Source organism: Dromiciops gliroides, chromosome 2, assembly GCF_019393635.1.
Source record: "Dromiciops gliroides isolate mDroGli1 chromosome 2, mDroGli1.pri, whole genome shotgun sequence".
Taxonomy (NCBI): domain Eukaryota; kingdom Metazoa; phylum Chordata; class Mammalia; order Microbiotheria; family Microbiotheriidae; genus Dromiciops; species Dromiciops gliroides.
Window position 1 is genome coordinate 306,750,452 of NC_057862.1, and position 142,824 is coordinate 306,893,275.

General features: G+C 44.1%; 4 protein-coding genes and 1 non-coding gene across 6 annotated transcripts in view; all 5 read left to right on the forward strand.

Moving 5' to 3' along the window:
* FAM53C (family with sequence similarity 53 member C) overlaps window positions 1–5,479 on the forward strand; it is a 10,513-nt gene extending 5,034 nt beyond the window's left edge. For both annotated transcript variants that reach the window (XM_043985459.1, XM_043985458.1), the window contains exons 4-5: window positions 247–1,028; window positions 1,777–5,479. In XM_043985459.1, coding sequence (XP_043841394.1) covers window positions 247–1,028; window positions 1,777–2,034 — 1,040 coding nt within the window. In that variant the 3' untranslated portion in view covers window positions 2,035–5,479. The remainder of the gene's footprint in view (window positions 1–246; window positions 1,029–1,776) is intronic.
* A 2,854-nt stretch (window positions 5,480–8,333) lies between these two features.
* On the forward strand, window positions 8,334–63,517 carry KDM3B (lysine demethylase 3B). Its single transcript, XM_043983532.1, has 24 exons — window positions 8,334–8,597; window positions 24,602–24,769; window positions 26,987–27,100; window positions 32,268–32,373; window positions 33,579–33,703; window positions 34,386–34,460; window positions 37,047–37,640; window positions 43,686–44,916; window positions 46,150–46,351; window positions 48,583–48,797; window positions 49,616–49,768; window positions 50,351–50,458; window positions 51,644–51,771; window positions 52,874–53,150; window positions 53,713–53,969; window positions 55,313–55,579; window positions 56,385–56,556; window positions 56,969–57,059; window positions 57,517–57,647; window positions 58,675–58,794; window positions 59,522–59,661; window positions 60,000–60,176; window positions 60,465–60,599; window positions 62,085–63,517. The coding sequence occupies exons 1-24, from the start codon at window positions 8,391–8,393 to the stop codon at window positions 62,163–62,165; spliced, it is 5,274 nt and encodes a 1,757-aa protein (XP_043839467.1). The 5' UTR covers window positions 8,334–8,390; the 3' UTR covers window positions 62,166–63,517.
* Window positions 63,518–65,687: 2,170 nt separating this feature from the next.
* On the forward strand, window positions 65,688–80,497 carry REEP2 (receptor accessory protein 2). Its single transcript, XM_043988374.1, has 8 exons — window positions 65,688–65,923; window positions 71,490–71,562; window positions 71,688–71,764; window positions 76,933–77,053; window positions 77,369–77,482; window positions 77,728–77,875; window positions 78,071–78,204; window positions 78,379–80,497. Exons 1-8 carry the CDS (start codon window positions 65,892–65,894, stop codon window positions 78,442–78,444), a joined length of 765 nt encoding a protein of 254 aa, XP_043844309.1. The 5' UTR covers window positions 65,688–65,891; the 3' UTR covers window positions 78,445–80,497.
* Window positions 70,004–70,131, forward strand: LOC122745123. The gene has a single exon (XR_006355410.1). It is a non-coding gene; the product is annotated as a U6atac minor spliceosomal RNA (small nuclear RNA).
* A 21,256-nt stretch (window positions 80,498–101,753) lies between the features above and the next one.
* Window positions 101,754–105,616, forward strand: EGR1 (early growth response 1). The gene is made up of 2 exons (XM_043986293.1): window positions 101,754–102,331; window positions 103,069–105,616. The coding sequence occupies exons 1-2, from the start codon at window positions 102,049–102,051 to the stop codon at window positions 104,364–104,366; spliced, it is 1,581 nt and encodes a 526-aa protein (XP_043842228.1). The 5' UTR covers window positions 101,754–102,048; the 3' UTR covers window positions 104,367–105,616.
* Window positions 105,617–142,824: the final 37,208 nt, after the last annotated feature.

Consider the following 142,824-nt stretch of genomic DNA (forward strand, 5'->3'; position numbering starts at 1 on the left):
GTTTTGTCCAACTTTGTCCCAACTCTGCAGCCAATATCCTTGGGAGGATCTGTAGAGAAAGGCATAAAGTATGTTGTATGTACCTGAAACCACTTCTGTAAGAAGGGAGAGTTGAGGAGAGATCAGAAATGTTGCTATGTACCCTCTTCATTTCTTAGGGATCTGATTTGGCAATCATTTAGGATTTTTCTGGTTTGGTAGAATAGGAGGGATGATTTAAAATCTGGTTTTCTTAATGTTTTTCAGAAGGTGCTTCCTGGAGGGGCCTACCCCCCTGTCCCTGTGCCGGGCTCAAGGACAGCCTTAGTCTCAGCTACCACCACTCTAGTCTGAGTTTGCACTTCAAACCTCCAAGCCGGGGAGGCTCTCCACCAGAGAAACCTCTCTGCCAGGGCCTTTCCCCAGAGTCTCCAGGCTCAGAGAAAATTCCTGTCCCTCCTGCCCCTCCATCCAAGAGGCATTGTCGCTCTCTCTCAGTACCTGTGGACCTGTCTCGATGGCAGCCTGTGTGGCGGCCTGTTCCTTCCAAATTGTGGACTCCTATCAAGCGTCAAGGCAGTAATGGAGGAGTGGGTGGGCCACTGGTACCGCATCAGAGCTCCCCAAAGCGGGTCTCCAGCCTCAGGTTCCTCCAAGCCCCGAGTGCCTCTCTTCAGTGTGTCAAGGCCAACAGATCCTGCAGCCCACCTTTCTTCAGTTTGGCCCTGACCCATCATGATTCCCCAAGACCTTGTGCTGCATCCCCTCCCAATGGATCATGGGAGAGTGATCATGAGCCCCTATCCCCTTTCCCTCCACAGCGCCGCTTCTCCTTGTCCCCCATCCTCATCCCACAGGCAGGCCGGTTCCTGCCCTCTGCCCGGAGCTCCCCCTCCTCCTCCCCAGAGCTGACCTGGCGACCCCACGGTCTTCCCCGAAGCCGATCGCAGCCTTGTGACCTGGATGCACGAAAGGGTGGGGTCAAACGGCGCCATGATGATGACCCCAGGCGTCTTCGACCCTCACTGGACTTCGATAAGATGAATCAGGTGGGGCTGACAGGGGGATAAGGGAGCTTGGGGGAATCTGCTCTGCTCCCACCCTTGAGTCAGCCCTTTTCCTCCCCTTCCCCCCAAGGAGCAAAAGAGCTCTGAGGCAGGGGCTCCCTAAGATCCTTTTCTAAGTTCTTCCTGTCCCAGGGGTTTGGTGAAACCCAGGGCAAATTAAACCAATGAGATAAGTACCCAAAGTTGTATCATTTTGGTATAGCTTCCTTCTATTTCCCTTTGCCTCCTTCCTCGAACCCTCCCCACGCCACTCCCCTTTCCCAGCTTCCACCAGTGTTGGTGATAAGAGAACCAAAATCTGTAATTTTCCCCCACATTCCCAAGGTTTTACCACTTCTGCTTCGCAGCTTTTCTCTCAAGTGAAAAAAGGAAAAGGTAGGAAAGTTCTTCCTAAGATGTTTTATAGCAGCAGCTGAACCAAGACTGTGAGCATTAGGATACCTGATACAAGTCTATGAGTGAGCGCTCTGGGAGAGACAGGCTTGGTACGCATGCTGTTTATGTGCCTTGAAAGGTCTCTGAAACTTGGAGCCTCTGATCTGCTCCCGTTTTTGAGAGGGGGTGGCTCAGACAGGAGCAGGAGAATAAAGTACCCCATGTGGCTGGGCTCTTTGCCCATTGGAGCAGAAGACTGATGACTTAAACTCATGCTCTGGGATTCCCTTGGTTGGGAGGTAGGGACGGGGCAATGTTGCCTTTGTATTCTTAACTTTTGTTGTTTGTTTGACAGAAACCGTATTCAGGAGGTCTCTGTCTCATAGATACAGCCCAGGAAGGCAACAGCATCTCCCCACCGTGGTTCATGGCCTGTAGCCCCGCACCCCTCTCTGCCTCCTGCAGCCCCCTTGGCGGTTACTCCCAGGTTCTGAGTGAAAGCGAAGAGGAAGAAGAGGGGACCAGGAGGTGGGGCCGATCCCTTTTTACCAAGCGGACACTCTGCCAGCAGGACTTTGGGGACCTGGACTTGAATCTGATTGAGGAAAACTAGAGCTGAGAAGCTGCTTGGGGGGAAAGCAAACTTCATGTCTACTAACAAGTGATGAGGCCTCCAGGCCATAGACTAAACCTGGGACCTGGGGTGAGTTGAGGGCTCCAGTTCTGGGCAGCTGGGAAACAGCACACACCACGAAGCTCCACAGTGCAGACCCGACAGCTCAATGAGAGGAGCTGAGTTTGGTTGTGGGAGGGCAAGGGGTCAGATAGTACAGAGGTCAACTTCTGTTGAAAGTCTTTAGCTAAAATCTGAGAAGAGCAATTGGGTGCGTTATCAAGAGAGCAGTGGGATGAAGTCTAGAGGAGGGCTTTGTAGTCCCTTGTTTCTGTGTGGGGATGGTCACAAACGTCTTTGGCTTGAGGGATCTGTCAGGTCTATAGATTTTGGCCAAGGTGTCAGATGATCTGTGTGTGTGTGGGGGGTGTGTGTGAGCAGGCCCAGGGAAAATGTGGCTGGCCCACCTTGGAGTATCAAGTGGTATCAAGAGGTATATAAGATCCCACATTTAATACAAAATTAGGGGGGAAATCTCTAAATGGGAGAAATGAGGACCCTGATCTGGGCACCCTCCTTCCAATTCTATTCTTTCCTAACTGGTCATGTGCTGGTATATGGTCAACTGTCCCTCTGGTTCACTGTGTTTCTATTTTGGGTGGAAGCTTGTTTTTTGGAGGGGGGCTGCCCTAAAATTGGGGACTCACAGAAATGTCCCTTGTAAAACATCTGGATTGTCCTAAAACATGCTGTTAGCCTCCCAACTCTGGGATAGTACCAGCTGTTGGGGGTAAGTATGTACACCCCAGTTTGATCAAAGCCAATCTTTTGATGCCCATCAGAATGGTCTTAGTATTCTGCTCCCCAGCCCTTCTTTGTATACACAACTGGTAAATGTGGGGGAGGGGATGTTGAAGAGGGACAGTGGCTATGATAACCCTGCATGTTCCTTTCTCCCTTTATCCCTACTTAGAGAAAGGTGTCTGTCATAGATACCTTTTCTCTCTGACCTTTCCTCACCCTCCATCCTACCCCTTTCGTTAGTCTGGGAGAGGGAAGCTTGGGAAGGCACCCCTTCCTGTTCCAGATCAGATTCACCGGCCTACATCTTCACCAAGAACTGATGAGCACAGCTGCAGGAGGAGTGACAGCAGGTCCCAGCTGGCTTGGGTGAGCTCACCATGTCACAAACATTTGAAAGCAGATGGGGAGGACGAGGTAGGGGGGAGTCACTCTCAGACCCAAGCCTAGCCTGGCCCCGTTGCTAAGCTTGACCCCAAAAGGGAGCTGGCACTGACTATGTTGGATTACACTGAACTCCAGCTAGGAAATGTTATTGCTTCTAATTGGCCCTGGGAGATAGTAGGGAGGTTGGGACTCACTGAGGGAATTAATTGGCTGCAGATTTTGAAGCAAAACCTGTGAAAAACAGCTGGGATTTTTTGTTTGTTTGTTTGTTTTGTATTATTTTCTATCCAGTGACCTGAGCCAGAGCATCAGGCCCTGTTGGTAGTGGTGAGGCTTTTAAGGGCTATGCTGGTGACAGTGGGTATCACCTTTCTCTGCTGCTGTACCTGCTACCACAGTTGCTAAGTAGGTAGTTAGTCCAGTATTTGGCTGGATCTACTGTCAGACCCTGCCTTTCCTATTATAGGTATGGGGGGAATGTCTGTTACCTCTTTTAGTTACTAGGATGACCTAGGGGTCTTTCTAGGTCCTCATCTCTGGAGGTTTCCTGTGGGTTTGAACCTGCCATTTCTTCTGATTCTCACATTCCCATAATAGTAACACCAGTGAAAGATGCTGACTCTTGGGATCTAAGGGATCCTATAGTAGGTGCTAAAAGGGCCTTGCTGAGCTGGGCATGACTACTAAGGTTCTTTCCCTTCTATCTCTTCACCATCCATACCTGATTTCATCTACACCTGATGGTTTCTCCTTTCTTGAATCTATCCTGGCTGTAGGTGGGGGTGCGAGCCTGATAAAGACTGGGAAATTTAATGCTGGAAATTGTCAGTCCTTTGTTTCTTTCCCTCTTGCTTTTGTTTCTTCCTGCTTTTCTCCAGGTCACAATTTCTTCTAGCCCAGGCTTCTACTATTTTCAGCATCATATCCCTATCTCACTACCTAGGGAGTGCTTTTCTTCTATTGATGACTGTCTGCTTAATCATCTGATGTCTCCCTGTGAAGGGAGAGATCAGCTAGTGAAGTAGTAGGGTTGAACTCAGTAATTTTACACCCTTGACCTGGCTCTCCTATTGCCTTAGGGGGTATAATCAGTTGGGGGAGGGGATACATTACCATTTAAAATTGAAAAGCTTGAAAGTGTTTTTATGAAATCTACTGGAACCACTGCCTTGCCCCAGGACAAGTCTTTTAAAGAACAGGTGGATTTTGCTTTACCGAATATATTCCAGAAAAATTTTGTGTAACCTGAATCCTATTTTAAATACACTAAAGGAAGTTCACCATTTTAAAGCATCCTGAAGCCAGTTTTTGTCAAAAAAAAAATTTCCCCATCAATTGATCTTATTTTGTAAAATCTAGATTTTTCACATATTGGGTTTGCCTAACATAGGGGTACCCTTGTACCAGATTTATAGTGGGTATCGCTGGGTGAAAGTCTCCATCTGTGATGTGTTGGGTTGTTTGGTTGACCCATGGGTGAGTATTTCTGTATGTGTGATTGAAGCTGCTGTAAGACTGGTGCTTTCATCTTCCTCATTCCTCCTGTCCCCTGGTAACTGCCCAGCAGCAGCCCCTGCTGCCATGTACACTCCCACCTGCTGCCAAAGTCCCTGTGCTAATGGGATTAAAACCCACACAACAAAAGAAAATTTTGGTAACTTTGTTTTATATTAAAAGAAAAAAGTCTGTGTGTATTAAACATGAGGTCCTGCCTCTGTGGCTGTGTTTGAAAAAATAAAGTTTTATTAGAATAAGTTTTTCCCAAGCAACCCTTGTGGGCTGCAGTGTCTTTGTCCCTTCCCAGTTTCTCCCTCTTCTTCCTCAGTATTGGAGGAGAAAGGATGTTTTGTATTTTACCTATAACAATTCTGCTCCTTTTCTGTCCTCAGACCCTTCTGTGTCCAAAACCCTGCCAGAGATAAGTTGTACCTTTTTGTCCCAGGCTCTGTTTTTCTAAAAGGCTTTGTCTTTTGTCAATCTTGTTATAGTTCCTCCTTCAGTTTTCTTACCTTTTTGCCTCATCTTCCCTATTGCCTTGTCTGGCTCCCTGTTGGTGGAAATGAATGTTTCTTTACCCCTTTAAAGATTGATTGTACAGGGAGGGGGTCTCTATCCAGGAACAATCACTACAATTAACACTCTTTTCTTTCCCTTTTGGAGAGTGATAATTGTTAACAGTAAAATCTCAGGGCAGTGAAGAAATTTTCAAAATTAAAACACCAAAAGTACAGTTAGTTGTTTTTGGTGGTAGTGGTGGTTTGTTTTTGTTTTTTAATCATTGGTTTTGAAAATTATGCCACTATTTGTCCCATATGAAAGGAAGATAGTTCTTTCCTCAAGTTGTAGTGTTAGTTTGGGGGTTTTTTTTTTGTATGATTGTGGTTTTTTGGGGGGTGGGCAATGCAGGTTTAGTGACTTTCCCAGGGTTACACAGCTAGTAAGTGTCAAGTGTTTGAGGCCAAATTTGAATTCAGGTCTTCCTGAATTCAGGGCCAGTGCTTTATCCACTGTGCCATCTAGCTGCCTCATAGTGTTAGTTTGTTAAAGAAACTTAGTGATCTGGTACAGAGCCCCACCAGGCTTTAGCCTTTAATTCCTGGCTCTGGTTCTGACTTTTCAAGCCCCAAGAGTCAAGTTTTGCTTAGCCTCTCCTTTGGGTTCCAGTTCTGAAATGGTGGTTCTTCTTTCAAGAATAGGGGTGGTTAATAATTGAATATCTCTTAAGGATAGATGGGATTCTTTGGACTACTTCAAACAATATCCTTTGAAACTGGTGAAATCTTATCAGAGAAACAAGTGGAATTGCAAGGAGTAGCCAACAGTAGAAGCAGAAAATGACATAGCAGAATATGGTATGCAACTGCCTTGCCTGCCTTGCCACCCCAGGACAACTAAAAAATAAAAGTTGGGTTGGAATGTGCAACAGTAGCCTATGATTGGATTAAAAAAAAAAACAAAACTCTAGCCCAACAGTTTTGAGAGAGTATTAATGAAAAGGGGTGGATGGAAACAGGTATGAGGACAAAAAATGAACAGTATTGAATTTTCTTCCAGAAAGGAGCATTTCAGATTAAAGAACTGGGTTCCCTGACTAGAGATGTAAGGAGAATGTTATATTTTTAGGCATTTGTTCCAATAATGCTTAACTAATTCAAGTACTTTTAGGTGCTCAGCCTCTTGCTTTGGTGAAAATTTGAGGACATAATTATTGTCCAGGTTTCTCCTTTCACTACTTGAATTAGAGGGTAATTTCTCTTATTTATTTAGCAACATTTCTGATCATTGCATTTACAAGTTGTATCATCCTTTCCTTCACCAATCCCCCCACCCACCCAAAACCCTCCTCCTGTAATTAGTGCACTGTGTGGAAAATGGCCTCACTACTATTCCTCAACAGACCCTATGTGTGATTGTGGATGAGTCAGCTAAAAGAAAAACACTCCAGCCTCTAGGCCAGGGACTGAGGGGATCCTCATTCCTGATGTCAAAAAGACATGTTGACATAAAGAAAAAACATACTCAGGGGTTTGGAGTCAGTTCAGAAAGGGAGAGGTGCAGAGGAAAGAGGCCAAGGGGTCAGAAAAGGAGCCAGTTGATTTTGTGCATGTTTCAGAGTATCAGTATTCTAAAAACCTAATATCCATAAGGAAGAAAGTAGTTCCCAGCAAGAGAACTGGGACAAATGGGTGCTTATAAATAAGATTCAAAGAGACCAACAATCAGTCGAACTTGGGAATCCTAGAATATCTTGAAATACTTGCCAGAACACTGCAGTATAAGAAATGACCATCTATCCCCAAAAAAGCTGATGAGGAGCCTTGGTCATTTAATACTTTTATCTATTCTCAGGGGTTTTTTCCTTTTGGATAAAACTGCCCTATTCTAAATAATTGCATGTACTTAAAAAAATTTAAGCTATGTGTCCATTTCTGGATATTTCTTTCCTTGGGAATTCTGAAATAGAGACCACCATCTTCTATTACTAGAGGTGCATAACATAAATTGCATATTTGCAATGGGCATTTGGCTACTCAGCTAGCAAATTAATTTGACAGCATTTCCTATTCTGAGCCCCCTACCCCTGCTCCCTAGCACATTTTTCAAATGACTCATAAGGTGGCATCAACCTGCTGTGTTGTATTACTAAGCTGGTCTTGTATGACAATGGAAGCCATGAGTCTTGAACACCACCAGTATCTTCCATATCACCACCATTAGTTTGAAGAGTGTTTCAGAAGAAGCCCATGAGGATACAAGAGATGCTTAACTGTGTCACTGGCTTATTCCCAGGCTTACACGGAATGTGGAGTGTCTAAGGTTAAAGAATAATGTTTGGAAACAAGGAAAGAAGAAAAGGCTAGGGAATGAGGCAAAACGGGTAACAAGATGCTGAAGGATGCTAGGTTGGCCATGGGCCAGTGGAAAGAGAAACAATCACGTTCCAAGGTTCAGTGGCCAATGGGAAAAAAGAATTTAGGCCATATGGGCCACAGACCAATGGGAAAGGATGACTAGATACCATGTGCTTTGAGAGCCAATGAGAAGAGAGAGATTGCATTTATGAACCAATGGGAAGAAAGAAACTTCCTTATGGGCCAATGGGGAGAAAAGGATTGAACCCTAAGACTACAGGGTGAGAAGCCAAGAGGTTTGGGGTCTTGACCCTATATAGCACCACTATACATACTGATCCTCCCCAGGTTAAAAATCTTTAGTCTCCAAGGAAGATGATCTCCAGGGGTTCATGGGGTAGGGGAACTATGGCTGGGGAACCATGACTCCTGCCTCGAAGTGCCTTCGTAGGGGGCGCTATTTATCAGAAGCCAGCGTAGGGGGCAGGAGAAAAAGGACACCCACCCCACCAAGCGTGCAGTTCCCCTCCTGACCGCAGGGGGCGCTGCAGCGAAGAGACGGGGTGGGGCGCTGTGAGGGGCCCGGGGCTGCGGCCCCGCTCCGGACCGCGGGGGGCGCTGTGAGGAGCCCGGGGCTGCGGCTCCGCTCCCGGCCGCGGGGGGCGCTGCGCGGCGGCGGTGGTTGGTGGTGGCTTGGGGGTGGGGGGGGAGGGGGGTAGGGGGTGCGGAGGCCTCGCGGGCGGATCGGGCGCTCGGCGGCGGCAGCTTCTGGGCTTGGGGAGGCGGTGGGAGCGGCGGGTCCGGCCGTCCCTGGTCATGGCGGACGCGGCGGCCTCCCCGGTGGGGAAGCGGCTGCTGCTTCTGTTTGCGGATGCGGCGGCGGCCTCAGCCCAGGCACCGGCGGCGGTGGCGGCGGCGGCGGCAGCAGCAGCGAGTGGGGATCCGGGGCCTGCGCTGCGCACTCGGGCCTGGAGGGCCGGGACAGTGCGGGCCATGAGCGGGGCGGTGCCCCAGGATCTAGCGGTGAGTGGCGGGCACGCTGGGCACGCAAGGCCGGGGCTGCGGGGCCTGCGGCGGCCCAGGGGGCAAGGGGGCGGCTCCTGTCCTCTCCTCGCCGTGAAGGGGCGGGCGGGGGCCCAGGTCTCCGGGGCCGCAAGAAGGGGAGAGCCCCCTGGAGTGCCCCCCATTTCCTCCCGGGAGACGTGCCGGGGACTGGGAGCTGCTGCTTTCCAGCCATCAGGCCCCGCCTCCTGGGCGACCCCTTTCCCGACGCCCCCCTCTCCCCAAACACGCCTTCCCAACAGTCCCCCAGAATCCTTCCCCCATATCCTCGGGGCCCTATCGGGCCCCGGCCAGCGGCGGGCGCCCCCAGAGCTGGAGCCTCTTCCCTGCCTCCCTCTCTGCCGGCAACTCCCCCCGGGAGGGCTCGGAGCTCGGGCTGCTCTCTCCCGCTCCCCCTTCCTGGAGTCTTGCACCCCATCCGCCGCCCTCGGCCAGCCCCGGAGCCCAGGCAGCGTGCGGGGGAGGGCGGGACGGAGGGCAGGGGCCGGCGCAGGGCGCGGGACTGGGCTCGTCCCGGCGGCCGGCCCGGCCTTGGAGGAGGCCCGCAGCCCCTAGCCGACTGCGCTGGGCTCCGCCACCCGCAGTGTTCCGGGAGGGTGACAGCAGCCTCGGCCCTGCCGCCGTTCGGGGCTTCCGCTTCTCCCCCGGGGCCCGTTGGGTCCCCGGGCCCTTGTTTCCTGCTCCTGCACCCAGCACCCACCCGCCCCGCCAGAGGTTTAGGGTTTCGTGTTTTGGTTTTGGTTTAAACTTCGGGTTTGGCCTCTGCAGTTTGGGGAGAAATGGGGCGGGGGAGGGGGGGAGGTTTGTGATCCAAGTTAGGAGCGTCCGAGTTTAGCCGTCTGCGAGCTCAAGGGGGAGGTTTTTGTCAAAATCTTGTCCTGGAGCTTCTGCAGGCCTTCTGCTCCTGCTCCTTCTCTTGGCTGGCCGGGGCTTCTCTTTTGTGGGGTTAGCTTGTGAAATGGGGGGAGGGGGTGTGCCTCTGAGGTGTGTGACAGTTAACGTCATGCTTTAAAAGTTTAGTTTTCTGGAGTAGTATGCACCTGCCTAGATCAGCAATTAACTTAAAAACAATTGTTAATGATTTTTAAGTTTGGGAGTGGTGTAATTTAAGAAGCATTAAGTCTGTCTGATCTTTTATATTTATGGGTTCTGTTTTGAAGGGGGAAAGGTGTAGACTGTAGCTCTGGGGTGTTATTTGGTTTATAGCTTTTTGATAAATTTGGCCGTTTTTTAAAAACTCGGCCTTGGAGCTTTGTGGATTGTTGTTAGGTGATTAGACCAGAGATTCTAAAGGGGGCCGTGGAGGGATTTTTTTTTTTTTAAGATATAATGTGAAAAGGAAGAAGAGGCTAAGGAGAAGGGAATTTGGAGAGAGGTCTTCTGTGATCCTATTTCCTACTTTTGACTTGGGAAAATAGGGTCAAAGTAGAGTTGGTATTCCCTTCATACCTCTCATACTCAAAGTGGAGTTGGTATTTCCCTCACTGCACTTGGAAGTGAGGTAGCAATCAAGGTTTAAGGGCCCCATTAAGATCCTTGGAAAGGAATTGGTCCCCATCTCTTCGGTTTGTTTAATTCTTATTTGCCAGTGCAGTAGATGAATTAGGGTTAACCATGTATTTTACCTCCCATTTTGAAGCCGTGGTATTTAAATAACGACTTTCATGTCTTCTGAGGGAGTTGGATATTTGAAGCCAGTTAAGTAAGGTTAGTACCTATTAATTCACGAGGACCATAGACCTGGTTCCATAGAGTAAGTAAAGTTGCAGTAATTGTAGAAACTGGAGTGTACACTTTGGAACTTCGTTATTACCCAGCAGCGGGGTTCTGCCTGAAGCCAAAACAGGTTTTGATTTTTTTTTAAGTTTTCATAAAAATGAACTTGTGGAAATTTTGACTACCTTGCAAAATAATCTTGCTTTTCCACACTTAACCATTGTCGTGGTAATAATTTGGTTGATAAGAGTGTTAATCTGTAATTTGAAAATGTATAGAAGCCAAACTGTATGCCATATTTTCCATTTTGATTAAATTTCTTGTTTATTCACCATCCTATTTCTTTTAGGCCTTGGGCTTGTGGGCCTTTCTAATTTGCATGGCCGTTGTACAACACACTGTAGTAAACATATCACACTGTAGTAAACATATCCATCCACCAATCACAAGTGCTCTTCCTGTACTCATGGGTGGAGTTTGTAGAGAGCAGGCCAATGATTGGGCACATGTTCTTTCTGTTATTTTTAAGATGTTTTCAAGGCATTCATAGTTTTGAGTAATGCATAGCAGGGTTCCCCTATTTAGTATGAATAATTGAGGGTTGACTGAACAAGCTTCTGGAATGATTGAAAACATTCCTCTTAACTTTAGGCACAAATGATAGTGTACATTTCTAAATACGCTTTGATGCTGAAATTACTCAGAAGGTAATACTCCTCTATCGAGTCCATAGTGGCAAAACATCATGGAAGTTTATATTCTCATTGAAATGGAAAATGAATATATAAAAACCTGTGTTTTTTAGCTTAGAAATTTAAATCTAAGATGATCTGGAGCCTCATTGAGTTTTTAGGCACTCAGGTACTATGTGCCATTTGTTGTTGTTTTTTAATGCCAGTTTCTATCAGATCAGATGTTGCTCCTGAACAGCTAACTAAAGTTTCTAAAATAGCATTACCTCAACTTTCCTTTCTCTTCTATTTATTTCAGGTTTGTTCAATATGTCTTCCTATGTTCACACTTTTTCACACAGTACTCAATAAATGGTTTCTAAATGACTAAATGAATCATAACTTCCTCATTTTTCCTTAGAATATGTTCTATTAACTGTTCTTCCCCTGGTATTTCTCTAAATAGTTCCAAGTGAGACAAACTCTTGACAAACCTCTCATAGGCTAGGGTTAATAATGTTCTGCTTCACTAAGTGTCTCTTTGCTCTATGGATTTCCTTCCCTGAGAACAGGATTTTACCAATCTTGCTATTCGTGTTGTTTTCCCCAGCAGCCATCTGACTTCCACCTCAACATGGCTACTAGAAGGGAATATGTTCGTTTCATTTGTCAGTAGCACCCTAAACAACAGCTGGGGTGGGCTCTTTCAGATTTTTCTGCCCGAAGGGCAGGGGACCATAGCACCTGCTACTGCTTCTCACTTTTCACTTGCCTTTGACAGGTTGATGTTTTTCAAGACTCCAAAATACCATGGCTTCTTGAGATGACAATTACTGTCTGGCTGTTTCAGGAAGGTTTTCTTGTGGTAAATACCTTTTTAGGAAGGTATAGGGGAAGCCACGCTGTCCACGGTATTGCAGATTGTGAAAAACTCACTTTTATCCCTTAACTTAGAAGCAGTCATATTCTGAATCATAAAAATCTAAATTCATGAGAGACTGGGTTTTATTTATAGTGGAAGCCTAAGAACTGGGTTGGATAGTCTACACAGACTGAGTATTCCCTACCCACTACCTGGAGATTAAGCCAATTCCAGAGACCAAATTAAAAATTAAAAGGTAGCGCCCCCCCCCTCCAAAAAAAAGTCAGCAAAAATGTATTAAGCGACAGCTTATGTAGGAGGAACAGTAGAAGGGAATGGATACAGATATGAAAAAGACAGCCCCTATCCTAAGTTGACAATTGCGGGGGGGGGGGGGACCACCCACAAGAGGAAACTGAGAAGGAAGGGAAGGGAAGTAATAGAATCCAGTCCAAACAGACTGGGAAACACGGAAGATGGCTGGACTGGGAGCCCTGTTTAAATGAAAGCTTCCAGAGGCTTTCTTTCCTGTTGTATGGCTCTACAAATCAGAAGAGCAGAGGGTACTGACTGAAGGCAAAACCATAGCCCAAGACTGATACAGTCTAGTAGGATGATGAATTTCCTACTAAACTCAAGGAGGAATGATAGAGTCCAGTCCAAACTTGTACAGCTGGATAGGAAATGAAAAAGAAAAAGGATATGTCGCCAAAAATATATTGGCATTAAGCTAACACATAGCCTATTGTGTTATCTCGTTCTATTTAAACTATTTCTTCCTAAAAATAGATATATGTGTATTGGACTCTTATTAAGACCTGGGCTTTCTGCGGATTCCAAGTATACAAATGCAAAACAAGCCAGTCCCTGCCCTCCAGGACCTTACATTCTTATGGGGAAAGACTATGCCTAAAGGGAGCTGTAAAGAGTTGCCTGGGTTGAGGATTTGGCTATTCTTTGAGCTGTAGGAAGTAAGGTGGAGTCTTTTTTCCTGGGGTAGACAAGGCTAAAGGTCACTTGTTGGGATTCCTGAGGTAGGGGCTGGGTAGGGTGGCCTGGGTGGAGACTTAGCGGTTTGAAGCTGTTGGCAGGAAGTCAGTGAGGAACAGGATTCTACTGTCAGAGCATGGACGATACTGAAGACTTACGAACCTTGCTTAGCTGTCATTTTTTTCCTTTAGTTTCACCTATAATCAGCACATTCAGCATTTGATATCACTTGCTTCTTATCTTTTAGTAAAGTTCTCAAAATTTAATTTATGTAATTTATATAAGATACTACCCTGATTGTATCTGTAACATTTTTTTTAAGTGAGGTTTACCACTGGGAAGATTTCCAGAGAAGACTTTAACTTACCTGTTTATGTGAACTTTTGTTATCCCAAGCAATGGAGTTTATCCTTTATGGACCTTATCTGAACTTTATGCCTTGGACCTGGGCTGACAACATTTGCAGTAATATCATTCACCTTCTATAAGTCTTCCTTATCAATTGAGAAATATACTAGAGGTACTTCTAAATTAGATCCTTTCTCACTTGCATTTATAGAGAGTATTTCTGTAATCAAGTCCTATACCTTTATTTTCTAGCCAAAAAAGAAAAAAGTTATCTTCCCTGATGTTTTTCTTTGTGTGTCACATCAATATAAATTTAATGTTTATATTGTGTGAAGGAAGGATGTCAGAGGGAGGGGGATGTACATATACCATACCAATATCAAAATAGAGTTTATAATCTCCCCCATTCCTCAGACTGACTACCCAGACTTTCCCTATTTAATGTTGAGGGCACCATCATTCTTCTGCTCACCCATTTTCATACCAGTGTAAGTATCCTTGACTCTTAACTCTCCATCATCGAAATATCTAATCATTTGCCCCCTCACATTAGTGCTTTCTCCCTAATACACCTTTCCCATTCTCAATTCAAACCATCCTCCCACTTCAGGCTACCACTATCATCTCTTACCTGGGCTACTGTATTCTCGGTAGAATTTCCAAAATAATCTTCTCCAAAGCATAGGTCTGATCAAGTTACAACAGTCTTCAGCTGCTCTATTGCCTCTAGGATAAAATACGCACTCCTTTTGTTGTTTGGTCATTTCAGTCATGTCCTACTCTTTCTGACCCCATTTTTGGGTTTTCCTGGCATAGATACTGGGGTAGTTTGCCATTTCTTTCTCCAACTCATTTTACAGATGAGGAAATTGAGGCAAACAGTGACTTGCCCAGGGTCACACAGCTAGCAAGTATCTGAGACCAGATTTCAACTCTTCCTGACTTCATGCTTGACACTCTATCTACTGTGCCACCTAGCTGCCCATGTACTCCTTACCTTGGCACTTAAAGCCCTTTGTAACCGGGCTCCGACCTGCCTTCCAGACTTTCAAGTTACTCCTCTACATTCTAGCCAAGCTGACCTACTCTTTGTTTCCTCAAAGTGGCATTCAGTCTCTTGTCTTTCTCTACTTTGGTATTTTCTCTGTACTGTCATTTCCCCGTGTTTGAGATGTACTGTATTCTCATTTCTGCTTCTTAGAATCTTCGGCTTCATTCTAGGCGCAGCTCTGCTCCCCGCTCCTCAAATTTCTTGGTATTTACTTATCTGTGTATAGGTTTCCTCCTTTTGCAAACTCCTTGGGGGCAGGGGTGCTATTGATTTTTTTTTCTTTTAATTTGTATCTCTAGCTCCTAGGCTGACTTCTAGTTGGTAGCAGGCACTTAAATGCTGATTGATTGATTGAAATTCTAATGCCTTTTGTCCTGTTTTTCTTTTTTTTTAAATTAGGCTTTGTGGTCTCCCTGAGGGAGTTAACCCTCATCTACTACATCTTTCTATAGAAAATTGTGTTCTGGATTCCAAGCGAGACCATCTTACAATTTTTGGAGAACAACCCATTCATAAATTGGTTTAACCTGTAGGGGGTAAATCCAATTTGGATTTCTAGCAGCATTCCCCCTCTGCAGCTTACATTTCAATGATATATTTCATAGGCTGTAGTGTTTCTTCTGGACTTATCTATGACTGTGGAATCATGCTAGTAATTTATTTGTATTGAGATTACTAAAGTCATTTTTTATCGGGCCTTTTTATACTGTTTTTCTGGATCAGGGTTACTAGAGAATTATTTTTCTCAGTGAGCAACAACTGCCTACTTATTTAAAATAAATTATGCCTTGTGTTCCCCATTTCCATTCTGAAATTTTATAACTGTTTCAAGACTATAAAGTGGCTGTTGCCACCAAATAAGAATCCACTTCTTGAACTATCCTGGGATCTGATCTTCATTAGCCTTTGGAAAGCTAAGATCATCTATACTTTCTACATCCTAATTGGTACATTTAAAGTCTTGAATGGAAAGTTCTCCTGGGTGTTTGTCACTGGCAGGGACCAGCATTAACTCCCTTTGGGAGTTTCTTCCATCATATTCCTTTGGGATATTGTTTTTAAATTAATTAGACTAAGATGTAAAACTTCTCTAGTACAGAAAGACAGTTTTTATATTGTTTTGGAACACTTAAGTTTTACCTTTAAAATACTTCCTTGAGGGCAGCTAGGTGGCCCAGTGGATAGAGCACTGGCCCTGGATTCAGGAGGACCTGAATTCAAATCTGGCCTCACTTAATACTTACTAGCTGTGTGACCCTGGGCAAGTCACTTAACCCCAATTGCCTCACCAAAAACAACAACAACAAAAACTTCCTTATAATAACTGTCAGATACTCAAATGGATTTGTGATTTTAAGGATGTGAGTATTGCCTCCAAGTGTACATATTACAACCCACCCATACCTATACATTTTGTGTGACTCTTGTCCAAGGCTGGCCATAAGCTTGCCATGGAGATAATTTTCTTTCATGGTTTCCCTTCTCCTCCCTTCCCTTGCCCCCTAAATAAACTATAATCTCATTTTAACTGCTTTTGTGTGCAAGAGGGTGTAATTCTTCTTTTTTTAAAATTATTTTATTTATTTGTTTGGTTGTTTTTTTTTGCACAGGGCAATGAGGGTTAAGTGACTTGCCCAGGGTCACACAGCTAGTAAGTGTCAAGTGTCTGAGGGCAGATTTGAACTCAGGTCCTCCTGAATCCAGGGCTGGTGCTTTATCCACTGCACCACCTAGCTGCCCCGGGTGTAATTCTTTAAAGAAGTATTCCTAAGGACCCCAAACCCATACCCCATTTCCCCCATAACAGTAGGAATGCTAGCATATCTGTCAGTACCAGTTATACTTACCTCACTTGTCACATGACCGGCCCATCTTGGGGTTTTGTTCTTTTTTCTTTCTTTCTTTCTTTCTTTCTTTCTTTCTTTCTTTCTTTCTTTCTTTCTTTCTTTCTTTCTTTCTTTCTTTCTTTTTTTTTTTGCGGGGCAATGGGGGTTAAGTGACTTGCCTAGGGTCACACAGCTAGTAAGTCAAGTGTCTGAGGCCGGATTTGAACTCGGGTACTCCTGAATCCAGGGACAGTGCTTTATCCACTGCGCCACCTAGCCGCCCCCTATAATGTCCTTTTAACCTGTACTCCATTGGAATTCCTGACTCAGAGAACAAACGACAAGTTTGTTTTAATCTCCTGTACTAAGTTAATAAATTAATACTTATTTTGGTGAGCCGAGAAAAGGGAAAGGTTGACAATTCTAGTTACTAATCTCAAGTGAACTAATGGTTTGCTTTTTCTTTCTTTTTTTTTTTTTAAATTTTTTTTTTTTTGGGCAGCTAGGTAGCACAGTGGATAGAACACAGGTCCTGGAGTCCGGATCCTGTACCTGAGTTCAAATCTGGCCTCAGACACTTAACACTTACTAGCTGTGTGACCCTGGGCAAGTCACTTAACCCCAATTGCCTCACTGAAAAAAAAATTTTTTTTTAATGGTTTGCTTTTTGACGTTGGGCAGGTAGCCTCTTATTGTTGGGGAAAGTGGGGGGAGGAAGGAAGACGAAGGGATCCATCTTATGCTTTCTAAGGAACCTGGAGGAAAAATAACAAACTAGAATAACCTATAGAAAGTCTTCGGAGAAGTTTGGAAGAAGAGGCTTAAGTGTAAATTGAAGGTATTTTATGTTATATACATGCAGGTATTTTTAGAGGATACCCTGAGGTACTTAAACTATTTAATTTTAAAAGTCAGTCTGTTCAGGAATATTTGAGCTAAGTTTTATGAGGAGAGCAGTGAGAGGGAAGAATAATGTCTACAAAAGTAAAGATTCTCCCAGAGGTCTCTTCTGGTTCCAGATATATGATGCTATGAAACATTCTTTTCCAACATTACCTCAGTTTTATAGGGTGGATATTTTGGAAGACTCCCCTTTTGTTGGAAATGTAGAGAAGATTAGGAAGAAAAATTCTGTTATCAGTTATATCTCAAATGAGACCCCATGACAGAACCAAACATTGCTCTGACTTTGTCACTTTGGAAGGCCTGCTTTTTTTTTTTTTTCTCCTCTCTGGAGAATTTATGAAACTACATTGTTTCAAAACTATTATTTTAAAAACTCCTAAGCCATATCCGTCTGGAGGGAATCTTAAATGAAAGCAAAAAGTTACACTACTATATCTCTGTTCTCTTAGGATAACATCCTCTGGTCCCCAAGTCCCAGTTCCAGCATACTGTTGCTTCTTCTCCTTTTTGAGAAACAGTGCTATTTTTTGGCCATGTCGGACCATTTCTTTTGATCACATTCCACTTAGAACTCAGCATTTTGCTTTCAGTATTCTGTGAGTTGATCTATCACCTATTTCGTCTTCATCTTTACTATTGGCTAATCTATGACCTGACTACTACCAGTTATCTTGTGTGTAAAAATTTCCTGACCATAACTCTTTTCTAAGACCTTTATTTCCAGATATGAATTAAGTTCAATGTTAGATGCATATCCTTCAGCAAATATTTATTAACTCATCAAACGTTTTTATTCTAATCATTAATCTTTAAGAAAATAGATGCTTTTTGTTTTTCTATCACATTCATTTTTTAAATTTTATTAATTCTAAACCTTAAAAATACTAAAATGGGTGTTTACATGTGCCGTAGATCAGAAAAAGATTGATCATGCATGAAACTTGGAACCTCTTATATATATATACAGCTTGCTTTTCTTAAAATATATAATAGCTCAGTATATATAATTTCCAATCCTGTTTGTGATGTTTCCTATTCTCTTCATGCCTCGATGACCCTGTCTTCTTTTTTCTCCCTCATTTTTTTGGTTGCCCTGTTCCCTACCCCCCCCCCCCTCTTGGGGGGAAGGAAACCTTATAACAAATATACTTAGTCAAGCAAAACAAATTCCCACATTGGCTATAGCTGAAAATATGTCCTGTTTTGTGCTTCATCATCATTCCTCTGGAATCATAGTTGGAAGTTACATTAATCAGAGTTCTTAAGTCTTTTAAAGGCTTTTTTTTTCTTTATAATTTACAGGTGTTGCTGTTTTATAATTATTATATTGGTTCTGTTCACTTCATTCTGAATTAGTTCATAGGGATCTTCCTAGTTTTCTCTGAAATTACTCCTTTTATCATTTCTTACACCCCCTATAATTTTTTCAGCCATTCTCTAATTGAAGAGCACTCTTGGCATGGGGGTGATGTCATGACTTTCAGTGAATTGGATTTAAGTGAGGGAGGGCTGTGCAGGGTCTCCAGCCTCTCACTCTTTCCTTCAGAGCCATCTGGGTCCAGTGGCAAGATACAGCTTGCCCAGGGTCACACAACTAAGTGTCTGATTTGAGATTTGAACTCAGGTCTTCCCAACTTCAGGGCCAGTACTTTATCTATCCACTGTGCCACCTAGCTGCCTTGCCAGTGAAGAGTTGCTTTAATTTGCATTTCCCTAGTGATGTAGACTAGGGCATGGTAGATAGAGCACTGTCCCTGGAGTCAGGAGGATATGAATTCAAATCTGGCCTCAGACACTTGACACTTACAAGCTGAGTGACCCTGGGCAAATAAGTTACTTAACCCCGATTGTCTCAAACATCCAGGGCCATCTCTCTAGTCGTCCTGATTGTGTTTCTTGCCACTGGACCCAAATGGCTGTGGAGGAGAGAGTGAGGGGCTGGTGACTGCACAGCCCTCCCTCACTTAAATCCAATTCACTGCAAGTCATTCCATCATCTCCCGATGTCATGGTCCTCTTTGAGAACGAAGGACAAACAACCAGTGATGTGACTGTTTTCATACGGTTATTGATAGCTTGAATGCCTTTCTTTAAAAACTTAATATTATTTGCCCATTTATTTGTTGGGAATGGTTCTTGTTTGAACACATTTTAATCAGATTAGTTTCTTCTTATCTTGGATATGAGACCATTATCTAATCACTTAATCACTGCTTAAGTCTCAAGAAAGTAGTTGTCCTTGGCCTGTCAAAGAAAGGCTCATTCAGTCATCAATCCTTATATATTCAGTATTGAGAGAAGTTAGGAAATAATTAGGTGACTCAGTCACAGTATCTTGGCTCTTCCTTAGAATTGGAAAGCAATTTGGAGAATACCTCAGAGTTTCTCTTTTAGATTATTGTTTTCAGTTCCCAAGATTAACAATAATAGAATATTGTATTCCAACAAACACAGAAGGTTTTGATTTATTTATTGTATTTACTTAAAATTTAGCTTGAGTTTTAGATCAGTATATTAGTGTTAAAGAGGCAGTATGATGGGGGAGGCTAGGTGGCCCAATGGATAAAGCACTGGCCCTGGATTTAGGAGTGCCTGAGTTCAAATGTGACCTCAGACACTTGATACTTACTAGCTGTGTGACCCTGGGCAAGTCACTTAACCCCCATTGCCCCGGGAAAAAAAAAAAGGCAGCATGATGTGATGCAAAGCTTCTTGAACTGCAGGTCTTGACCCCATAAGGGGTTGTGTAATTGAATGTGGGGGTTGCAAACAATTTGGCAACAGTAAAAGGTTATGTCTACCAATTTTCTATACCTATATACCCCGGGGGTCACATAAAAATTTCTTGAGCTAAAATGAGTTGAGAGTGGAAAGAATTTTAAGAAACCCTGGTTTGTAAGTGGGATAGTGAGCTGGTCTCAAAGCTAGGAAGCCCTGGATTTAGATCTCACCTCTGACACCTATTGGCTGTGTGATGGACAAGTCACTTAATCTCCCAAACACTGAGATTTGGGATTACAAATTTCAGAGAATCAATCAGTACACCAGGGAGCATTTATTACGTGCTTACTATGAGCCTTCGTGGTCGTTTCTAATCCACTTAGTACAGTGCCTACTACATAGTAAGTACTTAATAAATGATTGTTCTTTCCCCTTCCTGAGTATGAGGCATGGAAAGAAAAAGCAAAAACAGTTCTCTGCCATAAACAAACATTTTAATGGGGGTGGGGAAACAAAATAAGTACACGAATCTGAGAATACAAGATAAATACAGGAAGATAGACAGTAACCTTAGAATGCATATTACTAACTGGGGGGGGGACGACGACCAGGAAGTGTCTCCTGGAGTAAGTGGTTCTTGAGCTGAGTATTAAAGGATGCTGGGTTGGGAGGGAGAGCTTTCTAGGTAATAGCTAGTAGAAAGGCACTAAGGAAAGATGGGGCATTTTATGTGAGGAATAGCCAGTATGGCTGGATCATAGAGTGCGTAGAGGGAAGTAGAATGAAGTAGAAGACTCGAAAGGTTGGAAGAAACCAAGTGAGAGGAGATCTAAATGTCAAACAAGGGATTTTATATTTGATCCTAAGGTAATAGGGAACTACTTGAGTTTATTGATTGGGTGAATGGGGGTGGTAACGTGATCAGACCTGACCTTTAGGAAAATCACCTTGGCAGCTAGAGGATAGATTGAAGTAGGGAGAGATATGAGGCATGGAGACCATGTGAAAGTTCATGTGATTTGGCAGCTGATTGGAAAAAGGAGTCAAGAATGAAGTGACACCAAGGTTGTGGCCACAAGTGAAAAGGTGCTGGTGCCTTTGACAATATTTAAGGGAAGTTCCGAAGAGGGAAGTATTTTTGGAGGATAAAATGACTCAAGTTTGGCGTGCTTATGTTTGTCTTGTCCGTCAGAAAATTATTTGAATGCAAGATCCAATAAGGATGGATAGTTGGGTTTTATTCGTTTTTTAATCTGTCAAAAGGCCTGATTTAATGACATGCTAGTCCCGCAAGAAATAAACACCCACAAGTCTTCCCCCCTTGTCAGTAACACGGTTAAATTGACCAGCCAACTCATACTTTTTAACCTCCATCCCAATACCTTATTCCCTCCCACAGAAGTGTGCTTCATTCGGTGTGTACTTGTTAAAACCGCAGCCTCCAAGAGGCTTGGTGGTTCTTGCTCCCTTTACACTATGATTCTACTTGGTAAATGGATGGGTAAGACAGGTCAAAAAACTCAGCCACCACCATAAGCTGAAATAAAAGGTGGCCAGCAACCAAAATGGACATTTTTGTCCCAAATCCCTTCTGCAACAAGCCTGAGAGCTCTACTTCCTGCTCGCTCTGCCTCTCCCGTGGCGGCTATAATGGCTACAAGGCTTTAATCCTTTTCTAGTTGAAGTTCTAAATACACACAAACACCCCAGTCCCCACGTACATATACCCCCTAGAGGGTTTTTTGGTTTGTTTTGAAATTTAAATAAAAAAATACTACTTTGCTTCTGGTTGAGGGAGAATTAGCAGCAAGAAGTTTCCTTTTCTCTTTTCTAAAGTCATGCAGTCTACCCTGGTTCTTTCAGCCTACACACTATCTTTGGCTATTACCCCTTCCAGGCATAAAGAGGCCAATACAATTAGAAAACAAAGGGTTTTGTTTTCCTGCCTATCTAAGCTGAGTCCACCATCCTTTACTAAACGTAAAACAACCTCATGAATTTAAAATTTTTCTTCCCCTCCAAAAACAACAACAACAAAAAAAAACCCCAGTAAATCCTTCCCTCCACCTACCCCATCCCCCAATCTCATATACATATCCTTTTTTTCCTTCTAGAAGCCACAATTCTCTGCTCAGGTACAAACCTGATTAGATGGAAGCATTGGTTATGTTTCCCCAAGCCCTTTATCCACTAACACAATATCTCAGTCTTCAAAAAGTGATCAAAGATGGGGAAAAAATTAAAAAATTAAAAACTTCCCCAACTCAAAAAAAGCCCCCCAAAAAGCAAGGATTTAACTATGGACGCATGCGCGCACACACACACACATGGTATTTTGTGCCCTGACTTACATATAGTAGGGAAATTTGGAAGAGGGGAGAAGTACAGTGGGAGGAGGGGCATGAGGTTATAGGGTGGGGGCTACAGAAGATATCCGTAGGTCTTGAGAGACTTAAGAGAAGAAAAGGTTTGGCATATATAGAGAATGAGATAAGAAATCCAACAGGAATGCCGTGCCAGAGGGGTTAGGTAGAAGAAGTTCTAAAGAGTGGAGGGATGGAGGTTGGGATAAGAATGAAGAATGGGTTTAGAAAGGGTAAAGCATAGGAATAGATGGAGTGTGAGAAGAGGTTTTGGTCATATAGAAGAAGGAAGTAGAAGGAACAGTTGTAGATAATGGGAAGATCTTGGCTGTGATGCCTTTGTGTGAGTAAGGGGTCCGAAGGCGGGAGACACAGTATTTAAAGAGATTGAAGAAGTAAAAGTTTGAGGGAACATCAGCATGGAAGTTGAAGTTTCTTCAGCTCGAGCTGGAGAGGAAGACAGTGAACCAGCCAGGTGCCCAACTCCTTGAGAAAGGAAGGAGAATGAGCTGGGTAGAACATTTAATTGTCCAGATTTCAAAGGAAGAGAGGTAACTGAATTATAAGGTGGCAAAAAGGGAGTCTCAGAGCGACAGCAGGAAGCAAAAAGTCTTTCAACTCCTTTTCCAGGACCATTGTGGGAGAATTTGAATGAAGGTGTCGGGCAGGATGGCCTGGGATGCACTGTCATCAAGGGGGAAGATGAGAGAAAGAGGTCCAGAATGAAGGCAGGCTTGTTGCCATAGAATGGGAACTCGAGAGGTACAGGAGAGGGCAGCATTGCAGTTAAGCTATAGGTGGAATAGGCACTAGGAGGATAGGGATGAGAGAGCAGGAGGTTTGGGTCTGGAATAGTTTGCTTCTAGGTGTCCTGTGACCGAATAATAGAGGGGGTAGGCAGAGTAATAGGTAGAGGTAAATTGTTATCCCCAGGAGTAGTAGTTGGTAGGCTCCTTGAGAACACTGACCATCTATCATCTTCCTTTTGTTCCCTCTCAGTGGCTTAGTAAATACTTGTTGAATGAATCCAACTACCATTGTTCCCACTCCCCTACATTTGGATGGATGATCTATTGTTTGGTCCCAGAATAATTACATGAAATGGAATCAGGAATCTGGGGCCATAGTATGCAACATACTTTATAGAATATTGTGGGGCAGCTAGGTGGCGCAGTGGATAGAGCACCAGTCCTGGATTCGGGAGGACCTGAGTTCAAATGTGGCCTCAGACACAACACTTACTAGCTGTGTGATCCTGGGCCAGTCACAACCCTCATTGCCCTGGCAAAAAATTTAAATAGAATATTGTTTTGTGGGGTTTTTTGCAGGGCAGTGAGGGTTGTGACTGGCCCAGGATCACACAGCTAGTAAGTGTTGTGTCTGAGGCCACATTTGAACTCAGGTCCTCCCGAATCCAGGGCTGGTGCTCTATCCACTGCGTCACTTTGCTGCCCTCTAGATTATTGTAAAACTAGAACTTTGTATATATTACTTCATTGCTTAGACAGCTTTTTGGTAACATCTATCAATGAATATTTTATTGAAAATTTGCTATGTGTTTAGCTACTGAATAGATTGTTTTCTACATTAATTCCATATCTCTATAGATAAATCTTGGATACTTTGCAACCTGTGTGATCGGGAAACCAAACCAAAAGCAGATGGGATGGGGGCTTCTTGTTAAAAGTAGCTTTGCACAAAAAACAAACAAACAAAAATGTAGCTTTGGTATGAGCTATGTTCATATAGTAATTTCCAGTTAACTACATTTTAAGAATCTCTTTAGGAAAAAAGCAAAAGCCTTATTGTGACTATAGCATCCTTTGGCCAACAGATTATAATCACTAATGGCAACAGTAGCTATTATTATTTATTATTATTCACATGTCCCTTTCAGTATAGGTACACAGAGTTTTGATACACCCTGTAATCTTACCACAGAATCCAAAAAGGGATTTAGAACTAAAACCATAACTTTGTTTTTATGTGATGACTCCCCTAGGATGATATAATACTTTTAAATTGTTCACTGGCTTTGAGACCTAATGAGAAGGAAGTGGAAGACTTGAAATGTCTTGTGTAGACCCTGCTGAGAATTATTGTCTCTGTGGTTGTCAGTGTCTGTGCTTCTGTTTCTTAAAAATGCAGCTGAGGGGGCCGCTAGGTGGCGCAGTGGATAGAGCACTGGCCCTGGATTCAGGAGTACCTGAGTTCAAATCTGGCCTCAGACACTTGACACTTAACTAGCTGTGTGACCCTGGGCAAGTCACTTAGCCCCCATTGCCCCTCAAAAACCAAAAAAACAAAACAAAGTGCAGCTGAAAATCAGTCCTCTGTCTCATTAAACCATGCTCAGTAACTCTTAAAATGTTTTCTAAAAAGTAATTTTAAAAGGACTCAATGTTTTTTTAACCATTTGTAAAGCACAAGGGGGTTTGAGTATGAGTATATTATAAAATGAAGAAATTCCAAAATAGAGTTTCTAATTTTTTTTTTTGGATTCCCTGGCAGATATTTGTGGAATTCGATGGCTGCAACTGGAAGCAACACTCCTGGGTGAAAGTCCATGCCGAAGAGGTTATTGTGCTGCTGCTAGAAGGCTCCTTAGTCTGGGCTCCTCGAAAGGAGCCATTCCTCCTCCAGGGGACCAGGGTCTCAATTGCACAATGGCCAGCCCTGGTGAGTATAATGGGCAGCAGCCGATTGAATCTTCTGCCTTTTGACTTTGATTTGAAAGTTACATTTGTAGAACCAGATCTATACATGCGTGTGAGGTTTTTAACAGCCATACTTTTGAGAATTGATATGCATAATTTAGAAACACAGACCTTCCTGTCAAATAATTTTCAGAAGGACGAGACAAACACAAATAGGAAATGTTTTCTCTGACGTGCTCTGAAAGTTTTTCTTTCTTAAAATATTAGGTTACTTTTTATCTCTGGGGAATTTTTGTCATCTTCAACATGCTCTCATAGAAAATTTTTGAAATGTGTATATTATCCTGAAGGAGATTTTCTAAATGATCAGATATTTGCCCTTTTAAGGCAACAGCTAGAGAGCTAGCCTCAGAGTCAGTAAGATGTGGGTTCAAGTGCAGCCTCTGGCACTACTAGGCTCTGTGACCCTGGACAGGGCCTGATTTAACCTCTCAGTGCCTCAGACAATTCTCTACTCCAGGCAAGTTTGGGAAACTGAGAAGGTGCATACTGTCTTGGTTGCCCTTTCCTCTCCTGGGAGTTGCCCTTATCAGCTAAATTACTGGTCTAGTCCCTTTCCCTATCTCTAAGGTAGGATATAATAAACAGAATTTAATTCTGAAGGTAAGTACTTTTTTCTCATTCTGTTGTTGAAAACATTAGGTGGAAAGTGGCAACAACTAAAAGAAAATTAAATTGTTTTATAGTTTTTTTTTTTTTTTTTTTTTTTTTTTTTTGTTTTTTTGTTTTTTTGTTTTTTTTTGCTGGGCAATGGGGGTTAAGTGACTTGCCCGGGGTCACACAGCTAGTAAGTGTCAAGTGTCTGAGGCCAGCTTTGAACTCGGGTACTCCGGAATCCAAGGCCAATGCTTTTATCCATTGCGCCACCTAGCTGCCCCCTGTTTTATAGTTTAAATTTAAATTCATGAAAAAAAACTGAACCATAAACTTTTAGCCACCCCATTCATTGTTAGTGTGAGATATATTTTCACTTGCTAGGATGGTGTTTTTTTTCCTTTCTGTTTGTTTTGGGAATGACATTAAATATATTTTCCTCTTATAACAATTTATTTTAAATTTCACTTTTAATTTCATTGATAATAATTATAAGCAGTCAAATAGATTGGGAAGAAAAATACAAATAAAATGATTGTAAATTATTGTACATTTACCCCAAACTTCTGTTATTTCTAGATATTTAAAAAATAAATATTTAACAAGGTAGAAGTAAAATTGTCCTGTTGGTTTTTAAGACCCCTTCTCCATTTCTTTTCTATATATTTATGGGTTTTGTTTTTGTTGTAGTAATCATTTTTATTTCCATAGTTGTCATAGGTATTATATATGTTGGTGAAGGTTTTTTCAGTTCTGCTTTCTTCACTCTGCATTATTTCTATTTTACCATATTTCTCTGTATTCTTCTTAGTCAACACTTCTTACGACCGACCCAGTAATATTCTAGTACATTCATATTTTATAATTTGTTTAGCTACCTTTTTTGTTAGAACTTTGAATGACATTTATGGTCAGTTTATATTTGAAAAGTTATTCTGTGCATATGTACATACATTTAAAAATTTTTTTTTTATTTTAGTGAGGCAATTGGGGTTAAGTGACTTGCCCAGGGTCACACAGCTAGTAAGTGTCTGAGGCCGGATTTGCTGTGTACTCCTGACTCCAGGGCCAGTGCTCTATCCACTGCGCCACCTAGCTGCCCCATGTACATACATTTTTAAGGATCTTGCACATCTTAGGCAATTACTATTTGTCAAATTGAAGAATGATTAATTTTTAGAACCCTTCAGATTTCAGGAACACTACCCAGAGGTCTTAAATTTGAATCTGTTTTCCTTGGGTCTTTAGCCAGGTTCAACCCTAACAAGACCTAACAGGAAGTTAAGTCCTTTAGAGATTATAGAGAATTTTTGGATTTTGGCCTTAAACTGACGTTTATACACAGGATTACCTTGCTTATGATACTGACCAAAAAAAAGACAAGGAGAGGAGAGGTTATTTGAGGCATTTGGTGCTGAGTTAGGAATCATTTTGCAGGGCTTTGTGCTTTAAACTGTCACTCAATTTACTATAAAGTCGTGACAAAGAAATTTATGAACAAATGGAAACTTTGGGTTCTATCCAGGTAAGAGTCTGGCCATGATATATTTCCAAATACTTAATCTACTTCTTTTCCATTTCACAGACCTTCACTCCATTAGTGGATAAATTGGGTTTGGGGTCTGTGGTTCCAGTGGAATTTCTTCTGGATAGAGATCTCCGATTCTTGTCAGATGCTACTGGATTACGCCTATTCCAGGTACTTGAACTCTTCTCTATAATCTAGTAACTATGCCTGTTATCATTTCCTTGATATGTATGTATGTATGTATGTATGCAAGCATATATGTATTCAGTCATTCAATAAACATTTCTACAAGCATTTGCTAAGTGTCTGCTCTAAGGACTGGGAAGGTATTGATGGTACAGTACTTGCCCTCAGGGAGTTTACATTAAGAATGTAAGGGGGGATTAAAAAATTAAAAAAAAAAAGAATGTAAGGGGGGGCAGCTAGGTGGCACAGGCCCTGGATTCAGGAGGACCTGACTTCAAATCTGGCCTCAGACACTTGACACTCACTAGTGACCCTGGGCAAGTCACTTATCCCTCATTGCCTCTCCCCCCAAAAAAATCATAACAAATTCTCCCATCAATGATGGTGGAATTACCACATTTGGAATCTAACATTACAGTCTAAGATGTGCTAATAGGGGAGGTATAAATGACACTCAGAGAAAAAAGTCAGGCAAAGCAGCCTGATTGGATCAAGTATATATAGAAAATATCTGTTGGAGATGACATAATTGTGATGGGGTTGATGGATCAGTGGACAAGTATCAGAAGAAGAAGAAGGGGCAGCTAGGTGGTGCAATGGATAGAGTACTGGCCCTGGATTCAGGAAGACCTGAGTTCAAATCCGGCCTCAGACACTTGATACTCACTAGCTGTGTGACCCTGGGCAAGTCACTTAACCCCATTTGCCTCACCCCCCCCAAAAAAGAAGAAGAAGAAGAAGAAATCAAAGGTATGGGGAAAATCTCAGACCTTAGTAATACTGAATAAAAGGTGACTGAGAGAGTCTCAGCACTGTCAACCTGTGTGCCTTCTTCCTATCTATGCAGAAACTTTATGAGAGCCACATCCATTGTAGACATTATTGAAGAAGATACTAGTGAAGAACAAGCAAGCTCTCACAAACAGTAGTCAGTAATGGACCACATCTTTACTATTTCACAGTTGACTAGAAGATATACAATATGAGATCTCACTTTACTTATTTGTTGAGTTTTAAAAAACATTTTATTGAGGCAGTTAGGTGGCGCAGTGGATAGAGCACCGGCCCTGGAGTCAGGAGTACCTGAGTTCAAATCCGGCCTCAGACACTTAACACTTACTAGCTGTGTGACCCTGGGCAAGTCACTTAACCCCAATTGCCTCACTAAAAAAAAAAACAAAACATTTTATTGAGTAGAGCAAAATGTTGATAGGCTCTTTTTTCAACAAGGTGTCTTTGGTCCATATGTCAAAATCATTCAAGATTACTTGAAACAAATAACAGAAATAATATCCTATTCAGTAACCCTCTTATCGTAAACATCAGAGACGACATAAAAGAGAGAAATGTATGTATGGTGGAGGAGATTCAGCACAGAGTCCAAACTGAAGGATTTCTTGTAGATTATCCTATTTGCAGATGACGTTGTACTTATTGCATCAAGCCCCAAAACATTGCAGAATATTAGCAATTACTTACAAGGGTTTGGCCTGACTGCACAGGAAAAAACAAGTGGATTTAGGATGTCTCTTCCCCAGATAACAACATGTATTTGAACAGAGAAGTTGGCTCCAAGAGTTGAACAAGAGGAAGAGAGTAGGCTGGATTGCCTTCTGAAAATTGCAAAGCTCTTTAATGACTCTAATCTCCCACAACAGCAGAGGTCTTTCTTTTTAATACCAGTATTCAAGATGGAGTATGGACAATAGAGAGGTGTATAGTGAGTGTTCGTAGGTTGTGACATATGACCAGTGAAAAACTTCCAAAGAACAGGAGTCAACGGTGTCATCAGAGAATGTTATGGTAGGAAGAAAGGCTTGTCCTATGTTGAAGGAAAAGGATGACAGGTGGATAGCAAGAGTGCTCTACTGGTACCCTGGAGATCTCAGGAGAAAGCAGGGTGGGCTTCCCTGTGGCTAACACATGGAAAGCTGTGGAGAAGAATTGTAAAGGATGGTCAGACATGGATAGGTTGTGATTTCTGTCAATAGAGGGAATACCCCGATCAGATCATACATCCATTTGAGTCTCCCCAAACCAATAAATGAATGTTGAATTGTATCCTGTGATCCTACAAACTTATTGTGGTCTATGAAATGATATGGATCTACAGGTACCAGCAGGAAAGAGAGGATTTGGGAACAATCAGAGAAAAATGAGACAAACAAAAGTCATTGATGATTCCCTTCTTAAGGGTATTGAGGCAGCCATTGTTGACCTGACATGCACAATTGAGACATCTACCATCTTCTGAGAGGCATTATTGGAGACTTGACAGTGAGCTTCAGAGAGATTTGACAGACCTGGAGACCTGCCCACTCCTGGTGAATTATATAGAGACATGAAAGCAACATAATGGAATGGAAAGAGAACTGCACTTGGAGCAAGAGGAGCTCTCTGCCTGTCTTCTACATGGTGCCTCAGTGACCTTGTGGGGTCAGGTTCTCCTGATCTGTAAGATGAGAGAGTTGGACTATATGATTTCGAATGTCTCTTCTTGTTCTGAAATCTTCTGATGCCACCAGAAGGAATCTAGAAAAGTATTGCTAGGGATTCTGAAATCTTAGGCAAGAAATTCAAGACCTTAGGGGGCATAGTTATTGTTTTGTCACTTCTACCAGCCAAAGGCAGGGGCTTCAGAAGAAAAAGAGGGATTTGGGAAATGAATAGATCAATATAAAATGTAATTTGGATTCTGAACCACAGCTTAAAAAAGAGGAATGATGGACTTTTGGCTAGGGATGCAGGATCAGTGAAAATATATTTGTCTAGAAACTTGCAAATCTTATGAAAGGACTTTAAACATATCTTGAAGAGTAGCAGTTACATCTTAGGATAGAGGACCATCAGCATATATTCCTTACTAATAAAATCAGAAATTAATGTGTCTCATTGGCATTAGAGGCAGGCAAATGTTCTAGTGTTCAAAAGGGGAAAAGGTAGAATCCTTGATTTCAATTTCTGGAAAAATTCTAAGATACTGTCTTTGTTCTAAAAGTAGAGTTTGTGAGCATTTCGAATCAGGGGCTATGATTACTAAAAAATCAGTATTGTTTTTAACAGATAAATGCCAGTAATCTCCTTTCCTTATTTTAGTCAGGACCATTTCAGTAAAGTGTCTGACACGATCTCATATACTTGTGGACAGGATGAACAGATGCATCTCTTCTCTACTAAGAAAATTCTAGTAGCTCATTGTCTTTATGATCAATTGTAGACTCTTCTTTTTGTCTTTGTATGCCCAGTTCTTAGCATATAATTGGCACTTTATAATGATTAGTTGACTTGGTTGGTACAGTTAAGTACATTCTAAACAGGTTAAATGCGTAGGCCTTCAAAGTAGTAAGGGGTCAGTGATGTCAGCTTGTGGAGAAATTTCTGGTGGCATATTTGGCTGTGTGCTTATCAACACCTTAATCAATTACTTTGATAAAGGCACACCTGGGATCCTTATCAGATTTGTAATTTTCTCCAAATTAGGCTGATTAGCTAATGGAAAAGCTAACAGGATTCAAAAAGATATTGACAGGCTAAGATGGTGGGCAAAATGTTAGAAGATGAAATTTACATGATAAATGAGTTAAAGAATCACCTGATGGGGGCAGCTAGATGGCGCAGTGGATAGAGCACCGGCCCTGGAGTCAGGAGTACCTGAGTTCAAATCCGGCCTCAGACACTTAACACTTCCTAGCTGTGTGACCCTGGGCAAGTCACTTAACCCCAATTGCCTCACTAAAAAAAAAAAAAAAAGAATCACCTGAAAAAGTATAAAATGAAGGAGATGTTGGCTAGATAGCAATTCTTATGAAAAAGATTGGGGAATTACTGTATTTTTTTTTTTGAGGGGCAGTGAGGGTTTTAAGTGACTTGCCCAGGGTCACACAGCTAGTAAGTATCAAGTGTCTGAAGCTGGATTTGAACTCAGGTACTCCTGAATCCAGGGCCAGTGCTTTATTCACTGCACCGCCTAGCTTCCCCAAGATTTGGCTTCCCTCTCCCTGGAGGTCTTCATTTGGAAGCTAGATGATTTTGGGGGGAGATGATGTAGAAGAGATTTCTGTTCAGCTACACATTGGACCAGATGACCTCTGGGGTCCTTTCCAACCATTGAAATTCTGTCATTTGTGATTCTGTGACTTTGAGCCACAACTACTAGGGTGACTTCAGTGGTAAGAGTATCCCTAAAGTGGCCTCTGTGTCTTATGATAACTGTGGTTCTTACCACACCTCCCTCTTACTGGAGTTTCAGGGGACCTAGGCCTGCTGCAATGGCAAGGCTCTCCAGAAGTGAGGAGAAGGTTCCAATAAATAGCAGTTTGATTGGAGAAAAAGCCTACAGAGAGAAGATGGTTGGGATTATATTCTGGCTGATGCAGTGTTTATTTTAGCTTTTTTGGGATAAAACATTCTGAAAGTTAGAGATGATGTCTTCTCTAAAGAGATTCTCTACTTACTCTAAAACTTTAAGAGTTATAGTCATACAGTGAAAAAGAACTGGGTCTAATATGAAAAGGATCTGGGTTTAAATTCCACCAATGTTGCTTACTGTCAACTGGACAAATCACTGAGCTTTCCTGGGCCTCAGTTTCTTCAACTGCAAAATAAGGACATTGGACTAGATCAGAGTTCTTAAGCTGAGACCACTTACCTATTATGAACAGATTTCAGAGAATCCATGAACTTGGGTGGGAAAAAAATTACATCTTCTGTAATCTTAATCCTATGTTTTTTATTTTATTTTTTACTTTTTTTGGGGGGAGGTGATGAGGGTTAAGTGACTTGCCCAGGGTCACACAGCTAGTAAGTGTCAAGTGTCAGGTGTCTGAGGCCAGATTTGAACTCAGGTCCTCCTGAATCCAGGGCCGGTGCTTAATTCACTTTGCCCACCTAGCTGCCCCAATCCTATGTATTTTAAAAACATTCTCCTGAGAAGGGGACTGTGGCCTTTAGACTGACAAAGGGCTCCAAGACACCCAAAATGTTTAAGAAGCTCAGAGCCAGGTGGTCCTGAGGATCCTCTCAGCACTAGCTCTATGAGCTTAAATCTAGAAACATGGCCACTCAGGAGGCTTAATTCTTTCCTGTTCTCACTAGCTAGATGCTATTGCTTTTAACTCTAACATTTGGTGTCTTTTTCATTTATTTTTGGCAGATGGGAACAGAGAGCCAGAACCAGATTCTTCTAGAACATGCTGCATTGAGAGATACAGTTAATGCTTTGATCAGTGACCAAAAGCTCCAGGAGATATTCAGCAGAGGTAAGAACAGGTAGCTTCCTGTGCCTGAGGTACTTAGAACAAGCCTATGTCCAGTGCCGAGGATTGTGAAATTGGGCACTATGTTCTTTTCCTGACTAAAGTAACCCAAGGAGTACAGCCACTGCTTGACAGTAAAGATGTGTGACTGTGGAGTTATAGAAAATTTCTCTTACATATGTTATATCACAAGAGATTAAAAACACCCAGTTCTCTCCCCGCAGCGCTTGCAGCATACTCAGGTTTCCCCTAGTGAACTGGGTTGGGGCTGTTTTGTTTACTTTCCTTCTTCTGCCACTTCCTTTCCCCCGCTGAGCCTTGCAAACATTTAGATTCCGTGGTATAGGGTACCCAGATAGGGCTGAGTCTCTGCCCCCAAAGGAAGTCTAAGCAGGTTCAGGTAGGAAAATTGACCTGTAGGTAGGATGAAGGGAAGGGGTAAAAAACAGGAGAGAAAAGGGTTAAGGGGCAGGCTGTGTGAGATGTGACTGAGTGTAAAGGTGAGTGGAGGTTTTGACTTAGGGAGTGTTCAGATATCTGGGAGGGTTAGGGCGGGGCAGGGTGAAAGCCAGGGTAAGCAGGATAGTCTTTGTATATCAAAGACAACTGCAGCATGGGAAGGACATTGCCCATGAAGAGGACCAACTGAAAAAGGAGAGCCACTATTACCTGCTGGTGGAATGGCACATGAAAGTCCTAAACTCTCCTAGGAAGAAAGATGTTAAATTTAAATTTGATCAAATAATTATTAGTGTAGAAGCTGTAGCTCTTTTGCCTACATTAAGCTTTACACCTATTGTTTTTGAAAGAGAAATCCTATGTATATGTCTGGCATCTCACCAAATATCAGGGTAACTTAATTTTTAAAAATAATTTTCCTTGTCCCATAACCAGGGAAAGTAAACCCAAGGGTTTAAGAGAGTCCAAGGAGTTCCCAAATAAATGACAGAATTAGAGGAAACTTGGGGAGAAGCAATGTAAAGGAATTAGACAAAACCATTAATTTTTTCTTTTGAAATAGTCTTTTACTTTTGGTATTTCAATGTCATTTAGATGGCTGAATATGGTGAATCTAGCTTTCCTAATTGTCATTTCTGCACAGAAACTGACAACACAAATATTAGTGTATCCTCCTGCTTTGAGTGCCTTCAGTGAAATGGAGCTAATATTGGTCTTTTATCATTGATGCTGATTGATTTCACCTCTAGGTCCCTATAGTGTTCAAGGCCAGAGGGTCAAAGTATATCAGCCAGAAGGTGAAGAAGGTTGGGTCTGTGGTGTTGTAAGCCGTCAAGACTCCATCACTCGTCTTATGGAGGTGTCTTTATCAGAGGTGAGAACCATGGGGCCTTTAGTTTGTGTTTATATCTTATATCTCAAATTCATAGTAATAGTTTAAGGATAGAGGGAAAGTGACTGCATTTTAAAATTTTTTCTTACAAGAGTTTGTTTGTCTTTTGACTTGGGAATGGGAGTGGAAAGGAAAGAAAATAAAATGCTCACACCCCCACCCCCTAAAAAGGAAAAAAAGAATAGTAAGCAAATACGGATTTCTGAGGTTCTTGAAATGTACTCTGCCCATAGAACTCAGGAAATGGTTTCCGACAAAATAGATAGACCGAAAAACTTAGTCTAGACTCAGTAATAAATAAAATGGTTTATGATCAAGAAGTGAATGAAAATATTTCTTAGAAAATAAATGCATTTACAGTAGCCTCTCTGAACTGGTTTCATACTTTTCTTTTGCAGGCACATTTAATGCAAGTATCGGAGGTTGTACATAATTGGTTTCAGAAGTGTTTCCACTCTTCTGGTCTCAGTAATATATAAAGTGAAGAAGAGTTTGATAGTATAGAAGTAGAAAAGGTCATTTGTAAGAAAAAAGCATGGCTGTTAAATTAATTAGTATGCATCATGTATTTCTTTTGGCTGATAAATTTAAATTATCTTTCTTTTATTCTCATGTTCCTTGCCATTCTACTCCAACCTCTCATCAACTCTGAAAATTATTATAGAGTGGTGAGATCAAGTCAGTGGATCCCAGACTGATACATGTGATGCTGATGGACAACTCTACTTCTCAGAATGAGGTACAGTAGTATTAGCACTGAGTGTCTCTAGTAAGGCAAGTAAGGTCTTGGCTTCACCATAATCCATACCATAATGTATACCAAAGGAAATGTTTGGTATTAATTATGTGTACCTTCTCTCCCCCTGCCTCCCCAAATACATGGACATTTTCTTTCTCGTGGCACCATTAACACTAGTTCCGTTTTCTTGCTCTGTTAAGGTAAGGGTGAATAAGAGGGGATGTTGTTATTTTATGTATTCCACTGTGAGCCTTTTAGTCACGATCCTGTTACCTGTCATTCTCACTTTCAAAACCAAAAGGCCGGGGCAGCTAGATGGCGCAGTGGTTAAAGTGCTGGCCCTGGATTCAGGAGTACCTGAGTTCAAATCCAGCCTCAGACACTTGACACTTACTAGCTGTGTGACCCTGGGCAAGTCACTTAACCCCCATTGCCCCACCAAAAAAAAAAACAACAACAAACAAAACCAAAAGGCCAGACTCTTGCCTACTTAGATATGATCTCTAGACTCGTTTGTTTGAAAGATGTGTTGGACCAAATTATTGTGTTAAGCTTCAGTAGGCAGTGTAACATAGAATCATAAATAAATTAAAGAGAAGCTGCCCCTTATTCATTGCTTCATTGATGGGCTCCAAAGGATATGTGAAATCTTATAACATTTTGTTAGTGCCTCCTACAGTGTGCAGTGCTCACTGAGTTATTCAGAATTATTGCTAGTAATGTAGTTTGTGTATTATAGATCAGTCTTGTATAGGTTAAGCTGAATGTGAAACTCCTTCAGGTTAAAGCCACCTGTCAATGTCTTTTCATTATCATTTCCACAGCTCTTTATTGATGTTATTGCTTGAGTTCTTTCTGCTATGAAAGATAACTCTTCATAAGGCTCTCTAGACATCATCCTTGTCTTAATGGACTGCTGCTATCAGGGCTGTGTCAAAAGAACAAGGAGTCTTCACAACTGGCATATTTGTTATCCTTCAGTATGAAACTTCTGGTAGTCTTTCAGTTCACTGGTATGATAAGAATAATGAAGAAGTTGATAAAGTGCAGAATGTATGCAACTGGCAGTAAGAGTCAAAACAATGGGGGAAAACAAATATTACCAGTGTTTTGTCAGTTAAATAACATAGGAATAAAAATAAGGAGATAGATCCAAGGCCAGTAACTAAATGAATTAAGTAAAATGAGATGCCTTAAGCCTAAGAAAAGACTTCGGGTTAGTTATTGTCACTGTTAACTAATATGGCCAACATTCACAACGAAAGAAGCGTTCGTGGCTAGCCTATTGCAATACTTCATCTAGCAGGAGGCTTCACTACAAATTACCCTGAAAAGAATGACTGGTTAACAATGGGATGGCATGGGGCAGCTAGGTGGTACAGTGGATAGAGCACCGGCCCTGGAGTCAGGAGGACCTGAGTTCAAATCTGGCCTCAGACACTTAACACCTACTAGCTGTGTGACCCTGGGCAAGTCACTTAACCCCAATTGCCTCACTAAAAAAAAAAGAAAGAAAGAAAAGAATGGGATGCCCAGTCCAAGAAAATCACAAGTAGTAGACGATCAACAAAGACTGTCCAAGACTATCTAATGGCTGACACAAATCACAGAATACCAGCAAGATTTCTGGGAAGCCTTTGAAGAAGATACTCTTTAGAGTTGTTGGTGGTCCCTTCTGCAGCAGTGATCCTCTACTTAATTTAATGGTCTCTGACATTGTTACTACTGAAATGTAATAATAGATCTGCTTGTCAAAACTATGGTAGTTTACACTTCTTTACTCCCTTCAATTCTATTCTTTTGTGAAATTGAAAGTTGGGGGGTTGTTAGTAAAGCCCCAGAGCTCATATTTTAACCAAGCATTCTAAATAATAAAAAATATGTACACTTGAAATTTTAGAAATTACCTAGGTATGCAAGGCACATCTCCACTAAATAGTACTTTTTTTTGATGGGGGGGAGGGTGATAATAGTAAGCTTTATGATACATGGGTTTTATTATTTTATTGATGTTAGTACTTATTACTCACATTGATGACTTATGGCTAGAGCAAATGGTAGTATTTCTCTAACTGAGGTGTTTGTTTATATCCCAGAGACAGATACATAATGAAATGGCTTTTTTCTTTAAAGGACCCACAAACCCCTTATCCTGAGAAAATTGGGTGCTGTCATTTATACTGGAACATTCTAGTGTGTGAGAGCCTGTATATTTTGAAGCCTTGTGAGTCTCCTATATGACCTGGGCCATATAGATATTCTTTTGGAATGGTGACAGTGAGCCAGTGTTAAGGCTCTGTCTGTTACACAGAGGATATTTGAGATTTGAAGTCCCTCTGAGGGAACAGGAGCCTTTATAAAGGGGAAAGGTATGCAAAAAGTGGAATAGAGGAAGTTTGTAATGAGTTAAAATAATTGGCTAAAGGGGAATATATGTTACAGCTGAAATGAGAACTTAACCATCTTTGCTTCTTTGTTTTTTGCTTTGATTGTTTCTTGCTGGAAACATAAAAGCAAAACGGTTTATGATTTTAACAAGATAGAAGTTCCTTTTTAACAAAAATTTTCTGAATTTTGTATTTATAGGGAGGCACATTAAAAGTGGTAAAGCCTTCCAAAGGAAAGAAGAAAAGAGAGAGCATAGAGGGGAAGGATGGACGGAGGAGAAAAAGTGCTTCGGACTCTGGGTGTGATCCTGCAACAAAGAAATTAAAAGGAGAGAGGAGTGAAGTAGACAGTAATGGAAGCGAAGGAAGTGAGGCAAGTCGAGGACCCTGGAAAGGGAGTGCCATTGGAGAGCCAGGGCTCGATCAAAGAGCGAAGCAGCTGCCTCCATTTGTTCCCCAGATCAATCGAAATATTCGATTTGCCACATACACCAAAGAGAACGGCAGGACTCTGGTGGTTCAGGATGAGCCTCTAGGGGGGGACATCCCTGTCCCTTTCACTCCATATTCTTCAGCCACGGGTCAGTCACCTTTGGTCACAGAGGTGGGTGGAGCTGGAAACAAGGAGGCTGGAAAATCACTGGATCAAGGTGCTCAGAGTCTAGCGGTTTCAACAGCCGTGGTCACAACCACCAGCTCAACCCCAACCACCGTGAGGATCTCCGACACTGGCCTTTCAGCAGTGACCCTGCAGGAGAAACCGAAAGTCAGCTGGTCTCAGACTCAGGGAGAGGTGAGTGACTAAAACTTGGGGCAAGGCTTTATAACCATGATTCATTTTCTTTTATGTTCTCTGTAGTTCACACATTGGAAGCCATCTCAGTTGCCATAGGAAAATATCATTTCTAAGATACTGTTAAATTATACCTTAGGCAGGGTCACTTCATAAAATGCCATTTCCCTCTTTCAGCAAGTGCATCTATTTTAATAATGTTATCAGTTCTTGATAGGTGCCTCAACAATTGAGCTAATCAAAAACTGATTATGCAACCCAGTTTAATGAGATGCTAAGATGTTTCTGGTGGAGAATCTTTTTAAATTCAATTATCCATTTAGTTCACATAGCAGTTTTGCATCCTTCACTAGGTCTATAAAAGGCAAGGTTAATGAATTATAGTGTTTGTAGTAGTGAACACTATAATTAAGGCTTTTTGTAGATTACCATTACCATCCTCTGTTTTCAGTTCATAATTTTAAAATTTTTCCTAAAGGCTGAGATTTTTTCATAATAGGGTTCAGCAAAAATTCTTTCTCTTAAGTTTTTCACATTTCAGGTAATTCCGTGGAAAAATTAATAGGATTAGTCATGAGAAATTGATACTTTATATTCTCAGTCTACTTTTGATACATAGGTTGCTAAAATGTAAATTCAGTTTTATCTAGGTTACAATAAGCAAATTACCCAAATACTATCTAAAACATTGGTGCATTTTTATGTTCACCACTATAATGCACACTATTGTCTTTTTTTTAACTGGCTACTAACTCACAACTTAAAAGAAAAATGCAAAAATTGAAGGTGTGCACTGTGTGCTAAACACTGTGCCAAATAGGTAGAGTTATGATTCAGACTTTCAAGGATCTTGCATCCTTAAAGATAGAAAGATTATAAGATAGAGGTAAAACATAAAAGATAACTTAGCTGAATACATTTCACCTGACTAGTCATCAGGGTGAAGGCTTACCTCTTCCCTAATAATCTCTTGGTATCAAGGGGAAAGTAAGTTTGAATGTGAGGAAAGGGGGACTTCAAATGAAGATTTCAGCAGATCATTGTTCTTCCTGAAGGGGAGACACACACAAGTGTGGTCTCAGCTGTGAGCCAGCTCAGGTTCTCTAGGGGACCTCAGGTGAAGACTTTATGTTCTCACATCCATCTTGTTCCATTCATTGTGTAGTTTTGACTCATTTAAAATAGCCTCTACCTAAGGTCATATGGATGGATCTAAGTAGGCCTTAAAGGAAAAATAGGCCAAGCTTTACATATTAACAGAAAAGAACCACAAAATGCTGCAGATCTACAAAATTCTTTAGAAGTTGAATAGGTAAAAGTATATGTTAGAAAACATTTTCTAGTCAGGCTGTTGAAATTTCTGGGACTGTTTCTGTCATTTTGCTGATGTTTCAGCCTGGGTCTCCTCTGGGAATGTAATTTAAAATACAGGAAATGATGCCTACTTTATAATGCCAGATTCCAAAATGGGGACATCTGGCCACTGGGAAACTTCATGCCCTAAATACCAAGTCCACATGTAATTTTTCATCACTTATCCTGTGAGAAGATTTGGAATTGAATTACTTGAAGGAAAGTAGAAAACTTTATAAATTATCTTCTCTTTTTTCCCATTTTGATTAAAAAGTATAACTTTAATGTTTGAAACTTGTGCTACTTGTACTTTTTTTCTCTTAATAATGTAGGAACACAAAGTTTTTTTTAAAAATAATGTAAGTGTCAAAGAGCCTGGCCAAACCTAGCCAATAAACTAATAGGGAGTTTTCAGTAGTCAAGATAGGGTTAGCTTCTCCTCTGTAGGCAGTTAGACTCAGTGATAGAGCACTGGCCCTAAAGTTGGGGGAATCTGAGTTTAAATGTGACCTCAGACACTAGCTATGTGACCCTAGGCAAGTCACTTAACCCTGGTTTCCTTAAAAAAAGAAACATCCGGGGCTATTTCCAGGCCTCCTGCTATGTCTTGCCAGATGGTGCTGGAGGAGCTCGTAAGGTTGGTGACTTTGCACAGCTTTCCCTCTTCGAGAACAAAGGACAAACAACAACAAGCGTCTCCTCTGTAACACTGTTAGTATAGGGGATTCAAGTCAGTGATTACAGGCAAACAGGAAGAGAGAAAAGGAAAAAAATTAAATGACACCACTGGGGAGTGATTATTCTATTTTAACTTTAAAATAGCTAGTAATAGGGGGCAGCTAGGTGGCACAGTGGATAAAGCACCGGCCTTGGATTCAGGAAGACCTGAGTTCAAATCCGGCCTCAGACACTTGACGCTTACTAGCTGTGTGACCCTCAGCAAGTCACTTAACCCCCCTTGCCCCGCAAAAAAAAAAAAAAAGGCTAGTAATAGCCAGCAGGATCCTTAGAATATGCAGATTGCCCACAAACTATATACAAATATCTGATGAACCCCCTGATTTATACCATAAATAGTCCTCAGAAAAATCCTAATGTCCTTGACCTGGATTTTTCCCTGTTTTGAAACATTAAGCCAGAGAAGCCCTGATTGACCTAATATTAATCACTAATTAATTGCTAATAATAATCAACAAATGATGACTAAGCCTTATATTAAGAACAAAGCCGCTTGGAGTGGAAAGTGTTGAATTTGGGGTCAGAAGAACTTCGGTAGAGTCCTAGATTCTTTGTGATCATGGACAAGTCACAATGTCTCTAGGCCTCAGTTTCCTCATCTGTAAAAAGAAGGGTTGGAATAGATGACCTCTCTGGTTTCTTCCAACTTGAAATCATATCTTGTGACCAACTAACTGTCCAATTGGTCAAAGGAGATAATATTTGTAAAAAGCATTTAGCACAAGGGGCAGCTAGGTGGCACAGTGGATGAAGCACCAGCTCTGAATTCAGGAAGACCTGAGTTCAAATTTGGCCTCAGACACTTGACACTTACTTGCTGTGTGACCCTGGGTAAGTCACTTAACCCTCATTGCCCTGCCCAAAAAATCCACTTAGCACAGTGCCTGGCACATAGTAGGTACTATATAAATATTTATTCCCTTCCCCCTTTGTCAGGAATGCTATAAACCCTAGCTTCTTAAACTGTATGAAGGTCAAGAAACTAAAAGGGGGGGGGGGGTGAGGAAAAATTTGGTGACAGTAAAAGGTTATGTATACCTATTTTACATACCTATATACCCTGGGTTGAATTTCTCAGAGGAAAGGGGATCATAAGTAGAAAAAAATTTAAGAAGCCCTGATAGAGAAGAGATTTCTCTTCAGGTATGGATTAGACCCCTTTAGGCCTCTTTCAACTCTGAGATTCTGTGTTTTCCTATAAAATTGGGAGGAGAGTACATGTCCTCAACCCTACACCCCACCAAAAGTCCTAACACTTCATTATTTCTTTTACACTATGTCAGTGTGTTTACTGGGATTGGAGCATTACCAAATATTATAATTATGATTATCAAAATAATTTAAAAGTCCATTTTGTATTTTTTTAATCCATTCTTTGTGTCCTCTGATTTCCAGAATTGTCCCTCTGTTTGTTTTTATCCGTTTTCCACCTGTAAGGCATCATTTCAGATACATATTGTGATTTTTTTTCTCATCTCTTACACATCATGATTAAAATCTTTCATACCACAGGGCTGTTTTCTTCATAAGCAAAATACCAGTAGTTGGAGTTTTTTAAGTATGTATTAAATAGGGGGCAACCAGGTGGTGTAGTGGATAGAGCACTGGACCTGGATTTAGAAGGACCTGAGTTCAAATCTGACTTCAGACACTTGACACTTACTACCTGTGTGACCCTGGGCAAGTCACTTAACCCTTGTTGCCCCCCCCCCCCCAAAAAAAGTATGTATTAAATAGTAGTACATCTATAAACAGTTTTTTTTTTCTTTTCAAAATAAATGAGGGGCAGTTAGGTGGCACAGTAGATAGAGCACCGGCCCTGGAGTCAGGAGGACCCGAGTTCAAATCTGGCCTCAGATACTTAACACTTACTAGCTGTGTGACCCTGGGCAAGTCACTTAACCCCAACTGCCTCACCAAAATAAATGAGACTGTTTAAGTAGTTTCTAATATAATTTAGAGTGTTTCTGGACACAGCGTCCAAATATTTACCACAGGGCTGGTCTTAGAATTAAAGAGAGTTCACTGAATTCTAAAAAGACTATCTCTGAGAGCTTCCAGTTAATAAAATAGAATACTTTTCCCTAGTGTAGAATTGCTTTGCAGAACTAAACTCACCTCCCAACAAGATGGTTTAGCAGGTTTACAATAAGCTTTCTCCTCTCTAACAGTCTCTTTAAAAGAATTGTGTTGTCACTGTTGCATGGGTTACTAGACATGCTTCAGATTAATAACTGATAATCATATGGAAGTAGTAAGGAAGAAGCCTTTTTCCTCATGGGTTCCATATTAGAATCCCTCATTTTTGAAAACTAAGGAGTTGGGCAGCTAGGTGGTGCAGAGGATAAAGCACCAGCCCTGGATTCAGGAGGACCTGAGTTCAAATCCAGCCTCAGCCACTTGACATTTACTAGCTGTGTGACCCTGGGCAAGTCACTTAACCCTCATTGCCCTGCAAAAAAAAAAAAGCTAAACAAAAAGAATGGGAAAACTAAGGAGTTTCTGTACAGGAAATACCAAAAGTCTTAGTTCAGTCTTAAGCTTTATGATTTTCAGTAAGTGGTGGGCAAGTGGATCAGCTACAGAGGGAAGACTACAGAATGAATTGTTATTTTTGTCTGTCTCTGGTTAATTTCATTAAATAAACCATATCCTTTTTTTAAAATAATATTTTTGGTTATCTGTATTTCCCAGTTTCCCTCTCTCCCAGAGAGCCATGACTTATAATAAAGAATAAAAAAGAGAGGGGGGAAATAGTTTGGGAAAACTGATCAGTACATCAAAAATCTGATGTTATATGCAGTATTCTATACCTGTAGACCCTAACCTCTGCAAAGAAGCCAGGAAGGGTGAGGTGGAAAGGAGATACCTTTTCATATTTCTCATACTTCATCTTTAGGGACAAGTTTAAATCATAATTTCATGCCTTTCATTTTAGATTGTCTTGTTCTTTCTATTTGATGTATATGTTGTTTTCCTGTCACTGCTCACTTCACTTTGTATCATTTCGTCTCAGTCTTCCTATGCTTCTCTGTATTCAACATTTTCAGTCAATCAGCAAGCATGTGTTAAGTACTTACTATGTACCAGGCCCTATGCTAAGCACTGTAGACATAAAAGAAAGACAGAAACAGCCCCTACCCTCAAGGAACTTAGATCTTGATAGGGAAGAGAACATGTATATAAATAGGTACATACATGATAACATTCTTAAGGCACAGCAACTTTCCATTATATTTATTTACCACAACTTGTTTAACCATTCCCCAGTTGGTGGGCATCTACTTTGTTTCCAGTCTTTTATGGTAAGAAATGTTGCTATAAATGTTTTGGTGTATATGGGTCCTTTTTGTCGTTGAACTTCTTCTTTTTTTTTAATTGGGTAATGAGGGTTATAAGTGACTTGCCCAGGGTCACACAGCTAGTGAGTGTCAAGTATCTGAGGCCGAATTTGAACTCAGGTCCCCCTGACTCCAGGGCTAGTTCTTTATCCACTTTGCCACCTAGCTGCCCCTGTCATTGAACTTCTTCATGTGTATGCCTAGTAGTGGAATCTGTGGATAAAAAGTTATGTGCATTTTTGTCACTGTCTTTGAATAATTCCAAATTGCCTTCCAGAATGGTTGGACCACTTCACAGCTGTACCAGTAAAGCATGAGTATTCCTGTCTTTCTTTATCTCATCTAGCATTGATTATTCCCATCTAGTATCATCTTTGGCAATTGGCTAACATTCATACACTTTTAATTGTCTTATGTGACCAAGATACTATGGCTACACCTTCATAGATTTTTGGCAGTGGAGAGTAATAGACTGTTTGAGTAATGGGATTCACTGATGAAAAATGTGAGTGGTCCTCTCTCCCAGGCCTGAGAAAGAAGCTGTAAGATTTGAGTGAGTTATTATAAGCACTTCTTTAAAAGGTCACTAACTAAGGGTTCCCTCCTGTTTCAGAATTCCAGAAACCCCCTCTTGACTTCTTCTGGATTTGGAGCGTCTCTATCAAGTTCATCCCAATCCTTGGCTTTTGGAAGTGTCAGAGCCCAGTCCAATGGGGTCTTGGCTACAGAGAGCAAGCCTTTGGGATTTTCTTTTGCCTCCAATTCTGCTGCAGAAACCCAGAAAGATTCGGATCTCTCAAAGAACTTGTTTTTTCAGTGCATGTCACAGACTTTGCCCTCAAGTAACTACTTCACAGCTATTTCAGAGAGTTTGTCGGATGAGTCCTCTGGTCGGGACTCATTCAAACAGAGCCTTGAGAGCCTGAGCTCTGGGCTTTGTAAAGGCAAACCTACCTTGGCAGCAGACACGAAAGCTGGCAGTGCCCTGGACCGGAAGATGCCCTCGGAGTCCATGCCTACCCTCACTCCAGCCTTCCCGAGGAGCCTCTTGAATACCCGAGCCCCAGAGAACCATGAAAATCTATTTTTGCAGCCCCCTAAGTTGTCCCGTGAAGAGCCATCCAACCCTTTCCTGGCTTTTGCAGAGAAAGCTGATCTCAGCCCTTTCAGCAGTTTTACATCTCAGACAGCAGGTGGCTCCACTTCTGGCCCTGGAGCACTGAAGGCAGCTTCTGGCTGGCCAGAGTCTCATGCCTCTGCAGATTCAGCATCCTTAGCAAAGAAGAAATCTCTCTTCATCACAACTGATTCTTCCAAGCTAGCCTCCAGTGCATCCAGCTCAGCTGTGCCTCCCAGTGTCCCAAGCCTCTCTGCCATGGGAAATGGCCGCTCTAATTCACCCACCAGCAGTCTTTCACAGCCTATTGAGATGCCCACCCTCTCCTCCAGCCCAACGGAGGAAAAGCCATCAGTTGGGCCTGGGCAACAGGACAATCCCCTTCTGAAAACCTTTACTAATGTCTTTGGCAGGCACTCAACTGGTTTTCTCTCCTCAACCGAGTTTTTACAGGAGAACAAAGCTCCTTTTGAAGCGGTAAAAAGGTTCTCACTGGATGAGCGGAGTATGACATCTAAACAGGACTCAGATTCCAGCACCAATAGTGACCTGTCAGACCTGAGTGACTCTGAGGAGCAGCTGCAAGCCAAGGCTGGGTTGAAGGGAATCCCAGAGCACCTAATGGGGAAACTGGGCCCCAATGGAGAGCGAAATGCTGAACTGTTACTGGGAAAAGGAAGAGGGAAGCAGGCCCCTAAAGGCCGACCTCGAACAGCCCCTCTGAAAGGTGATGGTGCTGAGCCAAGCTGAGCTACCAGGGTATACACAGGATTGGTTTTCTGTGCCCTGGCACGTTCCTTCAATTATGAAGATCCTTAATTCAGAGCTTTATGTCTTGGTAACACAGATAATCTTGAGGGGAATGGTCTGTAATCTCAGTCATTCCTTTGTCTCTGGGCAAGATCTCATCCAAGCTATAACAGTTAAATGGTTGTCTCTCCTGTTCTTAACATCCAGAAAAGTAAATCCTATAATCTTCCTTGGCCGTGGTCCCTGTAAATGCTGTTCCACTGATTTTTTTTTTAATCAGGAATTGTTTCTTTATATTTAGCTTCCATCACTCTTGCTTCAGTTTGAGCCCATCTTCCTTTTTTTTTTTTCTTAAAAAAGGTGGAGAGTAGCTGGTTACCATTCTCCACATGAAAGGGATATTGGCTGTACATATACTTTGTGTGTTATGCTGGGGCTTTTAATTACAATGCTTTGGAGCTAATTAGAATAGTATGCATAGTGAGGTTATTGATTCAGTGTCCAAGTACTTTCACATCATTCCTATTTTGGTAAAAGGCAAGGTCAAATAGCAGGGAGTAAGCCAGCCTTCCAAGTCAGTCCTTTGTAAATAGTTCTGATCAAGGATGGTATTTTTAAAATGACATAAAGAGTTATAGTTCACTTGGGAAGAATACATGTTATTAATGGGGGGGAGGATATTTACTTGAAGCTCTTGGAGTTTAAAACATTGATAGCATTGGTTGATTGGGGTCAGTTAGCACAACCTTTTACTTAGGTGCCTAAGATAACTGGCAGGTACAATAAGTCTACTGGAGCCCCTGGTCTCTTGTATCCATCCTGTCTTTGGGGTAGAAAAGAGCTAGGATGGTGTGATACTAGCCAGCACAACTCCTTTCCCAAGCTCTCTACTATCCTCATTTTCTAGTTGCTGTGTCCCTTCTCTTTCCCCTACCTCCGAGTGAACAAATTGGAAAGGAAGACAAGGAAGTTAGAGGTTGTTGTTTTTTGTTTTTGTTTTGTTTTTTAAAATAAGATTAAGTAGCAAAAAGTAAAGAATGAGCCAGGTAAGGCACTGTGGGAACAAGTAGCTGACTTGGGCAAAGAAAAAATTGAGGAATGTCCTTGGAGAAAAGCCTAATTGCTAGTCAAATCCTAGTTTTTGTTTCAGGATGTCTTGATGAGTATTTCTTTGTTTTTTTCCTCTCATTCTCTCTGTCTTTCACCACAGTTGGTCAGTCTGTGCTGAAAGATATGAGCAAGGTGAGAAAGCTCAAGCAGTCAGGAGAGCCTTTCCTCCAAGATGGATCCTGCATTAATGTGGCCCCTCACCTGCATAAGTGCCGGGAGTGCCGCCTGGAGCGCTACCGGAAGTTTAAGGAGCAAGAACAAGATGATTCCACTGTGGCCTGCCGATTCTTCCACTTCCGGAGGTGCTGAAAATCATCCATTTTGTCTGGACACCTTTCTCCCACCAAACCTCTTGTTCTTCCTCCTCCCCTCCCTCCCTTCTCTCCCCCACCCCGACTCCGCCATTATTTTCATGTCCTGAGATAGTAAACACAACTACTGCTTCTACCACACCTACTCTTTGATTTGATCTTGTAAACAGTGCTATAAGGCAAAGCATCTTAAACTGAGTCATGACCCCTTATGGGGTCATGGTAACAATGTGAGGGTCAAGAAAAATTTGGCAGTAAATATTTGATTTGTATACCGATTTAATATACCTATGTATCCAGGGTTGCATAAAAATTTCTCCAGTGAAAAGGAGTTGAGAGTGGGAAAAGTTTAAGAAGCCCTGCTGTGAGGTAGTGATTGCAAGTAATACTATTTTTTTTAAGTGAGGTGATTGGGGTTAAGTGACTTGCCCAGGGTCACACAGCTAGTAAGTGTTAAGTGTCTGAGGCCGGATTTGAACTCAGGTACTCCTGACTCCAGGGCCGGTGCTCTATCCACTGCGCCACCTAGCCACCCGCAAGTAATATTGTTTTACAGAAAAGGAAACTAAGGCTTAAAAAGTGGGTACTTTGCCAAGCACATATAGTAAGTGGGTGCCAGTAAGAGGCAGAACCTGATGCCAAGATTATCCACCATCACATCATATTCCCCAGTGAAGAAATAACCTGCCCCCAGTAATTTGTTAGTGGTTAGTGGTAGAATTTTGTGTTTAGGGGCAGCTAGGTGGCGCAGTGGATAGAGCACCGGCCCTAGATTCAGGAGGACCTGAGTTCAAATCTGGCCTCAGACACTTAACACTTACTAGCTGTGTGACCTTGGGCAAGTCACTTAACCTTCATTGCCTCATTTTAAAAAAAAATAATTTTGTGTTTAATCTTGGGTCTCAATACTATTTAATTTTGTAAACTGGAAGTTCCAATAAAATGGATCAACCAAAATTCTATCCTCATCTCAGTTTGGGTGTGTCCCTTCACAACTCCTATTTTGGGTTGTGGACCCCTTTGACAATCTGGTGGAGCCTGTGAATTCCTCCACAGGAATGATAGGGGGGTTTTATTCATAATTGTAAGAAATGCTCAACTTCACATAGATAGTGGATAGTAAAAATGAGGGTTTGATTTATTTTTCCCATCCAAGTTCACAGACCCCCACCCCCAGGGGTTCATGGACAGCAAGTTAAGAACTACCAGCGTAAGATAATAAACTCCAGAAGAAATGCTGATAGAGGGAGTTACCTCATGCAGGACTTTGCTGTAATGATAAAATCACAGCTCCAGCCCCTTCCCATCCTGTTGGGTTTGGGTACCTTTGGTTGCTTTTCTGGAGTAGTGACAGTTCTAAGAGTTCAAAAAATAGATTCTCTTGAACTATGAAGTATTCTGAATTTTTAACACAGGCCTATTGAAATGAACGAGATGTTGATTATCGTTGGCACTTTGTTTCTGTGGTGGCACTGCATCATATTTAGTTGTTGCATTATTACAAGTTTACTTTGGGAGGATTGAAGCTCTAAGGTTTGGGAACTCTAGCCATCAGCCCTCCAGCTTGGTTTAGTTTCCCCATTTGAATTGGTAAGTTAAGAAGAATGAGTCTATCTCATATTCCTGGTCTGCTCCTGTGCTTACTTCCTTTTTTTCAATCTCTGGAGTAACTTGTGATTGAGAAAGGAAAGCTATAGGCTATATTTAGCATATGTAAATACGACACTGAACCACAGAGAATTGACACTAGCCCTCGGAAAGATTCCAGGCCTTTACCAAATAATAACCACTCCCCTTAGACATGTAACTTCATCACTACTCAGGAAACAGAAGTGAAGGGAACTCCTTATTTCTTCCATCTCCCTTATTACTCTGTTTCCTTCATTACAGAGAAAAGAGGGGTTGAAGCACTCAGAGGGAACATTTGTTTTAAATAAAGGAGCTGTTAGGCATTCTTGTGGTCATTTTCAAAAAGCTTAAGACCCCTAAAAATTGTTTCCAGCCTTTCTCATTCTCAGAGGTAATGCATGCCAAAGTGGGGAGCTTCAAGAGCCTGAAGGATAGGACCAGTGCAGTAGGTCCAATTTTCAAATTCAGTGAGAAGTTTTACTTGCCCTCAGCCTTATTTCTTTAAGCCTGAATTGATTTCAGACCCTAGATTTGCATGCATGAGCTAATTTGTGTGGCTGCTATGCTTTTGACCAGTTTTTGTTCCTTCACAGGCTTATCTTCACTCGGAAAGGCATCCTCCGTGTAGAAGGGTTTTTGAGTCCACAGCAAAGTGATCCAGAAGCCATGAACCTGTGGATTCCTTCTTCCTCCCTTGCAGAAGGAATTGATCTGGAGACCTCAAAATACATACTGGCCAATGTCGGGGACCAGTTTTGCCAGCTTGTTATGTCAGAAAAGGAGGCTATGATGATGGTAGAGCCACACCGTAAGTCTTACCTTTCCATAGTTCATACTGCCTAGTTGGAGAAAATCTTGTTTCTTTTAAGTCAATGAAATGATGTTTCCTTTCCCTCCCTCTCTTGGACTGGAATAATCACTATTAGAATGTAGAAAAATTTTCCCCCTTATTGAGAAGACTCCCACTTACAATAGTTGTCTAACTGAGGAGCTAAACTAAATTCAGAAATTTTGTTTTCAGGCCCCTGGAAACTAAGAGAACCAATCCATTCTTTCCAACAAATTTGGATGCTAATGAATTGATTTTACTTTTCACATTTTGTTTTATTTGAACAAGAAGATATGGTACTCCGTTGTTTTTCCTTATCTAAAGTTCTCCTTGGTACCAAGGCATATCAATTAACTTGCAATTCTTCTAATCTGAATGGGATTGGCAATTCATTATGTGGTTATGTATACAGGATGCCACATCTTTTTCTCAAAGCAAGATAAAGATTGCTTTGGAACAGCATTATGACCTCTCCTTATCTCATTGAAGGAAGGTTTCTTGATTTTCAGTCCCCAGAAGTTAGAGGAACATTCCTCAAAAGCTTCCGTGCCTTTATATCTCTTAATCCTGTTATCTTGGCATGATCTCATGAGCATTTGAAAAATATTAGCAATTTTTTTATACAATCTGTTTAGAAGCATTTTTTAAACTTAGTCTACCTTTTGTGTCTCTGGGGACACTAATTTTATGGATTGATAGGGTTTTTACCCTGAAAAAACCAGATAGATGTGTCTGAAAAGTTGCTTTTATTTATTGGGTTAGCAGCTATAAATTACCTTCCTCTTGATCTTCTCTAGAAAAAGTGGCATGGAAACGAGCAGTACGTGGTGTCAGAGAAATGTGTGATGTATGTGAAACTACTCTCTTCAACATCCATTGGGTTTGTCGCAAATGTGGATTTGGAGTCTGTCTGGACTGTTACCGACTTAGAAAGAGTCGTCCACGAAGTGGTGAGTGAGTTTTTTTCCCCTGTCTTGTTCAGAAGAAAACACAAGGAAATTTTGCTGGAATCTGTTAGGGGTGAAATGAGTTGAGGTTTCAGGACTAAGGACTGTGGAGACAATAAGACTATCTTGTGCCTCAATCATTGACTAAACTCACCAGCCCTTGAAGGGACCTTAAAAACCATTCTTGCCAACACTCTTGTTTTATAGATGAGGAAACCATTGTAGAGAGTGAGGAGGTCATAGGAGTGCTACCTGGCAGAGTTGGGAGTGGAGCTTGTATCCACTTGCTCCATAGCCAGCAGTCTTTCCAGAGTAATTCTTTGCAAATTTTCAGCCTATTGGAAAAGCTTTACCAAACCAAGAAAATGTGTCCTTCTTGTGCTTTTCCTTTGTCTTCATACCTGCTTCCCTGGTTTCTTCAGTTTTGTCTGCTTGCACAGACATGGTGGACACATTCTTTTTAGAGAAACTCTGAAAAACTGAAGGAGGGTATCTAATGATTTAGAAAGAGGAGTTAGGGATATCATAGGGTCCATGGTAGGAAACATAAGCAGAAAAAACAAAATAAGGCTCTTCCTATTTCAGAGACAGAGGAGATTGGTGATGAAGAAGTTTTCTCTTGGTTGAAGTGTGCAAAAGGGCAGTCGCATGAGCCAGAGAATCTCATGCCCACACAAATCATCCCTGGCACAGGTAAGTCCTAGACTACACTCTACTTGGTGAAGGGGATGGCTTGGGTCTTTTGAGTGGATACTTCAGATTAATGAAATTTGTAGCACAGATCTTTAAAAATTATGGTTCAAAAAAAACCAAATGACCAAACTTGTAGGACCATAATAATGACATCGATCTTAAGCCTTCTACAATGATTCTTTAAAACTTGAAACTCCATCTTTGTTTAGGGAAAATGTAACTGAAAACTTAATACTTTCATTGTGTTATATGAAGAGGCCATCTAAGTATTAATAGATACTTATGATTGGGTTATGATGTAAGTTTAATTGTTATGTTTCCTCTTTCAGGTTTGTATGTCTAAACTTATATTTTGAAATATACATGCTAGGCAGATTAAAACAGGACAAATGGGGCAGCTAGGGGGCGCAGTGGATAAAGCACCTGCCCTGGATTCAGGAGGACCTGAGTTCAAATCCAGCTTCAGACACTCTATACTTACTAGCTGTGTGACCCTGGGCAAGTCACTTAACCCTCATTGCCCTGCCAAAAACAAACAGCAGAAGTTCTGAGAGTATACAGAGTCAAGGAGACAGAAATTGGAATTGAATAGCGTCAGGTACAGATGCTCTGAATAAAAAAAATTTAAAAAAGGTTTGCTGAAGGACCAGTCAGTGGTTCAATTTGGAGAAAAAATATAAGAGTCGTACATCATTTTTTTTAAATAGAGAAGGAAATAGATGTGCTGTAAATAAAAGTGAATCCAGAGAACTATCACCTGCATTTCCTTTTATTTATGAACTGTTTGCCATTTAGATGACAATCTCAATGTATTCAGAAATACTTGTAAAGAAAGAGTACTTCTCAAGTATAGGGATAGTAATTCTATCTTTTTTTTTTTTTTTGCGGGGCAATGAGGGTTAAGTGACTTGCCCAGGGTCACACAGCTAGTAAGTGTCAAGTGTCTGAGGCTGGATTTGAACTCAGGTATTCCTGAATCCAAGGCCGGTGCTTTATCCACTGTGCCACCTAGCCGCCCCATAATTCTATCTTGTTGAGTTGGTAATTAATTGTCTGAAGTTGTCAGATTGACATATCTATCCTATGTCTAAAGAGCTCTAACACATTGAGAAGTCCCTGAAGTTCCCTTCCCTGGCCTATCTCTCAACTGTTTTCCAGGCAAATCATATTTTTCTTTCTTTTCAGCTCTTTACAATATTGGAGATATGGTACATGCAGCTCGGGGCAAGTGGGGAATTAAAGCCAATTGCCCTTGCATTAGTCGTCAGAATAAATCTGTATTGAGACCTGCTGTCACTAATGGGATTTCACAGGTAAGCAAGTCAGGGAGCTACTTATAGATTAACTACAAACTATGTCAGCTGAAGCAGGTGCTGTGGCATGCTTAGAGCTTGGGCAGGCATCAAAGACACCAAGGTCGTCCACTGCATCCTGGACCATCATCTGTCGTCTTGACTTTTGTTCTACCACTAGACTTGGATGACTTTAAGAAGAGAGAGTGAGTCTGATAACTTTGTGAATCCACAAACAAGTCAGGACATCACTATCCATGTCATTGGTCCTCTTTTTAAAAAACCAAACGGATGAACAAGTTATATGTATTCTCAAGCAATGGTGGAATATACTGCTTGTTGAGATTAAGCTCCTCATGTCTGAGGTAACCCAACTTGATCCTTCTTGTGCCCAGTCCTACCACTGAGGTTATGAAAGACTCAAAAAACAGACACAAAAGTTGATCTACCTCATCCACTAGGAACTGGTGAATACTTTAGAAATATCCCAATGACTTCCTGGTTTCCTTTCCTTCGTTATCTATGCTCAGTTTTGATTCAGGGGAATACTAAAACATCTTTGACTTAGAGTCAGGATCACCATGTCAGGGTCCACATCTGTGTGTTCACAGTGTGGAAAAGACTAACCTCCATTAGTCTGTTCAGCCATAGTGCACAAGCAAAACATGATCTGGGGCACAGTTATCTTCAAGCCGGCTGGTATAGACTGATTCATTTGTTTGGGATTGTCCCACTGCAAACTTAATTCCCAAAAATCCTAGTGTAGTCAAAATTAAAAAAAAAAAACACCCTGAAGTTGATTAATTTCATCCCAAGATCTTTCAGGATGAAGAATATTGCCAGTAGTGAAAGCATAGGAATTGAAAATGCAGGGGGAGGAGTAGGTAGGTAGAAAGAAAGTCAGGTTTGAAGGTGTCTACAGAAATGTTTCTATTTTTACTAAGGTTGAAGTGTTCAGGCTGGACGATATAAAAATGCAGGGCATTTTAAAATTAGTCTATAACAAGTATGGTACACAAGCAACTTTTTTTAGGTATTCTTCTGTATTAGTATGTATAGTTTATCTATTTTTCTTTCTGCAGTACTTTGTTTTAAGTACAGTTGATGACTATATATGTTTCAGCTTCCCAGTATAAATCCCAGTGCTTCGTCTTCTGGAAGTGAAACTCCCTTCTCCAGTGGAGGAGGCACAACAGGGGTGACAACACCAGAGTCTGACCTTATACCCAAACCTGACACTGTGGACAGCAGAGGTGAGGAAGCACTGAAAACGGAAGCGTCAAGTAGCAGTAGTGAGACAAAGACTAGCAGACCACTCTGCCCTGAAACAACACCACCATCCTCTGCTCTGCACTGGCTGGCAGATTTAGCAACACAGAAAGCAAAGGAAGAAACAAAAGGTAAGCAAATCAGATTCAATCCAAAGGCAAGGAGCAAAGGTCATGGCTGTCAGTGATCACTATGACTTGGTGAATTGGATGATTTCAGGAATTGAATTGCATGTGCCTGGTCACACAGAACAGCATAGTCTTGTCTAGCTTCTCTCCAGGAAGATGTCATGGCACAAGGGATCATCTGGAGAAGGGCAGACGGAGTGGGGGTGGGGGGCAGGTAAAATGAGGGATTAGTAACTGAGAGCAACCCAGTAGTGAATGCAAAAAGATTTGGATGAAAAGAGATAGGGGAAAGGGGGAAATGGCAAAAGCAGGAAGTGCGATGGAAGGGAGCAAAAGGATAAAGCACATTCCCTGATGTGTTCACTGTTGGTTGTCGATTAAATGTAGTGTGTACTCTTTCTTTCCCTGAGGAAGATTGTAGATTGAAAAGCCCTTATTTTCTGTTTTTTCCATTGTGTTTGTGGTTGTCACTCTGTGTTATAATGTTTCAGAAATTGACTTTCTCTTTTGTTTCCTTTGTTACATTGGCTTTACTTAGCTCCTACTGATGGTTCTTTTCTTACAGAAGCTGGATCTCTGAGATCAGTACTCAATAAGGAGTCCCATTCCCCCTTTGGGCTGGATTCATTCAACTCTACCGCAAAGGTTTCTCCATTAACTCCAAAGCTCTTTAATAGCCTGCTACTGGGTCCTACTGCCTCAAACAACAAAACAGAAGGCTCCAGCCTTCGAGACCTACTACACTCTGGACCCGGAAAGCTTCCCCAGGCCCCCTTGGACACCAGCATACCTTTCCCTCCAGTCTTCTCAGCATCTTCAACAGTGGGTATCCTCTCCGTGATTTCAGCCATTGAATCTGGTCTTTTTATTTGAGTTTGTTTTCATATTTAACATTCCAGTGTTATAATTCACTATTTCTTGAATGGAAAAGAAGGAAGCATGCTCTAATATAAGGCATCTGGAATCAGTGTTGTCTATTGTATTCAACTTAATGCTGTTGTCTTTTAGTGATGTCTTTATTGACATCATTATCTTCATGAGACAGTGTTCTTTTAGATCTGCTTTATGTATCTGTTCATACAAGTCCTACCTTATTTCTATGAATCCTTCATATGCTTCATTTCCTACAGTTCAGTCATATTCCCTTGCTTTCAGATACCACAGGATCCCATGAAAATATCTTTCCTGAAAAGGTGTAATGGCCTTATTTTTGTATAGGTGTCTAGATTGAAAGCCATAATGACAGGCTCCTTCTGTGCTGTTGAATCTTTATGAAAATGCCAGATTCTGTCAAATAATCTCTGAAATACAGTAAAACATCATCTATCTCATTGGTTTTGCTAGGAAAGAATAGAGCAGAAACTGGATCGTTCCTTTCTCAGTAGTGAAATTATGTAGCACTGGCAAAAAAGGTAAGGTAAGGGTAGTTGAGAGGGCAGCTAGGTGGAGCAGTAGATAAAACACCGGCCCTGGATTCAGGAGGACCTGAGTTCAAATCCGGCCTCAAACACTTGACACTTACCAGCTGTGTGACCCTGAGCAAGTCACTTAACCCCCTTTCCTCTCCCCCCCCCTCCAAAAAAAAAAAAAAGATAAGGGAGTTGTGTCTGACTTGGGTTATCTGTCAAGTCTTTTGGCTAGATAGGGAACCTGTTCCTAAAGGAGAGTTAGGCACAAGATATAGGTGGGGTTGTTTTGTTTTGTTTTTTAAGGCAATGGGGGTTAAGTGACTTGTCCATGGTCACACATCTAGTAAGTGTCAAGTGTCTGAGGCCGGACTTGAACTCAGGTACTCCTGACTCCAGGGCCGGTGCTTTAACCACTGTGCCATCTAGCTGCCCCCTAAGATATAGGTGTTTTTAAAGACTTTTTAAATGTCTACAACCCACACACCTAGGTTTATTAGCATTATACACTCTTAACTACCAAAATAAGTTCTTAGGTCTTTTATAGACTCGCTGTGCCCCTGAGCGAAAGGTAGGATGAGTAGAGAAAATATAGTACTTCTTAATAGTCTCCCATTTGATAAGGAATGTTTTAAGAACATACACAGAATAAGGCTAGCTGGGTCAGTGACTTTTTCTGTGTTCATATGAGTTGTGTGACTGTCTTTTTTTGCTGATGATTGTGAAACTAAATATAGCTGTTGAACTTCTGTGTCCCAGGGGGTGAAGAACAAGGCCAGTCTTCCCAACTTCCTTGACCACATCATTGCCTCAGTGGTAGAAAATAAAAAAACCTCTGATGCTGCAAAGCGTGCCAGTAACCTGACTGACACCCAAAAAGAGGTGAAGGAGATGGTGATGGGGCTGAATGTGCTGGACCCGCATACCTCCCACTCATGGCTCTGTGATGGGAGGCTCCTATGTCTCCATGACCCCAGCAACAAAAACAACTGGAAGATCTTTCGAGAGTGTTGGAAGCAAGGCCAGGTAAATGCGATCAAGGATTGCTTTTGAAGCCTTTGACCCACAAAAAAATATGGCTGGCTGGTTGTGGTTTGGGAATACCCAGTCTGTTTACCCTATGTCAGGCAAATACTAGTAGAATTGGGAAGAAGAGGAGGGAGGGAGAAAGAACTAGTCACAGCAACCAGATTGTTGAAGGTAGTATTACTCTGGAGAATCTTTGATTACTCCAAGCTCTCTGACACTGAGCTCTGGAAAAGACCATAGATACTCTTGTGAAGTTAGGGGTCTGACTTGGATATTGCCTTTGGAAAAGAAAGCAACATTGGTGTAATGGAGGTGGTGGGGCAGTGGCAGTAAATAACACTTTACCAGGGCAATATTTCTTGGCTGTACCAAATCTATGTTAAAGCCGTCATTTATCTGTACACATTTCAGGTTCATAAGGAAGGGAAAGGGTGTGGGATTTCTGGAGTTCTCCTTTCCAAATAGGAAACTTTGCCAAAAGTTGATTTTTGTCAGTGTTTGGCCTCCCCCTTTCTTTTATATAGCAGTAGGTCTCCAGAGCAACAGAAGGGATTTATCTGATTGGACCTGGGAAGTAGGGGAAAAGGTGATAATAATACAGTGGAGGTGGTGCCTCAGCTGATGGTAGAATCAGAGATCACATCATAGAGATGTCAAGCTCAAGGACTCAGGAGAAAGGAGAGAAGGAGAAGGAGGAGGAGGAGGAAATGTTAGTGGGGGATCCTGATTCCTGTTCTTCAGCCCCTGGCATAGGTCTTAATGTTTTTAGTGACCTTGCTGATCAAGGTATTTCTTTCCACAGCCTGTCCTTGTTTCTGGGGTGCATAAGAAGCTCAAATCTGAACTTTGGAAACCAGAAGCATTTAGTCAAGAATTTGGAGACCAGGATGTGGATCTAGTGAACTGTAGAAACTGTGCTATCATTTCTGATGTGAAAGTGCGTGACTTCTGGGATGGTTTCGAAATTATATGCAGTAAGTGACTTTGAGGTCATATCCACTAAGTGCAACCTGGGAAGAGAGCCAGCTCTCTGTATTCCCAGTATTGCTCTTCAGCACAACATGCCCCTATAGAAATAGCCACAGAGGTCACTGTAGCATGGTGGGAAAATCTTGTCCTTGGACTTGACACAGAAGCCCATCTAATGGAATAGATTCCTAACCCTCAGTTTGTGGTCCAGCAGGGTTTGTTGTCACTGGCAAACAATGGAGCCCCTTTGTGTTGATCTCTGAAGCTGTGGGCACGGGAAAAGTTGTATATCTGGTCCACTTTGGGGGACAGAACTGAAAATAAAAAGCTAGTCTTCTGTGAAGTTGAGTATCAAGAGATTTTCCATCTTTCAGTTCAGTGAGCCAGGGCTGTAAATGACTGCTTTATCTCTCACAGAACGGCTAAGGTCAGAAGATGGGCAGCCAATGGTACTGAAGCTCAAAGACTGGCCTCCAGGGGAGGATTTCCGAGACATGATGCCTACAAGGTTAGCAAACTAAATCAAGCTACAGCAACTTTAGGGGTCTAGCACAAGAGAAAGAATTATAAGGGATTATGTTTTGAACATCACCAGAAGACTAGCTACTAGGGTATGAATTGTTTCAACCACAGCAACTCAAAACTGTCTCCTAAACAAGCAGGAAAAGTTTGCCATCTGTTTTGTTCGAGCACATGTCCCCGTCTATGAAATCATAGCTCCTTGAAGTATTAAAATAAGTCAGGGGTGGGGCAGCTAGGTGGCACAGTGGATAGAGCACAGGCCCTGGATTCAGGAGGACCTGAGTTCAAATCTGGCCTCAGACACTTAACTCTAGCTGTGTGACCCTGGGCAAGTCACTTAACCCCAATTGTCTCAACAACAAAGTCAGGGGGACTAAAGGGCGCATAGTGGGCTTTTCTTCTGTAGCACAGTATGTCCTCTCCTCTCTCTTGTCCTTCTTTAGGTTTGAGGATCTGATGGAGAACCTCCCTCTGCCAGAGTACACCAAGCGAGATGGAAGGCTGAATTTGGCTTCTAGACTCCCCAGCTATTTTGTACGACCCGATTTGGGTCCCAAGATGTACAATGCCTATGGTATGAGGGGATAGACCCAGGGATGCTCCCTCTGACTCCTCTCGTTTAACAGCTAAAGGATGATTTGTGGGCAGTGAGGAACCAGGAAACATTTCTGTCCAGCAGCCAGTGTAACAAGTGACCCTTTATTATGGCAATAATCTGAATATTACTGACAACTTTTAATTTTTTTAACTTTCCATAGTGATTTATGTACCTATATTTGTTCCCCAAGTAGGTGGAAAGTAACCTTTTAAAATTTCATACATTAAATTCAAGAGATAATATTTCCTTATCTGTAAAGTTGAAATAGTCATACAAAGGGGCAGCTAGGTGGCGCAGTGGATAGAGCACCAGCCCTGGACTCAGGAGGACCTGAGTTCAAAGCCTGCCTCAGGCACTTGACACTTCATAGCTGTGTGACCCTGGGCAAGTCACTTAACCCCAATTGCCTCACCAAAAAAAAAAAAAAAAGAAATAGTCATACAAGAAGTATTTGTTATTATAGGAAAGTAGTTTTTAAATTGGAAAACACTGTATAAATGCAAGTTGTTGTTATTGTTAAAGAAATATGACTCAATTCTAAAAAAATATCAGAGTAACAATGAAGAAGTTTGGATGCCAATATACCCAACATGTCAGGAAGTCCCAGTGATGGGTATCACAGGGGGAGGGAGGCAGGTCTTTTCATAGATAGCACTGAGCCCAGCCTTATTGTCTTTTTACCTTTAGATGGGAAAAGTGAGATAGGATTTTTTTTGGTGGGGGGGTATGATTTGTTTGGGTAGAAACTGGTCAATTAGTCAGAGATTTGGCTTGGAGCACTTACTCTGTTAGTTCTGTCTGTCCACACTGTTAACCTGGTTAAGAATAATTGCCTAAGTGAACTAGAAAAGTTTTCAAGACAGTAATTTGTTTGGAAACAAGTCATCTTAAAACAGAACCTCATGACCCATAGAAAGCCATCTTAACACATGTTCTTGGCCATGGGTTTGTCTGGATTATTTAGAATATTGGCTTTTCATCCTAATTTTTCTTTTACCCTTAGGTTTAATCACTGCAGAAGATAGAAGAGTTGGTACAACAAACTTGCACTTAGATGTGTCTGATGCAGTTAATGTGATGGTGTATGTCGGTATCCCCATTGGGGAGGGAGCTCATGATGAAGGTAAGATCGCCAAGACACATTGATATATTGTCCTACATTTCTTCAGTAGTGTAGCAAGTAGGGGCGGTTTGGTGGCCCAGTAGATGGGGCACTAGGCCTAGAGTCAGGAAGTCCTGGATTCCAATCCAACCTCAGACACTAGCTGTGTGACCCTATCATTAAACTTCTCTCTGCCTCAGTTTCCTCATCTGTAAAATGGAGATAATAATAGCACTTAACTCCAAAGGTTGTTGGAAGGACCATAAGATAATTATAACATAGAAAACACTATATGTGTTAGCTATTATTGTTATTATTATCATAATTGGTTATTATTATCAAGTCTCTTGGAAGGAAGTATTTGATATCCTTTTCCTTGTTTTAAGTCCCCCTGCAATGTAGAGACCTCTTATCAAATGTACCTCCACCCTACCCCTATGCCTTCACCATGTCAGGATATAGACTGCAGACCAGAAATAGGAAATGACTGCACAGTTTGCAATGGGGGATTGAAATTGCCTTCCTTAAGAAAAGGGAAAGGGTCTCTCCTAGATAGTTTTGAGTTCTTCCTGAAGGCTCGGTGATGGACTATGTGGCATTTTGACTCTTCGATCTCCTAATTTATCCTCAAAGGTTCTCCAGGAAGAAACTGAACTTGTGATTTTGTAATGAATGGGCTTTACTTTTTTTTCAGTCTTTGGCAAACAACCGACTGGGTCGGGTTTACAATTTCTGTTTGCCCTTTCAGAGGTGCTGAAGACTATTGATGAGGGTGATGCTGATGAGGTGACAAAACAGCGGATTCATGAAGGGAATGAGAAGCCTGGAGCATTATGGCATATCTATGCAGCTAAGGATGCTGAGAAGATCCGGGAACTTCTCCGAAAGGTGGGGAGCTGTCTGCCAGCCCCTTTTCACATTCACAGAAATGATTCTGCATCCCAGAGAAAAGGCTGAACTGAGCCTTTGGGACATGGCCTGGATTAGCCTTGCCACTCACCTAGGATTTCTCAGGATAGTAATCTTTTTGTGAACCTAATTTCTTGACATTTTTATTGCTAGTTCTGCTCTCTGGCCTAAATCTTTGCCCACAAGATGTGACAGTCAGAATACTTTTTAGCTCAGGTTTGTCTCAAACCCTGCTACAGGATGTCAGATAGTTCTGTAGGATGTTATTTCTGCCACTTTATGGCTCATTTACATATTTCTTTGGTGTTTGGCATTAGGTTGGAGAAGAGCAAGGTCAAGAAAATCCTCCAGATCATGACCCAATCCATGACCAAAGCTGGTACCTGGACCAGACCCTTCGTAAACGTCTCTATGAGGAGTATGGCGTGCAAGGCTGGGCAATCGTGCAGTTTCTGGGAGATGCTGTCTTCATACCTGCAGGAGCCCCTCACCAAGTAGGTATACAGTTTTCTAGGTAGAAAAATGTGGAATTTGAGGTAGTTGAAACCAAAATGTCCTTTGACCATTGAAAATCTAAAAGGTTTGAACTCTGTAGTATCTGGAACTCAGCTGATATCTATAGCAGCTATATTCTCTATAGAAACCAGTTTCCCACACTGCTGCTCATACTTCTAGTAAATAGGAGTTGTGCATGGTGAGGCAAGAGATAAAATGGCCAATGTTAGAACATTGATTTTCACTGTGTCTTCCAATGCCTGTTACTTTCCCCATATCTTTCTCAGGTTCATAATCTGTACAGTTGCATAAAAGTGGCAGAAGATTTTGTATCTCCAGAACATGTAAAGCACTGTTTCCGCTTGACCCAGGAGTTCAGACATCTTTCTAATACCCACACAAATCATGAGGATAAACTGCAGGTGATTATGAGCCCCCACAGACATACTTCCCATTTTCTGAGAGAAACCAGAAATGAATGTTCTGGGGGGGAGACTATGGATTTTCTAGAGATGTTGTCCCAGTTCTGTCTAAACCACGGCCCTCCAAGATTTTATTTTTTTCAACCTGATATCTTTTTGGGTGTGGTTAGCCTTTATTCTACTTTAGGAGACATTCTTTGTGTTAATAACTGTCTGAAATCTAGCTTCACCAACCAAATGGAAAGAGCCTTTCACCAATCAGTATCTGTCAAATGGAGTGGAAGGGATCTCGTTTTGTAGAAAATGATCCTCCTAGAAAGCAGATTTTTTTTTTTTGGTATAAAATCCTCCACACTCGGACTGTGGGGAAAAAAAAGTGGTTAATGATCTCCCTGTCACCAGTCAGGTGACTCTTAAAGTTTATCAAAGAAAGAAATTAAAGCTATCAGTAACCATATGAAAACAGTTTGCATCATTTGTTGATTCTTAAAGTAAAGCCATCCAAGAGATCCATCAAAAAATGGATTCTTACGCACAGAGTTCCTAGTTCTCTCTTTAGAGCTCTTGCTTCCTTGCCCAGCATTGAGTTAGATATTGATTTGGTTTGCTCTGCCATATTTCTCTTATAAAGGCAGCTAGGCAACACAGTGGGAGCACCAGGCCTGGGGTTAGGAAGACCTGAGTTCAAATGTGGCCTCAGATAACTTCCTAGCTATGTGACTCGGGGCAAGTCACTTAACCTTGTGTGCCTCAGTTTCCTTATCTGTAAAATGGGCTAGAGAAGGAAATGGCAAACCACTCCAGTATTTTTTTTAATTCTTTAGTTTGTTTTTTGGCCAGGCAATGAGAGTTAAGTGACTTGCCCAGGGTCACACAGCTAGTAAGTGTCAAGTGTCTGAGGCCAGATTTGAACTCAGGTCCTCCTGAATCCTGTGCTTTATCCACTACACCACCCAGCTACCCCCAACCACTCCAGTATTTTTGCCAAGAAAACCCCAAATGGGTCACAACTGAAAAATGACTAAACTGGATTTCTTTTTTGTCCTTTGTGTCCTCCTTGAATTCTGAAATTTAAAGGTCAGAACCATAGTACTTTCCAATGCATCTAGCTTTTAGAACATAAAAATAAGGAAAAATAAGGAAGTAAAATAGCTCTGTACAGGAAGCACTTTACTTGCTCGCTTTACTTTCCTGTGGCTTGGTCACCTTATCGCTGTATCAGGGGGAGGTGTCTTGTTTGTTTGGAAGTTGTCACCTTCAGCTCCATGTTTTAAGACAGTTCATTTTGATGCTGGAATTTCTTCCTTGAATTTAGCTCTAAATCTTCTTTATAATATTAGTCAGGGGAGGGGCCAGAGGAGGGCTGGAATTTGGGAGGTGTCTCTGTGGTACATGGAACACCACAGAGTATGATAGTTAGAGCACCACACTCATTTGTCTTCACAGGGATAGGCAGGGCCTAACTCTGTCCTTTTGCTCTCTCAGGTGAAGAATATCATTTACCATGCAGTGAAGGATGCTGTTGGCACACTGAAGGCTCATGAATCCAAACTGGCGAGGTCTTAGTTGTGGCTAGTTTCCAAACCCTTGTGAAGCAGGCCTTTCACTCACAGTACTTACAGGGAACGGGCAAGGGTCTCTGCTGGAGCAGGGACCCCCTCACTGGGAGCCAGTGTGGTCAGTATTACAAACTCTCCAGCCACTGTTTTCTACGCTGCCTCAAACACTGATGATCGAAACAGGAAAGTCGCACTGTTACACACACAATTCCAGACTTCAAGCCGAGGGTGCCACATCCCCCATCCTGCGGCCTTTTGGGAATCCAGATCACCTAAACACCACTGGGTTTTCTTGCATATTCTTGTGATTAGAGAGTCAAAACCAAGAATGTGGGCACCTGTTCTCCTTTTTTTCCTTTTCTTTCCTCATGCCTAGTTAGTTGGGAATATGTTTGGAGGTGGGGGGATCTGATAGCAGGTACAGTAGGTGGCATTTGCCGAAGCGTGATCCATAGAAGCCTGACAGCATATCTCTTTGTATGACCTTTTGCTCGACCCAGCCTGAGGAAGAGGGGTGAAGCTGTCCCCATTCTCCCTCCCTTGTACACCGTAGACTTGCAGAACCCAGGGAGAACCCACTGCTTTTCCCAGGAGGCTTCAGGAATAGGAGAATTGTGTATTTAGTGAAAAACTAGGTTTGTAGTGAAACAGTTACTATTTCATGAAAGTAGATATTTTTAGAATTTTTGAAATACCACAACTGTTTTCCTGGATTATGAGGAAAGGCACATTACATTTAGTCTTCCTTTCAATAAAATCTTTGAAGAGAAATGGTTTTTAGAAATTAAATGTCCATAATAGCACAAATTAGCCAAAGCAGAGCTCAAAAGAATTGGCTTTTTAGGGTTTCTTTCCTTTCTCCCCCTCCCATCCCAGCAGTCTCGACAGAGAGGGAACAGTAAACCGAGAATGAACTTTTGTCATGTCTGTGAGCTGTGGTGTGTATGTCCCTGCACTGGTGACTCCAGGAACCATTCCCCCTGTTACCAGTGTTCCCTTGGGACTCAGAATACTTTCCAAACATGAAAGAAAATTTAATTTCCAACATCAGGTTTTTTGTCCAGAAATATTTTCAACAAAACTTTACAGCTCAATGGAGTTTTATTCAGATTTCAATGTCAGCATTTGAAAATGATGGATTTCATTGTCCCATAATAAGTACATTGGGAAGTGTATCTACCTTCTTTTCAGCTGTACTGTAGTGCCCCCTGCAGGCTTGTTTATATGTTCACAGTTACTTCATTTTTTAAAAAATAAAAGTCATTTACTGTAGAATACTTTTAATTTCATTTTCTGTATGTTCATTTTGTGAAGGGCTGATTGGGGTTTCCATGTTCTTATTAAAATATAACAAATCTCTGTGGAGTGGACTAACTTCTTACCCTCTTAACACAGGCCAGACTTTTGGATGCCATTACAAATAGGTCCCTTTTGGTTCTCTGTGCCTGGTACACACCAGAAAACTCACTGTGGCTTTGACACTTTTAGCTGGTGCCAGATGCTGCTGTTCTAGTTTCTTTGGCACTTTATTGAAGTGTAGTGAGAATTTCTAGGGGTAGAAAGTGGGGGAAGGGTTTTTGTGCAGTTTATCTTTCAGTATGAAGTCTTCCTCTCTCAGCTGGGGTAGAGGTCCCAGACTCTAGTCCAAATTTTAAACAGCAGCTACTTCTTTCCTCCTTATAAATGCTGTCTTGTGAACTTCTCCCTGATTACTCTAAAATAGGCTGCCCAGCTCCTAAGCCTCCACGTTTTCCAAGAAAAGAGAGTAAAATCATACTTTTCCTAGTTAATTTGGGGGAGGGGGAGTTTGAGACAATTTGGGTTAAGTGACTTATCAAATGTTTGAGGCTGGACTTAAATTCAGGTCCTTCTGACTCCAAGGACAGTGCTCTATTCACTGTGCCACTTAGCTGTCCACTCCACCCCACCCCCAGCTAATCTTAAAGGTAGTTTGCCTACATGTCTGAAAATGGTTTGTTTGACAAAATGAAAAAAACTTCAGAACTGAAGAACTTGATAAAAGCAGAAAATACTGTTCTTTGTGACTGAAGAAGGCCACCAAGCCAACCTTGGGGAAGAAGGGACCGATACAGACCTTGACATTTTGTAACTAGATAGCTAGAATGATTTACATGTTGTTTTGGTGAGGAATGGCTGTAAAGTAGGTGGGGAAAAGCTTTCTGAAAAGGGAGCTTCGATGAAAGGAGAGAAGGGTCATCAAGGGCTACTTCTCTGGAGGACTTGAGACTCAAAATGAAGTGAAACTTTGGGGTTCATGGAAATTGAATAGCACTTAAACCTGAAGCTTTGAAATACCCAGATGGTAAGCTTTGGTGATATGGGGGACACCAAAAGGTTCATGTGCCCTTTTTGAGATGTATCACTTTATAAAGGTATTAGGATCTCAAGAATAAAGCTTTAAATGTTGCACCAGAGGAAAACAGTGGTGCCAACACTGTGCAGATATGGAAATATAATGGAAATTGGAATTTTGCTGCTCCAGTGAAAGTTAGCATAAGACATAGCCTACATTTTGGCTATAAATGTCTCAGTAATTAGGGCAGCTGCTGGAGCAGATACTGCCCTGTGGGAACAATGCCTAAGCTCCCTGCCCAGTTCCTCTCATGGCCTTTTTGATGCCTCTGACCTATTGCTTTCTGGTTAATAGCTTTCCTTTCAGTTGGAGCATCCCCCAATACCTACCTCAAACCATGTTTTTACTCCTAGCCCAGTCCTATTTCTTCTGTCCCAAAATATTGTTTTTCAGTACATTAGTGCCTGATCCCTGGCATCATCGGTATTGCACCCACACACACCTTTGTCGCTACCCCCCAAAGAAACGCAGGGATACTAAGGTGAGCCTTATCTGCAAAGATTTTTCTTCAAGTATTCAGCACCTGGATTCTCACTTCCCTTATACATGAAAAGGAGGTCACAAACTGATAGGCCCTTTTCCTAGGTCATAAAATCATAGATTTAGAAATTGAGTTACTTGCCCAAAGTCACAAGAAATAAATACCAAAGTAAGATTTGAACCCACACCCTCTACTCCAGCTCCAGTGACCTTATTGGCAAGGCTCTGTGTTCCCGAGAGCTACACAGAATTTTAAATCTGGTGGGAGCAGAGCCCTTGGCACAGTGCCTGACACATAGTAGGTGTTTAATAAAAGCTTGCTGACTCCTGGGTTGTGGGATGAGGCGCACTCGGGCCCCCCTAAGGTTTCCTGGTGATTGTGGCCCCACTAAGGGGTAGTGGGCAGGAATTTAGGCCGTGGCTTCTAAAGACCCCTGTGCAGTTTGAGAGGGGAGGGTGCAAGGATGGAGAGATAATCCTGAAGCCCGCAGATTGGCCCCAGGCAGGGAAAGGAAGGGAGCCGGAGTGACCAGGCCAGAAAATAAAAGTGGGGTTCCAGGCTGGGTCGAGTGTGGGGTTGGAATCTGGTATGGGATGATCCCAATGCACGAAGGCATCAGAGAGGGCGGCTCAGCCCGCACTGGGCTGGACCAGGCGGAGCAGGTGCAGGGGAGGGAGGAGGGGGAGGGGCGGCCGATAGCAGCGGCCTCCCCTTTAAGAACCGCCGCCGCCCGCAGGCCCCGCGGTTGCTGCAGAAACCTCCCCTTTAACGGCCACCGCTGCCCGGCTCGCCCGCTCGGGCTCCTCCATCCTTCGGCCCGGGGCCCCCGGCCCGCGGACCCAGGAGTTCTTGGGGCGCACACCTGGCTCGGCCCCGCCATGGTGTCCTGGATCATCTCCCGCCTGGTGGTGTGAGTAGAGGTGGGGCGGGGGCGGAGAAGGGATACGGGGGACGGCGGCAGATGTATGGGTGGGGGGAGAACATGGGGTAATTGGGGCAGGTGCCAAAGGGCAGCCAAGGATGGGGGCATCTAGAGGGCCATGGCGGGAGGCTGTTGGAACATTCTCCAGGGTCTTAGAGGAAGCGAGGAGGGGTCACTTTAACGGATGGCCAAGCCTGGCCTCTTCCTGGGGTCCACATCCCCCCATCCCCGAGATCTGGGCTTCCTCCACTTGGCCAAGGAGGCCTGGTAGGCTGGAACGTTTGCGCCCCTCTCCCACGCCGGCCCCCTCCCCCATAGCTCATCCCCACCCAGGATGGAGAATCCAAGGGGGCTGCACTCGAGTAGCCCCCCCTCTCCCGCTCAGGGCCCATTTAAGGCAGATGGGGCTCCTCTGGACCACCCCCTCCCTCCCGAACATCCCCTCTGCGAGCGGTCGCCAGCCTTTCTCTCCCTCCCTCAATCCCTCCCGTCTGTGGGTTTTGCCGAGTGCCATTAGATGGGTGGAAATCACCCCCGAGCACCACCTCTCAGGCCCTCGCAGCAGGAGCAGCTGTGGGCTCCCTGGGGTTTGAGGAGGCACAGAGGGCAGGGGAAAGCTGCCCGCGGCGAGATCCTGGGTCGGGGGCCGCCGCAGTGTGTGAACAGCGCTAGGTGCTGGGAAGGAGATGGGGCAGGGGTGGAAGATGGCAGCAGAAATGAGCCTGGTGAGGCAGCTGGGGCAAAATTTCGCAGAATGCTAGAACCAAAGGGACCTTAGACATCACAGATATTGAAGGGACCTCAGAAGCTATTTAGTCCAAAACTCTTCATCTTACAGATGAAGAAAGTGAGGCCTGGGGAGACCAAATGATTCTCCCACAATCATGCAGATATTAAGCTCTGATCCCCAGATTTCAAATCTTGACATTGTGCCATTCTACACTGCCCTCCGTAGAACTGTGTTGTCTTAGCTTTCAGCTTTTTCATGCATTTTAAAGGGGGGGGGGCGGTGTCTGGAGTATAAATTTAGTGAGAATGGTGGGCAGCTCATTACATCTGGACAGCTTCCACAAATATCTAATGCTTCTGATGAATCTAGGCTCTCCTCTGAAGTCTCCTAGGATGGCTGGTTGGTTCCTCATTTAAACTGGGACTGGCCAAGTTCTCCTAAGGCTTCACCCCAATCCTCTAGGGGAATTCTGACCTGAGTTCCCTGTTATTTACATTCAGCAGTTTGAGGAGCAGGACTCTCCACACAGGGTAGAGGAAAAGATAAACTTTCTCAGTTTACCTAACTGAGCCATCCTTCTCTCTATCCCCACTCCCCAGGGGGGAAGATGGGTTACCTTAGATCTGAGAACAAGGAAGGCTCCGGCCTTCTGGAAGCCAAGGTGTGGTGGGGGTCGTGAAAGATCGTGGTGTTTGTGAGGCTGAGGAATTTGAAGCGAGGGAGAGAAGTTTGCTTCTTTGATATACCAGAGCAGAAAAGAGATGGGTAGTTCCTAGGCTGCCTTGATTCCAACCCCCACCCCCCATGCCATTCCTCCTCAGCAGAAAACTCTGCCCCACCCCACCCCCCATTCTTCCCCCAAGGAATTCCTTTTATTGACTAGGTCCCAGGAAGGTCCCCCCCTGGTAAGAAATCCTGACTCCCTCAGCTCTCCCTTAGTCAGAAACAGGAAGAATTCAAGCCCTTAGTTCAACTTAATAGCCAGGACCTATCCTCTCAGCTACCCAGTTGTCCCTAGAGCTGGTAAAAAGTGGAAAAGAGAAATTACATTTCCTCTTTATTCCCAACCAGTGTATCCCCAGCTTCTCTACCCCTAACTCATAGCCTAGAGGAAAAGGGAGAATCGGGAGTCTAGAAAAGTCACACCCCAGAACCATTGCTGGATTCCACCTCCCCTCTAAGTATTGGCTTCTCTCTTCGGCCCATTGTTGCTGTTCTGTCATGTCTGACTTTTCGTGACCCCATTTGGTGTTATCTTAGCATAGACACTCGAGTGGTTTGGCATTTCCTTCTCCAGTTCATTTCACTGCTGAAGAAACTGAGGCAAACAGGGTTAAGTGACTTGCTCAGGATCATAGTGAGTGTCCAAGGCCAGATTTAAATTCAAGAAGACCAGACTCCAGGCCCCACATTCCATCTACTGCACCATCTGGATGCGCTCCTCCCCCCATTACTTTATATATATTTTGTACTTATCTATGCATGTACTTTCTCTGCCAATTGGATATAAACCCCTTGAGGACATGGATTTTTTTTTTTTATTGTTTTTGTCTTGGTTTCTCCAGAGCCTTGACAGTGCCTAGCACACCCTGGACCAGGAGGCTAGAGCTAGGGATTGGATTTATGATTTCAAGGGTATAAGCAGCTCCTGCTTAAGGAAACAACTTTTGCCAAATATAGATTGGCACCATCCCTGCAAGTTAGAGTTGTCTGGAGTGAAATGACTTGTTCAGAGTCACATAGCCATTATGTGTCAGAGGTGGGATTTGAGCCCAGGTCTTCCTGGCACATAGTAGATACGTTTTTTTCCTATTTCTTTTCTTTTCTTTTCTTTTCTTTTCTTTTCTTTTGCTGGGCAATGAGGGTTAAATGACTTGCCCAGAGTCACACAGCCAGTAAGTGTCAAGTGTCTGAGGTCAGATTTGAACTCAGGTCCTCCTGAATCCAGGGCCAGTGCTTTATCCATCATGCCACCTAGCTGCCCACATAGTAGGCACTTAATAAATGTTTGTTGAATAAATGAGCACGTGGATAAGGGTGGTCTTGAATGGCTTCTCTTCCTAGCCCCACTTTTGTGGACTGGGCCAGTCATTGTCCCTTCCTTAGTTTACCTGGCAGAGCCATCTTCCTCCCTACCCCCACCTCCAGGGAAGATGGGTTACCTGAGATCTAGGAGAAGAAGAAGATTCATGCCTTCCAGAATAGTTCAGGGGCTTCCTCTTCCTTGGTGCCAAGTCCCCATAAGGCTAGAACAACCGGCCCTGCTCTGATCCCACTGATATCCCCAGGGACTAACCATTGTGGTCACCATTCATGAAGCAAGCATTTATTAAGCATCTACTACTGCGTGCCAGACACGGGGGAAATCATAGACAAAAAGGAGTGGACTTGCCTTCAAGGAACTTCATTATAACATGTGCAGAGGTAGAAAAGGAAGAGACAGGGACTGGATCTGAGATCTCAGAGGTATACAGGAACTCCCAGGGGAGGAACTTCTTCCACCTATGCAAGTTGGCACCTTAGCTACAACTTATATTCTTTTTTTTTTTTTTTTGTGAGGCAATGGGGGTTAAGTGACTTGCCCAAGGTCACACAGCTAGTAAGTGTCAAATGTCTGAGGCCAGATTTGAACTCAGGTACTCCTGATTCCAGGGCCAGTGCTCTATCCACTGCGCCACCTAGATGCCCCTACAACTGATATTCTTAAAGAGTGGCCTAGGAATTGAAAGGTTAAGTGACTTGCCCAGGGTCACACAGCCAGTAAGTGTCAAGTGTCTGAGGCCAGATTTGAACTCAGGTCCTTCTGAATCCAGGGCCAGTGCTCTATCCACTGTGCTACCTAGCTGCCCCCTACAACTTATATTCTTTTTTGTTTTTTTGGTTTTTTTAGTGAGGCAATTGGGGTTAAGTGACTTGCCCAGGGTCACACAGCTAATAAGTGTTAAGTGTCTGAGGCTGCATTTGAACTCATGTCTTCCTGAATCCAGGGCCAGTGCTCTATCCACTGCAACACCTAGCTGCCCTACAACTTATATTCTTATATTCTTTTTTTGTGTGTGTGAGGCAGTTGGGGTTAAGTGACTTGCCTAAGGTCACACAGCTAGTAAGTGTCAAGTGTCTGAGGCTGGATTTGAACTCAGGTCCTCCTGACTCCAGGGCCGGTGCTCTATCCACTGCAGCACCTAGCTGCCCCTACAACTTATATTCTTAAAGAGTGGACTAGGAATTGAAAAGTTAAGTTACTTGCCCAGGTTCCCACAGCCATTATGTTAGAAGTGGGACTTGAACCTAGGTGTTCTTGGCTCCAAGGCCACTTCTCTATCCATTGTGTCACATGGGTGTTGTATGAAAGGAGAGAAGGTTAGCACTCCCCTTGATAAGGATGGAAGAGGTCCTAGTGGCCTTTACAACACATATACGGTTAAGGCATTGCCACCTACTCTGTGGCATCTAACCATTGTGTCATATGGCCTCCCCTGTACATAGAGAAATGAATATAACACACACAAATTAAAGGCAAAACAGTGGGGAGGGGAAGGACTAATAATTGAGGGAAGGGGGAAACTCCAGTAATTGTACACTGAGTATGAAACAAGCAGGGCCCAACTCCAGACCCTTCCCCTCCTACCAAGTCTTCCCACCCCGAGCTGTACCCAGTGACCCCAGGCCCTTTGACTGCAGGAAGGCATTGAGTTTCAGTTCTCTTGAAGAACTGGCTCTTAAAGACCTACCTCCCCCTCCCAGACAGTGCCCTGGGAAGGGCAGGGGTATGCTGATAAACATTTAACAACTGGCTCTCCAAAACAAAAAATAAAAGCCCTTGGAAACGTTTGTAAGACACTTTTCCTTTTAATCTGCATTATTAATGTTTTCTCCATCCCTTTTTTTTTTAGTGAGGCAATTGGGGTTAAGTGACTTGCCCAGGGTCACACAGCTAGTAAGTGTCAAGTGTCTGAGGCCGGCCTTGAACTCAGGTCCTCCTGAATCTAGGGCCGGTGCTCTATCCACTGCGCCACCTAGCTGCCCTTCTCCATCCCTTTATTAAGTCTAAACAATCAATAAGGCAATAAATCAAGCCCTGATTTATGGCGTTTGCTCATTTCTGGGGTGTAAATACTCCCTGAAAATTCAACAATCAGCTCTGTGAGTCAGTTCAAGCTGGCTTCAGTACATCCCTCCCAGGGGATTGGAGATAGGTGTGCTGGACTTATGGAACTGAAAAGGGCCCTTTGTGCCCTTTGGCCACAATGAACTATTTGGGCTGGCAGTTGGGCTGAGGGGTACTCAACTACTGAATGGCATCTGTCCAGCAGGCAAGCCTAAGTGGATTCCCTGACTCCTGGAGAGGGAGTTGTGGACCAGAAGGGTGGGCAGGGGCTCCGGCCCTGGTCTAGAGGACCTCGAACTGGCTCCTAAAGCACCTCCTGGCATCCTCACTCATTCCACCTACCCAGGCTCATAGAAATGTGGGTACCTTTCCCCTGGAGCAGGGGCGCTTAACCTTGTTTATGTCCTGTCCTGCCTTGGCAGTTTGGTGACGCCATTGGAACCCTTCTCTGAATACTATTTTTAAATGCATAAAATAATAGACTCCAAAGAAAACCAATTATATGGAAATAGAGTTACCCAAATATTTTATAAAGCAATCTCTTGGACCAGAGATGAAGAACCCTTCCCTGCCTGAGGAGATCCCTCAGATAAAATCTCACAAGATCTCTCTGTTCCTTTAGGCCTCTAGCCGGGAGGGGAGGGGAGGACTGTGGTTATGAGGAAGGGCTTCTCCTGGGCTGTGAGTCACAGCGATTGTCTCTGCCTCTCCCCTAGGCTGATCTTTGGTACGCTGTACCCGGCCTATTCGTCCTATAAGGCTGTCAAGACAAAAAATGTGAAGGAATATGTGAGTGTGTGGGGCCACTGCTTCCGGAGTGGGTGGGTGGGTGGGAGGTGACCCCAGTGTCAGAGCGGGATGGGGGGAGCATTACCTCCGCGACTCCGCCCACACACCTCCTTCTGTGTCCCCAGGTGAAGTGGATGATGTACTGGATTGTGTTTGCTTTCTTCACCACTGCCGAGACCCTCACCGACATTGTGCTGTCGTGGTAAGCACTGTCCCCAGCCCACAGGCTCCCAACCCCCCTTCCCACTGTCCTCCAGGGTCTCTTACGGAAGCCCAGCTCTCGGGGGTTAGGCAGATGATGGAGACTCCAGAGTCAAGTCGGGACATTTTTCTGGATTGCCTGTACCCTGTGCTCGGTACCGGCTCTCATCTCCTTCCTCTTATTATAGCAATAATAATGCCCTCTCATGTTTACATTAGTATTTTTTGCTTTTCAAAACCCTTTTAGATCCTTCATTAGATCATTCTAACTGCCTCGAGAGATTAGGCAGGGTAAGAATTATTACCCCCATTACACAGGTAAAGATAGGGAGACTCAGAAAGGATAAATGACTCAGAGGCAGCACATTGCAATAGAAAGGAAGGAAAGATGGGAACATGTGCCAGGCACTGTGCTTAGCACTTAACAAATAGCTCATTTAATTGTCATAACAGAGACCGGTGCTATTAATATTCTCATTTTACAGATGAGGAAACTGAGGCAGGCAGGGGATAAATGACTTACCCAAAGGTTAGACAGTTAGTAGGTGCCTGAGATTGGATTTGAACTCCCATTTCTGGACTCCAGGCCACAAGATTCTGTCTGCTAGCAGCCTTTAGAAAAGAGCATTGAACCTGGAGTCCTGACCTGGAACAAAAGCCTTCCTTTGAAAATTTACTTCTTGTACAAATAGCTACTTTGGCAGGCCACTTAATGCCCCTAGGCCTCAGTTTTCCCAAACAAGGGGTTTGGACTGGATGGTGTCTTTACCCCTTTCTAGGTCTAGATCTGTAATGGTATGAATCACAGAACCGTAGAGATCATCTATTCCAAGCCATACCTGGCCAAGAATCTCCTCATCAATCTACCTACCAATACCTTCATGGCCTCCATGAGAAACCTCCAAAGATGGGAAAGCTCACTACCACCCCCAAGCATTTAACAAGTACCTACTATATTTCCGGCACCACCATGCTGGCCACTGGGGATACAAAGAGAGGCAAACACTGCCCCTGGTCTCAAGGAGTTCACAGTCTAGTGGGGGAGACAACATGCACACAGCTATGTGCAGACAAGCTCTGTTGGAGATAAACTGCATAAACAGGAGATGGTCATCAGGGGAACCATTAAGATGAAGGAAAGTGAGACTTGAAGAAACCCAGGGAAAGCCAGGAGACAGAAACAATGAGGAAGAGGTTCCAGGCATCCAGGAAGCCACTGAAAATTCAAAGAGATGGGTGATGGGGTGTCTGCAAGAATAGCTAGGAGGTCAGTGTTACCGGATCACACCAGAAAAGTAGGAAGTGGCTAGGTTACAAAAAGGTTCAAAAGCCAGAGGACTTTATATTTGATCCTGGAGGTGACAGGACCAGCAGAGTTTATTGAATTGGGCAGTGAGGGGCTCCTGGCCTGAGTCCACAGCAAGTATGTGGCATGGCCAGACCCAGCGCTTTAGGAAGATCTATTTGGCAGCCAGTGGAGGACAGTGTTAAGTAAATAGAGACGTAAGTCAGTGAGACCAACCAATAGAGTAGTGGAGTCATCAGAGTGGGAGGTGCTGAGGGCTTGTAACCAAGTGGTGGCAATAGGAGAGGAGAGAAGGGAACATGTACCAGAGATGCTACAGAGGAAAAATTGGAAGGCCTTGGCAACTGTGAGAGTGAGGAGTCCAGGATGACCTCGAGGTTGTGAGCCTGGGTTACTGAAGAGATCACCAAGTAAAATAACATTGAGGGAGAAGAGGCCCCAGGACAGAGCCTTGAGGGACACCCATGGTTAGTGGACATGCGCTAGACAAAGATACAGCAAAGGAGACTGAGACAAAAGCAATCCAACAGGCAGGCAGAGAACTGGGAGAGGACCATGTCATGAATACCTAGAGAGGAGAAGGCAGCAAACAGTAGTGTCAAAAGCTGCAGGCAGGTCAAAAAGGATAAGGATGGAGACAAGGCCATTGGATTTGGTGATTATGAGGTCACTGATAACTTTGGAGAGAGAAGTTTGAGTTGAATGATGAAGTCAGTAAACACTTATTAAGTGCCTACTGTATGCCAAGTACTGCTAAGTTTGGGGGATACAAAAAGAGGCACAAGACAAACCTTTCCCTCAAGGAGCTTACAATCTCCTGTTGGAAACAAGCAAACAAATATGTACAAACAAGGTATATACAGGATAAATAGGAAATAATGAAGAGAAGGAAGGCATTAGAATTAAGAGAGGCTGAGAAAGGCTTCCTGTAGAAGATGGGATTTTAATTGGGAGGTCAGTACATAGGAGGGAGAGCATACAGGGCATTGGGACAGGCAGAGAAGATGTCACGAGCAAGAGATGAAACAACTTGTTCATGGAATAGCCAGGAGGTCACGGTATCACTTGGACTGAAGAGTATGTGTTGTGGAATAAGGTGTGAGAAGACTGCAAAGGTAGAAAGGGGCTAGGTTATAACAGGCTTTGAACGCCAGACAGAATTTTGTATTTGTTCCTGTAAGAGATGGGGATCCACTGGAATCTATTGAGTAGGGGAATGATCTGTGCTTTAGGAAAATCACTCAGGTGGCTTGAATGGAGGATGAATTGGAGAGGGGAGAGACTTGAGACAGGCCCACCCACCAGCAGGCTATTGCAGTAATCCAGTAATGAGGAGATGAGGACCTGCACTAGGGGGTGGCAGTGTCAAAGGAGAGAGGGGGGTGTATTAGAAAGGTGCTAGGGGGCAGTTAGGTGGCGCAGTAGATAAAGCACCAGTTCTGGATTCAGGAGGACCTGAGTTCAAATCTGGCCTCAGACACTTGACACTTACTGGCTGTGTGACCCTGGGCAAGTCACTTAAGCCTGATTGCTCCACCACCACCACCCCAAAAAAAGAAAAGAAAAAAAGAAAGGTGCTATAAAGGTAAAGTTGACAGGCCTTGTCAACAGATTGGATTGGGGCGGGGGCGGGGAGCATGGAGGGCCAGAGAAGGGGATGGTGAAGAATCAAGGATAACTTCGAGGTCGTGAGCCTGAGGGACTGAGGGGATGGCATTGCCCTCCATGGTAATAGGGAAGGGTTAGGAGGAAAGATAATGAGATCAGTTTTGGACATATTCAGTTTAAGATGGCTACTGAACATTTATTTTAAGATGTTTGAAAGACAGTTGGGGGTGTGAGATTAGAGGTCAGCAGAGAGGTTAGGGCAGGAGAGGTAGATTTGAGAATCCTCAGTATAGAGATAATAATAAAGTCCATGGGATCTGATGAGATCGCCAAGTGAAATAGTATTGAGAGAAGAGAGATGACCCAGGACAGAACTCTTTGGGATATCTACAGTAGGGGGTGAAGATGCTCTTCAGTTGTTTCAGTCATGTCTGACTCCTCATGGCCCCATCTGGGGTTTTCTTGGCAAAGATACTGGCACGGTTTGTCATTTCCTACCCCAGCTTATTTTACATATGAGGAAACTGAGGCAGATGTGTGACTTGCCCAGTCACAGCTAGTAAGTGTCTGAGGCTGGATTTGAACTCAGGAAAATGAGTCTTCCTGATTCTAAGCCCAATGCTTTACCCACTTTGCCACCTAGCCACCCACAGAATGAGGAGGAGAAGGATCCAGCAAAGGAGACCGACTAGGAATGGTGAGACAGTAGGAAGAGAACCAGGAGAAAATGATGTCCCAAAAAGAGAAGAGAAAACCAAGGAGGAGAGGATTGTCAACAGCCGCAGAGAGGTCAGGGGGGATAAGGACTGAGAAAAGGCCCATGGATTTGGCCACTAAGAGATCATTAGTAACTTTGGAAAGAGCAGTTTCAGTGGAATGGTAAGATTAGAAGCCAGATAGTCAGGGGTTAGGAAAAGAGTGAGAGAAGGGAAAGTGGAGGCACCTATTGTAGACAGTCTTTTCAGGGGACTTTGCTACAAAGGGCAGAAGAGATAGAGGATAATAATTAGCAGGGATGGAAGGTTCAAGTGAGGGTTTTTGAGCAGGGAAGGAGACAGGGAGAGATTGAAGATTAATGAGAAAGGGGGGATGTCGCGAGAGCAATCTGCTGTAGAAGTCGTGAAGGAATGGGAGCGCTTGTGCATGTAGAGGAGCTTGCCTTGGCAAGGAGAAGGCATCTAGGGGAGATAAGGGAACATTTGTTTAATGGCCTCAGTTTTTTCAGTGAAATATGACAAGTTTTTCAGCAGAGAGGGTAGGGGAAGAGGAGCCATGGGAGGTCTGAGAAGTGGGCCTGGTTGAGTTTATGTAACAAGAATTTGTAGTGGCTCCAGTGGGCATGCCTTTATGATTTTCTCTAGCTTAATTCAGCAGCCTCATGAATAGACGTGGAGGCAGCGGATGGTGGGAGTAATCCAAGACTAAGGCTTGGTAGGGCAAAATCAGCAATAGGATAAAGGGGAAAGGGACCAGAGAAACAAAGACAGTGCACAGTTGAACTGATTCACCAGGGAAGGGAGGAGAGTGTAACCAGTGTAGGGGTGATAGCCTGGGAAAATCCTGAGGAATGGAGAGATTAGAGATTCCGGGGAGGAGGAAGGCCTAAGGCAGACCATTCTACCTTTGGACATCCTTACTTGTTAATAATAATAGGTAGTGCAGTAGATAAAGCATCAGCCCTGGATTCAGGAGGACCTGATTTCAAATTTGGCCTCAGACACTTGACACTTACTAGCTGTGTGACCTTGGGCAAGTCACTTAACCCTCATTTGCCCAGCAATAATAATAATAATTAGCATTTATAAAAGGCTTTAAGGTTTGCAAAATACTTTACATAAATGATCTCATTTGAGTCTCACTAAACCCTGAGAAGTAGCTGTTATTCTCATTCCCATTTTACAAATGAAGAAACTAGGGCTAAGAAAGGTTGCCCAGGCTCACTCAGTAAGCATCTGAGTCAGAATTTAGACTCAAATCTTCCTGAGTCCAGCTTTCCATTCACTATCTCCAAGTCAAACCCCAACCTTCCTCTTCACAGCCTCTCCCCATTGCACCTAGTTTCCACCTTCTGAAGACCAACAAAACAAGTCCAGTGTCCCTCCTTTGTGACAGCCTTTTATATGCTTCAAGAGTACATACCTAGGGTCATAAAGCATCTGGTAATGGAACTAAGGCTGGAGCCCAGGCCACCAAACCCCTTATCCAGTGCCTCCCTGCTCCCCAACATATTAATGTACTTCTTGGTTCTTTCCCAGGTTTCCTTTCTACTTTGAGCTGAAAATTGCCTTTGTGATCTGGCTGCTGTCTCCATATACCAAGGGCTCCAGTGTACTGTATCGAAAATTTGTACATCCCACACTCTCCAACAAAGAAAAGGTTTGGCCCCTGCTGACCCTCCCTTCCCCTTACAACCCCATGGACCTTTTCTCCCAAATCATTGTCCAAGATGGGAGAGGGAGAGAGAGGACTCAGTGATGGTCTGAGGCCTGTCATTTCTGGGGGCCATCACCCATCCATCCTCGGGGGACTGAGACAGAGAGGGTGGACAGGCAGGCAGTGCCCAGGCTATCTGCCAGGGCTCCCAGACACTACCATCTGGGTGGGGCTGGGAGGGAAGGGCTCCATACTCAGGATACGACCTCTCACTGGAGGGGGCTCCGCTCCTCATTCCATCCCCTTCTCCCACCACAGGAAATTGATGAATACATCACACAGGCTCGGGACAAGAGCTATGAGACGATGATGAGGGTGGGCAAAAGAGGCTTGAACCTGGCAGCCAATGCTGCGGTCACTGCAGCTACCAAGGTAACAGGGACCGGGGTCAGGATGTGGACGCTCGGGGCTTGCACCACCCTCCCCTCTCCAGATGTGGCTTCAGAAGGACATTGCCCCTCATTGCCCCCTTTCTCCACATCTCACAAGCACCATCCTCTTCCTCTTGGCTCTCTGAGGGAAGTCCGTTCCCCTTCTCTGTGAGCATGTCTTTCTGTTGTCCTCACTGGCCAGAAGGGGGCTTTCCCCCCTTGAGCACGTGTGTATCACCTGCCCAGGGCCAGGGAGTGTTGTCAGAAAAGTTGAGGAGCTTCAGCATGCAAGACCTGACGCTGATTCGAGATGATGAAGCCTTGCCCCTGCGTGGTCCCGATGGCCGCCTCCGCCCCTCAGCCAGTGGCCTCTTGGACCCCATTGAGGACTTAGGTACCTGGCAGGGCTGGAGGGAGATGGGGAAAATCCAGGGGAATCGCACCTGGGAGTGGAGGGGCCCCAGCCAGAGAGGGCCAGGGCTGGGGGGGCTGAAGTAGACGAGAATCATGTCTGTAGGGGCACTACAACAGGGGGTTCTCTCCACATCTTCCCCCTCCTCGCTTCTGACCTCCCTCTGCCTCGCCCCAGGGGATGACCCTGGCCTGAGCCTTCGGTCCTCAAGTGGGAGCCAGTCAGACACACGGACAGAGGCCTCTGAGGATGACATGGGGGACAAGACCCTTAAGCGTGTCAAACCAATCAAGAAAGTGCCAAAAGCTGAGGTGAGGCCCAGGGACCCCTATAGCCCCCACCCTCGAAGCCCTTTCCCCGACAGCCCTACCCCACTGGGCTTTCTGACTTGTTCCTGCATGGAGCAGGGGGAGAGGGAAAAGGTGATGAAGAAGCTAAAGGGAATCCTCCCTCCAGAGCACTAAACCCTATCCTCTTCCCTACAGCCAATCCCCAAGACGCTGAAGACCCGCCCTAAGAAGAAGCCCACAAGTGGTGGGGAGTCGGCCTGATGTGAACCCTCCCCCCCACCTCTACGCAGAGATTCCAACGGGGGGGAGTCGTGTACAGAACTGCTGCTGCTTCCTAGATCCAGGGGCCCCCAGGGTGAGGGCAACTCCTGGGGATCCAGATCCTCCGGCATAGCCCCCGTGGGAGCAGCCCCCTGCCCCCACCCTTTCTCTCACTGAGCAAGTCTGAGGACCGAGATGTGAGATGCTGCCTCTGGGGTCTCCCAGTAAGGCGTCTGGCCAGGGGGGGCAGGTCTGAGGGATCACAGGTCTGGGAGCTGCTTATAGCAAGGTGACAGGCTGGTTTGGGAACATGTGGGCCAAGGTTAGGGATGGAGGATGGGGGGGTGGAGGAGGGTGTTTTGTCCATGGAGGAACTGCCCCCTTGGAAGAACAGCATCTGGGGCCTTTTTGGTTGGAGGTTTGATAAATAATGTGTGTGTGGGTGTGTGTGGGTCCTGAGGACAAAGCCACATGAGGGGACTCCTTAGAGCATCTCTCCTTTGTCTCTGTCCTTCCAGCCTTCCTCCTTGAGTGACCTCCCTGACTGTAGCCCACTTAGTGCCTTGCTGGTTGCCATGGCATGCTGTGGGGGAAGGGGCTAAAGGCCAAAGGTTTCTCCTGGCCTTACCTCATATATCCTACCCCTCCTTGCCCACCCCTTGTTTATTAGACTTGGCTGCCCCATATCCTCTGGCTGAAAAAATGGGCTGACGGGCTAAGCCCCCCACCCGCTAGGCATGGACCCCTGGAAGACTTCTCTTCCCCTGTGGAAAGTGGAGGGAGTGAGAACACTGGGACCACATTGCCTCTAGATTCAAAGGGATGAGTAGAAGGAGCAATTTCCCATTGAAAGCCCAGAGTAACAGTAACCAGGATTTGAGGTGGGGGGAGTGGGAAGAAATCGGGGCCTACCTGGATCAACACTTTCCTTTGCTCTCCTCCAAGAGGCCATTTCCTTAAATGATTCCCCTTCTTCCTCTCCCCTCCCCTCTCAACTTCTCCCCTTCCCCAGCTTCTGTTCATGTAGTTCCAAGGATGAGGGTGGGGGGTAGGGAGGAGTCCCTTGGGACATTAGAAGAACCCGAATAGCAGAGACTGACTTGGGCACGGGGTGGCAAGGGGCAGGGAGAAGGGAGGGGGGAGGATAGGAAGCTGTTTCTGTGAGTGAACACATGAACCGATAAGTGTGAGTGTAGTTGAGCAAATGTGGGAGATGTTTGAAGTGAAGAGCTTTCCCTGGGGAGCCAGGCGTGAGGTGGGACCAAGTATGTGTTTTTGCCAGGACACATGCATGTCCCAGCTACATCTCGTCCCCCGGGCTGGGAAGAGGAAGAAGGCACTTGGTGTGTTTACACACAGTGACGTATTGCTCCTTGGGTCTGTGTCTTTATCTCTGGGCCTCTGGGTCTCGACCAGTGTCTTTGTATCTCTGTGCACGAGTCCCCTTCTTCCCTCCCCTGCCCTTCTCCCAATAAGGGGACCAGCCATAGAGCTAATGCACCGGAGCGAGGCTCCAAGAACTCTTCCTCTAGTTGCCGTTCGACCTTCTCCTGCTCTCTGTTTCCACACTCCCTCCTGCAACTACCCCAGGCTCCAACTCCTATTTGCCTTTAGGGGGATTATGAAGGCTGGATGGGAATAGTGGGAGGCACTCCCCAAGCTCTGGTCCTGACAACCCCTCCTATCTCTCTCTTCTTAGCTGGGCCCTACCAGGAAGGAGAGAGCAGAAAGAAGGGATTCCCAGGGGACCCTCATCCATAGAAGTAGCCGGTGATGGGAACAGGACTTGAATTGTGGGGTCTCTCCGGTCCTTCCCTGCCCTTGCCTCACCTTGAACTCCTATCTTTCCTCTTCCCCCAGCAGTGATTATACTGACTGCACCCCAGGAGGATTTAAAAATTCTGTCCTAGATCTCCCAAAAGTGGAGTGGGTTGGGGAGCATGTGTATATATGTGTGTGTGTGCGCGTGTGCATTGGGGGAAGTAAGGAAAGGGAAGGTTTGTGCCGGGAAAGCTTGGATCCTTGTCCATGGAATGATCCAATAAACTAAAATTCGGCACCCCGTTGTTTTGTTGTGCCCCAATCCAGATGGAAGTAAGGTGGGAGGCAGATTTGGGGAGAAAAGCAGTGATTGGCCTGTACTGGGTCTGGGAAGTAAGAGATTGTCACTGCCTCCTCAGGCATGTAGCCCAGAGGAAAAAAGAGGAGAACCAACTCTCTCCCCCAAACCAAACACTAAGTTTGGAAAGTCAGCAGAAGAATTAGGGAGAGGCACGTGTGGAGTTAGCTCTTCCCCAAGAAGATAACAGATGTTAACCTATGGGCAGTTTGATCGGCCCAGCCTGGGAAAGCAGCTGATTGGGCCCCACCAGGTTCCCTGATGTACAGCAAGACAGGAGGAACTGAGCCTCCTTACCCATATCACTGACCAGGCAGAACCCAAGGAAAACTGCAGGACAGATAGAGTCCATGTCCTTGAAGGGCGGTTAGGACACATGTAAGAGGTTGTCCACGTGTTCTCTCATCGAACGAGGCCTGGGGGGATTCAAGTTCATCTCCGGGATTGAAGTGCTCTCTCCTCTGGGGCACTAATGTCCTGGAGCGCACAGTTGGGCACAGATGAGAAGACCTCTTGACCTTCCCTGGGCCCCACTGGGAACTGACCAAACTAGTGTCAAAGCCAGTTCTTTGGCTTAGGCCTCCCTGTGCCTCTCACCCTCCCCCCAGTGGGGAGACAATGTCAAGGGGAGGGCAGGAGGGCAGGAGGGCAAGCCTGGCAGGGGGAATGCTGAGGCAGCACAGCTCTCAAATGGCTACAGCTGAAATTCTGAGAACAAAGATCAAAATCCCTGGGAGGCCCCGCTGGGGGAGGGAATGAAAAATCAGGCCACAGGGCCAAGGAAGGCAGGGCCTCAGTGTCTAGGGTGGGCCCATCCTGGGACATGGACAGAGAGAGAGGCCAGGGCAGGATGAGCCTGGGGACCCCTACCGAGCTAGAGACCAGTAAAGAATGAGGTCCCAAGAGAAGAGACAGAAGCCAAGAGGAAAAAAGAAATGGAGAAAAAGGAGAGTTGAGAGACTGGGGTTGTTGAGAAGGTGTAGACTCTCACTCCCCTGAGCCCAACTGACAGAGAGGGAGATGGGGAGCTGTAGGCAAAGCCAGAGAAGTAGTAGGAACATTGAAGGCCTCTACCAAGAATAGGAGAAATCAAGGGAACAGCCCTCGGCCTGGGACATGGAGTGATACAGAGGGGAGGAAAGCAGCTTGGGCCTAAGATGGCCAGAGAGAAGCAGGTAGGGCTAGGGAGACAAACCCAGGGGAGAGAAAACACCTGAGAAAGAGCAGGGCCCTAGTAGAAACCGAATGCAGTCCACCTGACTTTAGGGGGAAGCAGTGAGCAAAGTCAGGGTTCCAGGGGGAAAAAAGGTCAGAAGAGGAGATCCGGGGAGGTGACAAGGCCCTGGGCCTAAAGAGAAGCAATGAGGAGAGCAGGTCCAGACAGAGTCTGGTTCAACTGTGCTGTAGGGAAACCCCAAAAGAGAGTTGGAAGAAACCTGAGCAGCGGGGAAAGGGCACCCAGCAGAGGCAGGGGGGCAGAACTGGAGAAGAAAGAGAGATGGGGAAGAGAGTCAGGTCCTGAGGACAGGTGCCCAGCTGGAGGAGGGAGTCACCCTGGGAAATGGGTTTTAGCGTACATCTGGAGGAGCAAAGGAACTCTGAAGTGGGAGGAGGGAGGGAGAGTTAACCTAGAAATAGGGAAACCTTCAAAACAGGTCCTGGGGCTTTAGAATGAGAATGGTAAATGTCTGAGAAAAGATGAGATCAGAGTGGGAGTAGTGACTGAGAAGGGATAGCTAGGTGGCACAGTGCATGGAGTTGGGAAGACTCATCTTAATGAGTTCAAATCTGGCCTCAGACACTTGCTAGCTGTGTGATCAAGTCACTGAACCCTGCTGGCCTCAGTTTCCTCATGTGTAAAGTGAGCTGGAGAAGGAAATGGCAAACCACTCTAGTATCTCTGCCAAGAAGACCCCAAACAGGGTCATGAAGAGTTGTGCACAACTGAACCACAACAGGGACTGAGAATCATAAGAAGCAAAGAGAAAACAATGGGGACTGGTAGTGAGGCCAAAAGCTGTGCATGCTCTCCCCAGATGAGGCACAGGGCTTATAATAAGAGGCAGCACCATTTCTCCCAGATGCCTGCACAGCAGGGCCTGGCAGAGGGCATTGGAGGACAGAAGAGAAGCCGAAAAGAATTCAAGAAACTCTCCACACGGCCTCTCTGAATCACCCCCTCCCCAACCTGCACTTCCTAACGTCGCAGGCATATTCATTGCTGAGCATCGGGAGAGACTTTCCCACTTTCCTTAGTTATCTAGAATAGGCAGAGGGGGTCTCTCACGTAAGCTATGCTGAGAGGAACTGAGGAAACCCTTTGGTTTGGTGAGTCAGTGGAGGAGATAGGAGAAAGGATGACTCCCTTTGGAATCCCCATGATCCCCGAAGGTCATTCCCTCCACCCTCTCGTTTGGGGGGTGGGAGGAGAAACATATCTTTCCCCTTCTGCAAGGTCGCCAAAGAGGGAGACACCCCCACCCTTGCTCTAGCTACAAAGATAACCGGGAAGTCCTTTGCTGTGTCTAACCTAACTCCCTCTTTAGGGGCTGCACAGAGCCTCACATCCCTCCCTGCCCCTGTGGTGGTCCATGACAGATGAAGTCATCTTTACTTTCCAGATGTTTGTTTCTTTGCTACATGTACCAGGGTTTTCCTTGTCAGAATGAGCAAGTCTAGGTTACCAGGCACATCTGTGTGTTGCCATGGAAACACCAGAGCCATTAGTGCAGTGAAGGAAAAGATAAATGGGGGTTGTTTGGAAAACGTTAGAAAGAAGCCTCTGGCTCTGACTCCAGCCTCAGCCTGCCCTGTGTCCTCCCTTGATCCTTCACCCAGGCCCGTGTGTGACAAGCTGCCCTCTTTCCTCTATCCTTGCACTCCTCTGAGCAGATAGCAGCAAGGAAATGAGAGAGGAGCAGAGGCAAATGGAAAGAACTGGGTGTGATAGGGCTCAAGCTCGGGAATACCCTGAGATCACCCTGGGCGGGGGGAGGGGGGGTAAGAGCTATGGCCCATCTGAGTTACTTTGTCCAGCCTGAGACACACACCCCCCTATGACATCTCTAGGCCTGTATCACTACCTATTGAGGCTCAACTCTGAAGTGCCTTTTTCCTTGCCTGTAAAAGTCCAACCTCTGATCAAACATTCTTCAGTTGGGATTTCCAGCCTGTCATGTCAGAGGGAAGCCAGCAAGATCTCTGGATCTAGGTCTGATTCTAGTGTTGCTACCTGGAACACAGGTCCTTGTATTGTTCCAGTACAGTCCTAAGATGCTGGGAAACAAACTATGAGGAGGTGGAGGAAAGAGATTGTACCAAGGCTAAGAGAAGGAGCTTAATACATAGAAGTTGGGGCAGCTAGATGGCGCAGTGGATAAAGCACCACCGGCCCTGGATTCAAGAGGACCTGAGTTCAAATCCGGCTTCGGACACTTGACACTTACTAGCTGTGTGACCCTGGGCAAGTCACTTAATCCCCATTGCCCCTCCAAAAAAACAAAACAATACATAAAAGTTAGGCCCCTACTCCCAGACAAGAAGGCCCCATTCCCCCTTGGTCAGATGTACCCCTCCTCTTCTTAAAGGCACAGGGAAACATGATGTCACATCTGACTTCTGTGACCATATCTCTAACCCCCATCCACCTCTTGCTGAACAAAGATGAAGCCCCTCTCCTTGGGGTTTGGTCTTCAGTGGAAACAAAACAGGCACCTCTGATCTTTATGACACTTCAGAGACGAGAACAACAGCTCTTCCCCCTCCCTCCCTATAACCCAATCTAGATTTTTCTTGTCCGTGGTAGGCCAACCCTGGCCAGGTACCATTGCCTGCTGGGTGACCAGCTCCTAACCTTCTCCCCAAGTTTGCATTCCCAATTCTTCCCAAGAATTGAAGTTGGCCTGTACTAAGGAAGAAAATCCACTAGGTGGCGCTGCTTCCCCTCTATTACTCCCTCCAATGCTGCTCTGGCCACAGTATTCAGGAGATTTCTCATCTCAAGCTAAAAGAGTTTTCTTTCAGTAGAAACCTGGAAGTGGGGGGGGGTTCCTCTTCCTTTGCCCTAACCTCCACAGGACTGGTAAGAGGTGGCAGTGAATTCGGCCTCTCTGAAGAGCAGCCTTCCCTGTCAGGAAGCTTGGGACTAAGAGATTCTCTCTTAGAATAGCTCCTACCTTGTCCCCAGCTCCCCCACAACCAAGCAGGACTCCTTCAATACATATTTCCCCTGCTTGATCACTCTCCATGTCAGAGATTTTAGGAAGGAGAATGTTGACCAGACCTAAAGCTTTTTTCTAGGGAGCTCTGAGTTGAGGAATCCCTTCTATCAATGCAGATTGTCACCTTTTCTGTAACTTCTGGTCTTAGAGTAACTTGCCCAAAATCACACAGCTAGTATGTGCCAAAGGCAGAATGTGAACCCAGGTCTTCTTGACTCAGCTCTCTATCCATTCTCATTTGTAATGGGCAAGTAAGGCTGGTCTCTGTGTCTCCCCTTGTCTTATGATGCATACTGTCTATAAGACCCTTGGGAAAGTCACAAACCCTCAGTGGCCCCTTAAGATCACAATTTGCAAAGATGGTGATCTGCATTGGTGGGGCAAGTTCCTAACCAGGTGCCCCATACCCTGATGAAATCACAGGACCATAACTCCAGTTTTAAAAAAATTATACATATGTGTGTGTGTGCTTGAAAATTAGATGCTCCGGGGCAGCTAGATGGAGCAGTGGATAGAGCACCATCCCTGGAGTCAGGAGGTCCTGAGTTCAAATCTGGCCTCAGACACTTGACACTTACTGGCTGTGTGACCCTGGGCAAGTCACTTAACCCCAATTGCCTCAAAAAAAAAAAAAAGAAAAATAGATGCTCCTAGAAATTCTCTGCCACCCCCAAGGTGGCAGATTCTCAGATTATGAAGGTGGCTAGCCACTGTCAACAGAGCAAAAGCTCTCTGGTAAAGAGGGAAACAGATGCCCCAGTAAACAAGTGCCACCTTCCAATCCTGAGTCAAGCCTTCAGAAATGGTGGTGAAATTCCACTACATGCCAAGTCTCAGAACCTATAAGCACACTGGCAGGTGAGCACTGAAGTCTGCTCAATGTACTTACTTAAACCTTAGTGGCACCCCTTCCCATGAGAGGAGGTGAGGACATTTGGTGAACATGATAGAGGCAGGTTAAGCCCAGGAAATCTCGACTTTGAGCTGCAGGCCCTCTAGTCAATGTGCGGGGGCTATTGACTCAAAATCATTCTCAAGTTTTTTTTTAATCTCCTTTACTTATTGTTGGTAGATTGTCAAAATGCACATAATCTGAGGAGCTACATACCACTTTCTCCCCACCTGTCTACTTTCCAGCTATTCCATAGTCTCTGCTCCTCTTCCTCCTGTGTCTCTTTTCTTACCAGAGCTTCCTCCAAGAATCAATCCTGTTCAAAATTTGGATCATGGGACTGCACCCTATTCTTATTTATTGGTCGACATTGACATAGCACTCTATTTTTTTGTTTGTTTGTTTTTTGTTTTTGTGGGGCAATCAGGGTTAAGTGACTTGCCCAGGGTCACACAGCTAGTAAGTGTCAGTGTCTGAGAACAGGTTTGAACTCAGGTCCTCCTGAATCCAGGGCCGCTGCTTTATCCACTGAGCCACCTAGCTGCCCCAACACAGCACTTTAAATGTGCAAAGTATCTTCCTTCTCATTTGCGTTCTCCTGACAACCTGTGACACAGATTCAACAGGATTATTATCCCCATTTTGCAGATGAAGAAATTGAGGTTTAGAAAGACTTGCCCAAGCTAGAAAGTATGAGTGGTAGGATTCAAACCTAGATCTAGCCTGATTCCAAGACCAACTCTTTCCGCTACTCTTCATTGCTTCATTCTTACTTTTTTGTTTGTTTGTTTTTGGTGAGGCAATTGGGGTTAAGTGACTTGCCCAGGGTCACACAGCTAGTAAGTGTCAAATGTCTGAGGTCGGATTTGAACTCAGGACCTCCTGAATCCAGGGCTGGTGCCCTATCCACTGCATCACCTCGCTGCCCCCATTCCTCATTCTTAGATCCCAGCACTGCACCCATTCAGGAAGTACTATAAATGATTCAAGGGAACTGGTAATTCCCTCCCCACTCCTGCCCTACCAGTACCCTAGCTGGGGGTTCCTCATTAAACTCTTCCCAACCTTGGCTGCCCCGCTTATTACACCAGATGAGAGGGGTCAACAAAATGATGCTACTCATCTGAGCCACGCCTGAAATATAGATGATGAGGTTTGAACTGGCCTTCTTTAGACACTACTGTCATTCAGGGACCCTGAGAGGTACTGTCAGTGCTCCCCAATGAATGACATCACACACACACACACACACACACACACACACACACACACACACACACACACACACGGTGAGAAACTATGTCCTAGTCTCTTCCCACTTTTCTCCCACTGGGGAAGAGATCATCTACTCTAAGCCTGTAACTCTAGCCTGGAAGATATCCCAGACAGATGGGGGTGGGACGGGAGAGAAGAGATATATGGGAAAAGACTGTCCACATCTCTCCTTTGAATCTTGGTCCTGGTGCTGTCACATAAGCAATATCTAAACCTTGTCTCTGTTGCTGCAATCTGAGCCCATTTTTCCTAAATAAATCCCCTTATAGCCCCAACTTTCCAAGTAGGGTAGGAATGAATTCAAAGGTGGATAGAGAAAGAAAAAAAAAAGGTGGTTGTAGAGCTAGATTCTCTTCCTCCTCAAATGCCCAAAGTGGATGGGTGGTTATACCCTCCCAGCCCTCTCTTATGCTATATCCTTCTCTGAGCTCTTCCTGATCTAAGAGACATCAACCTGTATAGGAGAGTGGGCCAGCCTTGGAGTCGAGAAGAGCCAGGTTCAGGTCCTGCCTCTGACACAAACTGGGCACGTCAGGCAATTCTCTAAAACTGGCTAAGTTGCAAATAGTTGCCTATCAGGGTAAGTACATCTGAGTCAGTAGAAGGAGTTTCCATGTGACAAGTTCCCCACACTGATATAACCACAAGTGTATATTTATAACATATGGTGTGGGTGTATATATGTATATAACATATATGGTGGGTGTATGTGCTTATGTATATACAAACATATCTGTGGTGGGTATATAAGGTATATATGTATGTATGTTTTATGTAAATAGTATCTCTTCAGTTGAGTTTGACATGACTTACTTTTTTGGGGGGGGCAGGGCAATGAGGGTTAAGTGACTTGCCCAGGATCACACAGCTAGTAAGTGTCAAATGTCTGAGGTCAAATTTGAATTCAGGTACTCCTGAATCCAGGGCTGGTGCTTTATCCACTGAGCCACCTAGCTGCCCCCTACATGTTCTTTTTTGTTTTTGTTTTTGTTTTGTTTTTGTGGGGCAATGAGGGTTAAGTGACTTGGCCAGGGTCACACAGCTAGTAAGTGTCATGTGTCTGAGGTCATATTTGAACTCAGGCCCTCCTGAATCCAGGGCTGGTGCTTTATCCACTTCACCACCTAGCTGCACCCCCCTACATATTCTCAATAAATAAACTTTAATCTCCCATCAAAGAAAACACTGATTATGTATCTTATACTTGTAACTAGGGAAACTGATACTTGTTAAAGGTAACTAGTGATACTTCACTTTCTGTTTACATTGTGTGTAAACATGCACACACATATACACACATGTACATGTGTATGCATATACTCAAAAAAACTACCGGGGTTGCCAAGCTTTGATAAGATAATGTATGTTAGAGCCTTTTGGAAACTTTAAAGCATTGTGTAAATGTCAATTATTATTACTTGAATCTGTTTCTTTCTCTTAGAAATTCTTGGTCCCCAGTTCCTTAAAGGAAAGGAAAAACTGGTCCAGATCCATAACCACAGAATTAGCCCCAGCTCTCCATTCTACCTCCTGCCTCTATAGCCAATCAGTTGCTATATCTTGTCAGTTACGGCCCCCACCCCACCCCACCCTGCACCAAGATCTGTCCTATCCCCCTCTCTCTATTCACTGCTGCCACCCTGATTTGACCCCTCACCTCTCCCCTGAACTATTACTGCACGAGACTCCCCGCCTACGGGGTCTCCCCTTTCCAGTCCATCTGCCCCACAGCTGCCAAATGTATAGATTTCTAAAGCTCAGGTTGGCCCATGTCTCTCCTCTGCTGAGGAAACTATAATGGCTTGTAATTGCCTCTAGGATAAAATATGTCCTCCTCTGGCATGTAAAGCTCTTCCCATTCTGACTCCAACCTATCATTCCAGATTGATTTCCTGTTCTAGCCAGACTAGCCAACTTTCTGCTCCCTGTAGATGACACCCTTGCTTGCTTCTTCCTTACTTCATGCCTCTTGGCCTCCCTACTTCCATCAAGGCTCAGCTCAAGGGTTAACTCTTGGTAGAGATCCTTCTTTATCCCTCCAGGTAGGTTAGTAATTTTTTCCTACCCCCCAAATTACTTTGTATTTACTTGGCAAATACAGCATAGTATAGTGGCTAGAGAGATTCAGGAAGTGTCACCTTTAACATAATCTGGGAGGGTGACTCTGGGAAAGTTAATTAACCTGTCAGCACCACAGGCAGCATCTCTAACTCTATAAATTTAAAAATAGTTGCCCATCTGGGTTGGGGAGGAGGAGTTTCCTTTCCAAGTGTTCCTTGTGTCTATGAAACCACCAAAAATATTTTATTTGCTTGGGATCATAGATCTCTAGTTGAAAAGGACCTCAGAGGCCATCTAGTTCAATCCTCACAGAACATGGAGCCAGGAAGATCAGTCTCTCTCCTGCCAGAGACAACGGATACATTCCCCACAGCAAGTCACTTGGCCTCTTCTGGCCTTGTGTTGCAAACCTTAAAGTGATATGTAGTTCTGGTTATTACTCGTCTTTGTTATTATTATTAACAGGTCAAGAAAATGGCCCCAAAACCTCTTTAAGTGACTTGTCCAAGGTCATACAAGCAGTGATTGTCATATGTGGAATTTGAGCCCAAATCCTCTGACTCTAGTTGTTCTCTTCCCTCCTATATGTATACATTTTGTTTCTTCACAACAGAATGAAAGTTCCGCTAGGGCAGGTACTGGTTCATTTACAATTGTATCCTCCAGAACCTAGCACAGTGCTAAATGCCTAATAAATAGCTGCTGAATTGAGGACAGACAGCAAAACATTATGGTTATTCACACACACACACACACACACACACACACACACCATGATTCCTCCTCTTGCTTTTTTTAAGTGAATGATAGGCACAGCTTCATAGATCCAGAGTAGCAAGAAAACCTATAAGACCTCAATAGCTATATCTAAATTGTGCAAAATATTGGCATTAAAAAGGATGCTGAAGCTTTTTTTATGTCACTTAAGGTTAATCAGAGTATCTGAAAGGAATTGCTTTTATAAAAAAAACTAATTTTAGTTATTTGTCATGGAACAAATAAATTTTATTTTTGTTTGTTAAAAAAAAAAACCTAGAAATCATCTTCCCCAGCACCCTCACTTCAAAGATGAAACTAAAGCTCAGTTAGGTTAAATGATATGTTCAAGTTCACGCAGGTGGGAGCCCTGGGATTTGAACTTGGGTTCTATGACTCCAGAGTTCAGGGTGCTCTGTGCTTATCATGTTGCCTCCTATAGCCTTTGGAACCACCCTTCATCTCAGAGGGGGGAAAAGCCAAGCCCCGAATTAAAGAGCTGCTTTCTTTCCAATGTGAGGGCAGTGGGGGGCCTCCTGTGAATGGGGAAAATGCCCCAGTCATTTCCCCTCTGCCTCTCGACTGCAAACGGAATGGCAAGTGGGTTCTCTCTGCCCACCCCCTGCCTAAATGAAGACACATACAAAGTAATGGAAAGATGTCTTCCAGCCACTTCCAATTCTCACTTTAATACAAAAGCTAAATTGGGAAGAAGAGCATCTTCGCACTCCCAATTTAGCCTGGGAGAGAAATTGAGAAAGTCTTGATTGTTACCAGGGGAAGACAGAAGATTGGGGTTGGGACCAGAGTAAGAGGGCTGGAGTGAAGATTCTAAATGGAATAAAAGCCGGGGGAAGCCCTCACAACTGCAAAAAAAAAAAAAAAAAAAAGCCAGCCCCCAACTAGCTGTGATATCAGGTATGGCTAAGAGTGGGCCCTGATGCCTCTTATCCCTGATCATTTCATTCATTCCTCAGCTCCTCAGTGACATAGCCTCATCTGCAGATTTGAGGAGTATTGTGTAGGCTAGGGTCTTCAACTACTGTTAATAGAGAGTAGGCCTGGTCCTCCCTCAGCATCTTGCCAACTCTGCTCACAGCTCAGGGCAACCATTTTCATCATCTTGATTCTGCAGACTGTAGCTGATCCCCTTGCTTTCTCTCAATTTTGTAACTCTTTTTATTCTGGGCTGTTCCTCTTCATTGTAGTTGACTTCCTCCATTATTAACTTTATATCTATCTATTTGATTATCTGGGTTAAAGTTCTTCCTGCTTCCTGGGGTATGAGTCTCACCCTGTACCTCACCTCTCCTAACCTATTGTCCTTCCTCAGCAAAACCTCCAGTTGTTACACCCATCCCTGCCTCCCCAGATTGCTGCCCCTGCTCTGGCCTCACTTTCTTCCCTTCAAAATCTTGACCCTGCTTCAGTTTAATTTTATGCTGTCCTTGATCCCTTGTCCAACCCTCTCACCTATCCACCCTCCTTCCTATTGCCCCTCATCCCTTTCCAAACCTCATCTTCTCAACTCCTATTCTCCTGCTGAGCACTCCTGTAAGAAATCATAAATCTGAAAAAAAAATTTTAAATAAAATCAAGCATTAATGAATAACATGACAAAAAAGTCATAAAACCGGGTCCAATACAAATTTATCTTATCTAATATCAACTGAGGACAGCTAAGTGGTTCTACCGTGCACCAAAGCGGTGGACCTGGAGTCAGGAAGACATCTTCCTGAGTTCAAAATCTGTCCTCAAGGGGCGGCTAGGTGGCGCAGTGGATAAAGCACCAGCCCTGGATTCAGGAGTACCTGAGTTCAAATCCAGCCTCAGACACTTGACACTTACTAGCTGTGTGACCCTGGGCAAGTCACTTAACCCCCATTGCCCCGCCAAAAAAAAAAAAAAATCTGTCCTCAGACTCTTGCTAGCTCTATGACCCTGGGCAGGTCACTTAACCCTGTTTGCCTCAGTTTCCTCATATGTAAAATGAGCTAGAGAAGAAAAAGGCAAACTACTCCAGTATCTCTGTCAAGAAAACTCCCAATAGAGTCACGGAGAGTGGGACATAACTGAAAAACAACTGAACAACATCAACTGAAGCCTCACTGCTACACACTGGTTGTTGTACATTCCCCATTGGATTGTCTACTGATCTCACCAAAGCAACTGTAAAAACTTCCTCTTATCTCCCTCTTCCACTTAGCCAGAGAAACTTTATAATTTACAAAGAGAGAGAGAGAGAAAGAGAAAGAGAAAGAGAGAGACAGACAGACAGACCAACCCTCAATCACGAGTTCCTTTCATTCCTCAGTTTTCTATCTCAAATGCCCTCAGTATCAACTACTATTATCTTTTCCCTTTGCTCCTACTTTGGAAGAACTGGTGGTTTTTCTAAGTAAAGACGAACCCTCTGTGCCCTTGTTCCCATCTGTGTGAAGTTTCCATTTCAATTATCAGCCCCTCTAATTTTCTACCTCTCCTTATTCATTGATACTGACCATGCAACCTTCTCTTGACCCTCCCCTCTTTCAAGCAATCATAGACTCTCTGTCTCTCTGCCTCTCTTGGTCTCTCTGTCTCTCTCTCTGTTTCTCTCTGCTTCTCTCTGTCTCTGTTTCTGTCCCTCTCTCTGCCCCTCTCTCTCTCTCTCTCTCTCTCTCTCTCTCTCTCTCTCTCTCTCTCTCTGTTTCTCTTTCTCTTTCTGTCTCTGTGTGTGTCTGTCTCTCTCTGTTTCCCCTTCTTTTCACAGCCAAACTCCAAGAGGGGAAAAAATCGCTCACACTCCTTGCTTCTACTTCCTCACATCCCACTTAGTTCTCAGCCCTTTGCAATATGGTTTGTGACCCCACCCTATTCAATGAAACTGCTCTCTCCGAGGTCACCGGCAGTCTCTTAATTGCTAAATACAGTGACCTCACTTTGTCCTCATCTGTTTTGATCCTCTGGCATTGTTAATCACCTCTTCCTCCTGGATACTCTCTCTTCCCCTGGTTTTGGTGACATCGCTGTATCCTGGTTCTTCCTCCGTATGACCAATTCTTCTCAGTCTCATTTGTAGGATCAACCATATTGCACCCCTCCCTCCCCCCACCCCCCATGAGTGGACTTTTCTCTTCCTGGATCCTTTTCACTTCTCTCTCTAGGTGATAATCTCATGAGCTTCTAGGTGCTCAACTCTCATTTCTGAAGATGCCTCCCAAATCTATTTGTCCTGCCTTCATCTTCCAAACTCCACTCCTGCATCTCTACCTATATGTCCCATAGGCACCTCAAACTCAAACCATCCAAAATAGAACTCTCTTTCCCCCTACTCTCACCCCTTCTTTAAAATTCTCTATTTCTGTTGAAGCTACCTACAAGTCTTCTAGTCACACAGGTTTAGGATTTAAGAGTCATTCTGGAATCTTCATTATTCCTCACCCTAAATACTAATCAGTTACCAAAACTTGTTGATTCTAACTCCATAATATCTTCAAATTAGTCCTTTCTTCTCTCAGCCTTCTTCCTCATCCACCCCAAAAGATTAGGCTTTTGTTGAGTCATTTCAGTCATGTTCAACTCTTCATGACATTTTGGGGCAATGAAGTTTAAGTGACCTGCTCAAGGTCACACAGCTAGTAAGTGTCAAGTATCTGAGGCCAGATATGCACTCAGGTCCTCCTGAATCCAGAGCTGGTGCTTTATTCACTGCGCCACCTAGATGCCCCCTACTGAAGCTTAAATCTGACCTTGTTCCCCCTTTTCTTTCCAAGAAAAGACAAGCCCATTCCCTTGTTTTTCTGTCAGTGGCTACCTACCACCATCATTTAGCACACAGTAGGCACTTAATAATTGGTTGTTGACTGGCAATATCCTTTAAACATGGGTTGAACCCTGACAAAGATACTTTCTTTTCCAAGATTATTCACCCATGTTCCTATAGCCTGTTGAAGCAGCAGCCTTGACTATCTAATATATTTCGGAAACGCAAACTATTTGTAATTATTTTGTACTTGATTATCTTTTCCTTCTTATAGAATATAATCTTGTTGAGGACAAGATATTCCTTTCTCTCTCCCTCTCCCTCTGTCTCTCTCTTCATTGTCCCCAGCACCAAACATTGAGCTTGGTGCTTAATACCTGTTGAATTAACCTTTAAGCTATTCAAAGCATTTTACAAAACATCTCACTTGATTCTCAAAACAGAATGTCCTACAGGTACATTATCTTCATTTTACAGACAAAGAAGCCAATCTCACACAGATGTTAAGTGATAGAGATGAGATTCCAACCTAAGTCTCTCTAGCTTGCTCCAAGTCCAGCCCACCATTTGACCTTCTCTTCAGTCACTTTCTCTGACTTTGCACAGTAATGTGGATGCTTTATGATTGTAAGATGTAAAGGAGGGAAGAGATACAGTGGGTCCCCAACCTGACCCCAATCTAACTGCAAAATTCTTCTTTCTTCCTTTCCCAGTCACTTCATGGTATGGGATGGAATCACCCTCTTAGGGTATTGAATGTCTGGAGTTTGACCAGCTGTCCAGGATGTCTGTGTGTATGTCTCACAGTGTGTACTCTGTGTGCCCCTGCCAGGGAGCCCCCCACCTCCACCCCACCCAAAGCTGAATTAGCCCTTCCTATAATTCCTGCACAGCCACAGCCTGAGTTAACCCATGCAAAGGCTAGAAGCCAGAGCAGCTCGGCCTGGGAAGTGCAGGGGGTGGCGGGGAGGGAAACAGAAATAACATACAGTTTCTATTCCTGCCTTTTTGCGACTGGATTAAAACACCGCCTTTCTAATCTAAAGGCTGCTCTTTACTTCCTGGCCATCGGTGGGCTCTTATGTAACGCTCTCCTCCCTCTGCCTTCACAAGCAGCTTCCAGAGATTTCTGCAGCCAAGCTTCACGGCACACTCCAGAAGGGAACAGCAAAGAGAATCCCAGATTGTCCTTTGTGCCTTGAGCCCAGAGCTGGTGGCAGGCAGGAGAGGGCCAAGGAGAGGGGTCTGCCGTCTGACAGGGCCTCTCACTCAAGGTACTAAAAAAGGGCTGGGAAATAAAAAGCAAGCCTGTTCCTTCCTCTCTGGGGCCATGTCTCCTCCCCAGAGCAGAGGAACTCTCTAGTGACCTTGAGGGATCATTCCAGCTATAAGATACCTGTTCACAAAGAGTGCTCCCCTTCCCTTAGAAAAATCTGAGGAAGAGCAGACTTTACCATCTCCCAAGGTCACATGCCCTGATGTCTCCCAGCTAGCTCACAGTGAGGAAGTTCTTCCAAAGACCTAAACTAAAATCCCCAAGACTGCAGCTTAAATCTGACCTTGTTCCCCTAAAAAAAAAAAAAATCCATTTTCTTTCCAAAAAAAGACAAGCCTGTTCTTTTGTCAGTGGCTACATCATCACCTGGCACACATAGTAAGTGCTTAATAATTGCTTATTTACTGACAATATCCTTTAAACATGGGTTGAGCCCCAACCAAGATCTTTTCTTTTCCAATATTACTCACCCATGTTCCTATAGCCTGTTGTAGCAGCAGTCTTGACTATCAGTAATGCAGAGCACACATTTTGGAAACCTGAAGGGCCTCTGCACTGCTCTGAATTGGTCTAAAACCTTTTCTCTCTTTCTAAATGACCTGAAATTTAGTATTAGCTCTGCCATCAGCTCTGCGGTGTCAGGCAAGCCACTGTAGGCCACAGTTTCCTCATTTCTAAAAAGCAAACAGGATGGACCAAGTTATTTTTATGGTCTCTTCCAACATGATATGTTTTGTTCTCTTTAAGTTTCTGTTGTCTTTCCTATTTCTTTCTGTATCCCCCTGCCTCCTCTTTTATAACCTCCCACACTTATCCCCTCCCTACTGGTCGCCCCCATTTGCCCCACCCCAGCCCTGGTTTTGCCCCCAATTCTGTTCCCTCCTTCCTTCCCATTCTCTCCCCGTCTCCCAGTTTCTCCCCCAAGTTTCTTTGGTGTTCCCAGCAGGGAATGGGACCAGATTTGTGATCCCACTAACCTCCCATTTAAGGTCAGGCTCCTCAGTGTTTCCGGCTGGTGCCTGTCACCCTGTCAGCCATTGGAAAGTGTGACAGCTACTCAAGTCAGAGACAGAAAGAATCACTTCCTGAGCCCCAGTCATAAAAATAAACCTTGGGGCCTGAGCTTATGGGGAACCATGCTGACGTAGCTGGGCGGAAGTTGTGATGGAAAAAGAGGGGTTTGTTTTCCTTCAAATGTCCCTTTCTCAGCTCAGGGCCTGGGGGAGGTTAAAACATTGGTGAGGGGTGGGTTTGGTTTTGACTTTCTTTCTCTCTCTCTCTCTCTCTCTCTCTCTCTGGCTAACTTTCCAATGGAGCCCAATCTGCATGCTACATTATATTATTTTATTCCCCTTCCACATGCGTAGTCAAAACAATCCTCGACATCTTTAAGGAGATGGCTAATCCAAACTCTAGTTGTTGTTGTTGTTTTTAAAGAATAACCCCGGGGCAGCTAAATGGCTCAGTGGATGAAGCACCGGCCCTGGATTCGGGAGGATCTGAGTTCAAATCCGGATTCAGACACTTAGCATTTACTAGCTGTGTGACCCTGGGCAAGTCACTTAACCCCAATTGCCTCACCAAAAAAAATTAAAAAAAAAAAAAAGAATAACCCCAAATCCAACTCCACAGAGTTGCCAGACAAAGGTGCCCCTGGCAGGAAGGTTGGATTGGCCAAGACCACTTACACAGCCTGCTACTCCATTCAGGATTCCTGTGTTGGGCCAGGAGAGGCAGCAGCTTGTAGAAAGACAGAAATAGTAGGGTCAAGGGAAGGCCACAAGACAGGAGGGAAAGTTTCCATATTTGTATATAATCTTTCTTGCACAAGAGAAATTGCTGGTGTCTAATCTATGCTGAGTTTTAAACCTTATTAGCTGATTATAACATCCAAACCCCTTTTTCTGGGATTCAGAAGTCATAGAATTATAGATTTTAGAAGGATTTTTTAAGAAAAAAACTTAGAAAAAATTTTTATTTTACAGACAAGGAAACTGAGACCAAAAGAGGTTCAGTGACTTGCCTCAAGTCATGCAAGTAAGAAATGGCAGTACTGGATCTGAATTCAGGACCTGTAACCCTAAATCTAGGTCTCTTTCTACAAACACTAATCAATTTCCTCTAGTCCCTCCTCCCCCTATTTCACTAAATCTTCCACTTTATAATTCCCATTGTTGTTGTTGAGTTGTTTCAGTCATGTCTGACTCTTCATGACCTCATTTGGAGTTTTCTTGGCAAAGATAATGGAGTGATTTGCCATTTCCTTCTCTAGTTCATTTTATAGAAGAGGAAACTGAGGCAAACAGAGGGTTAAGTGACTTACCCAAGGTCACACAGCTAGTGTCTGAGGCCACATTTGAACTCAAGGAAGATGAGTCTTCCTAACTCCAGACCCTGCTGAACTCTAGCCACTTAGCTGCCCACTTATAGTTCCCAGCATTCCCGTATTATACTCCAACTAGATAGGATTATTATTTAGCTCCCTAAACTTCAATGCAAATCCTCACCCCAACCCTTCCACATGCATACCAGCTTACTTAAGTCCAACTTTTTTATTTCAAAGCTCAAGAGGAATCACAGAATGTTAAGAGCTAGAAGAAACCTTAGCCTCATCATCTCATTTTACAGATGAACATTGAGGACCTACTTTCTCCAGGAAGCCTTTCCTGACCATCCAGACCTCTGTGATCTCTCCCTTCTTTGAACTTCTATGTCACTTATTATCTATAGTCCTTATGTGCCACTTACCTTTTGTTTTGCAGGCAGCTGGGCAAAGTGGCTACAGTTCCAGGGCTGAAGTCAGAAAGACTCATCTTCCTGAGTTCAAATCTGGCCTCAGACATTTACTAGCTCTGTGACCCTGGAAAAGTTACTTAACCCTCAGTTTCTTCATCTATAAAATGAGCTGGAGGGAAATGGCAGTATTTCTGCCAAGAAAACCCCAAATGGGGTGACGAAAAGTTGAACATGATTGAACAACAATTTGTATTGCTGTTTGTCGTCCATATATTTTCAAGTATCTTGAAGATATCTTGCAGACAACATTGTGCTGGTTGCCTTAGACCCTGGAACGCTGTAGGGCTTCCCAAATAAGATCCATAATCACCCAAGAGTTTGGCCTAACTATTCCCACAGGGGAAAACAAGTGGATGAGGAATGTCTATTGTCCAGTTGACTATTTAGTTGGATGGACAACTCCATGGAATGCATTCATTGGTATATATGGCCTGGCATTGCAAATAAACCATGAACTAACTGACTGATCCCAGAATTGAACAGGAAGAAGAGGTTGGATTGCCTTTGGGAAACTGCACATTTCTTCTAATGGCTCCAAACCTTTGTTTTTCCCTCAAAATTTGAACACTGATATTCTTCTGGTGTTATCCATAGTCTCCCAATGGCAATGGAGTAATGCACAGTGGGCATGAGTAGGCTGCATTACATATGAGGAACTGCACGAGAGAAGTGAAAGGGTGTCATCAGAGAAACTTATGACTGGAAAAAAAAAAGATGAATTGGTCATATAGCAAGAGGGAAAGTTGGATAGTGCATGGACTTCACTGGTATTCAAGCAATGTTGAGAGAATAAAGCTCCCTACGTGATGGGTGGAACCCCTGTGGTGATATTTATATAGCAGAGTATATGGGTGAATATATTCCCCCAAAAGAGTATTTCAGAACTTGAGAGTTTCCAGGCTCCTATTCCCTAGACTTCTTTTTTTTTTTTTTGACTCTGCCCTTGATTCTCACCCACTAAATCCACAAAGGAATGGGCTTCAGGGGCAGTATGGGGATTTCATGTAAATATTACAGAGAACTTTATGCCAGCCAGGTCGTTATACCCCTTACCTCCTTAAAGAGAGCTTTTCAGAAAAAAAGAGAATCAATTATCTGCCTGTGATGCCTTAAGAACAGACCTACTGGGGCCCAGAGGCTGGATGGCATGGCCTTGAGAGAGACCTGTCAGTTTGTTTGTTTTGATGGGCAATGAGGGTTAAGTGACTTGCCCAGGGTCACACAGCTAGTAAGTGTCAAGTATCTGAGGCAGGATTTGAACTCAGGAACTCCTGAATCCAGGGCCGGTGCTTTATCCACTGCGCCACCTACCACCCGAGACCTGTCAGTTTAACAATAATCAAACATCACAATTCACTGGCCTTTCTTCTAGGGTCCACTAGTTGTAGGTATATCACACCTGTGTCCTGGGAGGGGCAAATAGGGCAGATGTAGTTGGGGAGGGGAAAGCATATTACTGTCTCGAGGGTGGGGTGAGGTTTAGACCTGGGTCATTTTGAAATCTGGATAAAATGCTTGCAAAGCTTAAAATTGCATTGAGACTTTTGGGACACCCTGTATAAAATGGGGTTTTATGGGAATAAAACTAATTAAAACGAAGGGGGAAAAACACAGAAAGATAGAGAAAACCTTTTCTTCTTGCAATTTAAGTAAGTCCGTTTGTCGGCTACCCCAAGTGTGACTGACAGCTCGGTGCTTGGAGACCCTGGCTCCTATCCTTTTTCTGATCTCAATAACGCTGAGGGTTGCTCCACGTTTCGGCTTTTTTCCCCCATACCAAAAAAAAACCAACAACCCACCTCCGTTGGATTTACGACAATAGCGTGGGGGGTGGTGGTGGTGAGGTACAATGCTAAGGGAATCCTGGGGATCAGCCCCGGACCCAGAACGCAGAAGCTCCTCCAAGGAAACTCTCCTCCTTGGGACGAGAAAGGAAAGAAGCAGCTCAATGGACCAGCAGGGTGGAGTTGGTAGTGGTGGTGGAGTGTTTGTTGATTTGGAGAAGGGAGGGGGCAGAGGAAGTTTCCCTCTTGTTATCTTGGTCCTGGGGAGCCTAGCAGAAATTCCCTCCTCTTTTTTCTCTGCCCCTATAAAAAAGGAGGGCGAAGGAGTGGGGGCGGCTGGCTCAGGCTCCCAGCCCCGGTAGCAATGGGGAGATCCCGGAGTCTGGGCTGCCTCGGCAGCGGCGGCGGATCCCCGGGGACTGTGGGGGGGGGGGGAGCCCGAGTTGGCGGCGCCTGCTCACTTCGCGTTCACTGCGTCGGAGTCTCCCCCAGCCTGGCCGGGTGCCGAGCAGCCAGGGGAGGAGGGGACAGAAAGCGGCGGTGGAAGGCCTCTCTCGGCTCCCCCGCCAGCCTCGCCTCCTCTCTCAGCTTCCCTTCTGGCCCCAGGAGACTGGAGTGCCCTCTTCAACCCCGTAACCTCTGGACCCTCTCGCTAGAGATGGGAAGGGGGCAGCACTGAGTCGAAATGCCTATCCATCCTCGCCACTTTACCCTCGATCTCCCCAAACTGGTGCCACTAGACCGAGTCTCCGGGCTTCATACATCATTGGGCAGTCCCGCCCCAGCTCTCTGCAGCACTTGTTTTCCCAAATAGATCTAGACTCACCCCCCCCCCAACCGCCCCCATCCCTAACCCCCCATCCCCATATCCTCTTTCTCCCCATTCCCTGGCCCGCCGCAGTGGCCAGTTTCAGGCTTGGACCATGGGGGGAAAATCTTCCTCCACTGGGGTTCTCTCTCCCACCTCCCCAGGGTTCTGCCCGGGAGTTCCAAGGAACGTGGTGGTAAGATTGGGGGGGAGGATGGAGTTGTCAGCTCCCGGCCCCTGAAAAACGGGATTCTCTCCTCGACCCCCACTGTTCCCCAAACGGAAACACGTCTCCCTGCTTTCGAGGGGGTTGCAAAGGGAGCTTCCCAGCGTTTTCTGCAGGAGGAGCTGGCGAAGTGCCAACAGCTGGTGAGGGCGGGAGGGTCTTAGGGTCCCCCAGGCTCTTATAGCTCTATGCCCCAGGCACGCCTCCTTCTATACGGGCTCCTTAAAGAAGGCTCAAGGATACGCGCCCCCCCCCCCCCGCCTCTACCCCTGCCCCCAGCCAGACCCAGCCCCAAGCTCAAAAGGCTAACCTGGGGGCAGTGCACTACCTCCCGCCCCCGCCAACAGGTGCATAAAATTAGCTGCTCCCGCCCCTTCTATCCCACGAGGAGCAGGGCTAGAGACTGCAGATGAGGTGGGGGCTGCAAGCAGAAGAGGAATAGAGAAGCCCCGGCCTCAGTTTCCCTTTCCTTTTGCTCCAGAGGCAGCTCTTCTCCCACGGCCAAAAACTACTGCCGTCCTTGCCCCGCCCCTCCCGGCCACGGCCTCTGCCCCCTTCGCCCAGGCTACTCCTCCCCACCCGCTCCGCTCCCACGGTCCCTGGGGTGGGCGGGTAAAACCCGGGGATGACGGCTGAGCTCCGGCCCGGGCTCGCCCTCGCCCCCGCCCCGGGGACCGGGGTTTCCCAGCCTCCCCAGCCTAGGGCAACAGTCCCAGTGGGGAGATCGGCCGGAGCTGACGGGCTCCAATGCTCCGGGATCCCTACCCCCGCCCGCCGTTTCCCCCCTCCCCCTTCCCCTTCCCTAGCTTGGGCTCCCCTCTCTCGGTACAAGTGGGGAGGGAGAAGAGGGGGGGAGGAGGGAGGGAGGGAGCCAGCGAGCGAGCGAAGTGCAGGGGCCCGGAAACACCATATATGGAGCAGGAAGGATCCCCCGCCGGAACCGACCTTATATGGGCAGTTCCTTATTTGGTGCGGCCCAATATGGCCTGGCTGCCCGGGGCTTCCGGCAGAGGCGGGGTGGGAGGGGGGAAGTGGGAGGAGGGAACCGAAGGCTGGGGGTTGGGGAAAACACTGCCCCGCCGAGGGCTCCAGCGGGCTTAATTGAGCGCCGGAGCCCCGAAGCTGGCCCTGGGAGTTCCTGGCTCGGGCTTGGGTCCCGGGATCCCCAGAGTTCAGGGATCTAGGGAGAGCGGGGGGAGGGGAGGATAGAAGGGAGGCCTCGCGTCACGTCGGGTCCTCCTGTCCCGCCCTGCCATATAAGGGCTTCCTGCTTCCCATATATAGCCATGTACGTCAGGAAGGGGGCGGAGCCTGACAATTCCAAACCCTTCAAATAGAGGCGGATCCGGGGGAGTTGCGAGAGATTCCAGGCAGCAGAAGTGGGGGAGCCGTCGCAGCCGTCGCCACCGCAGCAGCAACAAGCCGCCGCAGCCGCCGGGACCAGCCCCAGCCTCCGCAAGCAGCAGCAGCGCCACCTCCGCACTCGGCAGCCTGCGGGGGCAGAGCCTGGAGGAAGCCCCCTCCGAAAAATATACATATATATTTTTTGCTTCCTTACCATGCTCCACTGAACCCCGCATGTGAACTGCCCGGTCCCCCTCACAAGTGCCCCTCTGGCCCTAAACCCCGCGTCCGCCCCGTCCAGAATGGCTGCGGCCAAGGCAGAGATGCAGCTGATGTCCCCGCTGCAGATCTCCGATCCCTTCGGCTCCTTCCCTCACTCCCCCACCATGGACAACTATCCTAAGCTGGAGGAGATGATGCTGCTGAGTTCGGGGGGGCCCCAGTTCCTTGGCGCCGCTGGCGGACCTCCTGAAGGCAGTGGTGGTGGGGGAGGTGGAGGAGGAGGCAGCAGTAGCAGCAGTAGCACGGGTGGTTTCAATCCCCAAGGGGAAGCCGGCGAGCAGCACTTCGAGCACCTGGCTGCAGGTAAGCAGTGGCCCAGAGCAATGGACTTCTTCCCTTTGCTTCTTCCTCCCGGCCTCGGGTTCTTTGCTACTATTTGGGAGAAGGCATTTCTTAGCCTTCTGAAATCAAACAAAACCAAAAAAAGTCCCCATCTCATCTTCTCAGCCCCCAGGGGTTTGTACCCAGGAGAAAAGAGTTCGTCTGAGGAAGACGCTATACCCCCTATACCGCCTCTATGAGGCTAAGTACTGCCCTGGAACCGGGCATGCCCGGTGGAGGATCCCTGGGCTGTTGTTTTGGCTGGAGATGTACTGGGGCTGCGTGGGTGGGTAAGGGTGGAGGAGGACTTGTTTTGAGGAGGAAAAACGAGCTCTCTCTAGACAGAAGCCAACCCCACCCCCCACCCCCGTCCCCTATAGTGAAGGGACTGTGATGTATGGGGTTGGGAATACCCTGAGAAGGGGGGAGAAGGCGGGGGGGGGGTCCTGGTGTTTCTGGGGAGGCGGCAGGACTAGCCGGGAATCCCTTGCCTACTGTGATGCGGAGCCCTGGTAACTGCAGTAGAGGGGGGATTCTCCATATTTGCGTCAGCTGTTGTTGAAATGGGCTCTGCTGCTGGAGCTCTTCCAGGAACATTGCAATCTGCTGCTATCAATTATTAACCAGCCCAGTAGTCAATGGCAGCAGTAGCAGCTCTTTACCTCTCCGAATGAGATCTTGCTCCAGTAACACGGATTGTTCTCTTCCCTCCTCACTAGACACTTTTCCTGACATCCCACTGAACGCGGAGAAGGTGCTGTCGGAGACAAGCTACCCTAATCAGCCCACCCGATTGCCCCCAATTACCTACACTGGCCGATTCTCCTTGGAGCCAGCCCCCAACAGTGGCAACACTCTGTGGCCAGAGCCACTTTTCAGCCTGGTCAGTGGACTTGTGAGCATGAGCAACCCACCGGCCACCTCTTCAGCAGCCCCATCTCCAACGGCCTCCTCTGCCTCTTCCTCACAGAGTCCCCCACTGAGCTGTGCAGTCCAATCCAGTGAGAGTAGCCCCATCTACTCAGCAGCTCCCACATTCCCAACTCCCAACTCTGAGATTTTTCCTGAGCCACAAAGCCAGGCCTTCCCTAACTCAGGCTCAGCTCTCCAGTACCCACCACCTGCTTATCCCAGCTCTAAGGGCAGCTTCCAGGTGCCCATAATCCCAGACTATCTGTTCCCACAGCAGCAGGGTGAGTTGGGCTTGGTCCCACCAGACCAGAAACCCTTCCCAAGCTTGGAGAGCCGAACCCAGCCTTCCCTCACCCCACTGTCCACCATCAAGGCTTTTGCCACACAGACTGGCTCCCAAGATATGAAGACCCACAACACCACCTATCAGTCTCAGCTTGTCAAGCCAAGTCGCATGCGCAAGTACCCTAACAGGCCCAGCAAGACGCCTCCCCATGAGCGCCCCTACGCCTGCCCTGTGGAGTCCTGTGACAGGCGCTTTTCTCGTTCGGATGAGCTGACTCGCCATATCCGAATCCACACAGGCCAGAAGCCCTTCCAGTGCCGCATCTGCATGAGAAATTTCAGCCGAAGTGACCACCTCACCACTCACATCCGTACTCACACTGGAGAGAAGCCCTTTGCCTGTGACATCTGTGGGAGAAAGTTTGCTCGAAGTGATGAGCGCAAGAGGCACACAAAGATTCACCTTCGACAGAAAGAAAAGAAAGCAGACAAGGGTGTCCCAGCCTCTGTGGCATCTTCTTCCCTCTCTTCATACCCATCCCCTGTCACTACCTCCTACCCATCCCCTGCTACCACTTCCTACCCATCTCCAGTACCCACCTCCTATTCTTCTCCTGTGTCATCATCCTACCCCTCTCCAGCGCACAGTGGCTTCCCCTCACCCTCTGTGGCTACCACGTACTCCTCTGTCACCCCTGCCTTTCCACCCCAAGGCATTACCAGCTTCCCCTCCTCAGCCGTCACCAACTCCTTCAGCGCATCAACAGCGCTTTCGGACATGACGGCCACATTTTCTCCCAGGACAATTGAAATATGCTAAAAAAAAAAAAAAAGCAACCAAAAACCCCCTACATAAGACTCAACTGGGACAGGAGGGGAAGATGGCCAGGTGGAGGAGGGGAGGACTCTTATACCTTAAAAGAGTTCTGACCCTGTTCCCCAGTCCCCAAAGTATGAGTGGGGAATATTCACCAATAACCCTTTCTACCCTGTTTCCCTTTCTCATCATCCCTTATTACCCTCTGACTTCAGCTGCCTGAAACAACCATGTCCAAGTTCTTCACCTTCTACTCAAAGGACTTGACTTGCATGGATTTTGGATATATCATTTCAGTCTCATTTCCATCATTGCCCTCCCCGTCTTCCCTTTGATGCTAGAAAATTGAGTTGGTAAGATGGGGAAACTGAGCTTTGAAGCTCAGACCCTTTCCTTTTTGCCCCTGTACAGTGTCCGTGCCATGGATTTTGTTTTTCTTGGGGTACTCTTGATGTGAAGACAATTTGCATATTCATATTGTAATTATTTGGAGTTAGGGCCTCATTTTGTTTAAGGGGAAAAAAAGACAAAGAAAAAAGTTGAGCAATGGTGATTCTTTTTTTTTTGTGAGATGCTGTGATGATGAGTTTGAAGCTTCTTTTTGAAACAGCAATTTTTAGGTATTAATCAGCATGTGTCAGAGTGTTGTTCCGTTTACTTTGTAAATATCAAACCAACTTGTACTCTCACATGTGGCAAAAAAGGTTGTTTTTCTTTTTCCTTTGGAGGTTCCCCCCCCCCTTATTTTGTTTTCAAAGTTCCATGTCTTGGTGCCTTTTTGTGTGAATGCCTCGCTGACGCCTTGACACGTACAGTTGTGTAAGAATGAGTATTATGCCCACCTCTGGCCTTAAGGGGGTGGGGGAGGCAGGGAAAGACGATTCCAGGGAGGCTTTGGGAGCAAGAACGGGAAAGAGGGCTGAGCTCCGCTTTCATTTCTCCGGAATGTAAGCAGCAAAAAACAAAAACTAAACTAAATCTGAACTCTCAAAAGTCTATTTTTGTAACTGAAAATGTAAATTTCTAAATATATTCAGGAGTTGGAATGTTGTAGTTTACCTACTGAGTAGGCAGCGGATTTTTTGTATGTTATGAACATGCAGTTCATTATTTTGTGGTTTTATTTTTACTTTGTAATTGTGTTTGCTTAAACAAAGTGACTGTTTGGCTTATAAAACACATTGAATGCGCTTTACTGCCAATGGGATATGTGGTGTAATATCCTTCAGAAAATTAAAAAGAAAATAAAGAACTGTGGTTGGATGTATTTTTCTCAAGAGATAGGAGAGAATCTAAACAGTGGTTCTAGTTAAGGGAGACTGGGGATTTCCTTCAGGCCCTTGGGAAGCCTTTTCAAAATGACTAGGGGTGGCCTGGGGTGGGGAGAGGATTACAGTTTGTCTAGTTTATTCTGGCTTAGTCTACACTGTGACCAGGGAAGAAGTCCTTTGGGCTTGAAGACTGGATCTTGCTATCTTTGGCTGGGTCCCAGCTTGCTACCAATCTTTGGAGAAAGCCCCTAGTACTCCTGCCGAAGGGGGTAGGGGGTGTCTGTATGTATCAGACTCTTAGAGTGTGAGGATGTTATCCTTTAGGACTCAATGGAGAGATACCCTACCCCAACAAACCTGACTATCTCCAACCCCATCTGTGCCCTTCTCTCTGTTCCCATGAGCTGTGGAAATCGGAGTTCAAAGGAATTACTACGGTCATGTCACCTCATAGATGTTTTTTTGAAGGGGATTGAAAGCATGGGTACTTTGGGATACAGTGAAACCCCAGATCAAGGCCAGGCCTGGTCTGGTCTACCCACCTACTACTTCCCCTGTTTCATAGCTGTCTGTCTGGGGTGGGAAAAATAGAAAGAGAAACCCAATTCTCAAGCCAAGAAGCCTTCCAGGAAGAAAAGCTTGTCCGTTTGCCAGCTGGAGCTAATACACACCCCTGGCAGTAGCCAAAGGAGCAGGGCGCTGAGGCAAAGCATGTCAAGGTTGATGTCAAGGGTCTCTGGCCAGTGCCAGGATAGTCTCTGGAGTAGAGAAATATCTGCTGCTCATTTTCCACCCCCACTCTACCACCTTCTTAGAGAGATCTGCCACTCAATTCCCACTCCCACCTTCCATCTTCCCCTTAGAACATAGCTCAACTCTGGAGCAGCAATTTTCTTAATGTTTTTAGAGAGTAAAAGGAGACAGAGTCAAGAAAGAACCTCGTGGGGACATTTATTAAGCCATTATGGAGACAACACTAGTCCTGATTTTTGGCTGGCTTTCCATGAGTCATCAGTGACTGTTATGGATGAAGGAGGAGGAAAGGTCCTCATTTTCCTCTTTCTTCCTATCCCTTCTTTTTTCCCTTTCTCTGACTTACTGAGGCAGCCAGCCAACCTAGGTCCCATGACAAGAGTTCATTGACATCAACAATTGGATCAATGGGGCCTAAGCAAATAGTACCCAACCCAGACTTTCTGCTAGTATCCAGCTTTAGCTATTTGGGCCTTTTTCTTCCATTTCTGCCTGATCCGTTTTCTTCTTTGTTAAGTGTGCCACACTTGTCCAAGATCTTGATTGAGCCCATTAGACACTATCAAGCTTCTGTTTCCTAAAATTTCAAACTTCTTCTGTTAGAGGTTGTGTGTGTGTGTGTGTGTGCGCGCGCGCGCGCGCGTGCGCGTGCGCGTGTTCGAAGATTGACTGAGGAGGGGTGATTTCTTTGGGAGAGAAAGAAAATAGTATAGCTTGGGAGGCATAGACTGGTTAAATGTTATGTCATTATCAAAGGGGCAATACAATTGTGCCTAAGCTTGGAGGGTCAAAGGTGTTCAATGACCTGTTGTTTTTTTTTCTTGACAAAAACTGGACTCTGAATGTAGGTCATTGGAAAGAATCTCTTAATAAATATTTTTGTCCCAGGGTTTCACCTGTAACCCACAGCAGTGGACTGCACTAGGTACCATCTACCTTCAAAGATTTCTCTACCCCACACCTGCACCAACTTTTGTTTAGTGTTGTTTTGTTTTGTTTATTTTGCGGGGCAATGAGGGTTAAGTGACTTGCCCAGGGTCACACAGCTAGTAAGTGTCAAGTGTCTGAGGCCAAATTTGAACTCGGGTCCTCCTGAATCCAGGGCCAGTGCTTAATCCACTGAGCCACCTAGCTGCCCCCAATGCATCAACTTTTAATATCCTTTCCTAGGCCTAGGGAAATACAAGTTGCCCATTGTAAAAGCAGGCATTTAGGATTGCCCACCTCCTCTCAGGAGTTAGAAGATCATTCATTTGAGCTAGAATGAAGTCACAGGAATTTTAAAATTAGAAGGGAACACATGGTATCTACCTAGTCCCAACCCATACCTGAAAGAAATCTACCTGACAAGTAAATGGGTCAGCCAGCCTCTGCTTCAAGGCCCTCCAATGAAGGAGAACATTCCCCACCCCCACCTCTCAAGGCAGCCCATTCCACTTTGGAAGTGCTCTATCTAATTAGCATGAAACCTTCATTTGCATCTTTAGAACTTCTACTGTTCAAGCAGAACAAGTCTGATACAGCCCTTCAAATACTTAACATTATTTATCATATATGAAGTTTCCCCAGTTCCTTCAGGCCATCTTTTAAGAATATGGACTCAAAGATTGAAAGTTTTAGAACCAGCTTTATGATTGCTCTTAAACTGTGCCAACAGAATTTTAAAAGAGTACTCCAGATGTGGCCTCCCCAGAGCCAGAGTATCAACCTCTTTTATTCTTTCAAGCTATGGGCTGGAGGTTAAATGATAGCTCTTTTTGTCTGCCACATGTGGCCCCCTAAAATTCTCAGATATTTTTCAGAAAAAAATGCTCTTATGACCTTCTTTATTTGTCATGTCAGTTTTTTGAACTTTGTATACTTGATTTAAAACTGATATAATCCCGGGGCAGCTAGATGGTGTAGTGGTTAAAGCACCGACCCTGGATTCAGGAGTACCTGAGTTCAAATTCCGACTCAGACACTTGATGCTCACTAGCTGTGTGACCCTGGGCAAGTCACTTAATCCCAATTGCCTCACTTAAAAAAAAAAAAAACAACTGATATAACCCCTACAAAATTTCATTATTAATCCAATCCGATGGTGCCAGCTCATTGATCTTTTTGGAAAACTTGCTGTCAATCCAGTATGTAGGTTAGCTCTCCTTCTCAGCTTTATATCCATTTGAAGAGTATGTATATCTTGAACATCCATCATTAATTAAATAAAGAACATCCCAGGGCCCCAAGTACAGACATATCCCTAGAGAGCTCCATTGGAGACCACCACTTCCTTCTAAGTTGACATTGAACCATAGAATTGATCCTTCAGATCAATTCAAACTCCACCTAATTATCAATCTGTGAATGTTTCTCCATTTTTCTATAAAAAAATAGCATGAGTACTTTGTCAAATAGAATGCTAAAAATCTAGGTAAAGTAGCATATATCTATGACATTGGAAATTCCCCTGTGCCACCAGGTTAGTAACCTTGTGAAAGATGGAAATAAGCATAGTCAGGTATAGCCATGACATGGTTCTTGCTGAAGCCAGTTCCAGCTTTTTTTGTGATCACTTCTTCCTTTTCTAGTTGTTCACTGAGCCATCTCTTTAATGAGCATTACATTCTAGGATTTTCCCAGGAATCAAAATTGAGCTCACTGGCCTATATAGAATGGTAGATCAACCCTGTTCTCTTCCCTCTTTTTAACAATCAGGCCGTTTTCACTTCTCCAGTCCCACTCATATTTCTCCATAGTTTTTCACATATGACAGAGAAGTTTGGTTCAGTAATCATATTCTTATTAATCAGTTTATCAATATTTTCAACCAATCATCAATAATCGAGTTATCAATAGGTTACTAAACAAAGTTATCAGGGGAGGAATGGTGTAGATAGTTTAACTAGAAAAAATTTCGTACTACCAGATCTTTGAACAAGAACTTGAATCATGAATTTTATGGAGTTTTATGGCAAAGCTTTTGAATAACCTCACTCATTTAATATTCTTGAAGAGAAGATAGGGAGCTGTAGGCTATAGACACAAAGAAATGGATTCAGAGTTGATTAGATGGCCAGACTCAAACAGCACTGTCTTTAATGGGTTCAATGTCAACTTGGAAGGAGGTAGTCCCCAGTGGAGGTGTACCCCCCAGGTATGTGTGAGTGTTTAACATTTTTTTTTAAGTGAGGCAATTGGGGTTAAGTGACTTGCCCTGGGTCACACAGCTAGTAAGTGTTAAGTGTCTGAGGCCAGATTTGAACTCAGATACTTCTGAATCCAGGGCCGGTGCTCTATACACTGCGCCACCTAGCCGCCCCCAGTGTTTAACATTTTTAACAATAATCTTGGAGTCATCTGTGGTCCTGTGACTATTTCATATTTTTAACAATAATTTTGGTACTCATGTGATTTGCATCTAACCTGGAAAAGATAGTTAACATACTCTGTGACAAAGTCAGGACCCAATTCCTAATAGTCTTGATAAACATGCAAAATGCACAAGATAAAATGTGAGATGCTACATGGTTAGATGACAAATTTGCTTGAAAAAGACCAGACCTCATTGGTAAGAAGTAGCTCACTGTTTACAGTGAGCAGACCTACCTAAAACTTCTCCAAACAAATCTAGAAAATGTACCAATCCAAATCCTGATGTGCAAAACTTGCCCTAATAGTTGAGAAAAAGTCACAGTGAGTCATTTTTCCAGCCCCAATCAACATTAGGGAGACAGAGATGAGAGAGGTCTTATGGATGCTGGGGAACAGGGTTTTGGCTAGTGTGAGCACACTTCAAGGAGCATTCCAGCATAGTGATGCTTGGAAATCCTCTTTTTGTAATGGTCCATTTCCCCCCACCCCTGTAGGATTATACTCACTTTTCCCCGGGGAAGTTTTCTTGAGTGTAAGCTCTGACTTCTGGAATATTTTATTCCAAGTTTTCTGATTCTTTATAGTGGTGGCTGCTAAATCACGTATGATTAAACCTGTGGCTGCTTGCAATAGTTTTTCTTTGACTTGGATGGATGTTACCTATATGTACATGTGATTTCTTTCAGTGATTTCTTTCAGGAGGTGATTTGTACATTCTTTCTGTTTCTACTTTGCCCTCAGTTTCTAAGAGATCTGGGTACTTTTGCTTTGTTTTTTTACTGTTGCCAATTTTTTTCATTAATTTAGAATTGTATTTTTCTCCAATTACATGTAAAAACATTTTTTGACATCCATTTTTAAAACTTTGTGCTCCAAATTCTCTTCCTTTCTACCTCCCTCTACCCTTAAGAAGTCAAGCAATTCGATATAAGTTATACATGTGTAGTCATGGGCAGTTTTCTTTTAAGATTTTAAAAAAGTATTTTATTATTTTCCAGTTACATATAAGGATAATTTTCAATATTTGTTTTCACAGGATTTTTAGTTCCAAATTTTTTTCTTCCACCCTCCCTTCCCTCTCTCCTCTCCAAGATGAAAAGCAGTCTGATATAGGTTGTATATATACAATCACATTAAGCATATTTCTACATTAGTCATCTTGTGAAAGAAGAATCAGAGCACAAGGGGAAAACCTCAAAAAAGAAGAAAAAAAAACAGTCCAAAAGTAGAAACAGTATGGTTCAATCTGTATTCATAATTCACAGTTCTTTTTTTTTCTGGATGTTGAGAACATTTTCTGTCATGAGTTCTTTGAAACCATTTTGGATTGTTGCACTGCTGAGAAGAGCCAAGTCTATCCCCATTGTTCATCACACAATATTGCTGTTACTGTGTACAATGTTCTCCTGGTTCTGCTCCTCTCAGTCAGCATCAGTTCATTTAAGTCCTTCCAGGTTTCTCTGAAATCCTCCTGCTCATCGTTTCTTACAGCACAATAGCATTCCATTACATTCATATACTACAACTTGTTTAGTCATTCCCCTATTGATGGGCATTCCCTTGATTTCCAATTCTTTGCCACCACAAAGAAAACTGCTATAAATATTTTTTGTACATGTGGATCCTTTTCCCTTTTCTATGGTCTCTTCCGGATCTTTTAAGATTTCTTGAAATATAATGTTTAATGGGTTCTTTTTTTTTTGTCAGTCCAGTTCATAGTCCAATAATATTTAAATTTTATCTACTCAATTGCTTTCCAGGTCAGTTATTTTTGCTATGCACTACATTATGTAATCTTCTATCTTTTCAGGCTTTTGACTTTGTTTTTTTAATATTTCTTGTTGTCTCATCTCATGGAATCATTGGCTTTTGTTGTTCCATTCTTCCCCAGCCCCCCCCCCCCCCAGGGGCAATGAGGGTTAAGTGACTTGCCCAGGGTCACACAGCTAGTAAGTGTCAAGTGTCTGAAGTCACATTTGAACTCGGGTCCTCCTGAATCCAGGGCTGTGCTTTATCTACTTAGCCACCTAGCTGCCCCTCCATTCTATTTTTAAGGGACTAAAACAAGGATAAACTGCTTACATTCTAATATTAGCAGATATGTATTCACTCTGAATCCTATCATCATCCAGGGTCATAGAAGGAATCTAATTAGACAGAAGGCCTGGTAGTGATTCTGTTATTGTCTTGATCTTAAAAGAAGAATGGAAAGAGAAGGGAAGAGGAAGAAACTAGAGGGGAAAGGAAAAGGAAGGTTAGGGAAAATTACACCACATAAATAGGATGTTTAAGTAGAAGTCTATGAACATGAAGAAGGGAGTAGAGTAGCTGACGGTTGAACCTCATTCTCATTTGAATTAGTCAAAGGAAGGCATACATACATACATACATACATACATACCCACAGTACATACTTAGAGTTGGGTACAGAAATACATTTCACTCATCAGGGAAACAGGAAGGAAAAGGGAGAAGGAAAGGAGAAGGGGGGATTAGAGGGAGAGTAGATTAAAGGAGGCATTAGTTCTAAGCAAAACAAACTGAGGATGTGCAAAAAAAAATAGTTCTTTTTGAGGTGGCAAAGAATTGGGGAATGACTGTATATGGATGTCATGGAATGCTGTTGTACTGAAGAAATTATGAAAAGGGTATTTTCAGAGAAATTTGGTGCAAGGGATATGTATGAAGTGACCATGCAGAGTTAAGTCTATGTAAGCCCAGTGACTGGTGTTATGTGATAGATGCTGATGGTGTTAGCTCATCACCTCTCCTGTCTTAGAACTTAGGACTCAGAAGTTATGTTTAGAGCAGAGCTTACCTATTCTTCACTATTTCCTGCTTGTTCATCAAGGGGCACCAAAGCGCTCATTGACATAAGATAGTTCCCAAGATAGCTGACCTACCTGATCATGTTAAGAAGTTGATCGTTACTTGGTGATATTTTCTTTGGTTTCCAAGGACAAGAGCCCTTCTCTATTTGGCATTTAAAGCTCTTCACAATTTACCTTTCCACACTCATTCCTTCAGACCCTCTCTAATCCAGCTGAATGTCCTTCTGTGCTCTAACTATGCCATGGCATTGTACTTCCCATCTCCACACCTTTTTTTTTTTTAATTAATAAAGTATTTTATTTTTTCCCGTTACATGTAAAGATAGTTCTCAACTTTTGTTTATACAAGCTTTACAATTTCAGATTTTTCTCCCTCCCCCCCTCCCCTAAACAGCAGGTAATCTGATATAGGTTATATATATATATATATATATATATATACACATAATAACATTAATCCTATTTCTTCATTAGTCATGTTATAAAAGAAAAAATCAGAGCAATGATGAAAAACCTCAAAATAGAAAAAAACAACAGCACCGAAAACAAAAGAAATAGTATGGTTCATTCAGCATCTATACTCCACAGTTCTTTTTTTTTTTTCTTGGATTTGGAGATCTTCTTCTGTCATGAGTTCCCTGGAACTCTTCTATACCATTGCATTGGTGAGAAGAATATAGTCCATCACAGTAGATCAACACTCAATGTTGATGATACTGTGTACAATGTTCTTCTGGTTCTGCTCATCTCACTCATCATCAACCCACTCAAGATCCTCCAGGTTTCTCTGAACTCCTCCTGCTCATCGTTTCTTTTTTTTTTTTTTTACATATAAGGTATTTTATTTTTTCCGTTACATGTAAAGATAGTTCTCAACTTTTGTTTATACAAGCTTTACAATTTCAGATTTTTCTCCCTCCCTCCCCTCCCTCCCCCCTCCCCTAGACAGCAGGTAATCTGATATAGGTTATATCTATATATCTATATACATATACATATATATATACACATAATAACATTAATCCTATTTCTGCATTAATCCTGTTATAAGAGAAAAAATCAGCTGCTCATCGTTTCTTACAGCACAATAGTATTCCATTGTATTCATATACCACAACTTGTCCAGCCATTCCCCAATTGATGGGCACCCCCTCAACTTCCAATTCCTTGCCGCCATGTAAAGAGCAGCTATAAATATTTTTGTACATGTGGCTCCCTTTCCCCTTTCCATGATTTCTTTGGGAAAAAGACCCAAAAGCTCCACACCTTTTTTAATAGGCTTATGCTATGAATGCACCCTCTCTTTCCTTGTCTCTGCTTCCTGGAATTCCTAGCTTCTTTCAAAACTCAGTTCAGGTGTCACTACCCACATGAGCTTACCAGATCTTCCCAGCTGCTACTAGTTTGCCTTCCCTCCTACAAAATTACCTTGGGGTTAAAAACAAACAAACAAAAAATAAATAAATAAAATTACCTTGGGATAACTTTGTATAGATTTTGTATATGAAAGGCAGCATGGTGTAATGGATAGATTGCTGCAAGCTTTGGAGCCAGGAAGGCCCTGGGTTTGAGAACTACCTCTGACACTTATCAGCTTTGTGACTGAGCGGGTCACCCAGTCTCTTGGTGTGTTGGGAAGTCTCTAATACTATGATTTGCAGAGCAACTTGTAGAGGGAGTTTGACCATCTGGGAGTTCCCTGTACTGATGAAATCACAGATCCAATTTTTATATGCATATGCAGGGTGTCCCAAAAGTCTTAGTGCACTTTAAATCTTTAATACCTTATATATGTGCATCTTGTCTCCTACTCTCCCCCCACCCAATAGAATATCAGCTTCTTAAGAGTAAGGGCTATTTATCTTATCTTTGTCCTTCTATATCTAGACCCAACAGAGTGCCTGAACATAATAAATAGGTCCTTAATACATCTTGTTGATTAATTGATTGATGGAGGAGTCACAAAAGGAGGTATAGAGGGGGGAAAGGGCATATATAAGAAGAGGGGGGCAGCTAGTGGATAAAGCACCAGCTCTGGATTCAGGAGGACCTGAATTCAAATCCAGCCTCAGACACTTGACACTTACTAGCTGTGTGACCCTGGGAAAGTCACTTAACCCTCATTGCCCTGCCCCCCCCCCAAAAAAAAGAAGAAGAAGAGGGGGGAAGCACACAGAGAGAAAGAAGAAAGCATCCTGGGGGAAAAATCATCTGGGCTTCCTCAAGTGAATATGACAAAGTATATGAGATGGGGAGAGAGGAGATGAGGAATAATATTGCACCAGATCAACACGGAGGAGGAAAGGGTTTTGTTGCCAGCCTTTTGCCATGTTAGGCAGCTAAATAGGTTCATAAATGTATGAATAACAGAATCTTAGGACTTGAAAGGGTCACAAGCGCAACCTCCTCATTCTTTTGTTTGTTGTTCAAGTCATTCAGTCATGTCCAACTCTTAGCGACCCTATGGACCATAGCATGCCAAGCCCGTCTATCCTCCACTATCTCCCAAAGTCAGTCCAAGCTCATGAGTTTCCATGACACTATCTCTCCTTCTTAAACTCTGCCATCCCCTTTTCCTTTTGTCTTCAATCTTTACCTACATCATGGTCTTTTCCAATGAGTCTCTCATTATGTGGCCAAAGTGTTTAATATTTAGCTTCAGTATTTAACCTTCCAGTAAAGATGCTGAGGAATCTAAATGATATGTCTCGGGTCACACAGCTAGTACATTTTTTTTTTTTGTTTTTCGTTGAGGCAATTGGGGTTAAGTGACTTGCCCAGGGTCACACAGCTAGTAAGTGTTATGTGTCTGAGGCCAGATTTGAACTCAGGTCCTCCTGAATCCAGGGTCGGTGCTCTATCCACCGCAACACCTAGCTGCCCCCACAACTAGTACATTTTTGAGAGGGAAATTCAAACCCAGGTCCTTTCCACTACCGTATTTCAGTAGCCATCTAAATGAAATGCTCACGTGAATAAGAATCCCTGTTATAGAACACTTCATCAAGGGGCATCCAGTTTTTACTTGAAGACCTCTAGTGAGGGCACCTTACTACCTCCTTCTTTGGGTTAGCTCTAACTGCTAAGAAGCTTTTCCCGATGCCGAGCCTCAAGGTCTGCCCCTGTGTAATATCTACACATTACTCCTAGTTTTGTGAGTGTGAACTTTGTCACAGACTAGCTACCTAAGTGTTACTGGCATAAGTGGAATTAAAAGCAAGGACACAGAATTGGGCTCCAAGAACTAGAGATGGTTCTACAGGCTCAGTAATACTTAAACATAGGTTTGGACTAGGGAAAGAGTATGGCAGAATACTTCCTCTCTTTCTCAATCTTGATTCAATAAATGCTGTGTGCAAGGCCCTGTTTGCCCCTGTGGGAACTCTCACTCTTGCTTCCCCATGCACGAGACTCAATGGATTCATGATTAAAATTATTGCAGAGGTTTAGAAACTTACTACTTTGAGGCTGATGTCTCACTTTTAGCCCTTCCCCTATCCTCAATTCAATTCAGTTCAGTTTCATTCACAAGCATACTAAATGCCCTACTACATGCCAGGCACTGCCCTAGGTTCTGGGAAAACAAAAACAAAACAAAACAACGACAAAAAACAAACAACAAAAAACCCAATCCCCTACCCTCAAGACTTATATCTACTGGAAGGAGCTGAGGTCTATGGAGATAAGCCCATCCAAGGATTCATGGACTTCACTGACTACTGGGGTGTCTGATCCCAAGATCTCTGTCTCCTTGCCTTCACCTGGAATACTTCAAGAAAATGTCTAAATATACTCATAGTGTCTCGGTTTCTCCAAATGTGGATAATATGGTCCCCAACTTTCAAATAGGTGCCTGCACAAGGTATTAAAAACATATGGAGGGGCAGCTAGGTGGCGCAGTGGATAGAGCACCGGCCCTGGAGTCAGGAGTACCTGAGTTCAAATCCGGCCTCAAACACTTAACACTTGCTAGCTGTGTGACTCTGGGCAAGTCACTTAACCCCAATTGCCTCACCAAAAAACAAAAAGCAAAAAATATATGGAAAAAAAACCACGTATTGGGCATGGGAACAGCTTCTCATTTTACCACCATGGAAAATGTAGGAGATAAAAAGGATTCACAGTTTATGAGCACATACAGTCTACACAGAGAGCAGTTATATTGGGTGATTTACTCATTATATTCTCTCCCTATCCCCACCTGAGCTCAGAAGGCAAACACCACTTGGGGGCTGCTGAAGGATCCCTTCCCTAAGCACAGTCTGAGCACCTCATAGCTTTGGCAGGAGAAGTGATGGTAGTGTCTATCTCTTGGCTTTTCAGCAAGTAAATGGCTCCAGCCCTGTAGCTATAGAGACCACATTGGCAATATTCTTATTAAGGATCACTCCTCTAAAGCCATGTTTAAAGTGAGTGCATTTCTTCATTCGATATGGACTTCTGCAGGAATGCTGCCAATAATGCCCTTGGTCCTGCCATATCTTGGGCATGGAAAATCCATTCTAAGGAACTTCTCATTCACTGATCTTTGCTTAGAAAGAAAATCAGAAAGACAGAAGACAGACAGCAACTTGTGACCATTGAACTCCCATCTTAGATCACTTCACCCATGCATTTCTCTTGCTAGTCACCATTAACTGAACCTCAGAGGGGGTGTAGGATTTCTTCCTTTCCTCCCCTCACCCCTGCTATATGCTGGAAGAAGGCACTGGAGGGGGCAGCTAGGTGGTACAGTGGATAAAGCACTGGCCCTGGATTCAGGAGGACCTGAGTTCAAATCCAGCCTCAAGAAATTTACTCGTACTAGCTGTGTGACCATGGGCAAGTCACTTAATCCTCATTGGCCCGCAAGAAATTTTTTAAAAAGGCCCTGGAGGAAAGTCAAATAAGGAATAAGTACGAAAGCCACCTACCAGCTCGATTTTTTTGTTTTGTTTTGTTTTGGTTTTTTGAGGGGCAATTGGGGTTAAGTGACTTGCCCGGGGTCACACAGCTAGTAAGTGTTGTGTCTGAGGCCGGATTTGAACTCAGGTACTCCTGAATCCAGGGCCGGTGCTCTATCCACTGCGCCATCTAGCTGCCCCCAGCTCAATTTTTATAGACCACAAGGCAAAGGAAGGTGGGTCCTCTGACAATCAATAAGCATTTATTAAGTTCCTATTGTATGTCCAGCACCATTAATACAAAGACAAAAATGAAACAGTTCCTTGCCCTCAAGACACTTACATTCTGTCAGCAGAGACAATACCTGTAAGTATAGTCATTGGAAAGGGAAGCACGGTGTAGCTGGTGGGATCAGGAAAGGTTTCATTTAGGAGGTAGCACTTAAGATGAATATGAAACCAAAGAGTTTGATGGTAACCTAGTGTCACCAAACATCTTGGAAGCAAGTCATGGCCAAACTCTTAGGAACCAATCAAAAGTTTCCCATGATCTCTTAGCAAGGGGGAGCTAGTCCATATGTTTACACCTTCAATGGAAAGGAGCCCTCAGATGCCTCCAAAGAGGCCAAGTCAGTCCTGCAATCTCTCTCTTTTTTTTTTTTTTTTTTGCAGGGCAATTGGGGTTAAGTGACTTGCCCAGGGTCACACAGCTAGTAAGTGTCAAGTGTCTGAGGCCGAATTTGAACTCAGGTACTCCTGAATCCAGGGCCGGTGCTTTATCCACTGCGCCACCTAGCTGCCCCCAGTCCTGCAATCTCATCATGCTGATTGACAAACTCATGAAGCAGAGCTGAACCGATATACAAAATAAGAGAGGGATGGGGGCGGGGGTGGGGTGGGGGTGGGGGGGCTGGGGGTGGACTTTGGAGAAGGAGACAAAAGATAAGAGAACATGAATCCTGAGCAAGCTTGACCAGCCTAGATAGGAGGGAGCCTTTTAGATAGAAAAATAGTAATCTAGTTAATGCTGACTAATTACTCGATGGTGTGAGGGGCTTGCCCAGGAAGTTCAAGGATCTGCAGTTGCTACCTGCTTTCTGATTCTTTTTTTGAGCACAGATCAGTGAGAAGTTCCTGACAGAGTAAGTTCAAGAGGAAGAGAGTGTTAACATTCAGAGGGTTCAAGACTCTTGTAGGAGTTGAGCAGTGTTTGGAAGGAAGCTAAGGATTCTAAGAGGCAGAGGGGATTAGGGAGAGCAGTTCAGATATGGGGAACTGCTGGTATAAAGTCAGAGAGGTAGGGCATCTAATGTCATTTATAGAGTCAGTAGGCCAGTAGGACTTGGAATGGAGAGTTGGGGGTAATCCAGTTTTAAACCAAGGATTAAATCCATTGTTCCCTAGCACCAGCCCTCTCCTCCAGGATCCCAAGGTTTCCTCTTCCCATCCTTTTTTTTTTTTTTTTTTTTTTTTTTTTTTGCGGGGCAATGGGGGTTAAGTGACTTGCCCAGGGTCACACAGCTAGTGTCAAGTGTCTGAGGCCGGATTTGAACTCAGGTCTTCCTGAATGCAGGGCTGGTGCTCTATCCACTGCGCCACCTAGCTGCCCCCTCCTCTTCCCATCCTTGAGGAATGAATGAATGAAATGTATGCATGCAAGCATGAATCAATCAATCTGTCAATTAAGAAAAGACAGGAATTTATTCATCTGTCTTTGTAGTCTCCGCAGCACCAAAGACAATGTCTTGCCCAGAACAGGTGCTCATGAAATGCTTGTTGAATTGAATCTGTTGAATTATCTGGTTACAGAGAATGAATTTGTCAGGAAACCTGTTCTGATACTTTCTCCAGGGATGGCCAAGCATCCCAGATTCCCCTGTTAATCTACAGAGCTCTTTCTCACACAGACTGGTTTTGCTCAGGCTTATGCTCTCTTATCTTTTGTCTCTTTCTCCAGTTTTGCCCCTGACACTCCAGTCCCCTAACTGCAGGCACTCTCTGAACATTTGTGCCCCTCTCAGAGAGGAGAGATGGTTGCCCTAGCACTCAGCAGGATGCAACCTCCCTATAATAAAAATGGGCTTCTCATCTTTCTCCACACAAATAGAGCTATTAATACCCTTCATCATTTTTATTGCTCTGTCCAAAACTCCTTCCTATTTGTTTGCATCTTCTTTGGTAAGAAGCTGCCTGGGACAGAACTGGGCATATTATCATTAACTTAGTCACCTCAGGAGAGGAGTATGTATATGGAAGAACTTTTTGGATCAGAGGAGGAGGACTTGGTATGGGTTGGTGAGTGCAGGAGTCCATAGATCCAATGGACTTTCTCACTTGGGAAAAGAAGAGGGGGAACTAAGGGAGGAAAAATTAGGTTATCCAGTGACTGGGATTCTACCCCTTAATTCTTTTTTTAAATTTTTCTTTTTAGTGAGGCAGTTGGGGTTTAGTGACTTGCCCAGGGTCACACAGCTAGTAAGTGTTATGTGTCTGAGGCCGGATTTGAACTCAGGTCCTCCTGACTCCATGGCTGGTGCTCTATCCACTTCGTCACCTAGCTGCCCCCCTTAATTCTTTATCCTTATTTACCATTTCTGCTTGTTTATCTTTGAGCTTTTCTCTTTCACCCAATTAGATTTGCTAAGAAATTGTCTCACTCATGACCGTAGCCCACCCCATTCCCTGAGACCATGTGCTAGACTAGACAGTTAGTCTCCTCTTTTCTGGTTTGCCCTCAGATACTTCTAGCTGTGTACAGGCTGACCTTGGTCAAGTCACTTCATCTCTGTCTGCTACATTTTCCTCACCTGTAAAATGGGGATAATAATAAACCCACCTTATAGGGTTGTTGTGAGGATGGTATTTGTAGAGCACTTAGCACAGCACCTAGTGCATGCACATAGTAGGCACTTAATAAATGCTTTTTTCTTTCCCTCCCTTCTCTTCTCCTCATTTGAAAAGATAGGGGATGGGGCTGGTTAGTGCCTACTTCTGCTCCCTGTATATCCTTATTGCTGGGGAAATGTGTCTACTTTGCCACCTGGCTTAGCATGGGACAGTCACCTTTTTTTTGGGGGGGGGGCAATAAGGGTTAAGTGACTTGTCCAGGGTCACATAGCTAGTGTTAAGTGTCTGGGGCTGGATTTGAACTCAGGTCCTCCTGAATCCAGGGCCAGAGCTTTATCCAGACCTTCACTTTTAAAAACCCTCTTTGCCTGCCCCTCCCTGCTATTCCTATTCTTCAGGTAAGGGCATTTATGTTTTCCAATATTAGCTGTTGGGACTCTCACAGATTTTCATCTCTTTAATGCTCGAAGGTTAACTACTACCTAACTACCTGCCCTCTATTTGGCTAGCTGCTCTTATGTGAACACAATACCTGGCCTATTGACAGCTAAGAAAAAGTAGTTTTGTGAGAAGGTTGTCTTCTTCAGATAAGGATGAATCCTAACTAAGGCTGGGCAGAAGCAGAGGGGCAGAGTCAACTCCCTTGGCATTGGCAAGATATAAATCCCCCTTTCCTCCTTCCCATCTTATTTCAAGGGAGGAAAGTTGGAAAATTTGCTGAGAAACATAGTAGTAAGTAAACAATTAGGTCTAATTTTCAATTTCCTCAGAACCAATTTTTAGTTTCCTCCTATCTAGCCATCACTGGGGCAGTTAGATGGTACAGTGGAACGGGTTCTGGGCCTGGAGGCAGAAAGGCTCATCTTCCTGAGTTCAAAATCTGGCCTCAGACACTTACCAGCTGTGTCACTTCACCCTGTTTGCCTTAGTTTCTTCATCTGCAAAATAAGCCAGAGAAGGAAGTGGCAAATCCCTCCAGTATCTTTGACAAGGAACCTCAAATGGGGTCACAAAGAGTTGGACATAACTGAAAATGGCTAAACAACAACAAATCCAGCTGTCAGCCTCCTCAGACCTAAATCGATTATTAATTTTCCTTAGAATCAACTTTACCTCTTCAGAACCATTTTTATTCTTAAAATCCATTGCTAGTCTCCTCAGACCCAGCTAAATCAATCACTTTAACTTTGCCTATTCCAGTCTATCTTTTCTCCTCAGAAACAATTTTATCTAATAAGAAACACTTTTATTCTTCTCAATATCATCTTTGTTTCTTCAGAACCACCATTTATTCCTCTTCAAAACCAACGGGTAGTTAGCTCAGAACCAGCTTCTAGAACCTCAGTTCATTCAATGAACACTAATTGAATCTTCACTACATACTGGTCCCTGTACTAGGTACCACAAAGATGAAAATGACCTGCTTCTGGCCTCAAGCCATCTTGTATTTTCATAACAATCAACTTTCTGCTTTCCTTCATCCCATTCCCAATCTTTTCAGGTTAAAATGTTAGCCTCCTTAGAAACAGCTTTCAGACTCTTCAAAGCTGACTTTCAGGCAGGCACACTAATATACGTCTGGTGGAGCCATGAATTGGTCCAATGATTTTGAAAAGCAAAAAAAAAAAAAAAAAGTACCTAAAATGTCTATAACCTCTGCTCAGAGATCCCATTTAAAGGCTTATGCTCCTAGAAAGTCAAAGACAGAAAAAAGGGTCCCATTTACACCAAAATATTCTTAGTACCATTTTTTTTTTTTTTGGTGATAGAAAAGAACTGGAAATAAAGTAGATGCCTATCAAGAAGGGAATAACTAAATAGCTTATGGCGCATGAATACAATGAAATAGCACTATAAGAAGCCATGAACGTTGGTCAAGAAGAATGTTGGGAAGACTTATAAGAACTGATACAGTGTGAAGTAACTAGAATCAGGAAAACAATATATACAAACACTACAACAATGGAAATCAGAAGAAAAGGCTAGGTAGGACTGAGGTGGGGCCAGGTAATTATAATGGCTAAGCTTAGGCCTGGAAAAGAGAAGAGAACTATACCTCCCTCCCTTCTTTGCAGAGGTGAATTATGGGTGATGAACACTGCAAATTTTCTCAGTTGATGCATTGTTTAGTTTTGTTGAACTGCTTTTTTTCCTCTTTTTTATTCTTTGTTATAGTCTTTGACTATGTGGGGAGTGCAGGGGAGGTGGATATATTTAGAACAAAAGTGATGTAAAAACTAAAATATCAACAAAATAGTACAAAATGAATAGGAAAAAACACAAAACTAACTTTGAGTCTCCTTACATCTGATTGTCAACAGCTCACTTAGAGTCAATTTTGATTTTTCTCACATACAATTTTCAAAGCTATTTAGTCTCCTAAGCCCTCAGTTTTTCTGACTGTAGAATTGGTAGAATATTACTTAATGGATAAATTATTGTTATTATTATATGGAGCAGGTATATATTAGGGGGCTTTACAAAGGCCCTCAGCAATTTATTCTTCCCACCACAAGGAAATGTTTGTCATTGTTAATGTTTTATAGAGATCACTGGGGAAGGGGCAAAGGTGTTTTACTTGTTCTGGATCCTGTGCTCCTGCTATCCGGGTTGAGTGGGTGAAGCTTAGGTTTTTTTTTAAATATTCCTCGTAGGTGGATTGTCTGTCAGAAGCTAGCACAATGGAAACACAAGGCAGTTGCTACTGTGGTTGCTGGTTTTTAAGTTCTTTGGACTTCAGACTTTTTAAAGATCAGAATTTTAAAAAATCTTGATCAGTTCACAAAGCACCCTCCAATCTGGTGTTTGGGGAACCCTTGGCATCCCACCCCCTTCTGGAAGCCTATCCAAGCCCAGTTCTAACAGACAATTCAGACATCCTCTCGAGCCAGGATTCTTAATTGAAGGCAGTGTCCATAAACTTATTTTAAAAAATATTTTAGGGGCAGCTAGGTGGCGCAGTGGATAAAGCACCAGCCCTGGAGCCAGGAGTACCTGAGTTCAAATCCGGCCTCAGACACTTAACATTTACTAGCTGTGTGACCCTGGGCAAGTCACTTAACCCCAATTGCCTCACTAAAAAAACAACAACAAAAAAACCAAAAATATTTTGACAACTATTTCAATTTACTTGGTTTCCTTTATAATCCTATGTATTATGATCCAAAACAGTTCCAAAGAACCCATGATGAAAGATGCTATCCACCTCCAGAGATTCAACTGATGAACTCTGAGTGCAAAATGGTGCATACTTTTTTCACTTTCTTTGTTTCTCTTACTTTTGCGGGGGGGGGGGCAGGGGGGTCGCGGAGTGGAAGTTTGTTTTGTTTTTGCAACATGACTGTTATGGAATATATGTTTTGCATGAGTTCACATGTATAATGGATATCACATTGCTTGCCTTCTGAATAGGTGGGGTGGGGGAGGGAGATAATTTGGAAAAAAATTTTAACGTAAATGAAATTGAAAAATAAAGAAATAATCCTGTATGTTTTATTATGTGTATTTTAAAATGTTATTCAGAGAAGGGATCCCAAGGTTTTACTAGACTGCCCCAAAAGGTCCATGACACCAAAACAAGGTGAAGAACTCCTGCTCTAGAATAAGATCATGCAAAATGAGTTGACATCGTCCATCTTCTCTTGTGAAGCTGGCAGTCAGAAGTACCAGAAGAGACTGAAGAGTTTTCTTCTCTCCTTCTCTCCCCAACTCTGCCAGCCCCTCATGATGGGGCAGGGCATTGATCACCAATGAGGAGAGACTCTCATACTTCTGGGCTTTGGGACTCAGGTTACACATAGAATCAGGAATCTCAAGTAGGAAAAGAACTTAGAGGTCTTTTGGTCCAACCCCCCAATTTCACAGATGAGGAAACTGAGGTCCAGAGACTTGAAGGGACTTGCCCAAAGCCACATATATTATCCGTGATAGTCATGATTTCAGCCCAGGTCCTTCAGCTCCAAGTCCATGTGGTCCAGTCAGGGTCCAGCTTTGTGGCCCTCAGACTTCCTAGTAAGAACCTGAGGATTACATGGGATCCTCCCTCCCACTGGAGACCTGGATCCCCAGAATCCTTCCCTGGTGATGCTGGTGTCTTGATGCCCACTACTGACACAGATAGCTGGACTTGGCCTAGCTCTCAGCCTATCCCCAGGATTTAGCTGCATTTTTCTGCCTGTGTTCTCCTTGGTCCTAGCCCTATCCTCTCCAACCTAAGGAGAGACAAGCGGGACGTTGGCTGCCTTCCTCTAGAATTTCCTGACTTTACTTATTTTGGGGCCAGTGGCTAATCAGACTTTTTGCATGTCAGCTTGTCCTTGGGGCATGTCCTGTCCATGCTGCTGTTGTATGGTTTCAGGGGGTACCTCTGTGACAGCAAGGTCAGTTTTGTGTAACTTGGTTGATACATCACTTACTTGGCGCAGAGCCACACATAATAAACATATGAGTGGGTCTGCACCTGGTTATGTTTTCCCAGCACTAGAAAGAAATTTGGTTAGCATTTTGGGATTTGAGGTTTCTTGCCACCTCAGAGGAGTCTTTCTGTGCCTATTCTATTCTTGCTATTGTGATAATAGTAAATAATATTTCTAATAGAACTTTTAGGTTTACAAAGCATTTTACAAGTATTATTTATTCTCACGACAATCCTGGAGTTGATGTTAGTATTATTTCCATTTCATAAATGAGGAAAACTGAGGCAGACAGAGGTTAAGTGGCTTTCTAAGGATCCAAGAACTAGAAAGTGTCTGAGACAAGATTCAAATTCAAGTCTTCCTGACTCCAGGTCCATTTTTCTATCTACTGTTTTGTTGTTGTTGTTGTTGCTGTTGTTTTGGGGGTTTTTTGGTGAGGCAGTTGGGGTTAAGTGACTTGCCCAGGGTCACACAGCTAGTAAGTGTTAAGTGTCTGAGGTCATATTTGAACTCAGGTACTCCTGAATCCAGGGCCTGCACTTTATCCACTGTGCCACCTAGCCGCCCCTCTAGCTACTGTTTTACCCTAGTTACCTCCAGGGCTCCCTTCACATGTAAACCCCTCAACAGCTAAAGGAGGTTTAAGATACTAACTGGGTCAGCATCTACTCAGAAGCATGACTTGCCTAAGATTACACAGCTAGTAAGTACCTGAGGCTGGTTTTAAACTCAGGTCTTCCTGACTCCTGGCCTGGCACTGTATCTGCTGGGGGCACCTAACTGCCCCCTCCCATAGATTACTGAACCACTAGTGGGAAAGGAGACGTGCTGGGAACACACATGAATTCAGAGTAACTCATGGGTTAGACACTGAAGAGTTATGAACATCATTGGGGCCATTGCTGGCTCTGCTCATCTAGTGTCCTCTGCTGCTCTAATTAGGCTGCCTAATCAATACACATTTATTAAGCACCTACTCTGTGCTGCTGTGAATTTCGTGGACTATGTGTCTTCTCTGGGAATGTGCCTTTCTACTGGGCAGCATATGGGTACACCATTCTATGGGTGAGCCCGCTCTTTCTACTGATGGTGTGTATCATTGTGGGGGAGTGTACCCCAGATGTCCTTGAAAGAATGTTTTATTGCTATTGTAATTATGCTGCCATCTCAATAAATGTCTCTGCTTTGAACTAAGAAAAAAAATCTTTATAAATCCTATTCATGCACTAGCCCTGGAAAATCACTCAGTGGTTCCACTTTAGTTTTGCTAAACTGAAAAAGAACTAAGTGAAACTGTGGTAAGATTCTTCTCAATCCCCCACCATGTCTTTTGTGTACCATGCAAATCACAGGAGATAGCTGGATAAAGAAAATTGAAGCAGTTTCCCTTTACCCTATTTATTACCCACCAGAAACAAAATCATTGTCTTTCTATACTGATACTGATATTCAATATCTACCTTATAGAAACAGTAAACAGTAAAAAATAATGTTTACAATAACCTTATATAAGGAAAAATCATTGCTCACTTTTCAGATTAAGATCAAAATATAAATGCCCTGCTAAAACAACAAAAGAGAGATTCATCATCTTTCATTTATAATATAGTTAGATCCCTTTAAATTTGCAAAAAAAATTGATTTTGCCATCTCATTCATAGCATGTTTGAGGCATTACATAAGGATTGCCTCTAAAGTATAATAACCCTGTTAGTTTCCATTCTTTTCAGAATAAAAAAAGGAAGAATTGCTTTAGAATATAACTTCTGTATTCATTCACCAAATATTTATTTTTCTAGTCCTACATTGTTTCTATAGATACCTGAATTCTGTATTGAGTAATGTGCGTCACTTTCGAATCATTACAACAAGCACATTTAAGTGAGCTGTACAAGTGCCTTACAAGTCGGAACAGTTGACAATACTTACAGAGAAGGTCTCTGTGCAAAGCCTTGAACCAAGCACTATGGGATTTTCAGCAGGAAGAGATTTAGTTAGTATATACTTTACTGAGGAACTTCTTTATATTTCCCTATTTCAATAAGTTTTGATAATCTCATCAGTGTGGATACTGTAACCCCACCATGCCTTCTCATCCTATACAATTCTTGTCTCAGTCTTTCCATAAATCCTCCATGGAGGACCTAGCCAAATAGCTGGTGGCCTTCTTTGGGGTCTTTTAATATGTTGTAGATTCCAGTGCAACACTCAACTTATTGTCTATCTGTCCATCATCCTTTTTATACATGACCCTTCTCCCTCCTTTATTAACTATAAATTGTATCTCTCATACAACTGCTTGCATGCATATTACTCACTGGTAATATGTTATGCCTACTTATACTCAACCACAGTCTTTCTATAGTCCCTTTGATCATCTCTAATTTTGGTTATTCTGAGATTGTAGTGGTCTATAATTCATAGCCATGTAACTGACATGTTATCAACTAACTAACTAACTAACATGTAACATCCCTGGGAGAATACTGAAATTTTAAAGGGGTGCTTTGGTAGAAGGAAGCAGCTTGCGATCATTAAAAGTGTTGTGTAAGATATATAGATATAACCTATACCAGATTACCTGCTGTCTAGGAGAGGGGGGAGGGAGGGGAGGGAGGGGAGGGAGGGAGAAAAATCTGAAATTGTAAAGCTTGTATAAACAAAAGTTGAGAACTATCTTTACAAGTAACAGAAAAAATAAAATACCTTATATGTTAAAAAAAAAAAGTGTTGTGTAGTTCCCAAATTTGATCCAACCCGCTCTCCTCCTACTCAGCATTATACTTGGCTATATAAGATATATGTACTGTTGGATTAACTCAATGGACTATCCATCCAAATGCATGTCATAAATCTGGGCAGTATGCATTCTTCATCCAATTTGTTTTTTCCTATGTGGATTGTTAGATCAATCTCTTTTGAATACCTGTGGATCTCAAATTCCTCAGACTGTTATTTAGTCGCTCTAAAATCTGACTCCAATCTACCTTTCTCCTTCTTTCAACTAGACATCTCATCTCCCACCTCCATGCATTCAAAGAAGGCATTCCCCTTACCTGGTTGGCTCACTCTCTCTTCAATTTAGCTGAATCTTTTTTTTTTTAATTTTTTTTTTTTTAGTGAGGCAATTGGGGTTAAGTGACTTGCCCAGGGTCACACAGCTAGTAAGTGTTAAGTGTCTGAGGCCGGATTTGAAATCAGGTACTCCTGACTCCGGGAACGGTACTCTATCTGCTGCACCACCTAGCTGCCCCTAGCTGAATCTTAATTTAATTGTCAATCCTTCCAAGCTCCCCTAAACTGCTAGCTTCTCCTCAAAGTCTTCCCTGATCCCTGACCCCATTTGTTAATGCTTTCTCTCCTTACTCACATTACTTTGGAGACTAGATGAGGACTCAGTTCTGGGAGCGTACACAAGGTGGCTACATGGATGTTCATAAGGCTGTTTAGGGAAGTGTACAATAATGTGGAATGGAGGAGCCTCGTTCTCCACTATAGAGCAGGGGAAGGTATTCTGTGACTGAATCCTATTTACTTACTGAGTTTTGAAGAAAAACCTTTTAATTAGCTGCTGAGTTGGAATTGAATGTGCACACAAAGGGCACTGACAGGACAAATTGTCTCAGTTAAGAAGAATATGCTGTAGAGGCTGTGGGAAAATTGGAACACTAATGCATTGTTGGTGGAGCTGTGAACTGATCCAACCATTCTGGAGAGCAATTTGGAATTATGCCCAAAGGGCGATAAAGCTGTGCATACCCTTTGACCCAGCAATCCCACTTTTAGGTCTTTTGCCCAAAGAAATCATGGAAGGGGGAAAGGGACCCACATGTACAAAAATATTTATAGCTGCTCTTTACGTGGTAGCAAGGAATTGGAAGTTGAGGGGGTGCCCATCAATTGGGGAATGGCTGGACAAGTTGTGGTATATGAATACAATGGAATACTATTGTGCTGTAAGAAATGATGAGCAGGAAGAGTTCAGAGAAACCTGGAGGGTCTTACGTGAGCTGATGATGAGTGAGATGAGCAGAACCAGGAGAACATTGTACACAGTAACATCAACATTGAGTGTTGACCTACTGTGATGGACTATATTCTTCTCACCAATGCAATGGTACAGAAGAGTTCCAGGGAACTCATGATGGAAGAGGATCTCCAAATCCAAGAAAAAAAAAAGAACTGTGGAGTATAGATGCTGATTGAACCATATTATTTCTTTTGTTTTGGGTGCTGTTGTTTTTTTTTTTCTATTTTGAGGTTTTGCATCACGGCTCTGATTTTTTCTCTTGTAACAGGATTAATGCAGAAATAGGATTAATGTTATTATGTGTATATATATATATGTGTGTGTATATATATATCTATATGTATATGTATAGAGATATATAGACATAACCTATATCAGATTACCTGCTGCCTAGGGGAAGGGGGAGGGAGGGGAGGGAGGGAGAAAAGTCTGAAATTGTAAAGCTTGTATAAACAAAAGTTGAGAACTATCTTTACATGTAACGGAAAAAATAAAATATCTCATAAAAAAAAAAAGAAGAAGAAGAAGAATATGCTGTAAACCTCTGGGTGGAGGAGCCCCTCCCCGATCTGGTTACCATGTGGCTTGGAAGTCATATTATGCCCAAGTTCCATCTGTCTTTGTTGTGTCTATTCTTTTTTGCTCTTGGGTAAAGGAAGATTGGCAATGGAGATACTTTATGAGAGTCAAAAGATCGGAGAAGCCAGCAGAAGCCAGTGATGGGAGGCTGTGACAAGGACTGCCCTGGCTGCCAGAGCAAACTGGGTGAGGCACTGTCACAGCCCCAGGGGGATCTAGATCAGCAGTTGATACATCATGTCCCACAAGCAAGGAAATAACTCCATTCACTTGTGGTGCAACAATCTCCATACGCAAAGGATTGAGCACAATCTCCCATGTTGCCAATGGGAAAGGGAACTCTCCCTGGACAGCTCCTATTCCTCCAACTTTGAGATGAGAAAAAAAAGTCTCATGGCCATATTGGCTCCGCTTTCTAGTAAGCTGTTGTGCCTCATGACTTCCACTCCACCACCAAATCTGCTGCTTGTGGCTTTCCCTCAGAGTTGCTGCTGTCATATGGCACTTAGTTACTTCTCCACTAGGCTACTTTTCTGAGCTGCTGCTGCCCTCGGCTACTAGGCTACTAGATTTCCTGTGAAACTGCTCATCTGCTATTTAGCTTTCGTTTCTTATGCTGGGGTTTTTTTTCCTCAAAAGGGTCATTCTCTCTCTCTCTCTCTCTCTCTCTCTCTCTCTCTCTCTCTCTCTCTCCCCACTATTTTAGCCCTTTTATTAGTCAGGTCTTTAGCTTCAGCCAGCAAGAAAAAGATCCTATAAGTTAAAGTCTTTCTTTTTAACCGCCCCACTTTCCTTCATCCAGAACTCCCCCAGGTCCATTTGCTATGTAGGTTACAGTGAGTAAATTCCTTTAAAAGTTCACCTTGTGTCTGTCTTGTAGCTAGCTCCAACTTCATTCAATATATCCTGGAGCTTCAGTTAGCAACAATGAAGGAGCCCATAGGACTGGTGACTGTTGCCCTATAGTCATAGAATCATACATTTAAAAGTGAAAGGAACTCCAGAGACCATCTCATCCAACCCCCTCATTTTGGATAGGTTTGGAACTGGACCTGTGATTTGATTGGTGTAGGAAAGAAACCACTAGGTTAGGAAATTCTTTCTACCAATGTAGGCCAACACCTTCTCTGCAACTTATAGTCTGAGTGTTGCCTAGAGCAATGAGAAGTTATCACACACAGTCAATATATGTCAGAGATAGGACTTGAACCTAAGTCTTTGTGGGTCCAAGTCCAGTTCATATGACACTACACTATACTGCCACGGTAGCCAAAGAGGGGAGGTGTATCAACATACTTGTCCAAGATCACATGGTTAGTGTTCACTCAGAGGTATGTTTTGAATCTGGAGCCAGATAGCCATACTGAGTATAGTGACAAGAGGCTGTTTATTCCCAAAGGACATCCTCCATAAACATAGCAAGTATATGTCTCACTGTTTTAAACCATGCCTAATAGCTATTTCATATTTAGTGGCATCCTTTTGTAAAATGTATTGTTACAATAATAAAAATTATTAGAAAATATATTCTCCTTATGTGGAAAAGGAAAGGGAACAAGCATTTATTAAGAACCTACTATGTGCCAAGCATTGTGATAAGGACTTTATAATTATTATCTCATTTGATCCTCACAACAACCCTGGGAGGTAGGTGCTATTATTCTCCCCACTTTACAATTGAGGAAACGAGGCAGATAGGGCTTAAGTGACTTGACTGTGATACAGTAGGTAACAGATATCTAGTAAGTGTCTAAGGCAGGATTAAAACTCAGCTCTTCCTGATACCTGGCTCAGCATTCTCCAAGCATGCCACCTAGCTGCCTATAGCTAATGTATTCATCATGTCAGATTATTATGGATATAAAATTGGGTTCCCCACTGAAGACTTGTAAAGGTATACAGAATAAATAAAGCAGGGTTCAAAGAATCATGTATGCAATGACACCATCAAAGGCACCCAAACTCTGTTCAAATGCAGCAGATAATGTTAAACTCTCACAGTTCTTTTCTCTTAACAATGGGTCAGATACAAAAGTGGGAAAAGATGGGCGCTATCAACAGCAATCTTGCTACCAGGCAGTTGTGCTTACCTATTTTCTGGAAATGTACATCTGGGAAGGTTTGTTTGGGCATTCATTGGAAAGTATATCTTGTCAAAACACAATGTATCAGGAGGTAGCTAGGTGGTGCAGTGGAAGAAGGACCTGGGTTCAAATCTGACCTCAGACGCTTGACACTTACTATTCTTGGCCTTGGGATTGGCATTTCTTACCTCCAATGCTCCCAATTTATGCTGCCATCAGAGCAGGACTTCAAGTTTAGAAGACTGCACGGAAGGAGATTAGCATTGTCTTTTTTTTTTTAAACCAAATGCCCCAAGGGTCTTCCACATTCTTGCATTCCCTTTGGGAGCAAGGAGCTATCTTAGGAGGGGTCTGGCTCTCCTTCACCCTTTGTTGCCACCCACTGTGACTGTCCATCTTTCTTCCCTGCGTAGCCCCCTTTCTCATCAGTCAATCTCTCAGCAGCCTCGATTTTCCATTCCAGGGAAAGTGAAGTGGAACTTTTCCTTTGTATCTACTCTGACTCAGGTTTTCAAGCATTTCCCACCCCCACAGCATCTGCAGCGGGGGTGGGAGCAGCATGGAGTCATACTTCTCTAATGGTGTTGCAGGAGCCTCCTAGAATGGCCCCTTGGGAGCCAGCCTGGCTAAGAGGGCCTCATTGCCTAGGGTCATTTTCTAAGTGGCTGCCAGTTTCTCTGCCTGTGTGACAGAAGTTGGTTTGATGGCCTGTCCCTTTCTCCAAAGAGCATCACCTCCTTGGGCGGCAGGTCCCAAGGGAACATCCTCGGGACTCTTTCTAGGTCATACAAGTTGGAGGGATTTTTTCCCCCCTCTCCGATGTCTGGAGACAAAGGGGAAGGACCTGGCAACCTCAGGGGTTCTCAGCTGCTTAAGGATTCTATGATCAGATCAGAATCAGCCCCTTAAGGAAACAGGTGATGAAGCAGGACCCTCAGCCACAATGATGCCATTTCCTACCAATATGAAATACGTTATCAAGGACCTAACCAAAGTCAAGCAATGGAAGCCCACGACCTGTAGCAAGCTGTCCCTGGTCATGTCCTCAAGGGAGTTGGTGTATGGGGGGTGGGGGAAGGGAGGGGATGCTGAGTATAGTTGATCCAAGCAGGCATATGCTCTTTGCTTATTAAAGTAAGGGTCACAGGAGGAGGCAAGTAGAGAAGGACTGGGGGTGTGGGGAACCCATTCTCAAAGCTGTTGCTGGAATATGCAATGCAGCTGCAGAGTATTTTGTACTCCCAACACTGCCTTTATTCCAACACCACCTCCTCCACCCACCATGCTGCTCTGAACAGTTCCTTTTCTCCTGGGTCTGCTCCCTTTTTTCCTTTGCTTCCCAGCTAGCTGTCCCCACATTGAATGTCTTTATGGTAGCTGTGGTGCCCCAAACAGGGAAAGCACTTCCAGTCTTTTGAGAGTTGACCTCTCTTCCCCAGCCCCTCAAATTCCTTGTATGTCACTGAACCAGTGAAAAGCAAAGTCTGGGTTTGCTCCTCTTCATCATAATTCTGTCCCTTACTGCTCAGTTCTTGTTCAGTCTAAGAACTTCCCCAGCGGGTCCATTAAGCTTGGTCCAGTAACTGCTCTGCTAGATCCAGGAGATATGGTCCAAAAACTCCTTGAAGACCATGGTTTTTCCCTAAAGGAGTCACATTACCTCACAGACTCCTTCCTGGGAAATAAGTCTACGGATGGTCCTTACTGGTATTTCTGTCTGAGCTCTCAGTTCTGGTCCTTTCTGTGTGTGTCCAGCCTCCCTCTGTAAAAGTCATGTCTAAACATATAGTTCAGGTATTTGAGCTGGGCATAAATCAACCAATCTCTCTTTGGTTTTTTGTTTGTTTGTTTTTTGGTGGGGCAATGAGGGTTAAGTGACTTGCACACAGCTAGTGTCAAGTGTCTGAGGTCAGATCTGAACTCAGGTCCTTCTGAATCCAGGGCCGGTGCTTTATCCACTGCGCCACCTAGCTGCCCCAAACCAATCTCTCTTAATGAGACATCAATGGGGTAACTCAGGAATTTATAAGGATTAAGGAGCACACTTTGCCAACGGAATTTCATACCTTGTTAAAGAAATGTCATCAATGCCAATAATCCTCCATGAGAGAATCTTGGACAATATTAGGTGTGCCCATGGCATAGAAAATGAGAGGACCAGCTGAGTTCACCAAGGAGGCTAAAAAAACCCCAATATAATTTTAGGCTACATTAAGAAGAACATTAAAGTTTTATTCTGGGTCCTATATTTTAGCTTATTGATATATTTTATTGTGACACAACAGATATTTCCCCAAAACACCCTAACTTCCTTTTCCCCCCAAAAGATACATTTCCCCCCAAAAGTTAATACCAAAACAATTCAGCAAGACTAACAGTACGATTTCAACTGAACGTACTCTCCACTTTGATCAATTATTGATTAACACAAAGTAAGACTGTTGCCTTTAACTTTGACAGTAGAGTACCAGCATTGCCTGTTGGGATGGAATGGGGTAAAAGTCACAGGATCAACAGGACCAGGTTCCAAATCCTGGCCCTCTCATTGGCTCCTTGTGTAGCCTTGGACTAGACCCATTGAGGCAGCTTACCTGCCTTACCTGGGGTATTCTAGGTGACCTCTAGATTCCTTTCCAGTTCTCAAACAATTTGACTCCAGTTTTGTTGCCTCTCAGTGTTGATATCAATTACATTGTTGTATTCCATCATTTAGCCCATTGTCTGGCACTTAGGTTATTAAATAGGAGCTTAATGAATATTTATTGATTGACTCTTGTATATTATTCCTGGGGCTCTGCTTTCTTCACTCTGTATCACTTGACTCTAGTCTTCTCATGTTTCTCTGAATTCTTCCTGTCTGCCATTTCCTTTGGGGGGCACCCCGTTTTAAGAAGGACATGGACAGACTGGAAAGCATCCAGAGGAGGATGTCCAGAATGGTGAGGGAACTAGAAACCATGTCACACAAGGACAGATTGAAGGAACTGGCATGGTTCAGTTCTATAGTTGAAGATTTTCCAAGATCCCTTTCAACTTGTAAATTCTTTGATTTTTTTTTTTAATTCACTAGATCAGGAACCTGACCTCTCTCTTGACCTTCCCTGCTCTGGAGATATTGTACCTAGAAGTTTCCTTTAGAGTGTCTGCTCCAGTATTTCCTTCCATATTTCTTGAGAGGATCAACATTAATAACGTCCAACCTAGGAGTGGAGGAGGAAGAGGAGGACTTAAAAAAAAAAACTAATGGGAAAAATATCTTTCTCCCTCTCTTACACGAGGAGCTGAAAGACCTTCAGGGACACAGGAAATAAGGACTGGCTCTAATATGATATTGTATAGTTGGAATTTGCATCTGAGAGCCATTTCCCCTTTGCTTGCCCTTTACCCAGGAAACTCCACAAAAGAAACTATGTGGCTGGCTGAGGGGAAGCCAGTGAAGGAACCAGAATTATAGAAACCTGGGATTTGGATAGAGCCAAAAAGGGACCTTAGCTCTCTAGCCCAACTTGAAAGAAATACTTCTTTATGTTATATGAAGTTACATAGTATAACCCAAAGCTGTTAGTTCTGGGGCCCATTTCAGACAGATGAACTCCCACTCCTCCTTTACTCCGGGAAGCCAGTCTCCTGAAGCCTTGTGCTCTTGAATTAGACATATTAGTTCCTAGACTCTGGTTATAAGGAGGGACCTGGGGGCAGCTGGGTGGCAAAATGGATAAAGCACTGGCCCTTGATTCAGGAGTACCTGAGTTCAAATCCAGCCTCAGACACTTGACACTTACTAGCTAGGCAAGTCACTTAACTCCCATTGCCCCGCCAAAGAAAAAACAAAACACAAAATAAGGAGGGACCTAAGAGCCCAGCCCCTAAGAAATGTTATATATTGATTTAGTGCCTATCACAGCGGTTTTGGTGCTAGACTAGTAATCAGAAAGACCTAGGTTCAAATCCTGCTTTCAATTATACTATGTTACAATTAACTGGTGAAGTAACTCAATAAGTTACTTGTTGCATCAGTCATGTCTGACTCTTTGTGATCCCAGTTTGGAATTTTCTTGGCAAAGATAGTGGAATAGTTTGCCATTTCATTCTCCAGTTCCTTTTACAAATGAGGAAACTGAAGCCAACAGGGTTAAGTGACTTGCCCAGGGGCCACACAGCTAGTAAATATCTGAGATCACATTTGAACTCAGGAAGATGAGTCTTCTGACTCCAGGCCTGGAACTCTATCCAGTGTGCCATCTAGCTTCCCTGAAACATATTGTAATTGGTACTTAATAAATATTTGTGGATTGATTGATTTCATTGGAAGAAACATGTAGTCTCAAGGGCACAGGGTGCTCTTATGTTCCTTAAATACCCTGGACCTGAGTATTAAGCTTTTATTAAGTACCTACTATCCATCCAGGTTCTGTGCTAGGTGCTGGAGAAACAAAGAAGGGGGGAAAATCTTTGCCCTCAAGAATTGTATTGGGGGAATCAACACAGATAAATACATACAAAATCATTTTGCATTCGGGGAGAATTAGGAAAGGACTTTTTTTGCGGGGCAATGAGAGTTAAGTGACTTGCCCAGGGTTACACAGCTAGTAAGTGTCAAGTGTCTGAGGTCAGATTTGAACTCAGGTCCTCCTGAATCCAGGGCTGGTGCTTTATCCACTGTGCCACCTAGCTGCCCCTTGAACTGAGTCTTGAAGGACTAAGGATTCCAGGAATGGAAGTGAGGAGAAAGGTCATTAGAGGGATAGGGGACAGCCTCCAAAAGGGCTCAGAGGTAGGAGACATGGTGTTCAGAGATCAAGGGTGCCAGTTTGGCTATAAGGGTATGTGAGAGGGAGTTCTAGAAATTCAGTCTGGAAATATTGGTTGGAATCAGATTGTCAAGGGCTTCAAATGCCAAACAGAGGAGTTTGTATTTGTTAAAAAACAAACAATAAACACAAAAAACCCCAAACTTGTACAGAATTACCACACAAAATAGAAGAACAAATCTACTCTGAAGGGAGTGAAGCTGGATGTCTCTTCTGTCCTTGGTAGATTTCATGAAATAAAGTACACACATCTAAAGGAGACCAGAGATAAAAAATGGGCATTAGTGACTCCATTATCTTTTTTTTTCTGGGGCAATGGGGGTTAAGTGACTTGCCCAGGGTCACACAGCTAGTTAATGTCAAGTGTCTGAGGCTGGATTTGAACTCAGGTCCTCCTGAATCCAAGGCCAGTGCTTTATCCACTGCTCCACCTAGCTGCCCCGACTCCATTATCTTTTTATTCACCATTTTGTGAAGTTTTAACTCCATGTGAGTCACCTGATTTCCAGGGACATAGCCAAGTACCAAGTGGTCATCTTCAGTGGGGAAAGAAGTGTCCCTTTTGGAATGGAAAAACATCCTTGAAGGCTGCAACTTACAAGAGGAAGGTTACCATGCCAACCATTCAGGCTCCTTGCCCAACAGGGACAAAAGAGAAACAAGGCCATGAGGGAAATGCATGCATTGTGTAGCTACAAATTGGCTTGTAGCTCATTAGGAGCTGATACTGGCTATTAGGAACTGTTAAGTGAAGCCATCCCCAAATGCAAATGGACTTAAAGTATCAGTAGATCGAAGGAGGACCTCTTGATGGGGAAGGATTTCTAGGCTAGGCTCAAAGGAAGATTATGGAATCTTTCCTCCTGACTGATGCCCATATATATGTCTGGACATGTTTCAGTATGGTACTGCCTAAAGGAAAGCAGGATGGCAGTGTCCCAGATCAAAAGTTCCAGGGAGCTCTTCCTGCCCTTGAACAGAAACTCAAGGAGGTCACAACTCAGCTCGGAGAAATTAAGGAAACCAAGCCCCTGCTGCCATCCGTTAACCTCCAAAATTTGATTCAACAAAAATGAAGTTAATTCAGGGCTGAAAGAGAACTTTGAGGTCATTTAATCCAAAGCCCATTCATTTTTTATTTTTGCAGGGCAATGGGGGTTAAGTGACTTGCCCAGGGTCACACAGCTAGTAAGTGTCAAGTGTCTGAGGCTGGATTTGAACTCAGGTCCTCCTGAATCCAGGGCCGGTGCTTTATCCACTGCGTCACCTACCCGCCCCCCATTCATTTTACAGATGAGAAAAATGAGGATGCAACTTGCCCAAAGTCTCAAACAGGTAGTAAACAGCTTAGCATGGATAGGAACCTGTTTTTCTCTAGTCTAGCAGTCTTTTCTCTGTGCTACACTGACTCTTCAGGTGAGCAGGACACTCAATATTCTGAGCATCATCAGGTAGATGGGACCCGAGGAGGTGACTCAAATGATGAGGGAGGTATAACCCTTCTTACTGGCAATCATTGAATCAGTGTCTCAGAGACTCCTAAAGGGAAACCAGATTTCTCCCTAGGGATAAGACCCAGGCAAATGGGGGGGGGGTGCGGGGAGGTGTCAGGGAGGGAGATATGATTGTGGCTCAAAGAACAGTCCTACTTTAGGGGTAGTCATGCCTTGAAGTTTGTTTCCCCCAGAACAAAGAATTTTGTTCCCTCACTCCTTTGAGGTTGGTTTTAGGGAGGGAGGAGGAAGGACCTGGGAAGAAGACCCATTGAGGAAATGACCGGGGATGGTTGGACCCTACATCTCTAAAGAATCATGGGGGGGCAGCTAGGTGGTACAGTGGATAGAGCACCGGCCTTGGATTCAGGAGGACCTGAGTTCAAATCCAGACTCAGACACTTATCACTTACTAGCTGTGTGACCCCGGGCAAGTCACTTAACTCCAGTTGCCTCACCAAAAAAAAAAAAAAGAATCATGGGGAAGGTGGTTACCTTAAGGAGGTAGTTTATTCCAGTAAGAAACATGTCCTGAGGCCAGTGTCCTGTATTAAAGCCTCATTTGGTCCTAGCTAGATATGTTCTCAGGGTGGCTAGGTGGCACAGTGGATAGATTACTAAACCTAGAGTCAGGAAGACCTGAGTTTAAATCTGGCTTCTGATACTTATTAGCTGTATGACCCTGGGGAAGTCGCTTAAACTTGTGTGCCTCAGTTTCCTCATCTATAAAATGAGCTGGAAAAGGAAATGGCAAACCATGCCATTATCTTTGCCAAGAAAACTCCAAATGGGGTCACGAAGAGTTGGACACAACCGAACAACAAAACTAAGATGTATCTCTAGGTAGAACATCTTCCTTCTAATCCCCCTCCTCTTACCTCCCTAAGCATGTTAACACTCTTCTAGTAGGCTACACTCCTGGACATGGTGTCTGAGCATTCTGCCTCAGTCCCACCACCACACAGACATCACTTAAAATAAAAAAGAAAACAGGTTTATGTCTCCTAAAGTACATGCTCTATTGCCCTCTAGGGAAGTCCACCTCCCTATATCCCTGCTCATGGAAGGGAGACTCTTGGGTGGAGTCATGAAAAAAGTTTACGGTTGCCTCAATGAACTTGAAACTGATTCAGGGGAGTAGAAGAAATGATGCTCTGATAGTCCCAGAGGAAGTAGCAAAGTGTCCTGGAAAAGGTACCAACCCTTGTCAGCAATCTTAGATCCCAGTCTGTTACTCATTGTGTGACCCTGGGTGAGTCATTTGCTCTCTTTGGGGCTCAGTTTCTCAATGGGTAAAATGAAAAGGTAATACATTTCTAAGGTTCCTTTCCATCTGAAAATTCTATGACTATGAGTCTTCTTTGGATGGTTTTCCTCCAAATTCCTTTTGCTCCTGTAGAAAGAAAAAAGCAGCTAGGTGCCATAATGGATAGAGACCTGGGCCAGGAGTCAGGAAAACCTGAGTTCAAAACCAGACTGTTTGACCCTGGACAGGTCACCTAACCTTTGCTTGCCTGAGTTTCTTCAACTGTAAAATGAGGGCAATAACAGGAATCCCTCTTAGGGTTTTTTGTGAGGATAATATTTGTAAAGTACTTAGCACAGTGCCTGGCACATAGTAGGTGCTATAGAAATACAAGCTATTATTAAGAAGAGTAAATAAACCCACCTCAACTAGTGGGTTGAGAAAGAATAATTATTCCTGCCCTGCAACATAGCCAGCAAGTGGCCATTCAGCTTCCACATGAAGACCAGTAACGACAGGGAACTCCACATCTCCTGAGGCGGCAGCCCCTTGGAGGCAGCAGCCCCTTGGAGGCAGCTCTTTTTAGGAAGTTTTCCCTTTCTGTGTCAAGGAGGAACCTGCCTCTCTGTAACTTCCACCCATTGCCCCTAGTTAGTTCTGTCTTCTGCAGCCAAGCAAAACAAGCCTAATTCCTTTTCCACATGGCAGCTCTTCAAAAACTTGAAGACAGCTATGTCTCCTCTTCCTGGAGCCCTGATTGGAGTCATCTCTGCGATGCTGGCCTCCTGGACCGTGCTTCTGTGTGAATGGGGAAGGGAGGAGGGGAAAGGGAAGCAAGGCTGTAACAATGCCAGGGCTCGGAGCCAGGTCCCCGACTTAGCTTGCTGCGATTGTAATCCACAAGCCATTATAGCTCCCTGTGGATTGGGGACTTAGTGTCTCATTAGTGTCACCAACCTTTGCCCACCTCCCACCTTTTGGATGGATGTCTCACCCTGGAAAGGAACTTCGAAAATGAACATGTGTGTCCCAGTATTCCTGGTATGGGGAGTGGCTAAGGGGGAGGAGGCAGGGGTGAGGGGCACTGTGTGTGTTTGTGTGAGGTAGAGGGGGGGAGGATGACCAACGGGACTCACATAGGCAAAAGGAGATACTGAAGAGAAGAAATGGGGGGAGGGGAGTGGGCAAGGATTGGTCAGCTGGATATTGGAGTAACGGTAAAGATGATGGAGAGGAGAGAGTATCACTGGTCCAAGGACAAGACGCGATGTGGCAAAATACCAGGAGATGACACAGAGAGCCTTGGAGAGCAGATTGTAAGCGCCTTGGGGGCAGCGACTTTTGTACTTGGATTCATAACTAGCAGTGCCTGGTACATAGTAGAGCTTACTAAAATGCTTAACGATTGGTGGATTTGTAAGGGGATAAGGGATGAAGATTAGATAGAGACGCTGCAGGATGGAGAAATTTGGGATGAAGACAGGTCTGCGGAAATCTAAGGACTGGGGACTTGTAAGGAGCAGAGAAAGGCAGTTGGATTGCGGGCGGGATTGGGGGAGAATGGCAGAGAGAGGGAATTTCCAAATTCTGGGATCTCTCAGGGAATCCCTGCCACAGCAGCTGGGGAAAAGGTGAGGAGTCCAGCTGCGCAGAGATGGGAGGCACTGGCCGACCCGCTCGAGGCTGACAACCGATCCAGCCCAGCCTGGCGGAAGCGGCTTCCTTACCGGGCGCTGTCCCCTCCTCTCCGGACAACCTCCTTGTCTTAAGCCAAGCCGGCCTACCCGTCCGCCCATCCCCATTTATGGCGCTTCCTCCTGCTGCCCTAAAAGGCGCTTCCTCCTTCCCCGAAGCCCATACAAGGAGTTTCCTTTCCGGCGCGGCTGGCTGGCGGCCCGGGGACCTGGCCGACTGGGAGTAGAGCCCTCCCGGGGCCTTCCTTTCGGCTCTCTGCCTGGCCGCCAAGGCGGGGGCCCCTGCCCTTGGCCTTGGGAAGCTCCAGAATTCGGGGCTGGACCCTGAAGCTGGGACACAGGAGGTGCAGGGGAGGGAATAGAAAGAGACCTGGGCAGACCCCCTGCGGGAAAAGGGCTGCTTGTGTCCCCATTAAAATGCTAGTTCTGTCCCCTTCTCTTTGGCCTGGGGCTGGAATGCCTCTGAACTAATTGTAGTGGTAACTCTCCAGTGAGGTCCAACTGCAAAAGCAAAGCCGCCCCACCCCCACTTCCCAGAAATCAAGACTTCCCTACTCTTCCCGTGTCCCTCAGTTGCCTCTTTGTGCTGCCACCCCCCCCCCCAAAAAGAGAAAAGTTCCTTTCAGGTGAGGGTACTAAGGGATTCGACTTAGGGTTAAGGGGTGAGTCGGTTCAGAAGTCCCAATGTTCAGGGTGCCTTAACATCTCCTCTCCACATCTTGCCACAAACAACAAAAATCCAAAACACAAACACCCATCCACACTCACAGACCAAACCCACATCTAAGAGGGTATCCTGCCTGGCATCCTTCTTAGGCCTCACTCAACTCCTTGACCATCACCTTATCAATGATTCTTAGGGAACAATCCCCAGGGCTTGGAGCCTGGAACTTGGTGCAGTTCCAACTCAGAGTGGAAGTGAAACACAGCTCTCATCTTTGTCTTTCTTGGGCTATTTGAATCTGAGAGTAGGAGCTCTTGATGGGAAGTAGGGCCTGGAATATGCTTCCCACATATAGTCCAGATAAAACTAGACAAGACGAGAAAGAGCTAGGGGGTACAGCCTAGCAGAGTAAAAACTAGAATAAGGTCTGTTGGAGAAAGTCTCTTCTAGGCACCATCTGCGCTAATAAATAGTTTCCCAACCTTAGCCTAACTTCTCTTGTTTATCCAACAGTAGTATGGTCTAGTAAAGTCAACACATGTCCCTACAATGTGCCTCCTCCTCCCATCCCTTCAGGCTAGGGTAAGAGTGGGGGGAGGGAAAGAGGGAAGGAGGGAAGAACCAGCCTCCATTATTTCCAGCACAAGTAAGGCTCCCTGAAATACAATAAACGTGTGCACTGAAATGGGCAAAGGTCAGAAGAGAGTTGTCTCTGTCCTTTATGCCCTCCTGGGCATCCAACAATGCTGGCAAAATTGAGGCCCCTAAATAGGGATTAGCCTGTAGATAAAACATTAATCTCTGTCCCTATAGGTTCCTCCACAAACTTCTCCCAGCAGTCTGGGATGATGAAGGAAGAGGAGATTGGCTTTCTAAGTCGGGGTTTTTGCCCGAGTCTGCAGTGTGTGTGGTAAGGAGATGAGGAGGGTGGTTCTATATGGTGGGGAGATAGGTGCATTTTCTTGGCAAGACTCACCAGGAGGCTGGAAAAAATAAGACAAATGCTTGAAGTTATGGAGGTGAGAAAAGCTGGGGTTAGGGGAAAGAGGTAAGGGATTGTCATCTTGAAAAACTTATCTAGAGAGGGTGAAATCCATTCACACTCCCAGGGCTTTCTGGAATGAAAGGGGGCACAGTGATATAGAAAGCCAAATACAGTAGCCATCACCACCATAACAAAGAATTATTAATAGCCCCATCCAGCAAGGACAAACTCCCAGAGCCTTAGGTACATACAACTGAGATTTTTTTGGGGGGTGGGGTGGGGCAATGAGGGTTAAGCAACTTGCCCAGGGTCCCACAAGTCAAGTGTCTGAGGCTAGATTTCAACTCAGGTCCTCCTGAATCCAGGGCTGGTTTTCTATCCACTGCACCACCTAGCTGCCCCCCTTTTTTGGGGGTGTGTGAGGCAATTGGGGTAGTGACTCACCCAGGGTCACACAGCTACTAAGTGTCAAGTGTCTGAGGCCAGATTTGAACTCAGGTCCTCTTGAATCCAAGGCCAGT

Excerpts from the sequence above, each read along its gene's own strand:
- KDM3B (XM_043983532.1), top strand. The coding sequence starts at position 8,391 with ATGGCGGACGCGGCGGCCTCCCCGGTGGGGAAGCGGCTGCTGCTTCTG. Across the intron at positions 44,917-46,149 it reads TCGAACAGCCCCTCTGAAAG|TTGGTCAGTCTGTGCTGAAA; the intron begins GTGATGGTGCTG and ends CTTTCACCACAG. Across the intron at positions 49,769-50,350 it reads AAAGAGTCGTCCACGAAGTG|AGACAGAGGAGATTGGTGAT; the intron begins GTGAGTGAGTTT and ends TTCCTATTTCAG.
- REEP2 (XM_043988374.1), top strand. The coding sequence starts at position 65,892 with ATGGTGTCCTGGATCATCTCCCGCCTGGTGGT. Across the intron at positions 65,924-71,489 it reads ATCATCTCCCGCCTGGTGGT|GCTGATCTTTGGTACGCTGT; the intron begins GTGAGTAGAGGT and ends CCTCTCCCCTAG. Across the intron at positions 71,563-71,687 it reads CAAAAAATGTGAAGGAATAT|GTGAAGTGGATGATGTACTG; the intron begins GTGAGTGTGTGG and ends CTGTGTCCCCAG.
- EGR1 (XM_043986293.1), top strand. The coding sequence starts at position 102,049 with ATGGCTGCGGCCAAGGCAGAGATGCAGCTGATGTCCCCGCTGCAGATC. Across the intron at positions 102,332-103,068 it reads CTTCGAGCACCTGGCTGCAG|ACACTTTTCCTGACATCCCA; the intron begins GTAAGCAGTGGC and ends CCTCCTCACTAG.